General features: G+C 45.8%; 7 protein-coding genes and 1 long non-coding RNA gene across 29 annotated transcripts in view; 3 read left to right on the top strand and 5 right to left on the bottom strand.

Moving 5' to 3' along the window:
• Nucleotides 1-4,294: 4,294 nt before the first annotated feature.
• avpr2b.1 (arginine vasopressin receptor 2b, tandem duplicate, 1) lies at nt 4,295-6,613 on the bottom strand. Of its 2 annotated transcripts, XM_029826244.1 has the most exons (3): nt 5,650-6,613; nt 5,232-5,436; nt 4,295-4,827 (listed from the first exon to the last, which is right to left on the bottom strand). In XM_029826244.1, exons 1-3 carry the CDS (start codon nt 6,506-6,508, stop codon nt 4,740-4,742), a joined length of 1,152 nt encoding a protein of 383 aa, XP_029682104.1. In that variant the 5' UTR covers nt 6,509-6,613; the 3' UTR covers nt 4,295-4,739. The 2 variants fall into 2 exon arrangements, with proteins under 2 accessions (XP_029682104.1, XP_011612706.2); XM_011614404.2 differs by having other exon boundaries at nt 4,295-5,436.
• A 111-nt stretch (nt 6,614-6,724) lies between these two features.
• On the bottom strand, nt 6,725-10,927 carry trnt1 (tRNA nucleotidyl transferase, CCA-adding, 1). Of its 3 annotated transcripts, none has more exons than XM_011614398.2 (8): nt 10,886-10,927; nt 10,498-10,627; nt 10,068-10,261; nt 9,079-9,217; nt 8,852-8,978; nt 8,428-8,621; nt 7,821-8,074; nt 6,725-7,346 (listed from the first exon to the last, which is right to left on the bottom strand). In XM_011614398.2, the coding sequence occupies exons 2-8, from the start codon at nt 10,625-10,627 to the stop codon at nt 7,101-7,103; spliced, it is 1,284 nt and encodes a 427-aa protein (XP_011612700.2). In that variant the 5' UTR covers nt 10,886-10,927; the 3' UTR covers nt 6,725-7,100. The 3 variants fall into 3 exon arrangements, with proteins under 3 accessions (XP_011612700.2, XP_011612699.2, XP_011612697.2); XM_011614397.2 differs by lacking the exon at nt 10,886-10,927 and adding an exon at nt 10,729-10,879; XM_011614395.2 differs by lacking the exon at nt 10,886-10,927 and having other exon boundaries at nt 10,498-10,879.
• Nucleotides 10,928-10,974: 47 nt separating this feature from the next.
• On the top strand, nt 10,975-12,830 carry arl6ip5a (ADP-ribosylation factor-like 6 interacting protein 5a). Its single transcript, XM_003973752.3, has 3 exons — nt 10,975-11,250; nt 12,198-12,415; nt 12,653-12,830. The coding sequence occupies exons 1-3, from the start codon at nt 11,072-11,074 to the stop codon at nt 12,826-12,828; spliced, it is 573 nt and encodes a 190-aa protein (XP_003973801.1). The 5' UTR covers nt 10,975-11,071; the 3' UTR covers nt 12,829-12,830.
• A 2,360-nt stretch (nt 12,831-15,190) lies between these two features.
• On the bottom strand, nt 15,191-41,683 carry frmd4ba (FERM domain containing 4Ba). 4 transcript variants are annotated; one of them, XM_029826243.1, is made up of 24 exons: nt 41,460-41,683; nt 31,484-31,549; nt 31,291-31,385; nt 31,050-31,142; nt 30,786-30,870; nt 30,060-30,116; nt 29,909-29,931; nt 26,726-26,809; nt 25,976-26,041; nt 25,693-25,750; nt 25,126-25,212; nt 21,856-21,932; nt 21,310-21,448; nt 20,404-20,545; nt 20,182-20,315; nt 19,985-20,101; nt 19,606-19,834; nt 19,452-19,508; nt 19,227-19,356; nt 18,609-18,773; nt 17,759-18,510; nt 17,539-17,674; nt 16,946-17,104; nt 15,191-16,221 (listed from the first exon to the last, which is right to left on the bottom strand). In XM_029826243.1, coding segments are annotated over exons 2-24 (2,952 nt in total). In that variant the 5' UTR covers nt 41,460-41,683; the 3' UTR covers nt 15,191-16,220. The 4 variants fall into 4 exon arrangements, with proteins under 4 accessions (XP_029682103.1, XP_029682099.1, XP_029682101.1 ...); XM_029826239.1 differs by lacking the exon at nt 41,460-41,683 and adding an exon at nt 33,368-33,564; XM_029826241.1 differs by lacking the exon at nt 41,460-41,683 and adding an exon at nt 33,368-33,564 and having other exon boundaries at nt 19,227-19,353.
• A 3,545-nt stretch (nt 41,684-45,228) lies between these two features.
• mitfa (melanocyte inducing transcription factor a) lies at nt 45,229-59,313 on the top strand. Of its 2 annotated transcripts, XM_029827394.1 has the most exons (11): nt 45,229-45,681; nt 46,444-46,592; nt 47,140-47,377; nt 56,067-56,279; nt 56,353-56,448; nt 56,524-56,632; nt 56,891-56,974; nt 57,282-57,338; nt 57,454-57,529; nt 57,736-57,883; nt 58,036-59,313. In XM_029827394.1, the coding sequence occupies exons 2-11, from the start codon at nt 46,549-46,551 to the stop codon at nt 58,429-58,431; spliced, it is 1,461 nt and encodes a 486-aa protein (XP_029683254.1). In that variant the 5' UTR covers nt 45,229-45,681; nt 46,444-46,548; the 3' UTR covers nt 58,432-59,313. The 2 variants fall into 2 exon arrangements, with proteins under 2 accessions (XP_029683254.1, XP_003973803.2); XM_003973754.2 differs by lacking the exons at nt 45,229-45,681; nt 46,444-46,592; nt 47,140-47,377 and adding an exon at nt 54,964-55,453.
• A 13,493-nt stretch (nt 59,314-72,806) lies between these two features.
• On the bottom strand, nt 72,807-77,125 carry mdfic2 (MyoD family inhibitor domain containing 2). 4 transcript variants are annotated; one of them, XM_029827520.1, is made up of 5 exons: nt 76,910-77,125; nt 76,396-76,445; nt 76,109-76,283; nt 74,726-74,917; nt 72,807-74,178 (listed from the first exon to the last, which is right to left on the bottom strand). In XM_029827520.1, exons 3-5 carry the CDS (start codon nt 76,215-76,217, stop codon nt 73,922-73,924), a joined length of 558 nt encoding a protein of 185 aa, XP_029683380.1. In that variant the 5' UTR covers nt 76,218-76,283; nt 76,396-76,445; nt 76,910-77,125; the 3' UTR covers nt 72,807-73,921. The 4 variants fall into 4 exon arrangements, 3 of the variants coding, with proteins under 3 accessions (XP_029683380.1, XP_029683381.1, XP_029683382.1); XM_029827521.1 differs by lacking the exon at nt 76,396-76,445 and having other exon boundaries at nt 76,109-76,342; XM_029827522.1 differs by lacking the exons at nt 76,109-76,283; nt 76,396-76,445 and adding an exon at nt 75,939-76,072 and having other exon boundaries at nt 72,808-74,178.
• Nucleotides 77,126-109,594: 32,469 nt separating this feature from the next.
• LOC115246952 (uncharacterized) lies at nt 109,595-111,003 on the top strand. Its single transcript, XR_003886065.1, has 3 exons — nt 109,595-109,820; nt 110,705-110,821; nt 110,908-111,003. It is a non-coding gene; the product is annotated as an uncharacterized lncRNA (long non-coding RNA).
• Nucleotides 111,004-113,640: 2,637 nt separating this feature from the next.
• foxp1b (forkhead box P1b) overlaps nt 113,641-121,896 on the bottom strand; it is a 119,012-nt gene continuing 110,756 nt past the window's right edge. For 9 of the 12 annotated variants that reach the window (XM_029826996.1, XM_029827001.1, XM_029827005.1 and 6 more), the window contains 7 exons: nt 120,509-120,713; nt 120,300-120,376; nt 119,653-119,754; nt 118,971-119,092; nt 118,098-118,167; nt 117,772-117,938; nt 115,158-115,302 (listed from right to left, as the gene is read on the bottom strand). In XM_029826996.1, coding sequence (XP_029682856.1) covers nt 115,158-115,302; nt 117,772-117,938; nt 118,098-118,167; nt 118,971-119,092; nt 119,653-119,754; nt 120,300-120,376; nt 120,509-120,713 — 888 coding nt within the window. Of the gene's footprint in view, nt 115,303-117,771; nt 117,939-118,097; nt 118,168-118,970; nt 119,093-119,652; nt 119,755-120,299; nt 120,377-120,508; nt 120,714-121,896 lie in introns of all 12 variants that reach the window. The other 3 variants (XM_029826998.1, XM_029827006.1, XR_003886064.1) reach the window with 3 other exon arrangements.

Below are 121,896 nucleotides of genomic sequence, written 5' to 3'. Positions count from 1 at the left end.
ACAGATGAATTTGCACCATTAGTGTGGGTCTGTGGTGGAGACGAGAGCTGTGGAATTAAACTCCAGGTATCCAAAATGATGCTAGTAGGTCGAAAAATCTTATAACTATGTGATGAGCAATATTTTCAGTTCAAGTAAGTTGATGAGGAACATCAATGACCAGGTTTTGGTTGTGTTTTTCATCATCATCCGGCTTTAAACCCATGTTCAGAACAACTTTTTGCAGCTGCACTGAATGTTTTATGGCCTGGTGTCAGAGGGGAGGAGTACGTGCAGCTTTTTCAAAGGTATGTTCCACGGCTCCTGAAAGGAATCGAGTCTTTGCATCAGTGTTTTGAGCGCTATACAGTCCAACATTCCACATTAGACGCACACTTTCCTCTTCAGTAACATCCCCTTCTTCTTTAAATGATGCTGTTGCTACAGGCAACTGGTGGCATTTCATGTTAGAACCTACAGATTATTGTCCAGGGGGTACTATATTTCGCCTATGATCAATAATAATGTCAGGCTTTTGGGATTATTGTCCACTCGAGATGCCTGGACACATGGTTTCCTGCTCTGAGCTGGTATCTGTCAATCAAATGTGTTTGGAGCCATATGGAAGTCTTTTTGACTAGAGTGAAGCACTGTTCACAAGGGAATCGGCAGCATTTAGTAGCCATGCCAACCAAAGATAACCTCTTATACGCCATCAAAGGGAATGGCCACAGAAAGACGGATTCTCCAGGAGAAACAATCCTGTTCAATGCCACGTAGTTTCCCTCTGCAATCAAATTCTCTGGTCTTGCATGTGGATAATAGAGCGGTTTAAAACGCCACATACGTGGAAAACAAACAAATCCAACAGTGAAAATGACTCCTGCAGCAGTCCACTCACGCAATCCACGTGTGAGGTGCAGCGCACGGATCCGGATACCTGATGGTACTAATCAACCTGAGCTCATCAAAGCCCAGGTGCTCATTTACATTCAGCAGATTTTTCCCTTTAAACTCACACAACCTTTGGTCGGAGCTTCTACCGTATTGTACGATTTAAATTCTGGTCAGGGTGATGGTTTTCTGAAGTCTCGACACGTTTGAAGTGTTGCCGGTTTGACTGTTGTTACCTTTGAGTGGTGCTTTTGCACATGAATCCATAACGAGGGTAGAATCTCCCCAGCTTAGTTATAGTTTGATATAAGCTGCCAATACAACACTAAAACCTACAACCTTTACTTCTCCCTGATTACACTTTGATTTAATATGATCACACCAGACTTGGAGAAGCAAAATTTGAGAATGTCTGGATATCCTCTGCAGCATCATTGAGAGGCTTCACCTCGACTGTGAGGCCGTTTGACTCGGCACGTCGTGTCGCCCGACCATGTGTCAAAAACGTAGCGCGGGATAAACGGCTCGATGCCCGTGACCTCCTGCAGGGCTGCTGAACACAGCTACTGCTGGCTCTGTGTCACACCGAATCTCTTCTGAATCAAACAGCATTTTCTGACCAATTACAATTCCAGAGTCGAGCTGGCTTCCACGCAGGGCTGACATTAATGGCCGCTGAGGGACGAGAGTCCAGCTTCTAATTCTTTTCCCTTGACAGATCAAGTCCTCCCCGACGTGCTAAACATGGAACTCTGCCTTTTCGACTCATTTTGCCACCTGTAACTGCTTCCATAAAGAGCTCAAATTAACATCAGCTTGTCTGAACCAATGCTGCAGTTTTTCAGATCAATGCAGAGCAACCGGCACTCGCCCACTTCTGTGTTGAGCTTAATCTCTGCAGCAAATCAGCTCCATCTGAGTGTGTGTCTCGACTTCCCAGCCGCTGTTATCGGTTATAATCAATCAGAAGTGCTTCTGGGTTTGTGTCGGAGGTAAGTCTCATGGTTATTTCATGGCAGCGACTGTGAAATCAGCCAGCTTTTATTTCCAACCCTGGCACGTAAATCAGAGGTAGGCTCAGATTTTTCACCTTGGAGACGGATGCCACCAAACACTGACGTGCATCCATGCTCTAAACACACAGAATAAAAAGAATTTGACTGAAGGGAAAAACAACCTGAGGATATAGACTCCGGGGGGTCGTCCGTGATCACTGCGAGCGACTCGGATGCTGCTGCAGACTCATCCGACTCTGAAGGCTTTTCACACCTTTCTAGTTCAAACCCGTAATAACATTCTAAGTAAAGTGCAGGCGTTTTTAAATCAAACCGCGTTCTCACATAGGTGGCGGCTGAAGACCAGCTAAGTGCTTTGCTTCCTTTGCAACTGCCTCCTTATGCAACACGTGCTCTCTTACGCCTGATTAATCTGATTGAATTATGGGCTGTTGATTGCCTCCGCCATAACACACATTCAGAGAGCAACACAATTTTCCTGAACCTTATCTCAATTTAGAAAGTTTCCACAAGGACTCGCCATTTCATTCATCCACTCAGCGTATAGACTATGTGATTCAGTGTTTATTGGTAGCATCAGCGGCACAGTTGGTCGTCTGTTAATCAATACCAAATGTCTTTCAGCGTGCAGTTCACGTACACACGCACGTGCTCGGCGTTGTCCGTACATAACATGCTGATTGGTGTGTAATTGCTAAAGAATGCCTGATGAACATTGTGTTAGGTCAGAATATGTTCTGGACAAGCAGTGGTTATACTGAATTGGATAATTTTTGTTTCAATCTGGCTTTTTGTTCAATATTTTAGCATCAATACAAGCAACAGGAAAGCAATTTCATGTTCTAGGCATTGATTTTTAAAATTAGGTGAGTTTTATCACATTTTTGTTTGTTTTTCCTCAGTTGGGAGTTTGATGAGCCAGGATCAGCGTCGGATGGCGTAAATCAATTGCCTGGAAACCCTCACGCAGCAGCACCAACTTGAAGCCGTGATTGTCGTTTTATCCAGAATCAGGAGAGGAGAGGAGAGGAGAGGAGAGGAGAGGAGAGGAGAGGAGAGGAGAGGAGAGGAGAGGAGAGGAGAGGAGAGGAGAGGAGAGGAGGAGAGGAGAGGAGAGGAGAGGAGAGGAGAGGAGAGGAGAGGAGAGGAGAGGAGAGGAGAGGAGAGGAGAGGAGAGGAGAGGAGAGGAGAGGAGAGGAGAGGAGAGGAGAGGAGAGGAGAGGAGAGGAGAGGAGAGGAGAGGAGAGGAGAGGAGAGGAGAGGAGCCGAGCCGAGCCGAGCCGAGCCGAGCCGAGCCGAGCCGAGCCGAGCCGAGCCGAGCCGAGCCGAGCCGAGCCGAGCCGAGCCGAGCCGAGCCGAGCCGAGCCGAGCCGAGCCGAGCCGAGTCCTGCTTAAGGTTTCTCCCTGTTAAAGGGGAGTTTTTCCTACTGATTATTGATTATTCTAAAGGTAAGCCTATGTCATCTCCAGGTATAGTGAATGTAGGTATGTAGGAAATTTATTTTTTCACTTGTACCAACGAATGGATGGAAGTCAAGTTGTGGGAAACTTCATTGTCAGAGGATAAAATGTTTCTGCAGGTTGTCGTCAGATGAGGGAATAAACGTGTTTGGGGTTTTTTGTGGGGTGGAGATCAGCATGCTGTTATTATGGTTTGGTTTGTTCCCTGAAAATCAGTCAGGAAAGAAGGAAACCAAATGGCTGAAGTTGATCATAATCATAAATGCCACATCGGCTCGACACGGTTCCTCTCGTCACCAAATCGACCACCGTAGTTATTTCGTGTGTAGTTTTTCTGCCCCCCCTCCGCATTCATCTACAGGTATCGCCGCCTTCAGAGCTGCATGCTGACCTACTGACCTCCGACCCCGCTGACCCACTCAACTCGACTCTACCGGCAGCTTATTTTAATTAATATAATGTATTTCTGTATGTTCTATCTATTCTCTCCTCTACCTGTCCTCCCCCTCACCTCTCTCTACCCAGCCCCCCCTCTCCTCCCCCCCCCCATCAGCAGGAGGGTCCCCCTACATGAGCCTGGTCCTGCTCAAGGTTTCTTCCTGTTAAAGGGGAGTTTTTCCTGCCACTGTTGCTTGTTGGGGGTCAGGCCCTGGGATTCTGGAAAGCGCCTAGAAACAATTTTGATTGTAACAGATGCTATAGAAATAAAAATCGATTGATTGATTGAGGTTTGTGGTTATTATAAAAAGAAAGTATAAAAAGTGGAAATTTTTCCTCTCAACATGCCAATAGGAGAACTTCCGGCCATCACTTTCAGTCGACTGTGTTTCACCATTGGTAAAAGTAAAATTAGGTTGTTTTTTGGGTTTTTTTTGAGTTGTGGTGACAAAAAAAACCTGATATTTGAAGTGAAATGAAAGCTTCTCTTTAGAGAGGCAGGAAAGGTCAGAGCTGTTTATTTGGCAGTTCCTCAAAGATCTTTAAGGCTTTAAGAGGAGTAAACATGGTGTAACATTTAACAAAGAACATCTTTCTCCAAATATGAAGACGTTTATTTTATTTTCCACAGAAAACTTTACAGAAAACTGACCATATTCATTTATTTGACATACATGTGGTTATTTACATCACAAACAGAATCATCTCAATGGACAAACACATTTGAGCTACATATTCACACATTTCCCGCCCCAAAAAACAGAATAAATATAAATTATAAGGAGAAAACATTCATGTTTCTTTTATTAAATCCCACTAAATTTTAAATGAATTAAATTTATTGGTGCTTTTTTTTTAACAGAACATATGGATGATACATACATAGAGATATTAACGCCACCTTAAGACATTTGAGACTTTATGAATGAGGATTAAATCAATCAAACCCTGTTAGAGGATCATGATCAATATGTATCTTCTCCAGAACGAGATGGAATGAACCCAGTGATCCACAAGGCTCCTCGAGGTAAATGCTTTCCTGTTTTTACAGGAATTTATGCACACACACACACACACACACACACCCCAGAAGTGATGCCTTTGGCTAAATGCTAATGTCCCAGCACAACCACAATGACCAAATATTTATAGACTGGCGCCATCACAAGCAGAGACAGAGGAACAGGTGTATTATTTATTACTTCTCACACATCTGCACTGCCAACACCTCTGAGGTTGACAGATGTTGTGACTACACTATGTTTACTCACTGATATTTACATTTTTTAAGCAGCGCTAAACTCAAAGCATCGCTGAGGATGAAGGGAACGCCATAAGTTTTGCAGGGTTCACTCTGAATTATCACCCGAAAATTGGAATCACGTGCAAGATTTGAGTCAATTCTGCTTTCCAACCCTCCTCTGCAGGTGAAGTCGTTCTCACCTGCAGTCTGACAGGCTCTTTAGACTGATGTACATGGAGCTGACCATGGTGGCCTCCTCCTGGATGGATTCGTTCAGATCGGGCTGAGCTTCACACATCAGGCTCAGCAGCCCGTTGGGCAGCTTCCCGTTGAACAGCAGGTAGATGCAGGGGTTTGCGCAACTGTTCAGACTCGCCAGCAGCATCAAGATGGTGAAGGTAGCAGCTGGAAATGATGGAAGCAGAAATAGAATTGGAGTTTACAGACTCATATGTCGTGTTTACTGTACGGAGGCAAAACTGCAAATAACGCCAGAACCAATTATTTAAGTTTATTTTCGAATATTTTGAATGTACAAATGAACTCCGAGCTGAAGCGCGTTATTGAACATTTTCATTTAAGTGGGGAAAACAGAACACGCCAACATATTGGTCTTACTGTGAGTGGGCGCCTCGTCGTCCCAGACGGACCAGAGCTGCACGGTGAAGAACGGCGCCCAGCAGATGACGTAAGCCACCACAATGACCACGGTCATTTTTAAAGTCTTCACCCTGGCTTTGGACACTCCAGCCACGTTACTCGCCCTGGAGGAAGGCGGCCTGCTGACCACCTCTCCATTGTGGTGCGTCTTCATGTGGAAGTTGAGGTTCACGGTGCGGCAGATGCGCACTTGGCACACGGTCACCGTGAGAATTGGCAGGACGAAAATCACCAGAGTCGTCCAGGTCACGTAGGTCCTCAGTCCCCACGGCTTGATGAACTGCGCCCAGCAGTCGTACACCCCTGGGGCCACCTCAACTCTAGAGAAGATGAAGATCTGCGGGAGGCTGCCGACGAGAGAGACGCACCACGCCGCGCACACCGGACCGTTGCAGCGCGCGCGGCGCTTCTGAAAAGTCACCATCGGTTTGCAGATGGCTTGATATCGGTCAATCGTCATCGCCACGATCATATAAGTGGATGCAAACATCCCGACCACCTGCAGGTACTTCACCAGGCGACACAACACATCCGGTCCGACGAATCGGTCGGTGACGTCCCACATGAGCTGCGGGCAAACTTGGAAGAAGGTGACGACAAGATCGGCCACGCAGAGGTGGAAAACGAAGACGCGCATCCTGGAGAGCTGCTTCCGGCGCTTCCACAGCACCAAGAGGACACCGAGGTTCAGGATCCCTGCGGTGATGAAGATGATGGAGAGGAGGGCTATCTCCACCTGAGCCAGACGCTCGTCCCGCGGTTGGTCTCCATAAAGAGCGTCCTCCCCGGAGCCGTTACTGCTGTTTAAACAGGCCATTTTGTCAATCAAGTACACTAGGATGGATTCCTGAAGGACTGCAGGGGGTTACTCCTACTGACAACATCAGGGTAAAAAAAACCCCCACAGAGTAATTCCAGGAGGGTCCACATGCAGTGAGCAACAAGTGTGCACAACCAGCAGAGAGGGGTTTTATACCCAGAGAAGGAGGAGCAACCTGCACACCAGCGCAACACATTCTCAGACACAAGGATGTGAAGGGGGGAAAAATTAGGTTTTTACTCTGCAGCATAAATTCAGAACTCCTTTTTACAAGATATTTTCTTCACAGAACAAAATTGGGAGAACCTTTGAAAAGAAAAGTCACCCCCCCCCGCATCAAATAAATGAAAATATGCTTTTCATGGGTACTCAATTGACATGCACGCCGTTCTTTTGTGCATCCAGCAATCCCCATCGAGTCCTGCTGAGACACTTTAATCACTGAATTCGTCAGACACAGCCCTCAGTAATTACACCTAATGAAAGCAGTCAAAGTGCTGGAGAAACAGGCTCTTATGCGGCTGCCCACGCGCCCGCATCAGTTCAACGCTGAGCAACACCTGCGGGGTCAGCGCCCACTTGTTGCCTTTCAACTCTTCACATAAGAGAGGAGTTCATCTTTGTCCATCCGGTATCGGCTTTTCTTCCAGACCTCGCGGAGCTGCTGCAGGGTGGAGCCGATCTCCTTCCCTGACGTGATGCCCATTCTCCTCAGATCGTGGCCGTTGACGGGAAAGCGAGGGATGGACCACCTGCTGAGCTCCGCCAGCAGCTTCTGCTCACCCTGGTACTTCAGTAGCTCACACACTCTATTCTGGTTATCCAGCTCCCGGCTCTGAAAAGTGTTTATGGTGTCTGGATTAAAATCTAAAAACAGGAAGTTTCAACTTTTATATCACACACACACACACACACACACTCTGATATTAAACACTCTGCTGATCTGCTTTGTACTCAGAAAACATGTTAGTAAAAACCTTTTATTATAATTGTGAATAAACGGTCCAGTTATGGAGGTACATGTTAACACCTGTTACTTAAAAGCTATGAAGCTTTCAGTTACATCTTAGATGAGCTAAGAAAAAAAAAGGTCTGGTCTATATTTGTACCAAATATAAAAAAACTGCTCTTAATTTAGTCTGCAGCTAAGAATTTGGACTTTTGTTGCCTAAGAAATTGTGTTTTTAGGCCTGGTTTTAAATAAATACTTTGCTTTATAAAGATATGGTATAAATGTATAAATGAAATGGATCAGATGATTTAGGAGACTTCAATTAGAGACTGGAGAAACAAGCAGTTTTTCACTTACGTCAATAATAAAATCTTTGAAGGGCTTCAGGCTGTCGAGCTCATCTGGGTTTTTCTGAAGCTCCCGTCTGTACCTGACCAGGAACAGCGCCAGGTTCTTCTCCTCTCTGGACACCTTTAGCCGGAGATCCATCTTCTCCACCTCCTCTGGACTATGGAGCAGAGACGCCAGGATGGTCATGGGTTTGGGAGCGTGCTCGTTGGCGTTTCTCCACACTCGCTTCATCTCTTCAATGTCGCCATCTTGAGGTAAACCTGCGCAACAGCAGCAGAGAAGAGTTTCATGGCAGCTCCAGAGACCCAAAGAAATCCTGTGGAACATAATGAAACAGCAGTGAATCTGTCTCATCTCTGAGGTCAAATATATCTTTTTATGTTTCACAACAGGCCCATTACTAAATATTGATACTACTGAAGTCAAATTTTCGTAAACATGACATCAAATCGTGCTCCATTAAATAAACACTTCAACGTCAAATTGTGCATTTGCCTTTCTCCCCTCAAATGGTGACCAGGATTTATCCAAATGTTTATTTTTGATTAAGTCAAATTTTACCTTATTCATTTTTAGTGCGCTTGTTTTGACCCTGACCTGGCCTCCTACTTACCCATGTACTGAGCCAGCTCCAGACTATACATCAGCTCCAGCAGGTGAGCGGCGTGATTACCGACCACCATCTTCTTTAATTCCACCCAAATTCGTTCTCCTGATATAGATGCCAGCCCACAGCCATTTTCTCTAATGGCCTTCAGTGTCTCGGGTTCATGGTCACCAGGATCCAGAGCCACGCGGCCGTAGAACCTGCAAGAAAAGGCAATGAAACGCTAAATCCAATAAACCAGAGGTGACCCATCGTCAAAGTATTCACAGCTGACAATATAATAAATATAATAAGACTGCAGAATTGCTCACACTCTTTTACCCATCAGGCCACTAAAACATTTTGTGGACTACTCTTTAAAAAAATAATTTTTTTTGAATAAACAGTGGCTTTAAGGTGTTAATAGTTTTTGTGATAATTATGAACTCACCTGAAATAACGCAGAATACGGAGGTAGTCTTCTTGGATCCTTTCTACAGCACTTCCAACAAACCGAACTTTACGCTTCTGCAGGTCTTCATACCCTTGGAAGTAGTCGTATAATGTGCCGTCCAGTGCTGAAATGATTGATTTCATCAATTTAGAGCAACAACCCCCCCCAAGCACATCAGAGCTGATAAGATAGCTCATTGAGTGGGAGATCAATAGAAAAAATACCTAAAAACATGGAATTGATGGTGAGGTCTCTGCGTTCAGCATCTTTCTGCCAGTCAGTGGTGAATTCTACCTCTGCATGCCGACCGTCTGTCTGGACATCTACTCGCAAAGTGGTCACCTCAAAGTTCTCATCGTGGAGCTGTGAAAGAAAGAAGAAAATAGGCAGATAATAAAAATCTGCAAAGTTAATGAATTTTAAGACGGTAAATAAACCTTTGTGGTAGACTGATGACTGAAATCCTCCAGTTACACTAAATTATACTATTAATAACTATTCTCATCGAAGAAAGACTGGTTTTATTGACAAATGAGGAAAAACTGCTATACAGTGATCCCTCGCTATATCGCGTTTCATCTTTCACGGCTTCGCTGCTTCACGGATTTTTTTTGCGAGTCGTTCATTGCAGTTCTCAAATATAATCGAAGGTGGCATATCCGTTTATAAAAATCTTCTTGCTCAGAAAAAGAAAGAGCGCCAACAACTACCCATAACAATGTTCTTCTCTCGGAGAAAGACTCCTGCGCCTTCAGTAGAAACAGACGCTCCAGCGGAGCGGAGTCAGGACGAAGAGGCACAGCTGGGACTGGGAAATACGCCAGTGACAATGTTTCCAACCTTGTATTACTATATTAAAATTATTGTTTTAAACAAATTTTGGGCTTTAAAACAGGTTTTGATTTTTGGTTTCATTCTATAGTTCAGTATTGCATTGTAAAATAATAATAATTTTAAAAAAAGCTGACTACTTCACGGATTTCACTTTTCGCGTGTTATTTTTGGAACGCAACTCCCGCGATAAACGAGGGATCACTGTATTCCACAATTCTCCATTATAAACTAATTTTACATTAGCTAGTGTGACTATAAATTATAGATTAAACTACTGTGCCATTTGGGTATTATTCTAAGGAATGAAAAGATAGAAAAATAAACAATGTCAAGGAAAATCTAGAGAAACTTAAATAGATTCACTTAAATAGCCTCTTACTCTTGCTGTAATTGTCCCATGTTTCTCTCCTTTGTTATTGATCATCCTGATCCCGGCGCTTTGGAACATGCGTTTCATCTCCTCTGGGGTGGCCGTGGTGGCAAAGTCCACATCCTCAGGTCTCTTCCCAGACAGCAGGTCACGGACAGCACCTCCAGCTATCCTCAGCTCATGCTGGTGCTTCCCAAACAACTCTGGAAGATACAAGTGCAGGAATCAAGCTATAAATTATGATCTGCAGGAAGAACCAACGTCACCAGAACAATCCAACCTTCTTATTGTGAAACCACAAACTCACACTTCACTAAGAAACACCTGAGTATAGATTGTTCAAAATCTACTTGAGCTGGTGTGGTATTTATCCTTCAAGCAAGGTCAACCTTGCCCGACACAACACAAGCACAACAGGCGTATCAAAGCTGCGAGTCACCTGCTAATCCATTCAGCCCATCGGTGAACAGCGACTGGAACTCACTGGTCTTCAACTGCATTGTAAAGAGTCTTCTCCAACAAAAACCTGATCGCGCAGTCACATGTGAACGCAACAACTTGCTCCACATCTGTAAAAACAACAAAAACCCACTCTTTGTTGTTTGTCTCTCACGAAGCTAACACGCTTGTGAAACCACGCCTGCGACCTTTCATCGCTGTTTCAACATACCAGCGTTAAAGCAACGTTAACGCGTCATGGCCAACAACACTAACGCATCACTAACAACTGGCGGGAGTCTTAAAGAGACGACTTTTCTGAAATTTCAACTCATTCGCTGTTTTTAACACGCAAACGTGCCGCAGTGAGGATGAACATGAAGACATACGTGAAGTCTTCCGGTCACGTGAGGATGCTAGCCAATAGTGTGCTCTGTCGTGAAGTTTCGTACGAGGGGCGTGGTTATAGCTTCTCGCGAGACCCGGAAGCTGTGGAGCTCCTGTCCCAGAGACGGTCGGAATTTTTAAAGCGGCTTTTCTGCACCGTTTACTGTCAAATTAATCACCCGAAGCAAATGGCCAAAGTGGAGCTGACGCCACTCAGAGCCTGGGACGACTTCTTCCCGGGCTGGGAAAGATTTGCTAAGCCAGATACAAAAGATGTGGCGAAATGGAACAACCGAATTGTCAACAACCTGCTTTATTATCAGACTAATTATTTGGTTTCTGCTGTCGCTATTTTCCTAGTTGTCGGGTAAGTTAAACTGGATTTTCACATCAACAGAGCAGCATTAATGCGCACTTAGTATTTCACTTTTCAAGTCCGTCTAACTTATTGTGAAGATACAGTATAGACGCGTGTTTGACTCAGGATACTGACACGAGATGTCTACAGTTTAAAAACATTTAAAGAGTTTTTTGCACCACTAGTGACAGACTGCTAGTTTTCCATACATGGTAGAATCACTCAGGATTAGTCTCAGGCCCTGGCTGTCCTGTCGGAAATATCCTGGCTTTAGCTGACACTTTGTTCCATCTAAAGCCCATCTTACTAAAAATAGTGATGCCCTGTCATGATCTGAGCTGTATGATGACATATTGTTGTCATGGTCACTAAGGCCTTTGACCTGCCTGCCAAGTCAGCTGTTGCACTACAGGTTGCCTAACTGTGAGGGGGGAATCACGCTTTAGCCCTAATTAGGTGATTAATCAGGGATCTACACAGACATCTTAATCAGGGATCGCATCATTTATGGATCTGACAGAACCACAGTTTGACCCGACAGGTCAGGTGAGGTCAGACTTGTTAACATCGTTTTCCTGATAAGTTTTTTCTTTGTGCACAGGTCTGACAAATAAAGTGCCTGATGCTATTATCCCCCATTTATACTATTATTGGGGATTTCTCAGGGTATTCTGTGAAATAAAGTAATAATACATAAAGAAAAAACATCCCTTTGTGACTCTGTTAAAGACAGGCATTGGAAAATGGATGGACAGATATAAAGTACTTGTTTTAACTTTGACTCCTTTTATTGATTTCTTTAATTCCTTCAATTTGGGAGTGTTTTGAGTCTACATGAATCTCTATTTGTTTTTGTAGTAACCCAAGGTGGCCACTGGGCCGCGCCAGTTGACCAGTCTCAGTGTGCGTGTGCGCGCGTGTGTGCCAGATCTGACAGCCGTGTCGCTGCCCTGCAGGTTCCTGAACCCCCTGGGGATGTTTACAGCCATGGCTGTGGTGTCGGCCATCTTCCTGGGCTCAGTGTGGGCCGGAGAGAACCGGGCCGTGATCAACAACTTTAAGAGGCACAACCCCACAGCCTTTGTGTTCCTCATCATGGTGGCCAGTTACATCTTGATCTCTCTGCTGGGGAGCGTCATGGTTTTTATGTCTGCAATCACCTTCCCCCTCGCTTGTAAGTTCAAAAGGTTCAATGCTGCAGAATAGAAAAAGAAAAGAATTTGGGTGAAGGAAATAAGCTCCGCTAAATGAATCAGCGACTTATGCTTTTTTAAATTGTGTATTCGTTGCAGCACTTGAGGTTTTTAGAAATCAAACACATATCGTCACGCCCATATTTCAAAGTTTTGGGCTGAAGAATGTGACATGTTGGCTTGAGGTTTGAAACGTTGCTTTGACGCCTGTTTTCCAGGCATATTTGCACACGCATCGTTTCGCCTGCGCAACATGAAGAATAAACTGGAGAACAAGATTGAAGGAGCGGGACTGAAGAGGTCACCCATGGGCATCCTCCTGGAGGCCTTGGGACAACACGAGGAGGGCTTTCAGAAGATCCAGAGCTTTCTGGAGGGAAAACTGAAGGAATGATCGGACCTGGAAAAAAGCGAATCTTTGTCTGGAATCTGGAATTTCTTCTTGGATGTATCAGGATTTTTTGAATCTTTTAGCTTTAAACTCTGAACTTTGACCCTGTTTGGCTGTGTGTTCCTGCGCAGGAAAAGCTTCTAATCCAAAGGGCTTCAGGTTTACCTCAGGGTATCTGTCACTCCACCCAGAACTTGTCGGGGCACTTTTCTTTCACAGTGACGGTGAATGTTAGCACTCTGCTATGCAGTCGGTCCATGTTCCTGCACACATGGGAGTCTTTCCTTGACTTAAAATCTGCCTTCAATCAGCCTCTGCAATGGCTCTGAAGGCAATGAAAGGCAAAGGTTGCTCGCCATAAAGGTCTCCCGAGCTGTTGTCCAGGAGGGGTTGTTACACGTTTTTATTTTATCTCACCTCATCATGCCAATAAATAGAGCCATACAAAAGAAAAAGTCTGGCTTCGTCTCAAGTCTTGAAGTAAATGCGACTCCAAAGTCTGACGTGAGTCATTGTGTCAATATTTAAAATGAGGCTTCAAAGCGGCGAAGCCTTCACCCAGGCTATCAGGGTTCCTGCTCGTGACAGTGGCCCCTGGGTGACGGATTGGCTGATCAATGAGCTGCTGCTAAAGAGCTGCGCTGGAGTCAGCTGCCTTCTACTTAGTCAGCAATTTCTGTCTGTCTGGGTTGTACTTTAATAGACTTCATTAAGACCTTTTTGGGAAGAGACCCTTTTTGTTTTGTTGATTGAAGGTGTATAAAGATTAGTAGAAACATGACAGATAGGTATGAACAAGTATGGTGATCTAAAAGTAGCTTTTCCTCTAAAATCCATACCATAACAATGGAAGAAGAGCTCTCTAGTCCAGTGTTTCAACAAGTCTCCTGTTTAACTCGCACTTTCCTCACAATAGTGCAGAGCTGATTTATGCTTCATCTCCATCCTTACTGTGAATCCTGGAGCGGCAAACACAAGCAGGGACAGTAATAAAGATGATTTAAGTTGCGTCTCCCTGAGCAGAACAGGACACAGCACGTGCATGCTGCTGCACACAGCAGATACATATTTCTGTCATCGGTGCAAATGCGATCCAGGAAGTGCTGCAGCAAATAAATCATCCTTTATTTGGGAGCGAATGAACTGTTTTTGACTATGGTTCTGGCACATCCTGAAAGTTTCCATCAGTGATGCTTCTCCATGTATCACTTCTGCCTGTGCTGCCTTTGATTTCTTACTTTACGTTGGTTTGTTGGGAACATTCAGATAGCCTTTTAAGGCTATGCTAATGAGCTAGCTTCATAATTCAGAGCCAGATGCAAATGATTCAGCTGCTCAGTCCTCATGTTGACAGTTGCAAACCTTTGTGGACTTAAAAATATGTCTCTTTTCTTACGTGGAATATTCCTAAAGTTACGTTTGGCTTTGAAGAATCGTGTTCTTGAGTTCCGGCTTCCAGTGTGGAGGACATTAGTTGCCTATTTACACATCCAGCAGACGCAGAGCAAACAGCCGAGCTGACTAGATTTTCTTCTTGCTGGTTTTAGAGTTGAAGCTGCAGAAACCGAAGCTAATGTGTGGACTCAAGTGTTTTCAATCCCGTGTTCATTTAAAAATGCAGATTTGTGAAACCTGAACCTCGGAGGAATGTAAAAAAAAACTACTCTCTGCATGCAGTTCTGAACGTGTCTGTTGAGGATAAAGCGTACAGGAGCCCATTGTTTAGGCAGCCAAGTGTCAACTGGAACAGCTTCGCCTGATGTCTGTCTGCAGCTGGTATTAAACAGCAAACGCAGAGGCCGAGGGAGACAGCTGGACTGGATACGAACCCCCCCCCCCCCCTGTGGCTCGTAAAGCTGAGGAGGTAGAAGTGTCGGACGCCTCCTTTGAGCTTGAGCCAGAAGCACAACACCGGGGTTAACCGCGAATTCAGTCCTCTTAAAGACGTAAGCAGCCACAGGGAGAACGTGAAGAGGCAGAAAACACCCAGGAAGGGAAAGAGGTGAAAGGTTGTGGCGACACCTATGGGGGGGGGGGGGGCTGTGTCACAGTCCTGCGTTCCATAAATGGCTGTGGAGATGTTTACGTGCAAAAAACCACCAGCTTGTCTTTTACGTGCGGTAAAGAACAGGTTATAGCCCTTCCAGGGTGTGCCAAGGTTTAAAGACTGGTTAGGTCACTTTACAGCGTGAAGTCAGAACCAGCCAGACGGCAGAGCCGTGCAGGGGAAACAGATGTTTCACAGCTGTCTAAAAACAGCTCATTCATGCATTCTTAATGAGCGCACGTCGTACGGACACCAATCACTCAGTTTAGAACAAACTGAGAATTTAAAAACGATAAGGTTTGAAAAGCCTATTTCTCGTCATCTGATGTGATCTTTTTTTTTAAATTCAAATGAAACAATTTTACAACAACTAAGAACCAGCTTAACAAAAAATATTTACCATATATTACATGTTTTTCAAATACATAAAAAAAAATCCAGTAAAAAACGAAAGCAGTGTATTTACAAAACCGACCTTTACATACAGTCTGGGTCTCTCGGGAGAGGTCGGGAGCACCGGTCCATGATTTCCAGCATGGATGAAATAACCATGTTACTCCACTCAAATCACAAAACGGAACCTTTCATCTTAATGTAGGGACTGACTGGGCAGTCGGCAGTGATAGCAAGAGTTGGCGCCTCTCTTATTAACACTCAAAGTCTGTGTTGCTATGTGAAAAATATTGAATACAAAGCAAAAGACAAACAGGAAGCACTGGAGCAGCAACAGAAGAGGTCAAACTTGACCCAAACTAGCCAACAGTTGTCACAGTTGCCTCACTTTTAGTCCTTCATTCGTCCATTCCTTCATACTTCATGTGCTCACACGTCTGCGAGCTGGTGTGTGTTCACTGTGGATCGGTGTGTTATTAGAGATGGCCCAGTTTTATTGTGACTACCTTTGAGGAGCCGTTCTCTGAACACAGAGGTTTAGTCCACCTTCCCTTTTTCTACACGAAACAGTCCACAGCAGGTCCAGGTAGTTCCAGTGCACAAGTGCCATCACCAAAAACAGCAATCCACACATGCAGATGCTCCCGGGGGAGCCTGGTTAGAGTTACGGTCCGTTTGGCAAAGGCATTTAAGATAGGGAAAAAAGGTGAGCCTCTTTTACACGCTCAGCCATGGTAGTTAGATTCCTTCATTCTTTGGATCCCTTTGTACACACAACAGGTTAAGTGCATTTAAGGCACAATGACAGCTGGTCAAGGTGTAAAACAAGAGGAAACATCTAGACAATTGTTCCTGGTTTTGAGTTTTCGTGCCAGTAAATTTGGTCTTGAGGGTCTGGGTTACTGCCGAGTTGGTGGTTCGAGACTGGGTCCATCTGGCTGACATCTACGTAGGATCTGTAAGAAAGACAAAAGAACAGGACGCGTCAGAGGGGTGGCGGCCTAAACGCAGCCTCGGGGTACACAGAGGGGAAGGAAGATAACAGCTACGTGTGGACACCTCGAACTTCAACTGCCATAACATCTCAGGACAAAGCCAGGCTCAAACATTCCCACTCAGCATAAGAGCAGACGCCCGCTGACATTATGCACACGTAGCCTTCAAATCCAACAATAGTCAGGCGTCACATTTGCCTCCTCTGGCACTCAAGCACTGTCCCCCTGAAGTCAAGCGGTGATCAACAGGTTAGAATTTGGAGAGTTTTTGTGAACGATTGGATGAAAATAACCAATCGCCATCGTCGTGATGGCAGATTTTACATTCCTGGCTGGTAGGGGCTTAACTTCACCTGATCGGTGGAATAGGCCTCAATTAGGGCCCTTCTGGGGCAAAGGTCAAGGGTGAATGGTTGCACATGGACAGGAGGCCAAGAGGAAGGCAAATTTTAAAAAATAAAAGCAGTGAATGCACACTGCCGAGATATGTGACCACAAGAATGCGATATGCCAGCCAGAAGTCAAAGCTGGGCAAGCGTGTTTTTGAAGCCATGCAGTTACCTGATCGTACAGGACACGGACGGATCAGCCAAACATTTCAAAAATGCCACTTCATCATATCAGCGAGGATAATACGGAGGCAAGGTGCAAGCATACACACAGGCTCTGGCACTGGTTTACTTACTAGGTGCTACCTTTCAAAAAGGACACTCTACTGAAACTGTGCCCTCTGGAGGAGCCTGGCTGGGAAGGGCTCAAGGTCACCTGTCTGACCCCGCAACCAGGAGAGGAGGAGGAGGAGTGAAAGGAGGAGGAAGGCAAGCAGGAGGTGGAATAGCAACAACTAGAAGGGAACAACACACAGAGCCCTTTGCCATCAGGACAATGCCAGGAGCCCTTGGAAAGCTGGGAGATGCCAAATCAATAAGGAAGGAGGGCTGATTGGACAGTTAAGGGCAAACTTAACCTCTGAGGGAGACCTGACGACTGGCTACAGGTATCCTCTAATCCTATTCCTCAAAGAGGCTTTCAAGCAGAACATGAATAGTGTGTTTCAATTTCAAAACAATGAACAAGTTATTATAAATATTCCCCCTCACCACGCCAGCCCACACCTACTCTTTTCGTTTAAGAAGTTAATGATGAAAATTGCAGCTTATTTTGTTTGTATCCATTCATTTATTCCAGCTAATTAAACACTAGCACTTAGCTCTGGGGATAAGCAGGATCAGGAAGTGGCTTAGTGGATAAGACGATGGTGTTTTTTTTCCCTCTCACCTGCTGTGGGTGGAGTGGCTGTATGAGGCTTTACTGTAGGAGTAGGACTGCGGTGCGTGCGGGGGCACGTCATACTCCAACATACCACCACCACCATTCACGTGACTCCAAGAACCGGTGGAAGGTGCTAACGACACTGGAGAAGAGATAAATACAATGGTAAACAAGCGATCCATCTACGCGTGAAAACAAACATTATCACAAGATTCCAGTGACTAACCTGAAGAGTAGGAGGTGTTCCTGCTGTAGCCGTGCATGGTCTGGTAGCCCAGGCACTGCTGGGGACCTCTGTCGTAGTACTCATAGTTGTAAGCTGCCTGTTTGTGCGCGGTGTTCCGCTGGTACCAGCCTCTTAAATGTTCGGCCACCGCGGCCTTCTGAATGTTCTTGCTGACCTGCTCGTTGCTGCGGGGAACCGGGCGGTTCCTGGGTGGTCTCAACGTGGCGTAGAGGTTGTGCGTCATGCTGTCCATTTCATCGTTGCCATAGTGAGTGTGCATGTCACGGTGGCGATACGCTGCTGGGGGTGGGTTGTAGGAGGCGTTGACGTTGTAGTGTCCCTCCATCTCGTTCTCATACATGTAAAGTCCATTTGAGTAAGGGTCTGGTTCTGCGTAGCCCGGATAGCCGGTGACATAGTAGGCAGTTGTGGCTGGATGTCCCCGAGGCTGGTAGGCATAGCAGCGGGCGTCTGCCTGGGCCAGGTTGGGCATGCTGCCTGTGTTGGCGTACATGTTTTTCCTGTGGCGGCCACGGGCCCTGCGTCGGTGGGTGTGGTTCCCCGGAGCGCTGTACTCAACGCTGGACTGACTCGTGTAGGAAGAGCCATCATCGAGAACCTCGGTACTGTTGCTGCGCTGGGCTGGGGTGAACACCAAGGTCGGCACGCGAGCTTCTGCTTCGGTCGCCACCTGGGACTGAGACTCCAGGCTGCCGCTGCGCTGGCGGAAATGTTGCGGTGCATCCTCACACCTGGAGTTGAGACGCAGTTGGGTTGGAATTTGATTTCACAATCACGCCCACAAACATCTGGAGATGCTGATGGAGCAGACCGCTTTGATGGGTCTTACCTCAGGTGGGTGCTGCTGAAGGCACTGCGGGTGAGGAGAGGGGTGGGAGGCATGCTGCGGGCATCACGTGGCTGTCTGGAAGCCAGTTTTAAGGGGCTGTCGTGACTCGCTAAGGCATCATGGTGACCGTAGTAGACTGGATCCTGGACTTTGCCATAATTCAATCTAATACATTGACATGAAATCGGATTTTAATTCACATGCCATTTAACGGCTCTATTCTTGCTCTTTATATGGGAACAAGTGAATACTCATGCTTCTTTCGTACCACAGCGAGTAGTAGAAGTTCAAAGACGACTTAAATCTTTGAAACTGAGGGCAATTTATAACCTGTCTTTTATAGCCTGAGCCAAATTTCCATTTTCTATTTACCCTTTCCTCCTGTCAAGCAGGACTTATTGTCTGCTCCGTCACAGGCAGCAACATGTTCTTTTCCATCTATATTTAAAGTTTGTGTGTTGGGCTGATAAGAGAATATTGTTGGAGAGGCAGGAGAAGAGGGCTGGCAGGAATGCAGCTCTGGATAAAGTCTACAGGTCTATACTAGTTCCACGCTTCAAGTGCCGACACAAACAACCATCACACCGATATTAAGATTTTAATATAATAACAGTTTACCTGCTGTCTCCGTGCTGATCGTTGGACGTTCTTTCTTTGTTGTAGTGGATATCCAGAGTGTCTGCGTGGTGCGGTCTGGGGGAATACTGAACTGATCTGGACCGCTGCCTCTGGGAGAAAACCTCATCTTCTGGGAGATTAAAAACATCGCTTGATTAAAATCCTCCAAACGCATGAAACAAGCGAAGGAGCCGAGCAACAATAAGAGCAGTGTTGAGCACTTACCATCATCCAGGGTGAGACTGTCAGACAGAGAGCTGAGGTCTGAAGGATTGACATCATCTGATAATGGAATAGACACATATTTAAATAAAGCCTGTTTTTAGGAGGGTCACACATCCACCAACTGTTAAAGCCTTTGAGTTTTCACTTCCTCTACCTGCTATTATAAGTGAAGCCCTCTGGGTGGGCTTCTTTCCCTTCTTTATCCGGTAGGCATTGATCTCCTTCTCGATCTCTTCCAGCTTCCTCATCGCATCCAGAAAGTTGTTTTTCCTTTTTTTCTTCACCGTCTTGGCGAGATCGCCTTCGCTGGACAGTTTAAGGGCTGCCTCCACTATTTTCTGCTGCAAGGCAAATCTGCTCTCCAGATTCCTCAGATATGGGTCCTACGCGTAGACACGTAGCACATATAAACAATGGTTAGAAAATGCTGCCAGATCTTCTCAAACAGTGAAAAAAGCAAATGTGAGGCTGGAAAAACAACTGAGAACTAAATTCCATAATGGATACAAGTATATCTTAACAGCTGTAACAACCTCATCATAGGGGAAAAGGTCATCCAGCTTGAAGGCCGTCCCAACACGGCGGCGCACATGTGGAGCCTTCTCTCCTGCAGCAAGTGGATACTCTTTCGGCAATTGTCCGGTGAGTTCCTGCAAATAAAAACAACTACGAGTTAGCTAACTGAGCGGCTAATATCGCTGACAAACAGCGGAATGACTGCAAAACTCACAGCCTCTCTCAAACAGATCTTCTTCAGTTCTTCAAGCTTCTTTGCCAGTTTTTCTTGAAGGTCTTTTTCCTTTTTTTTCAATTCGGCCACCTTCTCTTTCTTCTGGTCCTCGCTAACTTCAGAGTCAGCAGAACCTGGAATAACAATTTCAATATAGCAACAAATCATTCACAACCTGACGTGAAACAGACGCCACTGAGGGCTGAGTAACCCTCTGCTTACCAGCTGAGATAAGACTCCCGTTGCTGGCCATGATAAGATGGTTTTTGCTTTCACTACCAGATAATTTGGTGATCTGTGGGTGGCAGATTTCTGTGAGGTCCATGGCGATGTCGCCTGTACTCCTTGCTGTCGTCATCTTTGACTGCAGGTGGAGAAAAATGAAGATTAGAAGAGAGAAACGGGGACGGGAAATAGCTGTGGCTCCATCTGCATGATGAGCTCTCTCATCAATCAGCAAGGCCTATTCTCGGAGGAACACTGACATCACATCTGCCTTCGAGGAAGACGGCGGCTGAATAATCTCATCCAACCACGGACATTCATTAGCTCGAAGGGTGAATCACACACCGCTGATAAAATCCAACAGAAATATTAGACCTTGCTTATCCCTCATTAACACACGCACATAGATGCACATGACAGTGTGTGAATAGCAGTGGAGACTGTGGCTGCAGAAATATAATATAATATAATAATAAATTCTCAGTGGCATAGAAACAGATGAACATGTGACACTACAGTTTACTTTAAGCCGTATGTGAGAAAAAGGAACAGCGATAGATGCTGTCTGACAGTGTGGGGAGCTTGTGGGTCTTTCATACTTTAGTTTTTGCACCTCAGAATTTGCTGATTTGATGTCTGAAGATGTGGGTTTCCTGTTTTAGTGCTAGTGGCTGGTTTTTACATTAATAATGGCATTTTCTCCATAACTGGCCATAACCAGCTCATCTGTTAACTGGTCAAATACTTTTTTAACCCCTGGAAATTGCAGTCATCTACATCCAACATCTATAACTCTTAAGAGTAATATTTTTTGCCAAAACCCCTTAAATCATTACTGACACTTAAGTCACACACTTGAAATAAAAAACAATGTGAACAAGTGAGGAGATGCGAGATGCTCACTTTGCTTTGCTTCATGTCCAGGTAGAACTGGTGCTGACTGATGGCCATCACCCAGATGGTTTTAATCAGAGTGTGGCTGGCATACCAGGTATAAATAACCAGACTGGTCTGCCCAAAAGTCCGCTTGGTGACTGTTTTCCTGTAGGGGGTAATAAAAAACACTCAGCTCTCCTCCAACCCTATTCACACAATGTTTACTTGAAGCAAATGTGCTAAATTTCATAACATCTTTTCTTTTGTTAATTGATATGTTGTGAACAGATGAGCAACACATCTCTAACATATGTGGCCAGGAAGCGCCTCACTAAAGCCTGTGAGCAGCAGCTCTTTTAACAGCCACAGAATAACAAGCTGGCTCTGAACAGCAGGAAAACAATTGTTTTCACACAGAGGTTACAGCTACCATGGTGCCATAAATGGGCCATTGGCTGCAGATGCCCTTCACTGTGCAAGGTGCCAGATAAGAACTACTGGGAACACTTTAAAAACAGAGAAAGGAGCTATTAGGATCAGTTAAGATAGATGAAGGTGTTTCCCTTCTCTGACCTGTGTGGGTCGTTCACTTCTACAGAAAATTTCTTCTCGCGGAAATATAAATTCTCCAACTGCTTCCACTGAAACAACTGGAAATGGAGAGAGCAAACATTACACATTACTAAACACACAAAACAATGTAGGATGTACAGCTATAGTTGTGCTATGAAAAACGCAACCATTAGCACTGGTATCTTCAGAAGATTCTATTTATTTGGGTTTTCTAGCATGACTAGAGAGAAGCTACCAAAGTGACCTGAGACCCCAACCAGTTGGATGCATGTTTTTCCTGACAGAAGCAATCATAAAGCTTTGGAACGTGCACAGGGAGGAACTGTGCCAGACAGCAGGACAGCTTCTCCTTACATGCTGCTGCCCTGCGTCAGAACAGCTGCTCCACTGATACTGGACTCTCTCAACAGATCTCCTGTCACCTGCTCTTCACGGCACTCACTTCAGGAAAGAGAAAACCACGCTGCACAACACTAAGGGAAATGTTCAGAACTGTCTGAAGACGGCAACCAATATTAATCCAAACTGCAAATCAATAAAATGAACAACGTTGGCAGACCGGAAAAACAACAAAACTAAAATTTTCTGAAGTAGGGCAGCTCCGACTCTCCGAATGTGACAGAATACAGTCTAGACGACAGGAATCAGGTGTCACCCCACCTTGTGAGTACTTAGAGGACCATTAGGACTAATTCAAACACTAAAACCCCTCTGACAGCATTAAAAGGCCTCAGAACAGGCCGTGTATAGACATAACAAACAGACTCACCTTAAAGTGTTTTCTATCTCTTATCAGAACTTTGTTGAGTTCTCCTGCTGTTGTATCGAAGCCTTTGACTCTGAGTGTCCCTCAGCGCTACAGCTTCCTCGAACGATACCCTTTTCTGTCTGAAGTGCACTACTAGGTGTTGCAAGAGTTTCATCTGAACTGGCCACGCCCTTTTAACCACCCCTCCTGTGACATCACAGTTACCTCCCAAAGCCTCCAAGATGCTCGCTCCCACAACTAACTTCCTTTTGAGTCAGACCTGACGAGCAGGTTGCACACAAGTCTGTGTGGCGTAAGGATGTTCCGGTTAAAAGAGCCGTCCTGGGAAACTCACTGCTTTTATATCTGTATACAGCGCATGGAGGGCAAATCTGCACTCACCTCCTCACACACCCCAGGAAAACATGCCAGGAATCCATTAGGTTAATCATTTGAAGAGAATCTTTAGCTCTGGCAGAGAATGCTGCCAGACCAACGTGCTATACTTTATAAATACCTGTCAAGTAATATGACACCTCACAGCATCAGGTAACATCCAGCAGAGTGTCTGATTCCTGGTCAGTTATTGGGAGCATGATTACACTTGTCCTAACCATGGTCAGCCAGTCTGTGAGGTTCATGATAACAGCGAGACTTATTTCATTATGGAAGGAGCAACAAGTCATTTAACACCCCCCTGTCACATCATTGGGCACCATTTACAACTGATCAGCATAGATAACAAAGGCTGAGGCAAACTTTCACTGAGGTGATGCTCCCGCGACAAAAACTCCAAAAGAAAGAGGATTTTCTGTGAGTGCTGGTGAAGCCACTACTGAAACTGTGACAAATCTTGTTCAGAATTATTGCAACTAATGGACCAACAAGTCAAGCAAGATGGCTACATATTTCTACAAAATGTCCTTATTTTTAAACTATACCATTCAAACATGCACGTGCCACAGGCCAAACCCACAATCTCCAGATTCCTCAGACTTGTATGTGGATGAATATGAGTCAAGAGCCCTGACTCATATCACAGCTCTACAGAAAAAGATATGCCCAACCCTCCTCATAATGTTTCACATACCAGCTCTGGTTGGCCGGCAACAAGAAACCTCCCATCGACATGTGCGATTTAAAAAACAAGGAGCGCTTTCACAATTTGAATTTTAATGGGGGAACCTTAACAAAAAGGACGGGAAAGAAGATTTCTTCTGTCTCTGCCACAGGTTACTGTTACTCCAAGACAAACACTGTCAGTGGAGATAAACTCGGGACTTATTTTGGTTCAGCTGGTTCATCATATACATGAACCTACAAGAGCGAGTGTCCAATTGCTTGCTTGGAAAACACAAGCCACACGTGCAGATATTTCACCAGAGGAGCTTCTCCCAGGAACCACTCTTAATTAATTAAGTCAACTCCAGTCCTAGGGTTCAAAGGTGTCGGGGAATGCAACCAATGGACAACATGAGCCTTGGTTTTGGTTAGAAAACTTTGGTCATTATGGAAGTTCTGTCATTAAATCTCTTCCTTTTACATTGATAATTGTTCCTTTGTTTGAACAACTGTCTCCCTTTTCAGTGCAGACGCAGATTATCATAATTAATGCGCCTTGCTGATGGGGGCTGAACAAAGTGCTAAAGGGAAGAGCTGGGCTGAATCCACTGGTGTGAGCTAAGGCAGGAAACCCGGTCAATATTCAGCCAATATAGTGTTTTCCCTGCTCGGACCTTTACCTTCACGTCAGTAACAGCAGCTTTTTTCTAAACCTGAAACACTTGAGCTGCAGTGTCAGGATCATTTTTATAGTGTAAAAGGAAAGAGAGGGAGTTTAACACCCCTCCATCTCCCTCTCCACCCCAACATTTGTCTCCTTTCCCAAATCCAGAGTGCTGTCTGCAGAGCCGTGCACCTTAACCGATACCCCGTTAATGAATCAGTGTACCAGCACGCCCTTCTCCGTCAACACATTCTTGTTTTAAAACGACACTTGTTAGAATGAAGAAATCAAAAGAAGTTAGAAACAATATTAACTGCTTCTAAATAAGGGTTAGTCCCAAGCACAAATGACAGACTTGCACAGCATTCCTACACAAATTTCCAATATTTTCAGAGTTTAGGTGTTTTGCCAATTAAAGCTAGGGAACCTCGGTTCACAACTTTGTCCCGTTCTGAATACTGTACAGTGTTTGTCCGTGCACACAAACCTTGACTCCAGAGTCCACACAGTACAGTTTTCCCCAGTTTGTCTTTGTGTTTGGCATGGGAACCAGGGTTTTGATTACAACTTGACACTGAGGTTTGATCATTAACCAGTTCACGAGACAGCAATGAAAGCCGTGTTTCAGTAAAAGGAGTTTTTTAGTAGCGTAGTAGTACACATTTCCTCAAGAACGGAAACCTCTCACACATTTCTCATTTAATCATTAAATGTCACTACATATGAAAACCAAAACAGATAATATATCATGCATCAAAAGGATTATACACAAGATAAAAAACACATTTAAACTCACCTTTCTTGGCTTTAGTTTGTCCTGCAAGTCATACTGGCCAATGCCTTTGTAGCTGACCCCCAGCCACCACGGTATTTCTTGCTTATCCTGCATGAAAGCACACACACAAGCACACACCCACAACACAGAACCACTCATTAGAGGCTTTAATGGCAGGAGGTCAAAAAAAGAAAGCAATTACCCCATTAGACTCATTAAGATGTCTGCAAGACTGACTGAGACCCTGTTTGATCTTCACAGTCACCTTAAATTAACAATATTTGGCAGGAAAAGTTTGTGGATTCAATTAAAACTAGAAAACAGGGGGGCTGTTTAAAAGCTGTTAAAGTGACTGTAAGTCACATTGTTCTGATCTTCACTTATAAGAAATAGCGAGACAGTTTCTGTTCTCCATGCAGCCAGACTACAGTCCTGTTTGTTCTGATAATAAAAGACATGTGCTGCATAGTTTAAAAAGTGCAAATTCAGAGATTTAGGCAAGATGCAATAAAACAACATTATTAGACATGGGAGGGATGAAGACAGCATGTTGACAGCAGCTGCTTTAATGGTTAAGCTTCCTGTTACCTTCACTGGATAATAATGGACTCCATATGTGGGCAGGGACTCCACCAAGGTGAGATACCTTAAAAGAAAGAAGAAGAGGTTAACAGAAATGAATCGACATCAGCCAGAGTTGTGCGATTTAAAACGCTCTTACACACGTTAACTCAATGAAAGCCAATAAGAGTGAAGACTATAAGGGTCTATAAGGGTCTATAAGGGTCAGGGCTAATTACTGTAACATGCAACCACCAGCAAAGGCACTAGTGCACGAGGAATACACACAAATGCATGCATTTTTACTCACTGCACAATAGCTTCTCCTCTGGTCAGCCCCTTCAGTTTCCTGTAATGCTCAATTACCTTATCCTCACTGCAAACACAAATGGTAGATAACAGATTAAATGAATAATCCCTGAAGAGTAACCCACTCAGACCATTATTTGGGGATAAACATTCTGCCTTTCCAAGCAGAAAATACAGTTTGGCCTGCTGGTTTCATCCATGGTGACCAGTCTGATGCTTCTCATAATTCCTCACTGTAATCATTCATTATTTATAGCAGGGAAACTGTCGTAGTGTGGTGTAACAGAGAGAAAATGACAGGGAGAGATATGTACATTTGCTCTACTAAAATATATCATTTCATTCTGATGACCGGGCAGCCAGATGAAGCAGCTGGAGCCTAAGAGCAGAAACAGCTGACACAGTGATGCTTTAGACAGTGACGAGCACGTCCATGTGCTTTCCTAGCTAACAGGCAAACATAATCACCACAAATCAAGCCGTAATTTCTCAACCAATTAGTGAAAAATGGAAAAAAACTAAACAAAAACAGACTGGTCAGCAGTCCTTTTCCTACCTTGAATTGCTTTCTTGGATAAATGAATATTTTGGATAATCAGCTGTTACTGCCAAGGGTGATTTCACAGATGAATCACTTGAGGTTAATGTGGAGGCAAAGGCTGGAGCTCAGAAAGCTGGGATCCCCTCACACTGACCCTGAACCTCGGAACTTTTAACGGTTTACTACCAGAACCTGCAGCACATAACTTACCAATAATTGAGAGATGGGTGCTCCCTCAGTACTCTGGTGGGCAGAACAGGGAGCAGCTTCAGATCAGACCTGGCGTTCTCATTACTGAAAGGAAAGATTTGGACATTAAAAACCGGGACAACTGTTTGTTTTAGAGAAACTGGTGCTTCACAGGGCAACAGAGCGGTTTGATTACCCCTCATTCACTGAAACACTTAGTCAATATTTGAGAGGGACTAACTGAGAGGTTCAGACTATTCTGTAGAGTGGAATAAATAAATAGACGTCTAAAAAAAATCCCAAAATGTGTGAAGGCCTTTTGTTAAGTGCTTTGAACGTGTGGTTTCAGTTCCATCTCAAGGCAGAAGAGCAATAACTCACCAGGAAACCTTTAGAAGAGATGCAGTGTCAGGGTAGTATGTCATCTTTCCTGCCTATAAAGAGTAATTCTGCGTGCCAAGGCTCAACTTTAAAGTTTTTCCAGACTTAATTCATAGAAGCACACGCCCTGGCCTGTAACACACTGTCCAAACATCCCAAAATATAGAAAAGCAAACGTGTAGCCCGCTGACAAGAGAAAGAAAAACAATGTGGCGGTGTTATCTGTACAAACACACTGTGGTATTTTGGTGCCGTCAAGGTCCGTGATAGTGAACCGTGAGTCATGTCACCGTCGTGCGTCTACAGCCTCTGCTGGACAGAACAGGCTCAGGCCTAACAGACCATCCGACAGAGACCCAAACAAAAGCCATTCACAAGCACTTGGCAGCTTCTCGCGGTGATGAAAAGTGCTGTACGAGCCTCTGTGCTGTCTGAGAGCAGTGGGTGACCTCTGAGACAGAATCCCAACTGTGTAGGTCAAAACATGCTTACAGTACGTATCACCATCTGTAACAACAACAGCGCTGGGCTGTTTTACCTCCGCTGGCTTTAATGAACACGAATCTATAAATAATAATGAAATTAACCACAGCTGACACAGCAGGACAGACGGATAATGATCCAGTAATTTGAAGCTGCTTTTGAACTCAAACAGCAAGAGTGAGCCTCTACAGGAACACTCCAACCACTTTTCCCTGCAGCTCTCAGGTCGACTGGTTTTTGCTGCCATGGCACTTCACCTTGTGCTCGATGGCATATATTTTATAGGAACCCAGGCATGGCATTTTGGAGTGATCTACTGTGCAGCCGTTCTGCTTCGTCAGCAATCTGGAATCCATTACTGTCTTGGGTTATCTCACCACAATTTACAGCACGGGGGCAATTCTTCCAGTCGTAACAGCCCAGCCCAGCCCAGCCGACCCAGTGTGGGAGGGATAATATCCGTGTGTCAGCTATTCCACAGGACTGACACATTGGGGAGGGAGCTCAATGAAAGAGCCTGTTGCTGGGAATGAACCACTAACTACAGGCTACACCTGCAAAAACCTGAGGGCTGAAAGCTTCAGGGTGTACAACCAGGTAAATGTATTGTTCATGACCTGATGTGGGCGAGCAGCACACAAAGCAGGAGGTTTGTTCACACGAGCACACATTTTTGAGGCTTCTGGAAGCCAACTTGTCTACAGTTGGACAGTGGGTCCGGCTCATCCTTCTTAAGGGAGTGGGCTGCAGGAGGCGGAGGTCTGCCTAACTCCTCCACAGCTAATCTCACTAGTCCAGGACCCTTAAGTGATACGATGAAGAGGAGACCCATTGGTATTACAGCTTATGAAAGGATTTGCCAGGCCTGTTTTTTCAAAGAAATTAAGATAAAGCTGAGCAGACGGGAATGACAAATGCTGCTACGGAACAACCGCAGACACCCCCACGGGAGCATACTGCCCAGGTGTGGAGTGTTTTACAGTTTCCTACATGCCTCACTAAAGCCGCAAAGAAGAAAACAGTTTATAAGTATAGGATACACCCAAAATAGAACAAGTAGTCCTTTTTGCAAATAAAATAATCTGATCCGTGCACACTCCCATCCTCACTGATTGTCCCAGATTTGCTGGCAGCTCTTGTTTTATTGTGCTTTCAGAGGCAGGACAGAATATAGCCCATCCCTACACCCACACCGGCTGAGTTCAGAGTGTTCTCCAGGGCAAAGGACTTTTAAATCAGAGATGCCGGCAGGAAACTACAGTTAAGCCGCAACCTGAACTTTCATCCCCCACAAATGAATAAATCAGTTTATGGGACATCTGATAAATGAGCATTCGGTGGAAGAGATAAAATGTCATTTTTTAAATGTAAAGTATTGTTTTCACTGTGGCTTAAGGCAGTCAAATCAACAGATTCCAAGTTGTTGCAAGACTAACCTTAGGTAGATGTTTCAGGCAAATCTGTTCATGAGTGTTTGCATAAAGTTGCAAAACACATGCAACTGTGCAAATTAATATACTGTATTTAAGGAATGTAAAACTCCTGGGAGTTAACTTTATCCAGGCAAAAAAGAGAGACAGTTACAGGACACGTTCTTCTGACCCTTTACTTTTTTGCAAGATAGCATTTCGACATGGCTCCTGTCATCATCCAGCACCTCCCACACACACACACGCGCGCGCAAACACACACAGGCAACTCCATACTGTGCACAAATCTTTGTCTTCACATAATGGACAGGGGGGCCTATAGAGGCAAAGCACTGGGACAGCACACAGGTCGAGCAGCTTCAGCCTGTTCAGTCACTCAGACGCACACGTTGATGAATACAGCCAAACCTTTCAGGTCTGCAGCTTTCAAAAATCAACATCCACAATCAGCAGGTCAGACAACACAACCCACCCCCAACATATATCAGTAAGCAAGTAATGTACATAAAATCCACATCTCTGCACACCCTGGGCTGTCAGAACAAGTGTCATTAACCAAAAGCTGCAGCAATCTTAGTGTTTTTTTTAATGAAACAACAAATTTTCGGAGGCTGTAATCTACATTTACAGCTGCCTGCTAAACAGTAAGAGGGTTCTGATTATTGACAGCAAGGAAATAGGAACTCCACTACAGGAACTAAATCACAGCAATTATTAACCAGGAGAGGATCAACAAAAACAACAACTTACTATACACGTCTTTATTTGTTAAATGAAACGTGACATGTAAAATCTAACTATGCTGACTTCGGGATCTGCATTTTGTGTATGCAATAAAAAACAAAAGAGCAAAACTTTGTGATACACGATCATCGAACAGTGGAAAAAATACGTATTTTTTTTTTCTTACCTGATATAATCTCCTTTGGACTCCTGGAAAATAAATAAACAAAGTGCAATCAGCAATAAGCTGCAGCATAATCACAAAGTTAATGTTTTGCGGACCTTCTCTTCATTAACATTTGCGCTGAGGATTCAAACCAGAGAGCACATTTTCTTACCTGCAATGCGAAGGCTGCTAACTTGAAAACATTCTCACTCTCCACTTCGATGGTCTCCTGATGTGAAGGACGAAAATGGGCGGTCAAATGAACATTTTTGAAAACAAACACACACAAAGCGGAGCTTGTCCGACACTTGACTTGAGAGAAAATCTTCCCGTCCCGTACCTCGGTCCCACCGTTACGGATTGAACCACTGTCTCATGTTTGAAAAAAGTAGCCATCAACTGGATGTAAGGCGGTATTATAGTTTTTATCATATGTATATCTATTATGTAACTAAGTTTAAGAGTTTACACAAACACTAAAGGGAAGAGAAGCCGCTTAATGGTGCTATCTGTGACTACTTCCCCTTGAATGAAATGGTACGTTCCAAAAGCAGGTTCAACAGTCTCCGTCTCCCATGGTGACCAGACTGCTCTCCCCCGCGAAAAGACTACGACGCTGGGTCACATGCTGCGTTCACGTGCACATAATGCGATTCTTTCAATTCGACTTCTCGGCTACCGTAGTATTTGTGACAGTAAACTATGTTTTGCATACAGTAAAAGTAATAATGCAAGCCTTTTATGATACTTAACTTCGTACCTTGATAATTCTTAAAAGTAAAATCACAAAACTGTGCCATAAATTATATTACAGGCCATAAAAACAGCAGCATAAAAGTTTAAAGACATAGAAGCCATGTCTTAAATAGATAGAACACATGAAAATAGTCAAACTTACTTTGTACACTAAAGATTTGGCATTCAGGAAGAACAGCTCCACTGTTGTGGTTTCTTTCAGAAACGTGAACTTGTCGATATAAAACCTGTACATAAATATATAGTTAACGTCACAGTATCGATAATTTAAACTGCATTCACACACTGCCACCTGCTGGTCTTGGTAAGTCATGGCACCCTTGAAGGTCCCAATACACCACGTTCTTGATATTTATTCATTTATTCATTTACTATACCGGCAGTATTTTTGTTCCTGAGACCTTACCTTACTAGGAAATTGAGCTCTAAAGGCCCAGAAGCCTTGGAGAAGTCATGATCGAGGACTTTACGATCCAACTGGAGCCAGTTATTTTGGCCACTGAACAAGAATAAATTATATGTTAAAATCAATTAAATTTTGTTGTCTTTCTTTGATCATTCAACTGCAAAGTTTAATTCATGAAAGCGTTAATACATAAATGCATACAACTACATCAATGACATGATTTTCTTAAAAAAATACTTACATGTCATCTGTGAAACACAGACCAAAGTATTCTTTCTCCTTCAGGATAAAATGAGAGGCCACCAAATCCAACAGATCACGTGACAACAGCTTTGGCTGGATAAAGAAATATTAAGTTACTTAAATTAAATCCTTTTTTTTTGGTTAAAGCCTATTTCAGGGAATAAGAAGCCAGCAAATATGCTACCCAGTACCTGAACCAGCAGCTCCAGCTTCCTGCCATCCAGGAGATTAACCTGGAACTGGCGGCCCTCGGTCATCTGCAGGAGGAAAGATAATATCATGAAACATGACAATTCCTGTAAGACAATGCTGCAGAACTCCTCCTCTGTGTGAACTGAAGGATGTGCTTCTGTGGATGTTGCCCGGGGGTACGGTGACTGCAGCTATTTGTCTTTGCTGAACACTGACTCATCTTGATGTCACGTTGGCTTTTGTGCAGAATGAATAGGAAAGAGGAGCCTTTCAGCCAGAACCCATGTGGGACCCACAGGTTATCGCATCAAAGTCATCAGGAGACCACCTTCCCCATTTGAAGGGGGGAAACCCAGAGGAAAGTGAATCACAAATAAGAGGAGACTGGTTCCACATGGGCTATTGTCTCTTCCTACATCCTTCTACAACAACTGCTTCCAAATATCTGCTGAAATCCTACATTTTCCCGTTACAGAGAAAGAAAACCAAAAGTCCCACTGTGATTATTAAAAACCCCGTTTTTACTGTTTAAAGGCTGAGACTGTGCTGCACTCAGAAGTGTTGGGTTCAGCTGCTCAGCAACCATGGCGCCCTCTTTTGGCAATGATGAATTAATTTGCGCAACATGTCTGGAATTTCTCCTTAGAGGAATTAACCTTTATATCATTTATAATTGGCGGTAACCTTTTATTGATAGCTTTAATGTTAACCAGAAAGTCGTATCTAATGTCAGCATTCACATGTTTGGATATTTTGGGCTGTCATTAGGGCAAACATTCTTTAATGATCAGAGTAAAAGCAAACAAATGATGGCTTATTAGCAAAATTAAAAGAGATCAACAAAGTAATTGAGAGTAATCGCTGTAATAACCCTTGCAGACATTGTTGTAGTTGTTTGGGACAAAACAGCAGCTCCAACAATGGCTCACTGTTGCAGGACAAAGGCAGCTAATCTTGGAGATCAGGAACAAAGGCTTTCATTTACAATATAAAAACACTGTAATTTTGGTTTTTGTCCTTGGAGAAAATGTTTCGGCTCAGCGTTCTCAAACTTCATGAAATCACACTTCAAGTTTGATATTTTAAACACCTTACATGGACACTCAGTACTGCATTAACAAAGTGCCGGAGGGAAGAGCTGGACTTCAATGCAAAGTCCAGATGATTCAAAAAGGAAGGTCACGACTGGGTCGGGGAGGTCATCCTCCAGGAGCCCTTTCATTATGGGTAAAGGCTGTGACGGTTGCTCTCTTCACATGACCCTCTGTCCCACTGACCTCCTGAAGCTGCTCCCACCCAGAAGCTCCGAGAGCACAACACCAGGAGGAAAAGACAGTTGTTGTGCAGCTGTTTCATAAGAGATGAAAGTTGCAGCTTCTTCTGCACAAATCAGGGATGAACAAGCTGGCAGCCACGAAAAGGTACAATCAGGCATACAAAGGGAAGGCAAGTGGGATCTTTTTATCTTAATTAGTTTTTCTAAACCGTAGGAACCTGGAGACATTCAAGCTGAAACAAATACCACACACTAGCATTCCCCCCCCCCACAGAATTCAGGTGTGACGCCGCAGCCAGACTGTGAGATCAAACAGTCGGTCGCGCTGCTTTGTAATGAGGGCCATATGTGCTGGCAGGGAGAGACCCTCATTAAAGAGAACCATCAGCTGACCTGTGTCTCCTCACACTCACACAGATAATCAATGTTCTATTTTCACTCTGGGGATTATCAGCTAATGAGTTGGATGTACAAATATAAAAGCAAAATCAAAGAAAGAACATGACAAAAACACCCAAACCTTCTGAACTAACCTGGAACCTCTGAATTTAAACTCGTTTTCTCACTGGGAGAATTCATGCTGACGCGGCTTAATAAGCGCTCGTACCTGGTAGCATTTTCCAATCCCAAACCACGCTTCCAAAAAGCGTCTGCATGGTGTCAGCCCACGATTGTACCACCTCCTGAAGGTCTGATGTGCCAGGGTCCAGACGAGCTGGCTGCCCGAAGCCACCACATCTTCCATTCCCCGTAAGAGGCGCACCGCCATGGCTAACTGCCTGCTCTGGCCGACAGACAGTTGCTTCTAATGGTGACACCACACGGTTTCAGAGGAGAAGACTTTGGATTTTTTTTTTTAGACAGCAACAAAGAGCATCTACACACCCACAGCACATACACACAAACACGCACACACACAGAGGACTGTGTGCCCCTAGCTGATGTAATGTTAGTGAGAGTCGGTGCGCTGGAGAGGCTGGAGCAAAGCCTGGACAGCATGTCTTAGGGTTGGTTCTGATCCAAATCACTGCCTCATGAGTTGAGAGGAGGGCAGGGCAGCACCATAAAGGCTCAGCTGCACAGGCTCCATCTCCACATACGGAAATAAACATATAAACATCATAAATGCAGACTAACCTGAACATTTCCGCAGTGACTCAGAGGAAAATAACAGAAAACATGTTTTTTTTTAAAAACAAACAAACTGTGATCTCCAAATTATGCTTCTTTCAACTTTTACGTTTCATTGTCTGAACGTGGGTGAGGGAATGGTCACTTTGTCTGGGATGTGGGAGCTATTTCCTGAGCAGACATCTCCACCCATTTCACTCTGCAAGAAATAATAGCTGGTGCGTCCTGGAAGATGTGACGGAGAGAAAAGCACCGGAGAAGAGAAAGAAGAGATGAGACGTCCTTTGCTGTGATGCACAACATCTGGAACATCACGCTGTCTGCTGTGTGACCCCCCGTTTCCAAGAATTTCCCTGTGCACAGCGACAGCGGTGTCATGTCCTCCAACAGGATGGTCAGAACCACCACATCCTGCATCAGTTACTACAGGCTGCAGCTTACAATGCTTAGACAGAAAAACCTCTGATACTCCCCTGAATATCGCCATTAAAAGAAAACATTTCAGTTTTTGGAGAAGTCACAACACAAAATCGCCTCCCAGGATCCGACAGGATATCAGACAGTGGCAGCATGTTGGCTAATAGTTCTCTTATTAAAGTAGCTCAGCTCAAAACACAAATCTGGGCTCACTTAAAAGTAATGAATAAGGAGTTTTCAGTCTCTCTACAGCTTTTAATGAATAATAAAAAAGAAATTAATTAAATTAGATGACTGTAAAAAAAACAAACCTATGTGCCGGAAGGACATGTCTGCATAAACATTTTTTTCCATGTTTGTTGTCTTTTCTTACGTAAGAATTGACACCAGCTTGGGTTTTCCCTTGAAATCCTTCATCTTAAGCCTGAGCAAATCTCTTCTGTTGTTGATTCTGATGTGTGCTACCGGGTGTTGGCATGCTGAAAAGGGAAAATTCTGTTTTTAGTAAAAAAGCCTGAAGCTAAACGGTTCATAATTCCCTCCACCCCGATTAAAGTGTCAGCTCCACCATTCAGATGTGGAGCTGTGACGATGATGAGGTAAAATTTCCATTTCTTTTACTTTCAACTAATGTCCTGCAATCTCATAATAAACACCGGGCCTCTTTCTTCTCAGTAAATCGGTTGGTTTTTCTGGTTTGTAGCCTCAGGTTTGGAGATGAAGTAATTTCAACACTGACTCAGCAAATGTGTGCAATAATCATAAAACAATATTATCGAAGTCCTGCCATGTAAACTGTTCCTTGAGTGCGAAAATGTAAGAGGATTATACTCTGGGGGTATAATCCAGTGCATGACCTGGAATGCTTTGTTACCAGAGGGCAGGATTCATTCATCATGGACTCATTGTGAAGCCACTAACAGCATAACCATGGTAAACATGGACAGATGTGCAGACAGGACACCCTGACGTGTGGAGGACACACGCTGCTGATTTCACACATGGCTGTAACAACAATGTGCTGTGATCCAGATGATGCTGACACCATCATCCATGATCAGCACGGTCACATGCTTCACTTGGAACCAACAATAATGAGTGACTTAACACAAGCCTCTAACATGTTGTATGGGCCATTCTGTCAAAAGTCATTAGTTTTGAGCAGGCGTGCATGCACACACATACACACGTGCACGCACGCACGCATGCACGCACACCAAATGGCTGCAGGCAGTGCATAATCCCAGGCAGTATAATGGGGTTTCAGGAGGGTGTAGCTGTAGGCAGGGTGTTTATATCCCAAAGAAAGGAAGAAATCAAAGCTCTGTGATGATAAAGCCTTCTGGTTTAACATCACTTTGGTGGCTTAATGGCCAAATATTTAAAATGAATCAACTTTAAACCTCGACTGAAAGCCAAATTAAAGGGAACTAACGTCTGCTGCCTGCTACAGACGTCAGCAACACCTCTCGCGGTGGCTGACCTTTGCGGTGCCACTCTGGTTTGACATCGTCCTCATCGTGCTGTGCGTTATTGCTCCCCCCCCCCCAGGCAGAGCGGAATCAATCCCTGACCCAGTCAGCAGGGTAACGTTCACGCTGCAATACTTGGATGGAACCAGCAGATGGCGAAACGGACTGCCTTCACCTCGGCAGACAAAAGCGGGGTCTTCTCTCTCTGAGGCTTTGGAAAATGTGTGGGGATCAAGCTGTCTGGAGCTCTTTCCTATTATCTCTGAGACAACCACACCCGTTTTGCCAGAAGAAAAATAAAAGTATAAACGCAGCATTTACTTGCGTCGCCTGAAATTAAAGTTGAAAAAGAACAAAGAGACACATGCTGGTGCAGTTCAGCTGCTTTTCCAGTCCCAGAAGTTTGTTATTAACTGGGTTAAATCTTTTGAGAATACAAGACAGGGCCATGACAGGGGTAACGGGGCTGCTGGCATCATGACAGTCCCCTTTCCCCAGGCTCACTTCAACACGGATGGCAATTATCTTCAGCAGTAAGTGGTAGATTAATTATCTAAAAGGGGAGAGACCCTTGACTGAACACACAGAGCCTGAGCAGGCAGACAGCTGTCACCCACACGGGCCTACAGCTGACAGACTGTGCCACATACTGAGACTACAGCTGACATGTTGAAGAGTAGACGATCTGTGCAGTGGTCTGACACACACACACACACACACACACACACACAGATCCAGTCATACATGAGCCTGGCTGCATCCCGATTGTCATGAAAATGTGGTGTTCAGCAGTTGGGAACAGCCGTCAGGAATCTTGATCATATTTCACCAGATTTAGTTCTTAAAACATGAAAGGAAGACGTGCTTGGCGGTGCACTGTGCACACTTTGCTTTTTAAAATGGAGTTTTATGCTGCAGGGCTTTGGTAAAATACCGCTTTTATACCTAAAATTAGCCCCAAAAGGGAGAAACGCGTTTAAAACGCATCCATGTAAATTCCAGCATTTCCAATCTGACGCCTTTGTCAGTAAATGAGAGACTGCTAATATTCATAATTACAGAAACCGTCGCTGCATCTGTTTAAGAAACCACAAGACACCTTAATTACATCCAATTAGCACCATGTGATATGACTGTATTTGGTAAATGAATGGAGGCATTGAAAAGCCTTTTCAGCATTTTGCCAGTTCAGTCAAGCCGAGCTTTGTGTGTTCAGGCAGGGGGGTAGAAAAAGAAAAGAAGGCAGAGACAGAGGAGAGGGCCGGGGGGAGCGCTGCATCAGGCAGATACCAACCACCTACTGACTGGGTGGCTGGGTCGGGGGATTTTGGCCCAGGTCCTCTTGCTGTATGGGCCAGAGCCCAGGGGTTCAGCTGAGGCCAGAGGCCGTGACAAATCATGTGCGTGCATAAGCCAGATGCTGTAAAGAGGAGAAGGTCATAAAGGTTGAAGCGTGTGGAGGGCAGAGACCTCAGTTACCCAGCAGCCATCATTTCTGCCCTGAGGGACTGCAGGTCCCCAGATTTACCCACATATTTGTTGGGAGCATAAAGGGCCTTTGTCGAGAGGCGCCGATATCATAAAGAAGAGATGGAAAGTGTGAATGGAGAAATCAGCAGGCATCTATATGAAACAAAGCTAATGCCAAAATATGACGATGAGGAGGGGAGAGGTCATGAGAGGGTGAGGGGGCTGTCAAGGGGTGGAGGGGTTTAATCGTTATAGGGGTTTAAAAATCAGAATTGACAATATCGGCTACAATAAAATACTTTGTAATTCCAGCTGTGGAAGTCTAAGGATGCTCAGTAACTGTCTGGTTTTTGCCACCTCCCTTATCCATCAACTTTAAGGCTCAAGTCAAGAAAAAAGGAGCAGTTGCCAGCAGAGTTAGAAAATACCATTTTATGTCAAAAATAATGCTCTAAAAAAAACAGACCTCTCAACAACATAACTTTGGGTTTGCTAAAATTTTCCGAGTCACTGAAACAGAATTGATTGCCTTTAATCAAATTATGCATAATCAGATCTTGGTTTTAGCTATAATACACGACCTGGTCTGTGCGTAAAACAACTGACACGTACTAAAAACCAGAAAACTACACTGAAGCCAGTCACAGATCAACTCTGACATGAGTTTGAGCAAAGAGCCTCAAAACAGGGCATCTGTTGTGAAAGCTGCTGCAGCTGAAGCGTCTAATTCATGAATTTACTGTTACTACAGCATGAAACAGCTGCTACACTGCAGATGGAAAAGGCCTCGCTCTGCCTTGCTATGCAAATAGAAGAGGAACAAGCGACCAGACGAGTTTCCCAATAACAAAAACAGTCGATGTTTTGGTCGTGGGCTGTGATGCTCCAGCTTTTCACAGCACGATCCCAAATACTGAACGTATAAAATATCCTTGTCCGTGCAGGCGAGCCTTAATGTGCCTCCAGAACATTGGAACGAGCTGCTGACACCTGTTACAATGGCAACAACGCCTCCGTATCACGTTTCATCACACAGTATCACCGAAACACTGTCCTGACCTGACCTGCAAGTATCTGACACACAGTCTTCTACAGTGCTGCTTGAGAAAAGGTGCAAAGATGCACATTAATAAACCTGCGATAGTCTAAAGGGCTGAGTGAGATGTTCCATTGGGGGGGGGCTTCTTTCTTTCTAACCCACGGTGGATGTGTGTGTGTGGGGGGGGGGGGGGGTCACTTTTCAGGCATTAATAAACAAAGCCCTGGTTCACATTACACCGTATCAATAATAGAGGCATCGCTTCAACGTTTGCTCCAGCATTTAAATCTACTGACAGCACAACTCCAAATTAACTCAGTGTGGTAGGAAGAAAAGGGCAAATCTGGAATCTAAACTCCACAGGAAATTACACTGAGGGCGCTTTGAGATTCATCTAGCCTGAATAACATATTCACAGAGGTCTCCAGGGTGCTTTCCTTATTCCTCCTATTCCCCCCTATGGCACTAAATGTGTGAAACACTCACATGGGGCTTTGAGCTCACACACACTATCGATTTCTGTGAATCTGAAGCTTTGGGGCATGCATCCTTGGTGTGTATGGTTGATTTTTCCAGGCTCGGCACCATGCACCTCCCTGTGAATGAGAGCATAATAATAGCTGCTCAGGTTCCATCCATCCACGCCTTTCCTTTTTTTTTTTGCCTTAAGCTTAAAGTCTAATTCTGGTCATTTCCTCTCAGGCTTTTAAACATCCCACAACACCCCCACCATTGTGCCTTTATGAGGAAAATAGGAAGAAATGCACAGAAGTGGATGGATGGTGCCCAAGCATCATTATTATAGAGAAAACATCCCCCAACTCTCCTCCTGCCTTTCCCCAAACCTTCTCCAGGCAAGATAACAGCAGCACAGAGAAGGAAAAGGTGCTTCCTTGCTCTTATTTTCATTTTCTCAGCCTCACAGCAATTACAGGAGGAGGAGGAGGAGGAAGGGGAGGAGAAAGAGGAGGAGGAGGAGGAGGAGGAGGATAAACAAAAGAGCGATATTTTGCACTGAGCACGTCCGTTGAGTTCAGGGTTTCCTCCCACTGATCCCACCTGGAGTCAGGTGCTGCGCTGCTGGGATCTGGTTCCAGATACTCAAACCACCATAAAAACACCCGCAGGCATGCACGTAGGCGTGCACGTATCTATCACCCCAGTGATCACTGCCGTAATGTACACATGTGTTGACAGTAAATTACATTGAATTCCAAAACTGTGAGTTAGAGCTGGTTGCACCTCTCATTGCCCCCTCCCCTTCCCCCCCGGGGGCTTTTCCAAGGGGTCAATAACCACCACTCATGAGTAGTTACCTATAAACCCATCCATGTGTCCGCTCTTTAAATAATTCATAAGCAGCTTTCAACATCGGAAACCGGGGAGTGTTTGTCCCTAAACAGATTGTGTTTTAATGTAATCTTTTTCATCTATATGATCTGGAAACCGGCCCCCCAGGGGGGTGAGGGGGGGTTAAGGGAGCGCTCAGGGCCAGACTTCAGGGCTCATTCTGCCTTTTTCCGCAGGGAAATAAAAAACGCAAGTTCCAAACATACAGTATTTTCAAACAAGGAACCTCAATCAAAGCTCGACAAGGTTTCATTTCTTAAAACCCACGGAACCGGGCGGTTCTGCTGGAGAGCCCCCGTAAATGTTGACAGGCGCGACCGTTTCTGTGTTCTGCACGAGGAGCAGACTGTTTTTCCAAGGACGTCCTGTCTGACGGGACGAAGCAAACACGGAAGGAGGAAACACGCTGAGATGGGCCAGAGCCAGCGAGGAAAAGATTCGGAGCGTTCAGCGTGTTTACAGACGTTAGGGTGGCACACAGATGGCCGTCACACCCCAAACACAACGCAAACGCCCCCCAGAATTGATTTCCTCCGCTAAGCCCCTAGATTACTGTTGCCCCACTAACACCACTTAGAAAACAGCCCCACTGCCCTGACATGAATCAATGATCAGCCTTAAGCCTGTTTACACACTCTGCAACGCCGATACACAACGTGCGTGTTGATGTGGTCGTTTCTGGCCGTCACAAACATGTAAGACCTCTGACACACACACACACACACACACACACACACACACACACACACACACACACACGGGCTGATTCTGACCAGTTGTAAGAACCAGCCAAGGTGGAACTTCTTTCCTACAATAAGTGCTGAAGTGTGAAAACTTGTAACATCACATGACTTTAACTAATGGCTGCCGATGTCGAAAGTGCTGAGGAAAGGTGGGAGCCCGACACCAGCCCTGGTCCCACTGATCGTGCGGGGCGCACGACGTGGTTGTGACCGGACACCGGTGCAGCGCCACAGAGCGGCGTCGGAATATTCTGTGGCAGTTAATAGCTTTATTGAATCGGAAGCGCTGACCTCGTTGAAAGCAGCTGAACGTCCCAGACTGTGCAGCCCACACAAAGCAGCGCTGCATCTGCACTTTGTGTGTCGGAGAGAGAAGCACGTGTTGCACATGGATGCAAAACCCTCCCCGGCCTTTGTTCTGCATCACTCCCACAGTTTATATTCCTGGGTTTCCTCAGGCCGGACCCGTTGTCTGCTAGAATCACACATTTTTGCATGTCTGTATGAAAACCTGTGTGGTGTGTGTGTGTGTGTGTGAGTGTATTTTCTTTTGAAAGCAACCCTCCATCACACCAGAAGCGTACAGGATGTCGTGTGCGGGGCTCCCCATTGTTTGTTTTGTGCAGGAAACAGGATGCTCAGACAGAGGAGAGCCCATCAGCTGGCGACGGGGCCCCAGCAGAAACTGGAGAGGTAACCTGGAGTCGTACGGAGGTGTGTGAGTCCTCGTTTCAGTGTCACCTCACGGACCTGCAGGTTCCCATCGGCGCGTGTGAACCGACCCAGTGACGACTGGCAAAACAAGCGCCCATGTTGACATGTCAACAACTGCCAGCTGACATTCAGTCAGCACAAATAACCTCTGCTCACCTGTGTCCATTCAAGTTTTAAGTTAATGGAGTCCATAAATGCAGCAGTTGGAACACCAGCAAAGTCTGCCCTCACAACCAGGATAACGATAATAATGATTGTTTAAAAAAAAAAAAAAAACAGAACAACAAAAACAACAAAGTAATAGCAACAACGGACATTTTAAACTGTTAGAAATTAAACGAACAGAACTGTTCCATTTCCCACCTTCTGTCTTTTGTTGTGCTCTGCCTCCACGTTTATTGTCTGCGTGCCGAGCCGCTCATCACCGGTCGCGGATTCACCCCCGTCCCTCAAAGGTGCCACATTCACACGCTGAAGATGAATAAAACCGCAATTCTGCAGATTTCATCGGAGCTCGGATTTCATTGTCCGGGACTGTGAAGCCGTGTCTCCCGCACTCCAGCCACAGTGGGTCCCATCTATTCACACTCCCCGCCTCTTCTGCCTCCCCGTTTGTAGGATGGGACAGACGCCCCCTCCTCCCCCCAATTAACTGGCCGGTGGTCAGTGGCGGAGCTCCCCCTGGTGGCCGTTGGTATTTTTCTCGCTGCACTTGAAAACTACTTTTTCCAAATTTTTCTTTCTCTCCTTTGGTGCAGGCACAACTTATAACAAGGTCACTTTTTAAAAAAAAAAATGTTGCTTAAGCTCCACAAATGCACATTTCAGTGCGTGTTTAGTGTACAGAAGTGTATTAAAAAATAAAACAAAAACCTTTCTTCCTCTTCCAACAGCGTTTATTTCCTCATTATTATTTTTACTACAATATTTGTCACAAATAGCAACGTTTCCTGACCTCTCTCAACGCGTGTGTTTGGGATTTCTTCGTGGGAGTTTTTGTTGCCCGGTTACATGTTGGAATAATTTTAGATTTTCCGACACAGAGTAGGTTTTTGGAGGAAGGAAAGGAGCGCCAAGCTGTTGTGGACTGATGGAAGGCTGAACAATGGAAAAGCACAGAAATCCACAGAAACCTCAGCAGTGAGGAAATGGAAATGGAAGGGGGAAGACAGTGCTGCTGCCCTGTCTCCCACCTGACTCACGCCTGTGACTGTGCCACAGAGCAGAACGCTCTCCTCGACCCCCACCCCCCCGTTCTAATTGCTTGGCTTTTTGCAGCCCCTGATTAGCCCCAGTGCCATGTGTGCACCAATTACCCGACTCCTCCCAACATGTGCAACAAAGCTCAGCTTGGCCTCCACTGAGATTTGCTCACTGGCTCGTCCTCTTCCGACAACACCTGACGAGCAGCACTCTCGTTTTCATGGAAACGGCAGCAGGTGAACAGTGAAAAACATCTGTCAAACTGAGGGATTGTTTAAAAAGACGAAGCATTTGTGAATTTAAACATTCCAGAGGATCATGTTCTGGAGAGGTGCACCCTCCCGAGAGCGGCCCCACACTGGTGCACTCCTCCTATTAAGAGTCTTCAGTTGACGTCTGCCCCCCCACCCCCACCCCCCCACTACCAGTCTTGACCTTGATAGACTCTTAATGTCATTTTGCCTTTGTTCTTTGACAGACATGAACTCTGGGCAACTTTCAGGCTTCCATTTGAAGCGAACATTATGCAGTCATGAATGGCTGCAGGGAAACAGACGGGCAGGGTGACAATAAGTGGCGTGGAGTGAGCGGCGTGCACCCCCCACCACCCCCACCCCCCCATGTCGTCCATCTGACGTCTAAACAGGTCAGCTGTTGTGCTGTTGTCAGTGTGCCACCAGTCTTCACCATTCTTCAGAGTTTGAGTCTATCTATAGTGTTTTCCAGGTCATTGCATATGAATTAAACCTCTTCTTTATGTATTTCTCTCCTCCCCCATCTTGTCTCATATTATGGTAAAAATGAAGTGGAAGAAGAACTATGATCCCAACACAACCTCATCAATCTCACTGCTACAACAAGTACTGTAGTACTGTAGTAAAAGGCTATTTAATAAAACTTCACAATACAAACATATTTAATATGCTGATATTATTACATGCACCAATAAAACCGTTCATCTTTTCCTCACTGACCCATTCAGTCCTGGGTTATTTAAGTGTTATTTGGCTTCGCTGTCGTCAGGGCTGAGTGGGAGGTCACACACTAAAAAACTTCCAGCTTTTCAACATTCAATTAAACACTAAGCGTCACTTTTCTGGAAATCTTATGGATTTGCTCACAGTCACTTAAACGTAAATGCCAGCACTGTTTTGGTCTTGATTGTATTGATGATGACGCCAAAGGGAAAGCTTCACGCGTCACTGATAGGCGCCCCTGGCCTTCTTACACAACAGCTTGACTGGAAATACTGCTTCTTAGCTCACTTTTGTCTTTAGACTCACAACTTAATAGCACGGTTTATACTAAAATTTAGAATGTTTGTGCATTTATGTATAAAGTTATGATTCCTGAAGTTGGGTTACACGGACAAGTAACTGATTAATAATTTCATGGAGTAATTCCTGACTTTTCAAGCCCGGTCATGCGTGAAGATTGGTGTCCATTTTCTTTTGTCTTACATAGGCGATGCTACCCAAAGTTCAGAATCCTCAAACGGCTTTTGTGTACATATACTCTGCATGTAGTCTGTGAAAATTGTACACATATATGGAATTTCTGGGAAGTCAGCTCTTTAAAATGTATTACTTTCCAAACAGTAAGATATAAAACCCACATAATTAGTCCAAAAAACAACGACACTCTTAAAATCATGATTAAAATGAGAACGGAATCAGAATAATTTAATAAAAGAAAATAAATAAGATAGTTGTCGTATATTTGTCTTTGTCGCCCTCTAACGCGCGCTTGTGGAAGTGCACTCGCATTAAAACGTGACTGCTGTAGAAACTGTTTCGTGTTTCATCAGCATCATCTCTCAAATAAAACATTCATACGTGTTTCTGCAGCTATAAAGCCGTCACACTGCCTGCCTTTCTCTGGTCGCATTAAAAGCATATATAATTACAGGAAAAAATTCACGTTCGTTGTTGACACAAAGCGATGCTGGATTTCCCCTTTTCCTCCATAAAAGAGTGAATCTAAAGACGTATGTGACGTCCGACTTTCTCATTGACGTCAGGCACAAGTTATTATAATTGTAGCATGCAGCTTTCTTTTTTTTAAGATGAGAAAACAGCTGAAAACCAATAATATTTAGAAGAATAAAGGCTAATAACATGACTTCTGTGGATGCAGAGAGTAAATTGAAATAGAGGGAGTGACGGTGTTGAAGGAACACTTTTTTTAAACAATTAGTCCTACAGTATTTTACTCCCCTGCAACTTTAAGCCTTTGCTTAATGTTATTTTAGCATTACAAAGTGCTGGCATTTGTAGTCTCATTAAATAAAATAAATCTATAAAAAAAAATCAGCAAAAACATTTCTACTAAATTAAGATTACTAAAAATATTTTCATCATCAGTCAGTAACTCAGAACGATAAGTACCATGTGTCCCTAATCAGGGTTTTAAAATCGAATTCTACCATATTAAAACCATAAAAAAGTCTGTTTCTCAATACTGAATAAGACGAAAATGTCAAACTGCTTTTTCTCTTTTTTTACTTGAATGGTTAAATAGCTCTATAATTAGTTCCCACGTGATGCGATTGTCACACATTCAGTGGTGTTTGTGGAGGCGTCAGGCACGCTGGAGGAGGGGAGGAAAGTGGCAGAGCTGCTCTGAAGTGGCCCCCAGTGAGGAGACAGCAGCCGCCCAGTAAGGCCCAGTTACACCAACAACAAACAGGCTGAAAATATAGCGACACTCAGACGTCCCGCTCTAGCAACTGGAGGAAGGTGATGAAACACAGCCAGTTTTAGAACTGGCCACAGCATGGAAACCACTGAATCACCACCAGTACTTCCTTTTTTCACTGGTCACTGAGGCTGGACGGCACAAAAGCCAACCTGATTATTTTGCTTTCGTATTATTCGAACGTGGGTCGTTTGTGTGTTCACGCAGCGGCCGAAATAGCCGTAAAGTGTTTGGCCCTGACGCGTGTTGGTGACCTCTGACTCCGTCCTGGAGCAACATCAGCTGTGTAAGCGACCACATGACAGCCGAACAGCGGGACAAACAAAAAAAAGTTACAAGGAGCGTTTAGATGGTTCCATGGCTTCATAGGAAGAGAATTAAGCTCATTAATCCTCTCTTACCTAAAGGATTATACAACCCACCCCCTCTTCGTCCCGCAAATTGATATCGTGCTACATAACGGCATCAGTTGCAAAACAACGGAACAAGCGATTTTCCTTCCCTAAAAGATTACGTCCAGCCAACCACTGCCAACGCCGCATCCCGGAGACACCACGGCTCATAAGTGAGACACGATTGAGTCACAACAGGAAGCAAAGCCGGGCGCTTTAAAAGTACCCAGTTCTCCAAACAGCAGCAGTAAGTGGGGGCTTTTGATTTACAGGCTTAACGTGAAAATAAAGAGGTAAGAAAACGCCTCGATGCTGTCAAAATGTCTTTGTTGTTGCTTTGTTTGAGCTGGAAGGTCTGAAGATGCTCCCTGGGTTCTCAGGCCATGTAAACGTACCCTGAGCCTGCGTGCCGATTTGTAACGTAGCCTGGTATTAACACCGAGCAACACATGCTGCTGTGTGTCAGACACACACATGCATGCAAATCACTTTCCGTGGTCGCAGCTACAGACCGACTATGGAGGATTGGATTTGTGTGGTGTTTAGAAATACCACAAGCCCCTTACGTGGAAAAAATCAGCATTTCCCTTCAAACAAAGATGACATTTTACGCAACGCGTTTGGGCTTTGATGACAAATCTTACAAATATGGGTTCGGATTTATTTGCATTTTGGACCGGGAGGCATTTAGGTCATTAAATCTGGTTCTGAGGTTGTGGAGACTTGTGCCTGTTAATGACGATCGATTAAGATGTCTATGATTATATATGATTATATGATTATGAGATATGTGATTCAAGGTGCAATTCTCAGGAAAAAAACCATTGTGTGTGTGTGTGTGTGTGTGTGTGCTTTCCTTTTATGACTGTTGCATCAGTGAAACGTGCGTTTCAGCCACACTCACCTCCACATCTGGATATCACAGGAAGCTCTAAAGGCTTCTGTCTCAGATCACTTCGATCAGCCACTTCCCCCTCTGGGATCCCGTGGGATCTCTCCCAGCTCTGTATTTTGGGTGAAACAGTTTTTCTTTCTCGCCTTTCGTGATGCTGCAGCAGTTGGCCGGCGTTGGCTCTGACGTGCGCGCCTAATTAGAGCGATTATGGCGCAGCCTGCTTGGATCTGAGGTGGTGCTATCAAAAGGATCCTTTTCCTGAAGAATGCTTCGTCCTGACAGCGTGCTCGCCGCCGCTGGGATGTTCAGGTATGTGAAAGGCTGCAGTGGACAGACAGGCACCGTTCTCATTCTGCGGACTCTCACATGAGCTGCGAGGTGATTGGTTCTCCCCCCAGGGATCGACCTCAAACTCACAACCTCTGAACTCAGAATAGATCCATTATTTAAAGTCTAGGGATAGAACCGAGTGAGCTAAATGATGCTCCTGTTTACCCCGGGACAGTTGGGAACAGTTTTGATCCACAAATGGGCTGATTTCAGAACCACTTTGTTGTCCATTAACCAACTTAGGAACCGTTTCCCCAAGAAAAAAGCTAAAATAACTGGTTGCTATTGGCTGGTGTCCAGCCCTTCTTTAACAACATGGATCTTAAGTCTCATTTAAAGAACAATGACCTATTCTTGGTAAAAGAATCTCTGGCTTCCCTCTCGCTCAGTCGTCATATTGTAATCCACCTCAACTCGCTGCTCACTCCCGGGGAAATGCTATTAACTCTTTTACCGACCAGCGTCTGATTCAGCCTGACCTGTTCAACTCTTCTCTCTTTACGTTTGGGTGGGTTCTGGCCCTCAGCGCTCCCCAAAGTCTGCCTGGCCTCTACGAGTTCACGCAGAGTTCCCGGCCCCTCCCGGCTCCGAGGTGGAAGGTTCGGCTCCGAGAGCAGCCGCCGCCGGTCCGTCACCGGGGTCGAGACAACAGGGAGGAACGTAAGAGGAGGAGCAGGGACCTTCTGCACGGCGCCACGTCCAGCGACCATGTCACACCCCATAAACAGCCGGCGGTGAGCCAACCTTCCATGGAGGTTGTCAAGGTCAGTCCATGAGCAGACACATCGGTACCGACACCTGTTCGCCATGTTCTGCCCGTCAGTTTGTGATGGACCTGAGGATTTCTCACGTTTGTGTGAGCTGCTGAGGAGGATTATCTCATGGCAGAATTCCTGCTTCCAGACAGTCGGCATTTAACATGTTTAATCCTATTTGCTCCAGCAGACTGACACATTTTCATTCAGACGATTGTTAGTGTGAACAAAGGACCCTCAAATGCAGCAATAACAAGGCGAGAAAGGTGTTTTTGGAATGAGGAAGCCACCGATGCATTAGAAGGATGATAAAAAACAGGAAGCAGCTCCTAACTTTGTCCTCCCATCGCTCTCTGCTCTGGTTTCTGTGGCTCTGGGCATCAATAAATCACACATTTCTCACATCAGTTATTACAGACATGCATGTGACACTGATAAATCCAATATGTTCTACAAGAGAGGTATGAAGGACATCGTCCAACCCGTTTACTTGCTGGAAGCAGTCTGAGCGCACGGGATACAGTAAGCTAATGATGTTCCAGCGCAGCGTTTCACGTCACCACAGAGGAGAAACGAGTTCCTGACAGTGAAACATGGCAGAGAGACTCACTCACATGGTCCTGCGTCTGTGTGCACGGCAGAAAAGTGATGTTGCTTTAGTGTCGTTTGGTGATGGAAGCTTTGTTTGGCATCTTTCGCTCTCTCTCTCTCCCCTCTCTTTGTCTATGTCTCTCTCCCCTCCCTCTCTCTGTCTATCTCTATGTCTCTCTCTCCCTCTCTGCTTCTCTCTCTCTGTCTATCTCTATGTCTCTCTCTCTGTCTTTCCTCTCTCGCTCTCTCTTTTATCGATGCAGAGAAACCTTTTATATAGAATATCTAAAGAAAATCTAAAGCTTTGTGCAGCATCTTCCATCCTTCCAGTCAGAGATAACCAACACAAGATCATGAAAGTAAAACTAAAGCTCAGCTAGAAGAAGAGAGCCTTAATTAGGGGATTATTAAACAAGAAACCCAATTATGACAAATGCAGTCTCAAGGCACTTAAGTGAGAATAGAGCATTAAGGGAAATGAGAGTAAATTCTTGGCAGAACCAAGCCAACGCATTGGATTCTGGGAATTCTTGAGGATGGAAACCCACATTTTTAAACGTAGAATTGAAATGCTGAACTGAATTATTCATGTTTTTAGTCTTAAAGTGCGAGTGTGCTTCCACCCGTTTCACAGATTAACCTTTGACAGATTCCTGTACATTCTCACAACAAAGATGCAATTTTGGGCTTCAGTGTCCTGCTCAAGGACACAGCGGCACGTCTGGGATGGAACCAGCGACCTCTCACCGCCCACATGTTTGTGAGGATGGAATTTATGTTTCCTAATAAAATCTCATGACTGAACACACTCGGGAAAATTAAAGGACCAACCACATAATGATCCCAATCATAATTAAATACCTACATGGTCACAGTGGTTTTTAAAAAGTAAATGAATTAACTAAGGATGATAAAATGGCCCCATTAAAGCAGCAATGATGGGATTTTATTACAAAATATACCTCAGCGACGATGGAGAGTTGCATGCGTGGACACATTTCTCATGGAGCGCACTCACAAAGGAGTGTTTGTACATCATGTGTACGGCTGTGAAATGGACTGTTTAGTGCTCTGTGTGTTTACGTAGAAGGCTAGTTAGTGTAAAAGGCTAGTTAGTGTAAAAGGTTAGTTAGTGTAAGAGGCTAGTTAGTGTAAAAGGCTAGTTAGGTCAGGTCCTCAACTGCACCTTTAATCTGAGGGCATCTCAACATGTTTATTAATAGTATTGGTAGTGAGTTACTGCCTACAGGTTTGCTTTTGCACGCACACACACACACACACACACACACACACACACACACACACACACACACACACACACACACACACACACACACACACACACACACACACACACACAGAGCCCTCTTTTGTTGTTTTTCCTAGAATGTGAGATGATTTGTCACTCATTTAAAATTTTTGGTGACACGCACACACACACACACAAACATGTACACAGTACAAAAACATGCCTTTATGTGTGTGTGTGTGTGTGTGTGTGTGTGTGTGTGTGGTCTTAGTATTTTGTGTATTTGGAGTTTGTTGTCACTCTTCCTTCAGCCTCGTCATCAGGAACGTTAACAATGAAACATGAACAGAATATCGTCGGGCTGTAATGTTGCTGAACGTTTGATGGGACATGTTTAAATATTCAGACAACACTCTGCTCCATCATCAAATGCAACCTATTAAATGCTTGTACTCCTTTAGAAGTGATTCAGGAAGCTGCTGCTATTTAAGCCTAATTGCACCATGAATGAGTGAAATTCCTAAATGTTTGTAAAGGTGTCATTTTACATCATTTTAGGTGTTGTGAGGAGCCCCAGTAGCTTATGATGCTGATGTGTTTCAGGTGAGGTTAGAGGAGATCCTCCAGGCCAGTGAAGGACAGCAAGTGGTGGGAGTATTAATGAATAAAACGGAGGATTTAGACCTGTTTACATCATGTTTACATCATATTTACATCATATTGAAATCATATTTACATCTGAGGCTTGGTGAGTTTGTGACCTACAGGCTTGGTGATGTTGTAAAGGCTTCAACTAAAGTAGTGCAGGAAGACGTTCTAACATTAGCAGATTTCAATCTGCCTGTTTGCTGTAACAATCAAAGCTAACATCATGAAAGTTCCCCATTCATTAAAGGGCTCAACAGGAACGGGCCTTTCAGTGTCACATTACACACACTATTCACAAGAACAATGCTGAGATCATTGAAATTACAGGGATCTTTTGCTGTTAATAATAACTAATTGCCAAAATGGGTGAGGCAGAGACGATGGTGGAACAACAGGAGGAATTTAAAGACTTAAAATTGGATTTTTGACAACACGTGAGACAAGCAGCGATAATAAGATAAATTTTGACTTGAACTAATCCATGAGTTCCGGCGTTGCCTCCAGGAAGTAGATTTTGCTTCCCCAGCTGAGCCGTCGTGCAGCAGATAGCGGCTACAATACAGCAGAGGGTTTTTATGATGGGGGAGTCTGAGACAAAGAGTCGCTTCTCTTCAGTTTACCCTGTGGCTGCAGGGTTACATTAGCAAGAATGCGACATCCTCTCCTAACAATGCTACACATTGTTCTGTCAGTGAATTAAAGAACATGCACTTGCGTGTTTGGGGACGTAACAGAGAGAAGTCGAGAGAGTTTTTATGCGTATGAATCACAACTCGTTACAATGTTTAATCTATTCCATTAAACAGTCACAATCAAGACGGTCTTCAAGACTTTTTCATGCCCCTGAAGCAGCAAAGGCAACAAAAAAAATCTTTTAACTGGGAGAAACCTTCAGCAGGACCAGGCTTATTATTAAATAAGAAGTAATGAAAGGAACACAAATATACACCATTAATACAAATATCTACACTGACGCATGTTAGACGTGAAGTATTCACTATTAGTATTCACTTGAACAAACTTTTCCTGGAAACTGAAAAACAAAAACAGAGTACTGGACATGCTGCTGAGTGTAACAATCAATTCTCTCAGAGGAGTTTGAAACCTCACATAAAAGAGCACAAAGATGCAGCATTATTCAGCTCAATGTGCCTGGAGTTTGAGGAAAAGGTCACGGTAAACTGAAAAAGTCTGCACAGATTTGGAATAGATGATATTTAAAAGTCACGACTCTTCTTAGGCCTGTCTTTTGTTTAAGAGTCAGATCACATGCCTCTCAATGCCACACACATGCGCGCGCGCACACACACACACACAAACACACACACACACAAATAAAGTCTTGCCAGATTTTAGCTCAAGTCCAAATGCCAAATACAGCTGTTCCATAGACTTTGCCATAGACCTGGTCTTGTCCTGGAGCATTCCTGTGCAGCCTGGGCCTTGGTTCCTCTGGGCCTTGGTTCCTCTGGACCTTGGTTCCTCTGGGTCTTGGTTCCTCTGGACCTTGGTTCCTCTGGACCTTGGTTCCTCTGGACTTTGGTTCCTCTGGGTCTTGGTTCCTCTGGACCTTGGTTCCTCTGGGCCTTGGTTCCTCTGGGCCTCGGTTCCTCTGGGCCTTGGTTCCTCTGGGCCTTGGTTCCTCTGGACCTTGGTTCCTCTGGGCTTCGGTTCCTCTGGACCTTGGTTCCTCTGGGCTTCGGTTCCTCTGGGCTTCGGTTCCTCTGGACCTTGGTTCCTCTGGGCCTTGGTTCCTCTGGGCCTTGGCTCTTCTGGCTGATGGTGGCCATGTTGTGTCTTTGTTGTCTCTTGTCTTTGTTGTGGGAATAGAAAGTTGGATACAGATGCTATCCAGATGTTGTGGGCAGCACATGTGTAGCCTTGAGTTGCTTCTTCAAGCTCACGGTGGTTTGGTAAAACTAAATCTCTTTCCTGTAGTGTTTCTAAATCATTAAACGTTCATTTGTTGCTCCCGTTTTGCTTTTCTTGCGCTGAAGCCCATCGAGTGGGCCAACATAGGCTGGGACAGCGTCTAATTCTGTGCATTTCCTTTGTTTAAATGAATGCACGTGTTCCAAATTAAAAAAAAATTGGCATCACTTTGACGGCTGAAGTCTGGAGCTGCTGAACGATGAGTGTTTTCTGAGCATTTGTCTCACATCTAAGAGCTGTAACTCAAGATAAGAATCCTTTTGTTAGGAAAATAGTTGGCCTTGTTTTGATGGCCCCCATTCCACAACAGACAGCTCACATTAAAATCTTGAATGGAATATTCTTCAAGTCAAATAGTTAAAAAAAAGCGTTGGAAAAACACTAAACACTGGGTGGGATATTCTGGCACTGTGCTGGTTGAATCCTATTTTAAGGACAAGGACTCTTTTGTTTTACTCACTGAGTGCACAGTTGTGGCATTTTAGTCAGAGAAAATCAAACATTTTCTTTTTTTTTTGTTCGCAATTAAAAAAAATAAATTCAAAAACATTCAGAATGATGCCAGTGGCATTTGTCATTGAAATAGTGCCGTTTTTATTATGCCTATTCTGGTGTAGGATTTAATGGGATGTGGTCACCATTGCTGATCTCTATCGTACTTTCATCTTCCCTGTCACCATTGTTGACCACATCCTATTAAATCTAGATTTTTTTTGGTACAATTCTTCTTCTTTTTCATGGAAATCTGCTTGAAGTCTCCCCGGATGTGTTTCGGTTCCTGTTGTGCGCCTGTCGCTCAGAAACACCCGATGAGATGAGATATTGGATTTTCTGTTCCGTTAGTAGCACAAATACTGCACAGACAAACATTTGCGTTGCCCGTGTTGAGCGTCGGGACTCTGCAGTGGCCCACGTGCATCGACTGGTTCAGTCAGAAGCCTGGTGGGGCTCTGTAAGATTTATTAGCTGGCAACAGAGCGACTGCCCACACCGTCACATTTGAAGAATCATCGTTCAGTTCTCGGTGGATCCGTCCCCTCAAACTCCGTCACACTGAATGTTAAAGCTTGCTCTTTTAACAATCGAGCCCTCAAGCGCCAGTGGTTGTCAAGGATCCGAGAAACCAAACTGTTGCCGGATGTGAATGGCTGTGTTTTTAGTCAGGGGTCAAAGAGTGACGGTTTTCTCTGGAAATCGCAGCGTCCTCGGGGCACGAGTCTCAAACGCCGAGCCATGTGCTGCCCTTCAGAAGGTAATAATCCTCTGTCTCGTGCTGCTTAAATAAAGTCAGAGTCTGTCTGAGCAGATAAATGAAATGCATCCCTTGTTAATGGCTGATTCTCAACCCAAAGGTTTGGCTGGAAAGAAAAAGGCCACACAGCAGAGGGCAAACAAAGAAACACTCCACTCTGAGCATAAAGCCCGCTCTGTTTAGTTGGTGAAGGCTACGGGTAACCAGAGGACACTTCCTCCATGTTTGTGTTCACCTCTTGAGCCCTTCATACATTTCTAATAGTTTAGACCAAAGCCTGATGCGGTGCCCTCCTGCAGCAGTACATGAGGTGCAGCTGATGCCTATCTGAATTAACAAGCTGCACGACTGTAGTGGTTCAATACACGTGAGGAGGTGGATAATACGTGCACTGTTTCACTGGTGGCTGTTTTCACAAGCGAAACCTTTTTCTTCTTGTGTAATTAAAGGACTCATTGCACATCATCCCGAGCACAGAGACGACGCGCTCGACCGTATGTGACAGAGCAAAGTGGAAAGAATTCAGCGTGGCATCGATTTTAAGTGCATTATTCACACTTTTTAAAGTAGCAAGTGTTGGCTGTGGGGGAGTAAATAATTAACCGAGATGAACGTACAGTTACGTACAGATCAAGATACAGTTGTAGGTGGAGAGACTCTGAATGTGTCTGTCTGGAGTTGACCTTAAAATTAAACAGTGAAAATTAAAGACTCAGTGAGCCATTAAAGCAGAATTCAGTTTTTCCCCCCCAGTTTCTCCTCTCAGTGTTTTATTAACTCATGGCCTTTGCTGTGAGTGTGTAGGTGTACGAGCGCTGTACCCCCCCGGATCAGTGGTTAGGAATCTAAGACCATAAATGATGGAAACTCCATCACACACAGGATGAATTGGTCAGCTGCAGAGCTGAGAGGACCTACGGTAGAACCAATGAGGGTCGGTGTCGCTTCTGGGGGATCTGAACACGAAGCCTGAGACGCCTGCAGGAAAGACCAGCGTTCCAAAGCAAAGGGGCCGGAAGCGTCTGATCACACAGGACAGACAGTATGTGAGCTTATTCAGCAGCAGCAACACACAGAAAGACCCCCACCTATCCAAAAACGGGCATTTGTAGAAGTGGAGCTGGAGAACATGGTCTGCTGTCTCCCTTTTCTCTCCGTTTAAAAAAACCATCTGGTCAAAGTTTGTAAAACTTAAAAATGTTAAAAGAAGAAATCAAACTGAATTTTCCTGCCCCATAAAGGCCATTTTTCAAGCGTCGGCTGTTTGGAAACTAGTTACTTCATGTTTCAAGACCTTAAGAGGATTAAGCAGTTTTTGGTCACTGATTAGCGCCACTTCGGTGCAGCTGGTTCCCATAGCAACGCTGCCAGAGAAACAGTGTTTGCATGAGGCCAAAACCTGTTTGTAAGTAGACGGCAGAGCAACAGAAGCACCGTGTCAGGAGGAAGTGGGAACTTTACGTGCACGTTGTGATGCTGAGACCTGCTGGAAGCCGTAAATCTCAAATCAGGCCGAGCATTGATTTAGTGAAGACTGAGATTGTACAGTAAAGAAGCAAATACAAATTTTCTCTGTAATATGTAATATGAAGAATTTTCTGTAACGCGCACGCCACCACCAGCACTTCCTGTCTGACGCCGCTCAACTGCTCCACTCACATTTTTGCTGGCGTCACACTCGGCTCACAGTGACGCAGCACATTAGACCGCTTTCCGGGGCGCCTGCTCCTTTTTCGGTGGCTAAAATAAAGCGATGACTTAACCAGAGCTGCGTTGGATGGTTAACATCGCTCAAGCAGCTGCCAAAACGACGGCGTCCCCTTTGTGACCCTGCAAACGGCGGCGTCGGAGCCGATTGAAGAGGTTGATTCGACTTCTCAGTTCCCATTAAAAAAGAGAGAAAGAACTGTAAAGAGCTGAAAATGGACAATATGTTTGGATTTCATATGGCTGGCTCGTCCTGAAACAGGGTGTCAATTGTCTTATTGAAGCTCAGAACAAATAATGTTTTATGCAAGATGAGCAGAACTAAATGCTAGATGGCCTAAAGCGAGCTTAGCTCTGCAGACTACTGTCCACACAGTAGAAAGACTTCTTTGTGATCTGGAGGTGGTGACGTCAAATGGTCTCTATAAAGACATAAATACATAGTTAAAGTGGAACAACACAGCAATAGGTGGATGTTCTTAGTGTCCTCCTCCACGTTCTTAGTGTCCTCCTCCAGTTCTTAACTTGCATAACTAATGAGCTTCAAGCTGTGGATAAATTAAGCAGGACCGGCGAGTGCACATACTAGCTCACCGCCTGTCCTTTAGGATAACACGATCAAGGGATTATAACAATATCAAGCTTATTTTTGATCGCTGACGCCTTAAATAACATGTTGGAGATGCTTGAATACAGCCACTATCAGGTGAGAGGGTCTTTCTTTATTGACTTTTGTTGCGTTCTATAAACTAAACTGAGGTTTGGGGACGGAGCTAACTTATTTAATATTCGAGGGTTGATGGTTGATTCTGAGCACACATGGTCCAAAAATGAACTTTTCTCCTGGCATCTGGAAAACAATATCCTCAATCAGGGGAAACCTAACGCGCACATCTGTCCAACAGTGATCTAAAAGGAAAGACTTCTTTTACTGCTGCAGGTTCTCTTATCAACAGAGGTTTGATGTTTCCAGTAGTTGCCTCAGAATTAGACAATAACTGAAGGGACTCATTAATACAGAAGCGTTCATCATGGATCCTTCTCCAATAATGGGTTGAACTAGTTCTTGATTTCATGTCCTCTCGTTTTTTCTCGTCCCTTTTCACAGAAGGATGAAGGTTATTTAGTGATTTGTGGACATTAAGCTTCAACATTTGCTGAATCGGCTGAATGAAGGCTGGTTTAACCAGGTTTAAAACCTTTAGGACTATAAATAGGACCATTATTGCCCCACTATCTGGGGAAACGTGCCTAAATCCAGATCCTCTAGATGTTTCCAGATGCAGCAGTGATGTAATGCTGAAGTTCTGCTCCTGTAGGTGCAGCCTCACCTGGAAACTCCATCCAAGTACCACATCCAGCAGGCTCAAAGGCAGCACGTCCGGCAGTACTTGTCCACCAGCCTGGGCGGTAAAACTGTGAGCCAATGCCCCAGCCAGCCCCCTGAGCACGGCATGCCCCCCGGGCCCGGCAGCAGCGCCCCCAGCAGTCCCAAAGCTCTGCTCACCCTCAACTCCAACTGTGAGAAAGAGGTCAGTGCTTGTGTGATTGTGAAGTCGAGGTTCCAGGAGGAACAAAGCTCACCTGCAGCTTTGATCTCTGCAGATGGATGACGTGATTGATGACATCATCGGCTTGGAGTCGAGCTACAGCGAGGACGTTCTGGGGCTCATGGACCCGGGGCTCCAGATGAACAACACGGTAAATGCCTCACCTGTGCTCCTCAGTCTGCACCGTAGGTCCTTGTGTTGACTGGGATGTTTAAACACTCCGTAGCTCCCTGTGTCCGGTAACCTTCTCGATATGTACGGACACCAAGGATTTCCGCTGCCTGGCCTCGGCATCAGCAGCTCCTGCCCCCCCAACATCAAGAGGGAGTACACAGGTGAGCCCTGAACGTCACCTCACCCTCAAGGCTGCATCCTTCTCCTGAATGTTGACTTACTGGGTTCTTACTAGTTTGGTGGTGCTGGGGTTGATTCATTCGTTGAGGATTTTACAGTCGTTTGTCGCGCCTCAGTTCACCTTTTTAACTGCTCAAACCGCCCCCCCCCCTGACGTTTTCCACTGCACTGTTGTGGTCGAGAGTATTGCTATTGTGTGCTCTTTGGAGATTCACAAATTGAACTGATAATTACTCCAGCTCCTGACATGAAGCAAGTGCTGGACAAGCCTGGACCCTGTGGCCAGTATGAAAACTATCAAAGGCCAGAAGGCTTTCCAGTAGGTAAGCAAAGCGAAACCGAGTCAAATGATGTCAAACATGATGTTTTCAAGCTGTTTTCACCCACCGTTTTCAGCCTGATGCAGTTTGTGTTTGTCTAGATGGCACACAATGTAAAAGTAAAGCCACCAAGGGGCTAAATGACATGATTGGAACTTTATAGTCGACTCACAGAGTGAATCACTGCTTTTGTGGCCGGCTGCGATTATTTAGGCTGATTTTCAAAACCTGTGTTTAACATCAGGTATGTTCTCACGACGCAGTAATTAACCACTACAATTCATGACATTTATGTTGCTCTCGTCCCCAGAGGCTGAGGTGCGCGCTCTGGCTAAAGAGCGCCAGAAGAAAGACAACCACAACTTAAGTGAGTGCTAATAGTTGGAGATATCAACACGCCATCCATCTACTCGAACGGTCTCTGTGTGTGAAGAACCATCTGCAACGGGGCTTTTCTGCTCTAACTCCTGCCGCTCTTTCAGTTGAACGCAGACGGAGATTCAACATCAACGATCGCATCAAGGAGCTGGGGACCCTCATCCCCAAATCCAACGACCCGTGAGTCGAGGGTTTTTTCCAGTCCTGGTCTGTGGTTGAATGCTGTACATTTCCCTCTCTGCCTATTCATCAATCTCTTGACGTGGCCTTATGGCAATTATGCTTCAAGGCCTTTAAAGACCATAAAGAATCCTTTGCTCTCGCAGTCAGCTGGTCAGAGGGTCAGCTGACTCTGACTGTGGACCGTTGTCTTCTGCCTACCTCAGAGACATGCGCTGGAATAAGGGGACCATTCTGAAGGCCTCGGTGGACTACATCCGAATGCTGCAGCGGGAGCAGCAGAGAGTCAAGGAGCTGGAGTGCAGGCAGAGGAAGCTGGAGCACGCTAACCGCCATTTGCTGCTCCGTATCCAGGTCAGTGGGCTGATTCCTGGCCGTGATGTCATTAATGCTGCTCCTTGAGGACCTTCACACAGAACGCAGAGGCAGCATGAGGTCCTGATGAGGGGCCCATCACTGTTTACACGTATTATATGCTGATATATGTTGTTCTTCCACTCCTGAAGGAGCTGGAGATCCAGGCCCGTGCTCATGGCCTTTCCGTGGCATCCATGTCTGTCTGCACATCCGACCTGATGGCACGAGCCATCAAGCAGGAGTCCGTGCTCGGCGACTGCCCGTCCGATCTCTACCAGCACAACTCCACGCCGGACATGTCTCCTCCCACGACCCTGGACCTCAACAACGGCACCATCACCTTTGACCGGATTCACTCGGACTCTGGGGATCACGGTGCGTTCGAGAACTCCAGGAACTGTAAGCTAAAGGAACTGGTGAGGGACAGCAGCCTGTCGCCGCTCTCCCCGAGTGACCCTTTGCTGTCGGCCATGTCTCCGGACGGCTCCGTGAGCAACCATCACTCTTCCTGCTCCAGCCTGGAGGAAAATGAGCAAGGCTGTTAGCGTCGTCCTCCAACCTGAGACTCACGCGAGCCGCCACCAACAAACACTCCCGCCACAGTTTCTACCGTCAGACCACCGCGAGGCTCCAGCAGCCCGCCGCTGCTGCCTCCGTGACATCATAATATTCCAGATTATCCGTCCTCCTCCTGCTTTAATTGATGTCTGTGGACCGTCAAATTAAGCTGGATGGAATTAACATTTTCTGTAGAGTCTCATCAGGGTTTTTTTTTGTTTTGGTCACGTTGTCACCGAATCGTTTCCCACTGTCCAAACCTTGATGTGATGTGAATATGAAAGAACTGTATCAGTTAGTTGACAGTTGCTACAACCTGTGAGAACTGCTGAGGTGGCACTTTTTATTTGGGTTTTTAAGATTTTTTTTTTGTATGGACGACTGAGCTGTACTTTATGAGCTGCATATTTCAGAGTGAAATAATTATTGAGTCAAGAGAAAAGTGAAACGCATCACTGTACTGTACATACGAGTTAAAAATAATCTATTTAATACAGAGTGTTGAACTGACGGCTGCCAGCCAGTCTTATCCTGATGGCCACTTATATGAAAAAACCGGAAAACAACATTGATCATTTTTCTTAAAGCCAAGTTGGTTCAGGATCAGGATAAATATTTAGAGACAATCAAATACATCTATAAAATATTTATGTGAAAATTTGAATCAAATATCAGCTTAGCTTTTATTTAAGTAGGATCGATTCTAAGATCTTTTTAATTAGATGAGATCAAATTAATCAATAAAAATAGAGTAAAATGAAGGTTTCTGTGATTTCTGCCCCGTGGTCAGCTGTATTATGTTAAAGATGAAAACCAGAGGTTTCATCGTCTGACGCTGGAAAAGATTAAATATTTTTGATTAATCAAAACACTGAATGTGTCTCACTGAATTCAGACATATAAATGATGAGCAGTGGACTCTGAAAAACAAGAAATTAGCATGATGAGGAAAAATAATTCATGTTTTCCTCCCCTCTGAAAGGTTTCCAGGGCAGCTTCTATGATATTTGTGTTGTTTCTGTTTGATGAAATTAACATTGAATCATTTTAGGATGAAGGAAAACCAAACAAAAGGTTCGATACGATGCCAGAAACTGACTTATTTCAACATCTTAAGTCAGCATCTTTCATTCTTAAACACAACAATCAGATATTGTTCCTATTTAAATTAAATTTATTTAAAAAAAGGTTTACTTTAAATAAGAAGATCCAACAAACCAACAGTGAAAATGCTTCTTAGTCTCTTTGACTACAGCCTCCACATCCATTCCCTCATATACACATTAAGTTTAGTGAATTAATCCCAAGTAAGGCCAAAATAACATTAAGTGTTAAATGTGCTTCCAGTGAACAACGACAACTGTTCGAATCTGAATAAGCAGGTTTGGGCTCAGTCAGTCATCCCATGGCAGGGCAACTTGCATAAAACAAACTTTAAAGTTTATGACAGCATTTCACTGATGCTAGCTAGCTGGCTAGCAGGACAAATAAACAAACTTGAAAAACAAAAACCAATAAGACGGCGTCTCAGCTCCCGCATCACCAACAACTTACCTTGGTCCTTGGCCCGTTCATCACTGTTCTTTCTCTTCCGTTTCCAGCAGCGCTGGGATAACTTCTTTATGGAGTTTGTTTTGTTTGATCCTCTTGCTAACGGTTGGTAATAATGCCTCAAAACACCAGCCACAGCTTATTATTAAAGTTTCTTTTATTTATAAGTAACTTTCATTTTTAAGCATATAAGGGCTGAAATGAACACATGAGATAACTACAGATAAAAACGGACATTTAAATTCTCCTCCGAAGAGGCTGAATATGCGGCTTTGGGGCCCCCTGATGGCCTGGGGGCCCCCAGGGATTCACCTACCGCACGAACCGGATCTGCCTTCAATCGTGAGTTTTCACTTTTTGACCAGCAGAGGGCAGCATCCTAAAGCACAAGATCCACAAGAGTCCCGTCACGCGGTGCAAGAGGGTCTGTGTGTGTGTGTGTGTGTGTGTGTGTGTGTGTGTGTGTGTGTGTGTGTGTGTGTGTGTGTGTGTGTGTGTGTGTGTGAGAGAGAGAGAGAATATCTGTCTACTCTTCTGCATTGTGAAAGATTTTTTTAACGTTACTTTTCATGCAAAGGATCAACAATGAACAATTTAGGTTCATACTAAATGATATATACTATATTAAAAAGTAATAATGAGAAGAACAACAGTATTAATGTGCCTCGTTGAGGACAAACATCGTGTTGTGTCTCCATGTGCACCGTAACAGGCGTTTCATGTTTCTCCCCTGAATCCTCGCCTGAGGCAGCAGCTGCAGCGATGTTGGAGCATGAACGCCCAGATTATCAACCCCGCTTCCCTGGCCAGGCTACCCCCCCCCCCCCCCCCCCCTTCCCCGCCGCGGGGGTCTTCAGCAGGAGGAGCCGGTGGCTCCTGTGGGGGGGCTGCTGTGCACAGCCCGGCCTGGGCCCCCACCTGTTACAGTGCAGCGACGACTGCACAGCTGCAGTATGAGAGGACACGACATCCATCCATCCATCCATACATCCACCCACCTTTACTCACTCACTCACTCACTCCTTCCTTCCTTCCTTCCTTCCTTCCTTCCTTCCTTCCTTCCTTCCTTCCTTCCTTCCTTCCTTCCTTCCTTCCTTCCTTCCTTCCTTCCTTCCTTCCTTCCTTCCATCCATCCTCCCTCCCTTCCATCCACCCTCCCTCCCTCCCTCCCTTCCTTCCTTCCATCCACCCTTCCATCCATCCATCCATCCATCCATCCAGCCATCCATCCATCATCCATCCACCCTTCCTCCCTTCCATCCACCCTTCCTCCCTTCCATCCACCCTTCCTCCCTTTCATCCACCCTTCCTCCCTCCCTTCCTCCCTCCCTCCCTTCCTTCCATCCACCCTTCCTCCCTTCCATCCACCCTTCCTCCCTCCCTACCTCCCTTCCTTCCTTACTTCCTTCCATCCACCCTTCCTCCCTCCCTTCCTCCCTTCCATCCACCCTCCCTCCCTCCCTCCCTTCCTTCCTTACTTCCTTCCATCCACCCTTCCTCCCTTCCATCCACCCTCCCTCCCTACCTCCCTTCCTTCCTTCCTTCCTTCCTTCCTTCCTTCCTTCCTTCCTTCCTTCCTTCCTTCCTTCCTTCCTTCCTTCCTTCCTTCCTTCCATCCACCCTTCCTCCCTTCCATCCACCCTTCCTCCCTTCCATCCACCCTCCCTCCCTCCCTCCCTCCCTCCCTTCCCTTCCTTCCTTCCTTCCTTCCTTCCTTCCTTCCTTCCTTCCTTCCTTCCTTCCTTCCTTCCTTCCATCCACCCTTCCTCCCTTCCATCCACCCTTCCTCCCTCCCTCCCTCCCTTCCATCCACCCTTCCTCCCTCCCTCCCTTCCATCCACCCTTCCTCCCTCCCTCCCTTCCATCCACCCTTCCTCCCTTCCTCCCTTCCTTCCATCCATCCTTGGGGAGCAGAGCAGCTGAGCCAGACCGTTTGAGCTTTTTCCATCTAAACCACTCCTGAGCTCCACGGTTAAACATGACCAGTCAGTTAGATAACTAGATAACTAGATAACTAGATAACTAGATAACTAGATAAACACCCACCCACAACCGTACGAACCGTCAGGATCTGACAATAACTAACGAACTCTCCACCTGGGTGGGGAAGCAACTTCAACGACCTCCAGCACACTGAGGACAGCACGGCCGACAGGTTCCTCCAGAGGAGCCGCGAGGCTGCGGCAGCACGCCACAGCGCCAGCGGACCGCTGTGCCATATGGGCCGGGGTCCAGGCTGCAGGGGCAATCTATAAAAGTGGAGCGTGCTGGTAAATAGCAGCCAGCATAAAGAACATGATCAATTACAGGCATTAAGCGCAGTCCTTCAGGAGGGTTCTTTATTGGTTTGGACATCTGTTATGATATTGTCATGATGTGTAATCAGGGGGGACCTGTGCTGGCCAAGCGGAAGCCCGGGCAGCCGCCGTAAATGCCCAATTAAAATGCACAATGACAGCTTTTTATCCATCTGCTGAGGAGAATGTGCGTGCACGTACTCCACACAGCCACGCCGGCACAAAGGCACAGGTGATGGTCAGCGGCTCCCAGCCCCCCAGGATGGTTCCGCTCAGCTTTGGCTGCGTGCTGACCTTAGCGGGGGATTTCTGTCTCTGACTGATACCTGCAGGCCTCAGATGTGTAATCACGTACGTTACATCCTGGGGAAAAGAGAGCATCATTTGAACTCTGAAGAATTACAAATGTAAAGGCGGCTCTGATAAAGAGCACGTTTTCATCCACTTGAAATGGGCAACAGGCGGCAGGGTGAATGATAAAAGGGGCTTTGGAGGATGCTCTCCTTTTACCTCCCTTCCCTTCTCGGGGGATTACGGCTCTTTCAGATGGCAAAACATCAATGCAGGTTTTATTTAAAGGATGAAGGCATTTTCTGAATGGTATTTTGGGGCCGTATCATCAGGTCTTGAGTGAGGATTAGTGCTGTTAGGCATTTTGAGCTGTGTTTCCTGTCCTGATAAGTCGGATTTCACCTTCAATCTGCATGTAAGCCCTGGGCTCTGCTCCTCCTCGCCTGCTCCTCTGAGGTCCTAGCCTACCTTATCCAGCCCAGCCCAACCTTCCCCTCCACATTCTCAATCCCACTCAATCACTCTGCTGACGCTACAGCGGCAAACATCCTTCACACTTCCCAACTCCCCAACTTTGTTGCGCACGTTCCTCCTTTGCACCGCGACGGCGGCGTCGGAAGGAAGCTGCAGCCGTCTCTCCTCAGGACCAGCCTGTGTCTCTCTGCAGCTGGCCTGTATTCATCATCCCGGCCTCACACTGAAGCCATTTGGCAGTCGTGTGGCCAGGTGCTGAGGTTAACTACTAAAGTTGTGTGTAACTTGGAGGCTTCCTTGTGATGATTAATCAGCCCAGAGAAAACGAGCCCCTGTCCTCACGTCCCACGCAGCGTGCAGCATCTGTGATGGTCAAGGCAAACAAATGGCTTCCTGCCTGTGTTGCGGAGGACGGTGTACAACTGGACATTATCAGGCAATTAATTTTGCACGGCTTTATCCACATGGTCTCCAGCAGCTAAGAGGGTTTTTTGTTGTATCCACGAGGAACCTCCGGAGCTGCAATATAGAATATTCTAGTTTGGTGAATAATTATCTGGTGCAAACCTAATAACTCTGTAAGAGCCCTCCATTACTACTAAAATGCTTTATTTGGCCCTCCTGTGTAGTTTCCCAGCAACATGTTTCCTCAGGAGCAGTCAGAGTGAACAGCTCACCTAGGGTTCTGTCTGTTCTGGACCACCACGAGGGGCCGAGCTGCAGGGAACACAAAGAGATTAGCGTGTTTGCTTTCATAAGACGAGGCCCGGCCGAGAATTATGCACTAATTTCAGTCCTTTAACAATGCATCACCGGTTAATTAGATGACGTCTTGAGGGAGGAATCGACCAAACACTTGTTCTAATTGTTCTATTCAATTAGGAAATCAAATGTGGGAGCTCACACCAACAATGCTGGTGCAACAATAGCAGCTTGCTTGCATCTGTTTGTCTGTGAAGCTGAGAGCACGGGGTAGAAAAGAGGAGAGCACAGGATGGTGTGTGTGTGTGTGTGTGTGTGTAGTGAAGCATCCCTCAGTCTCAGCCATCCCTGTGCAAAACCATCCGGTGGCACTGAGCAAACCAGGCCCAATCACAGCCCCAGAACAAAGCCTCACACACCCGCCTCGTTCGCCTTTATTTATCAGCAGCTTGTTTGCTAATTTTAATTTGCAACGAAGGCAATTCTGTCTCCCCGCGCTAACTGGGTATCTCAATGGGCTGCTGATTTCTTTGAAGTGACAGTCGGTAAATATGCATAAAAAAGGGACACAATTAGTGCTCACGAGGGTGACTGGAGCCTGATTCCATTGGCAACTTTAGCCAGCGTGGTGATAAGCTGCATTATCTAGAAAATTGGCTGAGGGAAAACAGCACCTCTGATTGCCAGGAAAGGTTCCAGATAACCGGGCAGCTGAAGAGAAATATAATTGAGGTGGAATATGTTAACCAAGGTGTCACATGCTCCTTGGAAGTGCTAATTTGTCCAATGTTGGAATTTCACATCAAGGCTCCGGGATTCAATCTGCAGGACGTCAGAAATCACGTCGCGTTGGGCTCAAGTAGTCGTGTTTAGAGTGTTTGTGGTCACACTTTCCTCTGACTGAGGTGAAGAACGCAGGACAGGTAAAACCAGCTGGACTCAGCCAGCCAGTAGACACCACCAGAGCCTTTCCTCTCCGCTAATTAGCTTGATTTTTGTCACCAAAGCAGTGACACTGTCAGTCCCAGCAACTTTGGTGTGATTTTCACCCTCCCCTCTCTTCACTGTCTCCCTTTTGAGTGGTTTCGTTGATGCCCCACCCCCCCACTGGCAGAGTCTGAGGCTGTCAGATACCCCCACTGACAGACTGGCTCAAGTGACAGACCTGCGAGCTGCACTGGTCTGCTTGGCATCTGACGTCTCTGACTACATGACAGGGCATAACTTAGTCATAGATGGTGGGCAAAGTCTGCAGCAGAGGGGGAAGATGAAGAGATGAGAGGGGCTTTTTCTCCCACCTCCTTCTCCAGGGATTAGTCTCAGGAACAGGAGCCACCCGCATTATCTCCTTCTGACACATTCATACCTGTAGGTTTAAACCTTTTGCGCCATTAGCACCTTATTGATGCTGCAGTTTCCTGATCACACGATGGGAATCTGCTTAAACAGAGAGAATCCGTGCAGGAAAAAAAAGAAGCTCTGCGGTTTTAAAATGTTTTCTTAACATCAACACAGGAAATGCAGAGAGCACTGCTGGAACAATCCCGCACATGATTTTACAGATGTTTTTCGATGCTGCTGGAAATAATAACTGCCAGTGGGAGGCTGCTCTGCTTAGTATTGTAGAACTTGAAGCATGATTAAAAGCAGCCCACACTAGAAAACACAAAATTACCGTTTGTCAGATGGGGAAACAAAAAACCCTCCTGCAGTTGCAGTTTTTCCTGCAGAATATCAAATTAAGACTCAAACCCTGTTGTCAGCGTCTGCAGAGAGGCTGGCCGAGGGATGACCATCGTCACTCGCTCTGCTCCAAGACTCTTGTGTGGCACACACAGGATTAGAGCATCCCAGCTCGCCTCTCTCCAGCTCTTTCTTGCTAAGTGGCACTTGTGAGTGTCAACTTAATTGCTCCATTAACTGTTTGTGTGCTGAAAAACAATACTTAACGGGGAGGTCAGAGGAGGACGTGACCCCAGCTGCTGCAATTATTTGGAAAGTAGCAGCCAATTAGCGCTCTTTGCAATGTGACTCTGTTGTTGTATGTATGTGAGCAACTTCAACTTCTCACTTTTAGTGACCAGTCTCTGATTTACATAATTGAGGGATTGGTCATTAATGGGAATGGCGCTTTAGAGGATCCCATTAAGATATGGAGTGAGATCTGATCATCTCGTCTGCTCTGCCCTATTTATCTCCAGCTGCATTGGCACATGAGGAATTATTGGGATTCTTATCCTCAGATTTTATAGCGAAATGTGGAAGTTTGTTTTAAAAGAATATGTTAAAAATGTGTGTGCTGGTTTTGCGGAACAAAAGGAAAATATTCCATTGTTGTTCACTTCCCAGTCTGGCCACTGAGGGGCAGTATAAACACAGGCAGAGACACAAAGTTACAGCAAAAAAGGTTATCACATTATTTGCTGTTATCTAAAATAATAACAGTGAACTCCCATACGCATGTGATAAAATATAAAAGCAGCTCTCTTATTTTAATACGTAGCTCAAACAGCTCAGCATGAAGAAAATTCAGACAAGTATTGCGTAATGCATGCGGCATCATGATGGACAGCTACGTTTTAAATGCATTGACTACAATTATAATTTTTTTTTTTTAGCTTTCCGAGAAAAGATAGTCCAAGTCCAGAGACAACGAAGAGCAAATATGAATTTGCAACTGAGCTGATAAGGCGCTGGGTCCATTCGTGTCTACAGTGCGTCTTCCCCAGAGACGAATTGGTTTCCAGTTTACTTTGTTCTTCAGCCGAGCGGAATGACGGAGAAGGTGGACGCGTGTTGGACGTTTCCTGCGGAAAGCCAGGTTGAGTCATTGACTGCAATTTGAGGCCAACAGCTCCAGCCCTCGTGTTCACCAACGGTATCTAAACTGTTGTTGTGTTGTCATGTTTGGATCTACTCAAACTCTGTCAAAGGCCTCTTGAAAAGGTCTTGTTGTCTTTTACAATTGCAGTCAGAGGAGTCACATCTATCATTTGAGCAGCTTCCCCCAGCCTGCTTCATGAGGTGTAAGTGATCTTGAATCCATTATTTATAACATCCACCATTACGGTGCAGAGTGGGACTCTGCTGCATGCAGCGCTGTTGTGCTAAACAGTTCTCCGGCAGAGAAATGCACTCGTGCCCCGGCGCTGAAAATCCGCTCTGATTAATGCTTCACGCTGTCACAGCACGCAAGCGTTTACGGGGGGAGACCCGAGTTGATGCCGAGCAACACGGTGAGGCAACGCGTGGGGCTGAAGAGGCTGTGTCCTGGTGACAAGAGGGCCCGAGGGTTTATAGAGGAGATATTAACATCTGACCATATCAATACACTTTTATTGATGGATTATAGTGTCCGGTTAGCTACGGCCACTCAGCGAGGCGTTTGAGGGTGAAATGCTAGCTCTTGTAAATGAAGTGGAGAAAGTCAGATGCTATTATCAGAGGCGGGATTGTCCACCAAGAAAATGTCAACGTTTATCTCGCGAGAGCCGCGGCACGACGTCCAAATTTGCTGACCAAAAAAAGATTTAATTAGAGTCGTTTAATAACTGAGATTGCAGCAAAAAAACGGAGAATCTTTGGGTTCCTTTTTTCACTTTTACAGAAATAAAGAAGGGATTTGCAAAGCGCTGAAGCATCTAAAGAGATAATCATTTACTGCATCTTCCTCTATGAAGCCGTCAGTGTGTGTTAATATCAGCTGAGCCGGCCTCACGCTCATGACAGGACCAGCAGGAGAAGACGGCTGTGGCCAATTTGGGGCCTTTTTTCCAGCACTATAACAAGTCTTTAGTTTAAGAATCCAGTTGACAGATCCTAAAAAGATGAGGTCCCCACACAAACATCAGAAGCAGCGTCCGTGAGACCCGCCCAGATATGCAGGAGCATGAGACACCCTGAAGGATGCTCCTCTGTCTCCCACATCCTCCAGGACAGGCAGATCTTTGGAGGCCACACAGACCTTCATAGGCTCCTTCTGGCCTGCCTGTTCCTCAGACCTGAATCTGCTCCAGCACCTCTGGAACATCGTGCATGATCATTATTATGTTCTTTAGGATTTCTGGTTTTAAAATACCATTTTTTGTTAACCCCAAATGAAAGCACTGTATTTATCATGAACAGATTAGCCCCGTGGCCCCTGAAGCGGCGAATCGATTATATTGCTTTCCGTGGATATTCCATGATGCATCTTGTAAAACAATTCAACTGTCGGCATCCTTCATCCACATCATATCAGATTTTTATTCCGCATTAATACCCAAGCAGGGAAACATTGCACTCAGAGTTCTCTAATTACAATGCAGCTAATGTGTTATTTCCTCCCCATGTGGGATTACTTTCATCCATCCCATTAAGATGCACATTTTGTTTGGATACTCAAATTACAAACTCCATATTAAATCCGACTGCGCAAAAGGCATTGATCATAGCCCCCGATAGCTGCACTCCAACTTTGATTTAATTTGCGCTTCCATTAATATCTATGAGACGTCCGATTGTCGTCTTGGGCATATTGATGGTATTGTGAGCCTTGCCTTCATATAATGTTCCCCAGCGGCAAAGAGGAAATGTTACAGAGAATTAGGCCGAGAAGCAGGCTCAGTGGAACTGGCACTGCAGTCAGAAATTCATTACCCTAATAAATAGATGGGGGAAAGTCAGATTCTTTAGGAAAATATCTCTCACTTTATCACCACAAAACTGCTGAAAAGACGCCGCTTTGGCCCGAGCGTGACTGAAAGATCTCGTTATTCCCAGTGCACCCACAGGCTCTTCTGGTGTCCCCGCGAAGTCTCGAAAATCAGCCCGAGTTTTTGGTAAAAAAAAGCAGTTTGTCCCTCACGAGTCCCGAAGAGAAAGCAGTTAAGTTTGTGTTTGAGCGTTCAGACTAAAAGGAAAACACAAACCCAGGTAATTCTCTGTGATCTGGATGGTGTCACGCCGATTTCTCCTGTTGATTAATGAAGTGCCAAGTGGGTATATGTACTGTTGCCTCCCTTTGTTAAAGCCCTGACACCCGGTTCTCTGTGGGGAAAACACTTCTGGAGTCTGGAGACATGAGTTATGCTGTAATTAATGCAATCATGAAGATGAAAATAGCTGTTGTTGCGACTCGCAGGACAATGAGGAGCCGGTAAGCTGGAGAAGAGGAAGATTTATCGTTGCGCAATCGCGGTTGGAGGCCGGCGAGCCCGTTTCTCCACCTTCTAAACGCAGCATCTGCTGAAACAAACGCGCTTTCGGGTCAGACGTCGTTTTCAGTGGGTGTTTTTTGTTTTCAGAAGGGGGTGGTGGGGTTGGTGTGTGTGTGTGTGTGTGTGTGTGTGTGGGGGGGGGGGGGTGCCCTTCTAATACGACGCTGCCCGAGTGATTCATGTGCAGGTCATTAAAAAACTCGTCTTTTGAAAGCGTCGGGCTGCTCAGGTGGCAAAGCATTCGCAGCAGAGACGTGTCGTAAATACAGCACGCTGCATTTCAAATGCCATAAATAGGGGACACCTAAAGACCTTGCATGATTGCAGACGCCTAATCATTTAATTTATGCCCGTCTAAAGGAGATCTCATTAACATTCGAGTAGCACTCATCTGTCTAGCAGGATCATTCCAACGGCTGCATCCCTCTCAGATGGATGGCATCTGTTTGGGCACCTCAGCCTGGTCGCACCTTCTCCCATTCCCCTCCAATGTCATGAGAGACACCGCGTGCAACTCTCAGAGTTTGTGATTTGTGATCCGGTGATTTTTGTTGCTCTTAGACACAAAGTTAAAGTCATAATCTGGAGGTGACGGCGGTGGGGCTGGTGCTGGAGCGGCCGTTTCCTGAGCGACATCCTCACCAAACCTTTGGCTGAAGACGAGCGACGCCGTTGGTGCGTGCACAGCAAACGCGTGCATGGACCAAATTCTATAACGGTGGTGGGTTGTTGGCAGACAGCTGCTTTGTTCTCTGGTCAAATTTGGCTTTTTTCACTTCGAACCACAAACGTTGCTCTCAGACAGGCCGACACCGGATCCGACAGTTCGCGTTTTCGTCGAGGTAATAAAATTTCCTTCATAAGCCAAACTCTCAAAAAAAAAGGAAGTCACAATTTAACACGTTAACACACCCTTTCATTCCAGATTTGCAGTTTCTGACCTTATATTGTGGTGTTGGAAGTGTTTTAATGTTTGAGCAAGACTCGATGATGCTAAATGTATCTGTGTAAACCCCGAGGTGACACTTGATCACCATTATTTGATGCTTACAGCACATTACGGAGCTCATTCCTCCCCAAACAAACATAAAGATACAAAGACAAACAGGAGAAGCCGAGCTGTGGCTCATCCTCGTGTCAGTCCTACGTGCACGAGTCTCTTCTTTTTAGTGTTTGATGTGTCGTCACTGGCAGTTTGGGAGGAATTTGGGACGTGATTCCACTTCAGGTTCATTCTGTGTGGAGTTTGCATCTTCCTTCATGTCTGGGTGGATTTTTCTGGCAATTCACAATCAACTCTGTGTGTGTGTGTGTGTGTGTGTGTGTGTGTGTGTGTGTGTGTGTGTGTGTGTGTGTGTGTGTGTGTGTGTGTGCGTGTGTGTGTGTGTGTCTTAGCTCACGTTTGAGGACCTAATAAGTAATACACAATGCAAAAAGTGACAAAAAAATGTTAAAAGGCAGAGGGATATGAGGAATTGGCATTTTAATTACATTAGATGCACATTTAAAAAAAACAAAGCACAGACGGGTGACCGAGGCATTCTTTTCTCTACATATTTAGCACCCAGCAGCATTTTGATGTCTCTAACAAGAACACAATAAATTGTTCCTCATTATTCAGTAATTAACTCCGATACACCGGGTCCTCATCCCTCTGTGCCGTGCTCTAAATCACCTTCTCCTCCCCTCTCTTACTCCAGCTACACAGCTCTTTAATTTCCTCAGTGCTGTGGGGGGTGGAGGCAGGAGGATAGAACGGGGGCACCCACAGCTTGATGCACTCCATCATCCCTTTGCCACCCTCTTGTCACCCCTTTTTGCATTATCCAAGTACACGATTCTACTCCTCATTTCGCCCCCACCCCCTTATCCATGCCAGCTCCTGGCCAGAATGTGTGTGCTGGTAGGGCTCCTGGATTAAGAAGATAAGTGCATGTGTGTGTGTGTGTGTGTAAAACTGCTCGTACTATCAAAGCATCCGTCCTCTCTTCGCCATTCTCTCCCTTCTCCGCTCTTAATTGTTAAAACAGGATTATTAATTGGAGGCTGAGTTGAATCACCTGTCATTTCAAGAGGGAATCATCTGCTGATTGAAAGGTATCATAAAAACCTGCCCAGGGCCTGGTTCTTGCTGGGCCCGCTGGGAGTTCCCTTTGTGCCTTGAAAATGTCTGCCCATGGGCGCACAGCTCACTTACTTTGTGCTGCGGAGATTAAGGCGAGCAGACATGGGTGACACACATCCACACGCGTGGCCCAAATATAGATCCAAGAGAGTCAGTGGTGTCAGTTGCAATTCCAGGAGGATGTTGCAGGGAGCGTTCCTTTTCCACTGTACTATTAACGCCCCTGACCTAATTGGGGATGATGCTCACACAAACCACTTCTCTTCCTGGGAGTGAGGTCAGGTTCATTTGATGGGATAATTGTGGAATTGTCATCCAAATTAGGACGATAGACGGGATGAGAAAAAATAGGACATCTGACAAATTTCACGGCAGTTATTTCCAGTTATTTCATTATTGTCCTGCTGCTCTGATGGTCCAACCATGCACGTATGTGGTGCTGGCCAAGACACTGTGCTCAGACGGTGGGTGTAACTGCAGAAGGGGACTTATGAGATACCCATGCACCTTTAACAGAAATGATGTCACCAGAAATACGCCCCGGCATTCCTCACTTCGGGACGTTTGTCTGCAGAAACCAGCAGTGCCCTTCGAGGAGAATCACTGCTGAGGAGAATCACTGTGAAAACGTTGGCAGTATTAACAGAAAAGAACAGGATTAAATTATTCCGAAGGCGCATCCACATTGGAAGCTCCGGGATCCCATTTTTCCACACGGACTTAATTTTGAGGACCGCTACATTTGATGCTGACATGCCCGCTGTTTGAAATAAAACCCCTCTAAACACATGGCATTAATATTTAACGGCGTTGCTTCCTCAGGAGGCCACTCTGGGCTGCAGTGTGGTGTCAGGAGGGAGACGGTATTAGTGCTGTGTGCTCAGGAGGAAGAGCAGCTTCACACTAATGAAGCGATCAGGGCCTGAACTCTGAAGAAAGCTCATATCCGATTAGTGAGCAGAGACGCATGTAAACAGGGCCAAGCCGCGTGCGATTAGCTCGCTTCGCTAATGCGAGTCTTGTGTCACCAAACAATACGGGGGCAGTTTGCGGTAGTTTGAAGTGTTTTGATAGCAACAACACGTTTCCCGTTTAATCACTTGGGTCTTGTGGTTTCTTTCTGACCCTTTGCACAAGTGTTTTGAATTAGGCTGCAGACCAGAGGCGAGCATGCAGGATAATGGGTGAGCGCCGTCCTCTGTGCAGCCATTAAGGGGCATGCGTGTGTTGTGCGACAGTGAAAACCACCTGACCTTGTCCTCGGCCGAGATGGGACAGCATTTGAACCCGGGCCTGTAAAAGACATGCTGTTTGGATGTCATTAAAAGGCACTAAACCTGCGCAGCCCCCACGACTCCCAAAGCCGTCAGGTAATTTGAAAGAGCTCCAGCGATTTTAAGATGTGCAGATGTTTTTGTTTTAAAACTGGCATCTGTTTGTGCAGACACACTTTATGTTGGAAAACCCCACAAAGGACCTGCGGTGGGTTTTATGGAGCCAGAGCACTCAGCTTTGTAATTGTAGAGCAACCTAATGAGAAAATTGGTCACAAGCAGATTTGGCTGCAGATGTTACCTGCACGAGAAACATTGACATGAATTTATTCCTAAAAAAACATGCATTGTTGTCTGAGCTCATCTGATGTTTGCAGCTTTAATCACTGGCTATGGAATTTAGCATATAGAGATTTTATTTCATGATTCCTAAAGCAAAATATGCAATAAAACTCTTTGAGTTGGTTTGTAGATGGGAATTTTCCCATCATGCAACAGCAGCTCTCAAACCTCCACATCACTGCAGCGTCTAACTGCAGCTACAGCAGTTGTTGGTACTTCTGGGCTGTAATAATCTCTGTGTTTGTAGAGCGACACTAGCCCTTCGCTCTTTACATGTAATGGCAGAAAACAAATATTTGGTAACTGAGGCTGATCCTGTAACTCTGTGGTCCGTTCCTCTGCTCGCACGTTGACCCTTTGGGGAAATCACAAGGCTTGAGGACGGTGTTGTGTTGTGTACTGTTCCCACACTGGCGTAACGGCACCATTTCCCGTTATTTGACAAGGACATATTTCAGATTGAAGTGATCCAAAGAGCGATCTCCCACTTGAGAGAACTGTTTTGGAGGAGAGAAGCAGAGGAGAGCAACAAGGACAAGTGTCCTACAAATGCCAAACCCACCAGCTCCTGGGTGTCCAGTGGTACTTGAACTGAAATAGACGAGCTCAAAGGGGGACAAGGCTTCACATTCCTTTTTTTCCATACTTCAGAGACTGGAGTGCTTATTGGTGTGTCACTCTTTCCTCATGGAATATAGCAGGCTGTCAAGGCCAGCACGGTGTTTGTGATAACAAGGTTTTACTGGTGTACAGTTAATATTCTAAACACTGATGTTGGGCTGATGTAAAAATCCCATAGAAGGAGATGCAAAGCAGGTACTTGTTCTTTTTCTCCCCTAATGATGGAATTTAATCTCTGGAGAGCAGCAAAGATATTACATCTTCAAGTTATATTTATTCGATGACCACATTTTGCTAGACTACAATCCTGAAATAGCTCTTCTTGGTACAAGAATAAGAAACATCCTCAAGGTTGCCAGGCAGCAGGAGTGCGTGGATGTTTCGTTTGTGGCCGAGTTCTCGGGATTCAAGCGCAAACTCGTGCTGAGGGCAAGAAAATGGGAAAAGGTCTAACTTCTTGGCAGGTGCATTCAAAAGCTCAAAAACTCAAAAGTTGCGATTTCCTATTAAATTGATGTGCAGACTGATCATGTCTCTTTCATACAAGAGGCGGGAAAACGTCGCCGCATGCACAAACAGGGGACGGGATCTTTCCAAAGCTTCTAATGATAGCAGATTTCAGAAACCTCCATGGCCAACTCCAGACAGTTGCTCGCATCCTGACAGGAGCTGAACAGACCACAGTCCAGGTCTATGCAGGCGTCTTCATCGCTGCCCCGAGTCGCCTCTGCCACAGCGTCCACGTGTCTGTAGCTGGGGCAGCAGTTGTGGGTGGACGTCTCGCAGGAAGCAGGGAGGAGCCGAATCAGGTCGTAAAAGTGGCAGAAGAGGCAGCTCAGGACCATTTCAGCACAGTCAACTGTGGGAGAAACAGGACATTCAGGTCTTTGAGACGGGACTGATGAGCACCGGCCATGTGTGGAGGTTTAATTGTTTATACTGCTGCCTATTGGAGTCACCACCAACAGTGGCGTAAATGGGGAAACTGGGATTCCATAAACTGGCATTAGTCACCTGAGGCTCAGGTGATGACAGTGGTGGAGGCTTGATGGGTACGCAGGTGAATCACTCATATTTTGTTCATGAAACCATTGAAATTACATATATTTCAAATTGCATCTTTAAATTAATTAGCGTTGCTTAATTACCCATTTATATACAGTCATGGGGGTTAATGATGTCTGCTGCAGTTGCTACGGTCTTCTGGGGGGGGCATCATTTGCATTAGTCTCCATTTTTTCCACTTACTCCGTAATTCATATTTCCATAATTGATCACTTGAACTGCGTCCTAATTTCACGTGTAGAAAAAAAAAGCAACGATTTAAAGTTACTTTTAATCAGATTTACTGAAGAATCGGTGTCGTTTCCTGCGTGAACGTGTTTCATCGGCCAGGTGTCACTCACCATCCTTGTTGGTCGGCCCGGAAGACAGAGAGTCCGTGGAGGACGAGCTCGCTCGGAACGTTTTCAGGGAGAACAGAGGGGAAGAAGAGCTTCCACAGGTGTTTGGCTGCTGAGCACCTCTGTCTCCAGCGGTCCCCGCACACCCATGTTCCGAGGGGCCTTCAGGGCCCCTGCCCTCACACTGCAACCGTTCTGGCTCAAAAAGAGGGCGTTCAACACGTTAGCAACAAAAGCAGCACCTTCCCTCTGTCAGCTGTTTGTTTTCCCAAAAATGTGAAACTGCATGAATGAAAAGTCCGACTCCTCATAAACGGGAAGATACGCCGGGAAAACGAGACAAACGATTTGGCGTGGAGGCTGCGGGACGCTCGGCGTCCAGGAGCAGACGGCTGTGTTGGTGTCTGATTTAAATAGATATTAATGAGTTGTTGCACTGACTGCACACTGTTTACTTTTTCATCACCTTTTCCAAATGAATTATTCAGATTTCCTTTCGCCGTTTTATTTATTTAATGTCTAATGATTAATTCACGCTCGGGAAACAATTTTTGAAAGCCGGATAAACTATCAGTTGTCTTCCCGACGCTGAAAAGCAAACGGACGCAGCTCCGCTCGCCATAATCCAACAGTGGTGAACTGTTGTCAGGCGGAACACGCTCAGGTGGGCCGGCCGGCGGGGTTCAGGGATTGGAGCCGAAGTGAAGAACCTGAGGGCGGCTAATTGATGCAGATCAGTTCAAAACAAACATCCCGGTTAGTGTCATCCGGGTGCATGTTTGGGAGGCAGCCGGTACCCTCCAGAGCTATCTGGGAGTAAAGCTGGTCGGTGCCCATGACCATTAGTTGATAGAGAAGTAAGGCCTGCAGGCATGCCATGCATTTTTCAGGTTTTGTTCCAGTGCTTCACCCAGACATATTCTCTCATTAGGCTGCACAGCTACTCACATCAGTAGGTCTGATGCAATTTAAAATTCATGTTTTAAATCAAATTCGCGGCACATCAAAACCCACGGAGGAGGAAAGCTGCAGATTTTTCAAGCTCAACCAAGAAACAATTGATGAGAAACACATGTGAGTGCTGCAGAAGTTGTCCAACTTTAAAAAAAATAAATAAAAAAAAGCCCAGTAGTGCAGTTACCAGGAAGGAATTGCAGAGATTTACAGGAAACAGTGACTCAGTGGTGACTTTCAGACCTGAGTCACATTAACTTACCTCCTCTCACCCGTGCTGAGCTCTCCTCAGCAGTGTTTACGCTCCCTTTGTCTCTCTCCTCCGCTCTCAGAGTCATTTCATCTGCCATCTGGTCCATTGCATCACAAATGAAAAATGCTCTCCGGGTGACAAACCTGTTTACATCAAACCAAAAAGATGTGTGTGTTCACCACAGAGGCCGGCTGGAGTCGGCGTCCGACGCTGGGGTTCTGCGGCGGGGCTCGGCTGGGAGCAGCCTCTCGCCCTGGCTGCTGTTTGTCTCGGCAAAGCTGAGAGCATCCAGGACGAATTATCCTTTACATTTCACAGAGTCCATTTGGCCGGCTGCCGGCTGCACTGAAGCCTCTCCAATGTTCCAATGACGCCGGCAAAAAAATAAAAAAAAAAACACCGAAGATCCGCTGCTATTAAAACATCAGCGGGACAAAGTCAGCAACATTTTATTAGTTGGACTTACTTTCCTTTATGAAGTGCTAATGAAGCCAGGAAAGTGCAGGGCATTACACACTAAAAGGAAAAATCACATTAACACTGCATCTACCTATATAAATGTATTATGAAGCAACGCAGACAAAAGGCATTATCATCCGCATTAATGCTGATTTTGCTGACTGCACGGGCTGCTGACGACATTCCCTCCTGCCACGTCTGACTGTGATGCCACTCAACACGTGCATGAAGTTTGTTTGTTGGGAGAGAAGCAGGCAGCTAAACAGCAGCGCTGAGCTGCGTTCTGATTCTGCCCAACACAGGCCGACCAATTTACTCTAATTAGGCTCAACGCTAGAGTTGCATTTTAATAGATGTCGTGCTGTGTTTGCATATGTTTAGAGAACAAGAGCTATGCTAATTGAAAAATTAAGATGTGAGTATTTGTCTGCTCAGCTCTCTGCAGCTCTCGCTGTAAATGTGCCTCCTGAAGAGGACGGCCAGAGGTGCTTTCCTCACCCTCCTCGCAGATCTGAACTCACCATGTTGCCCTCGTTGTTTCCCACACTGCAGATTGTGTCTAATTGCTGATCGTTGGCCAGGACCCGTCACAGATCTTAAAGCTTTTCCAACAGCAGCGACAGGCTGAGATCTCGTCCAGGGAAGATCGGCAGGATTCCCGCTCCTCCTGAGCAGGCAGGAGGCTAAAATATGGAAGAAACAAACAGCTGGACTCAACCTAAAGCCTCCAACAGCTGAGAAAGTTCTTTAACTCTGATGAAATCAGTGAGTTTTGATTGCGAAACCAGCTGATTCATCGGTAACAGTCGGACTCCTTCTGTCCGTTTCCTGTTATCTCATCAGGTATTTTAATCAACATATTTATTTGTTTTATTGGAGCGTCTGAGGTTGTTGAACATGCTGGGGCAGACACCCCCCCCCCCCTTTGCCCTTAATGAGTTCCACAGAGAATAAATGTCATCGTTAGCTCTGGTGATGAGAAAAGTCTCCCTCGTCACCTTGAGGCCAGCGAACACAAAGGAAAATGGCGTTTGATGTCGTATTCACTTTTTTCCCCATACATCGTTAAACCTCGTGGAGGTTTTTTTTTTTTTTAACAATCAAAAAGTCAGTTTGCTCATAGAGCTTCAAAACTTGTGCTTCTTTAATTTGGAATGATCATTTACGCTTTACAGTTGTTGATTTGGAGATTTCTTTTTTTGCTGTGTGTCAGTTGACGTCATCGTGTTGGTTCTGATTCGGTTGCTTAGATGAAAGATTCTTTGTTTCCTATAAATTCACTTTGAAGTAATACTAAAGCGGGAATGTAATTCAAAAACATCTCTTTCTGGTGGGCTGATAACTCACTGGAGGATTAGAATCTTTATTTTGGACCACAGAATTTACGGAGGAGCACTTTGTTCTGATCCATTTAAAGCTGCACCTTAATGCAGCGCTCACCTTATGTGCTCTGGGGAACGTTTCTGCTCCATCCATTAAGAACACAATAATTCATTTCCAAGATCATTCGGCCCTAATTGAACACGTCTGTTATATTAATTTTCCGACACCTTTAAGGACACCTGCTTACCTTTATGGCAGCCCAGCGAGGATGGGGGGGGGGGGGGGGGTCTCCTGCTGCTTTCACAAAAGGAAGAATCCACCGTTTCCAAATTAAAACGGCAGATAAATGACCTTACACAGCAAAGGAAACCAGAGAGGGACGGGGTGGGGTAAATTGGCGTCTATGACTTAAACCAACTGGGGATTCTCTCCACAGTGGAGGAAGTGAGTTTCCTGAGGCTACAGCCCCACCTGGGACCCCCACGTGATCCACAGGGTATTTCCAAAACGCCTTGAAGTTATTCAACCCACTAAAAGGCTAAATAGAATTTTTTTTCTATTAACATTTAGGGTGTATTGTTCTGATTTTATGCTTCTTTACTGGTTTGAGGCCATCGTTTTCATTTTACTTTGTCAATAGAGCTGAAGGGTCCATTCTTGGCTCCCTGTGTCTGTGTTATGCTTAAAAGGATCCATAAGCAGCATAAAAGCCTCTGTCTTATTTTACTCCATTCCATGAAAGGAATGTCTAGAATTTTAGAACTGATCCCCATTGCACTTTCAACACACGTGGAGAATAAATTCAATTATCTATGTGACGTGAACGATTGAACATTTACATTTGCAAAGGATAAATGTTGCAGAATGCCGCGGATACACGCGCTCACGCCCAGGGAGCGTAGAACACACAAACACTGTAGCGTGCAGATGAAAAAACGCTTGTTTCAGGAACAAACCGACTGCCGGCGTCAGTGGAGCGAAGAGCTGCTCCCGGCAGACGTGATGAGGAATAAGCATTATTACAGACCAATTTGCTCCTTCAGATAATCAATGCTGGCACAGACTTAAGTCCTGCTCCACGGGCTAAATGCCTGAATTGATCATTGACGCTTTCTCACCAATAAGCAGTTTAGAATGAGTGATCGGGTGGGGCTAAGAGCGGCCCGGGCGTCGGCTATTAGTGTAATGATGATATGACATCAGACGCTTTCTCTAAAGCATTGTCTTGTTGTTATTGGGCAAGACAGATTATGATTGGGTTTTAGTCAGTGCACATTATGGGATGCTCCTTAAGTAGCATTCATAAAGCAAAGCTCCGTGCTGTGTCACCGTGGTAATAAGGTTAGTGATTCATATATACTTTAGGAGTCAAGAGGAGCACTCTGTAGGACCTGTATTTTCCTGTATTTGTCCTTGCTGTTAAAGATCATGCGTCTTGTTCCTCTTTTGTTCCTCCGCACATCAGACCGAAGGCTGCGTCTGCTTGATATGCCAACTCTGTTTTCACACATTGCCACTTTATCTTTCTAATTACTGTCATTACCGCAGACTCAGATACATCTCATTACAAGGGTAATTGGGACAAACATGAAATGGCCCCCTCTCTTTAAAGTTGGATATCTTTCCAACGTTCAGAGCGGACAGCAGCTGCGTTAGGTGCACAACATCTGTTCCTATTTCAAGATAAAGCAGCTTTATTTGACATCGATAGCGCTCTGAATTTACGCTCCTTTTGATGGATTAAATGCAAAATTAAGACAAATTCAAAGGTGCTTTATCTTCAATGTCTGAATCCCACACCTGCATCACACACACACACACACACACACACACACACACACACACAGACGCACACGCACGCACTTTTACATCAAGTTGGCTCCAACTTTTGATATAATTCAATTTCACGCTGGTCCACATTTCTTCTGCAGCCACATGAAGTCTTCCCCATCTACAACTTAGTTCCTCTGCCAAATATTGACTTTGGGATCTGATTATTAAGCAATTTCCACAAAACTTCAAATTACTATCCGAACAATTATTTTAAAGACGTTACAAGACCCAGTAGACCCCCAAGGTCTTGAAACTGATTATGCAAAAAGATAATTGCTATGAAGATTTAAAAAGAATGAAATTGGTTTGACAAACCTATAAGTTGTGAAGTACAGTGTAAAAGAATACATTTGCTGACGAGGCCTGAGCAGCGGAGGCTTTTCCCGCGTGCTCAGGTGGGCGGGAGGTATCACTCTCTTTATTATCACAGCTAATGGCGTTCCAGATCTGTCCTCAATTATAGCGGATGAGATGAGCTATTAATTAATAATTCTTCTGATAGATAAATTGTGCCATGTTCAGCAGATGTGCACTTCTCAGAGATGAGAGGAGACGCAGATGGAGGCTATTGACCAACAGTGGCCTCATTCTGTGTCCGCCTTTATAGATGCCTGAGCTTCATCTGGGCTTGACACAATGTTATGTTCCTTGTCCCCCCCGTCCTCCTCAAACTGCCAGCCGACCGTCACCGGGCGTCCACGTCGTCCTGATTTACTGCGTGCGACGGCAATGTTGCGTAATTTGTGTTTTAAGAAAAGATATTAATCCGTCTTCACGTTGCAGAAAACGGTTATTCCCCCCCTCCCAGGTTAAATGTGCACTTCCTGAAAAATGACACATCCTCAAGGTACTTTTGAGCAAAGGCTGAGTTGTATAATTTTCCCATAAGCTGGGAGCCTTTAAGTGTAGAAAGGAGGAATTATATGGCTATGAATGGCTTCCTTAATAGTGATATCACTTCCTAGAACAAAAGAGGGAGGCTCCGCAATGGGCTGGCGAGTGTGGACGCTAGCTCGATTGGCCATTTCCCCGGCTTCCATTAAGGTCACGCTCCGCGCCACCGTGCCGGAGAGTGCATGAGTGACAACAGGGCCAAGACGAATGGAAGCACTCTCCCGCAAACCTCGTTAAGGCTGAAATCGCCGAAAAAATAATAGTTATTAAATTAATTGCAGTCATAATCTCGTAAAATATGTGTCAAAAAATTATATGCGGTTCGATTAACACATAACATGGGTGTCAAATCTGTAATAAAACCCTGATCAATAAAACAATAACCATGTTGTTAAAAGCAGTCATTGAAAGGTGCTGCTGGCAGTGAGCTCCAGGGGTGAGCAACCCTTTTAATATAAACGGATTTCATCTTTCCACTGTGTCACCTAAATCACCTCAATGTTTGTGTATACAATTAAAATAAGATAATAAATTGCAGCAATGGATGGATTAGGAAGGCTCCCTTCGACCCCATTCATCAGCCCTTGTCAGCGGCTCAGAAAATGCATGTCTAACAATCTGTTGATTACATTGTGGCGCGAAGAGGGGCCCCCGCCGGGGGAGGGCCGTGACTGCTGCAGGATACATTATTTTAACATATTGTTATGCCTAAATCGATAAGTTTTAAACGAGCGCTAACGACCGCTATTAATTAAACTTCCAGAATCTTTTTATTAGAAAAGTTACCACTTGTGTGCTCGGTTTAATGAATGGTTTATTATTTCATCCGGTTGGCCCTGACCATTATACTCAAATGACCGGTCTTTTATCTTGGAGAGAAATGAGGCAAAGCCTGGTTTATTTGCAGTGCACAGATGATGATAACGCGTCACTTGAAGGGCATATTTGTTTTAAAGCCTTGGAGGAGGAACTGCTCCCACAGTTCGCCTGCCTCGAAACCGCGCTGAAACAATTTCCCTCCTCGCTTTTTTCCTACAAGTTGGCCCTTGAGATATTATTATTATTATTATTCTTTTTATCCGCGTGTTTATATCAGATCTTTTTTTAGCGTGGATGTCGATTTGGGAATTAAATTGTCTTGGCGAGGGACTCGTTCAGATTGAAAATTAATGGTAGTGCAATTAAAACTTTGGAGCCACACTATTTGGTAACAATTATGATAATGACTCAAGCTGGAGGTGTGAATTTCACCAGTGAAGTGGTGTGTGTGTGTGTGTGTGTGTGTGTGTGTGTGGGCAGCGTTTAACACTATTTCCACCAGCATCTTCTGACAGCTGCTGTTGGGAAAATATGGTCTCCTCTGTAAAAGCAGCGCTATTTCCTGACTGAAGGAAGAGCCTGGCTGTTGTTGTCCTGCTGAACGTGTCCTACATGCACAGCTGTAATAGAGTTGTTTATCAGCTCGTGTTGGGAGTAGCTATAGGCTAAGTGTGGTTGAGAGTCACAATTACCGACAGACACAACACGCCGTTTGTCTGCTTATGATTAATGTGCTGGTTCAATGTGGGCCGCCGCAACGACGCAGCGTGATGAAGGATTCCTCTGAGACGCACACCCACGCACACACGCACGCACGCACGCACGCACACACACACACACACACACACACACACACACACTGCTATCAACCAAATTGGATGATCAGTGGGGGAATTTGGCCTCTCTCTGGGGTTTATTCTGCAGTTTGTAGATTTAGCCCTCAGGTTTGAAATTCAGTCAAACTGGGGAACCTTTACCCACTGGTAACTGGGTTTTATTCATTCCTCCAGTAAAATCTCAAAGCTTGTGTCTAGAAATGTTTGTATTTAGATGTTTATTGCATGTTTTCATATCAGAGGATAATTAATCGTCATTATCAGAGGGAAAAACACTTAGTTGTGAAACCTGTTGCTAACGCTAGCAGTGATTAAAACATGTACTGTCAGAGACCTGAGCAGAGTAAATGATGTAAATGAGAGCTGATATAACATCAGAGGAGGATGCCCAGAGCCGGGTTTTCTGTCCTACCAGGCAGAAAAAGCTTCCTCCAGAGAGGATCCCAGGTGATAGCTGGTCTATCTGGCAGGACGGAAAACCCGGCTGGATTATGGCCATCGGGGACTGGATCTGGGCACCCCCAGAATACTTGAAAAACACTTAAAAGATCAACAATTGTGCATTTATTACAAGAATAACTAGGGAAAAAAAGGAAGTGGTAACAGACCAGCCAAATATAAACTGAAATCATTTGAATCAGCCCCCCCTCCTACCACTGGAGAGCTGTAATATAACATATAACATATTTTTGAATGCTGAGCCCTGCAGCTACTGCTGAGAATTACACGTCAAGCCTTGAATCAATGGTCAATAATTGAATGGGTGAATCCCATTGTTCAATTATCTGCATTATCTGTGGAGAGTCCTCTCATTAAACAGGCCGCGGAGGAAGGAGAATAATTAAAAAGATTTGCAGCATGGGCATTTAATGATCACGCTGCTTTAGCCTGATATACTCTGGCAGAGCGGTGAGATCATGAGGGACTGGAGGTAGAGGAGCAGCACCCCCGCCTCCCCCCGCAGCACCAACCATCTCCCCTCTGAAAGGCCTTCAGCTCTGAAGTGACGAGACAGCTGAAACCACACCTCAAAGACGTAAACACACACAAGTGGCGAGAGCCTAAATACACAAGCACCACTTCCATCATGCAGCTCCGGTGGCAGAGATCATTTCACCGTCCTGCTTGGCTCGAGATGTTTCTACCTCTCTGTCTCCACAAGTGTGTCACATGGTCAAGTGTGCTCTTGCACGGTGCTTCTCCAGGATGTTGCTTTTACAGTAAACACGCTTGGAAATAAATGGTTCCCCGTGTCAGCAGAGGCTGTTGAGTCATCCTGACGATGCGGCTTTTTCCTAATAGCTCCGTATTTGAAACACTTTCATGGCTCCTTCAGTGGTGCTTCACTTGATGTTTATAGTATTTACAGGACTTGTATTTAGTATTTATAGGACTTGTTAACAGGAGAAAATATTCATTCAAAAGTATTCAGGCATCTGTTTATAGAGGAGGATCCTGTTCCAGTCCACTAACAGACACTATTATTGCAAATTATTGGGCTAAAACAGCGTATATTTCTTTATTTAAATCTGTTTTAATAGAAGACAAAGCTTTAATAAAAATGATGTGACATGTATATTGTGACCTATTAGAAAAGCTGGGTGCACTTTTCAAGTATATAAGAATAGCATTAAGAATACCACATACCACAGTTATGCATAATGTAAATACGCTGGCAGCTGTATGAACAGGTAGAGCTTAATGGGAAAGAATGCCTCCTGTGTGCTCTACAGCTCTCATTCTTCTACATGAACTAGAGCAAACCTGGGGTATCACCAGAAATAGCACTAAGGTTAATTGAGCAAATATCGCAGGCATCCAGCAGGCAGATTTTACTGTCATTAGAGCTACAGTCTATTTCTGCCACACAGCTCTTTTGGGCAGTCTCAAGATGAAAAGCTGCATAAAAAAGGTGCCGTCAGGGTGTCAGCAGAGATTAATCACACTTGTATCTCTGATCTGTGGTGGCATTTGTAACCGGGTCACCTGTAAAAGATGACTCCGCTGCTAAAACTGCTCAGCCCCCCCTGAAAGTGAGATCCAGCAGCGTAAAATGACTGGAAAGCAGGTGAGTAAAAGCAGCTCCTGAGACATTTCGACCTCCTCAGAATCTGCTAGTGGTTAACCTCACTCACTTGTGTTTATCCTTTTTCAAACGTAAGTGTTCACTTCTGGAACTTGACAGCAAATAAACACTTTTCAGGAGATGAAAATGGAGCCTTTTTTAAATGTTCGTGCTCATTTGCTTCTCTATGTTTCGTAAAATGGCTCCAGGATGACCACAAAATAGGTTCTTCCCTCGTTCTCATCGGAGTTCCTGTTTGTGATGGCATCAGAGCATATAATTCAGAGGTCAAACGCGGCGGCCTGTAGAGAGCCGCCTGTGCCAGCTGGAGTAGCTGTCTGACATTGTGGAGAAGCCGAGAGTCTCAGCGGTGATTTCGCCGCTCCGAGCCCAGACCTTGCAACTTTCCAGAGAACAGAGTTCTGTCTCAAAGTTGAGCGGCTCAGGCCAAGGATTTTCCTTAACCTCTTTTGAAAAACGGACCGCAGGGTGAATTCATAAAAGAGCAGTCTGTTGAACAATTTGTCTTTTGACAGGAAGGAACATTGGAAGCCACCAGAGGGTGGTCAGCGGTGAGTGGCACAGGCCTGCCTGGGGCGGTACCTGCAGGCCATTCCACCTCCTGATTTGTCCGAGACACGGAGGCGAGGGAGCTGCGGCGCGGGCCGCCATCTGGCCTCGGCCTGGGAATTAGGTGGCGAGGTGGGCGTTCTGTGTCAGTGTGGCTCCATCAGGGCCGGCTGAGAGCAGATGTTCTGTGGTGTGTTTGCTCCAGTACGACTCTAGAGGGAAGACGTGTCTATCAGTGGCTGCAGGCTTCCAGGAGAACAGCACATCCTGACCTTGAGGCTGCCGCACGTCAATCCCACAAGTCCGGTGAGACTAAGACGGTTCGTTATCAAACTAAAATAATTAAACAAGCACAAAGCACTTGGAATTTCTACTACAGGTTTATCAATATGAGATATAATAACGCGGATCAATTTCAAAGTGTTTTGATGAAAGAACTTTACCCACTCAAGGAAATGTTATCAATGATTTTACTTTGGTTTTAGGGTGTCCTAAAGTAAGAAAATAGCAGGGCAAAGAGTCCATAATCTGTCATTATATTTCAGCAGTCAATCAGTTTTAATCAGTCAATTATATGGGACTAATTTAACAGCCTGCAGGTTGAACTATCTCCTCATCAAAACACTGCGTATAGGAACTTTATCGAGTGGATGAAATGTAGAAGTGCGACACACTGTCCATGTTGGCTGATAAAGAGCAAAAGCAGACAAAGGATTAAAGAAGAGAATGAGAAGGAGGACAGACTGCTGCTGCTTGAAGTTACTGAAATCTTGCTGAGGATGTGCTAAGAAAAAGATGCCCTATGGTGGAACTGATGTGCAAATAACAGCTCGACAGAAAAGCTTTTTAATCACTTTGAGAGAAGAAGGAGAAGAAGAAGAAGAAAGCTAAGGTCTGATACTGGAGGAATTATTTAGATATTCTGACACTGCTGGAGAAAAGGGCCATATTACAGCAGCGAGAATGAATCACAAAGCAATACTTTGCTCACAAACACAAATAAGTCATTTTAATATTTGAAGACGTTTCGGTAAAATAGGAAACCTTAGTTTCCTAAATCTTGGCGTCACTATTTGACTGGATGAAAATGTTACAGGCTGGCATTTAGAGTTCAGTCCTCACTCACCTATATAAAAAAATAACATCTGTTGAAGAATATATTAAGCTTAAAAATAACTGTACAGAGATCACCGGGCAAAGTACAGTCAACCAGATGTCGCCTTTTAAAGTGGCCAGATGGAACAATGAAAGTGGGATTGGAAATTAGAAAGCGCTGTGAAAGGTCAGATCAATTAAGAGAGCTGTGTTGGCTGCCATGTGACAATTAAGGCAAGTTTAAAGTACTTGAGCTAACAGGGCAGCGTTGTGAGTGGCTGTCGCTGGGAGATACTTCTTGGCGGCGTGGAGACGAGCACATGCAGGATGGGGGAGCTTCGCCGACTGAAGTGCATTTACACCAGGGTCAAGGTTAATGACCCGTGCAGATAAACCTGAAAGAACGCCTCACAGCACTGCTCACGACCTTTGTCCATCAGTATTAAGGAGCCAATAAATTAGAGCCGTGACTTTAAATGACATTGAAATCAACACCGCTCTAATGAGAGAGAGAGAGAGAGAGAGCGAGAGAGAGAGAGAAAACGAGAGAGCGATGGATAGAAACGGGTCAGGAGTCCGAGGTTTGAATGTATCAAAATGTTTAATAACTTGGAATTACTGCCCATGTCAAAGTTTGGATATTAAGTGAACACGTACCACAAGGGGGCAATGTTTGCATTGTTTGTGTGCATCCTCCCCAGGCACACACACACACACACACACACACACACACACACACACACACACACACCCACACCCACCTACATTTGTGCCTTACACATTTGGATCAAGTACAGTTTAGCAGTTCATTTACATTCCTGTATGTTATCAGAAGGCGCGATAAGCTGCTTCCTGCTGCAACAACAGCTCAGCCTGCCTGACAAACAGGACCGCGAGCTCTTCACGTTGCTTTTTACAGGGCATAATAAGTGACAGACTCAAACAGACACTCCTCTGTTTTCTCCAGTCCTTATCGGTGCTGCCTTTGCACCAGAGTAACATCTGTTGTCTTCTGTGGCCCTTCCTCCGAGCGGATTAATGCACCTTTGTTCGGGGTGGTCAAGCATAGCGGTTGGGCCTGGCATGGAACACTGCAAGAAGAAAAGGAAGCAGATTATTTTTTCCACACTTAAACAAGACCATTTAGGAATCTCTCACACAATTTGTTCTGTTGATTCTTTCAAAGTTCTGCTGTAAGCACTTTTGCAGTGTGCAAACGGAATTATTCATCGCATTAATGATAACATAAATGCAGTGGCGACAGAATTTAATGCACCCACGGAGAGGAACCTTTATTTACTCACGCGAAAGAATACATTACAATACTTTTTTGCAAATCAGGATGTCTGTAAAATGATTCTTTTGAACCGTTTCCCCGCCACGCTGAGAAGGATATATGTTAGGTCTGCTAATATCTCCATTTGCATGTCGTTAAAATACAGTTTTAATTATAGATAAGGCTAACCTGCGATAGCGCCACCTCTAAAGCTCTGGCACACTCACGCTGTACTGTTCACACAGAATTTCTTTTGATTAATGCAATAGTGTTGTCGAGAAGATAAGATGGTGGAAAAGTAAAATGTGCACTGAGAACAGAACTAATGCGAACGCCTTCTCTCTCCTGTTTAGCTGAACGGCCTCGTTCACCACAGACAGAGAGGGTTAAACCTGGCAGCAGGTGCATCGCTGCTGCCTCCGCGCGTAGCTGTTGTCGGGCTGGACCGCTCACGCCGCTCTCCCCTCGCTGTGTGTTGTGCTGCTCCGCCGGAATGTGGGAATTAATTAGACAAATTGTATAATGGACTTTGGCACATAAAGATGTGGCGGCCTGGAAAGACTGGCAGCATCCTGCAGCTCCCATTGTCCTTGAGGAACTCGCATCCAGATGTTCAAAGGGATTGGAGGATGACCTCTCACCCGCTGCTAATTATCATCTGAATGACAACATGGCCCAGATCAATAGTTCCCAGTCACAGTTTGAAGATCACAGATAAGGAGCCACCTTGTTGTCAGAGTGAAAATGCTAATGTAATTAATGTTCAATAATCCTCTGGCATAAGATCTGTGAGTGGATATTAAAGCTGTAAATTTTCTCCAAACAAGCACGTGTGAGGGGAAACACTCGCACCTGCTGAACGAGAGCGCCCGTTTTAGCCAACGGACCGTTAGCGGCAGTGGACTGCAGAGTAAGTATCAAAGAGAGGAGACTTCCCGCTGAGAGTGAACCTCATGATGAGGTCAATGGACTGTTTAAAATGGTGTCAGACTACCTCAGTGCCCTCCCAGAGCTCTAGTTGTGGTCATCCATTGTAGCTGCTCACTGCAGGCGTCCCCGCTCTGACTCAGTACCTCGTGGTTGAATTGCTCTTTGTTATAGATGTATGTTATCTAAGGAGCAGTTATAAAACTTCCATACTCAGATATTCTTAATCCCCCCCGTCCACATTCTGCCATATCTAGACCAGATAAACTGCTGGAATTGTAATATTTGTTTGATATTTGTCTGGTCTTGTTCAGATCTTCTGGCCTATCCTGAGGCTCATTTGGTTCCTGCCGTCTGCTTCTGCTCTGTTCTGTCAGAGTAAATATGGGGAGATCCTGCTAAACAGCGGCAACATTTATCTGCCATCGTCCGTCCTAATGGTCGATGGATCAACTTGTTTTTATTCTGGAATGCCAAAATCCCATTACACGACATTCGACGTTATCAGATCATGCAGGCAAATGAAGCTAAATATGAACGTCACATGTAAATGTGTTTCTTTATGGGCTGGTCACACCAAATGCTCCACCCACAGCCAGTTTGCTGCGCTCTGATTGGCTAAATTTACAGCCAATCTGTTACTTGATTTGTCGAGTTGGCTGGAGGTCTGGCTGATGCGGATGATACGGTCACTTGATGAGCCTCTAAAATCATGTGTTTGAAGGTTGTACGTGCAAATGTCAATTAGAAAATGCTTTGGTTTAGTAAAACATCCGAAGTGGCCACTAGGCGTCACTAAACCAGCAACTAAACCAGGTAGCCTTTAGGCCAGCTTGATGCTAGGCCTCACGTATGCAAGACTGGCTGGTTTTTTAAAGTTTTGATGCTTTTCAATTGGTTAACTCACTGCTTGCTCACTTTTCTTAGATATAAAAGTTGCTTTCTCACTATTGCCTCGTCAAAGATTAATCGGAAGGGTATAGGTGATAAAATGTTGAAGCGGTGTAAATAAACTGTTTCTGAAGACGTGCTGGCGATGCACGTGGAGCTGAATGTGATCCTCCGCCCGGCCTCCGCCATCCTAAAGGCGGTAATTTCCATATTTACGTAAGCCGAGCCTCCAGCTGCCACAGCCAAAGTTTCTGATTATCTCAATGCCTATAGTTTTTTAATCTTGCCAAACTCTACTCACAACAATGTTCCCCACTGAGCCAATAGCAATTTCCCCGAGAAGCCCCCCTCCTCGTGATTCACAATGATAAACCCAGCGTGTGTCAACGACAATCCCGGCTCTGATTTTTGCAAAGACGAATAAAACGGGTTGTGGCGAAATAGGCAGAGACAGCCAATTAAAGAAAGTGTTATTGTAAAATAGCGCCGGATATCGTTGGGATTTTGCTTCAGTAACCATCCCATCCCGGTTTAAATGATCTATATGAGCAGTGAAGAGAGAAGGGGAAGCCTGTTTATATGTGTGTGGGAGCGGATGTTCACTACAAGATGGTGAGAGATGGAGCAATACAATTTATTCCTTAAGTGAGGTAAAGGCCATATTGCCTACCATTAACAGAGCAGAACGTCGGCACGGGCTGATAATTAAGTAATCCATGAGAGCATGAGCAATATAGGACAATCACTGACATCCTCTGCTCCTTTGCCACGTCGTCTTTTTTCTCCAACATCATTTTGGATTATGCTGGAAAACATTATTGCATTGTGATTTGGAAGCGCGGCTGTACAGGAAAATGTTCTGCTCACAGCTCCAAACTAATGATTCCAGCGAGATGAACTCATTTCAGAGACACGTGCCTCCTGTCACACTCCTCTGATTTGCTTTTCTTTGCAAACTTTTGTCTCCCGTTTGATGGAACCAGGGGAACGTGGGTGCTTCGCTGCTCCTTCAGGACATTTTGAGGAATCAGAAGAACTGACAACAACATCATATCATCACCCGATGAGATTTTCAGGGGAATTTTTGTCTTGATTCATTTTAATTTGAGCAGATATGCAACAATGTTTCCAGCCCGGTGAGAGGTGTGAATCCTCATCTGTCCTTCACCACCTGCTGTGCACCGTCACTGAGCCCAGAGATTAAAACCTACAGATCTGACCGGCTTCTTCATCACCAACATGTTGTTTGAATGCTCACAGGCCTCATGCGCTCTCACTGGGAACCTGCAGAATCCATCATCCCAGCGTAAAAATTAATGTTCAAATCTTGTAACAATAAGGCTTTTTTTCCCCCAATTAGTCATGGAGTTCCTGGAAAGAAAAACAAATCATAGCTGAAGTCAGTTTTCTTTTTAATCTTTTATTCCTACTAATGTGTTCCAGTAACATACTGGAATCACACCAGTAACAAACTGCTGGTCGTTCTGTCCTGGGGGAACCTGGTAGAACCTGGCCAGTCCTACATGAGCTCCATATTCATCGTTTAAAGATCTTTTTTTACGTGACAAATGTCATTGATTTTGCAGTGTCACTTGACAGACAGCAGAGAGTGCTTTAGCACCTCCCAATTACACCGAGCCACTCAGGAGCCTCATTAGCCTTAAAATGATTATCAACGTTACTACAGCATAGAAGAAAAGGTTTCACTCAAAGCAAGAAATAAAGAGTTTTTCTGACGGCTTCGCGGCGGCGTCACACTTAAATGCGTGGATGCATCCCCCTTGTACATTATTTATTTAAGCATGTTTCACATCATTGTCTCACTTGACTTGTTAGAACTGTTGGTTTCCGTCACACACAGAAAAATGGACAAAGTCTCTCCCTGTATTTCATCATGTCGGTACTGTAGCAACTGAAATATTTATTCCAATTGCAATTTACAGCAGGCCGCAGCAGCAGACCCCATCATTCGTCTCGCCGCGCGTCCACATCCATTCCCATTGTTTCTTAAGAGAAATTGAATCATGGGAGGTTTGGGACAAGACTCTTCAATTCCTTCCCTCACTTCCTAACCAAGGGTAACATTTTAATTCTTTCCTTCATCCCTCAAGACTGGAGGGGAAAAAAAACACAACAATTTCACGATCACCTCGCCGCTAGAGCCTTGTTTAATAATTCCCAATTATGCAGCCAGGCACCTCGTCCTCAGCGTGCGCCTCACCACGCTGCCTGCACACCACTGGCTCGCCGCTCTGTGTGTGTTCAGTCATCTCCGTATCATCCACGGGCACGTCCTCCCCCCATCTTAGCAGGTTCCAGCGCCGGGACCTGCTCTGTTTTTCTTTAATAATACAGCACGGCATCGTCCAAGAGGGAGTTTCCTCTGTATCTGGCCTCGGCCTTTTCTCTCTAATTTGTCACGCAGTTTACCCAAACATGCAGCAAACAGCATTTGCGGCCCTGCGTGTGGCTGATGCACTGGTGCACGGGGGACAACGTGCGCTCGCTCTGGAGGTGGTGGTGGGGAGCTCAGAGGGTTAAATGGAATCAACACACTTTAGATGATTCTTTTGCAAGCATTTTTGCTGTTAGTTATGAAAGAAAACACCTTGAAGGTACCACTTAGATGCAAATATTCCTCACTTTTGCAGTTAAGAGTCATCAAATATTTCCCTTTAGCTCGACAGCACGGCCGCATGAGGCTATGCAAATGAATTACTCTAAAGTCGGGTTAGGGAAAGGGTGAGGACAAAGTAGGAACGAGACGTTTCGGTTTGGAAAAATCCCACTGTTGACTTGCAAACTGGTTGCTTCACTCGTTTTTTTCTGGAGGAGGGGTGTTTTGCTGTGCTCTGTGTGTCTTCTCCATTTCCTTCCTGTTCTTTCTTCCGCCGGTAAACAAATTTCTAAATCACCCGGGGTGTCGCAACAGGACATACGCTCAGCTTGTAGCGATGCTTTATATCAGCGCCTCTTGTGTAACGTTGCATTACAACACCGACTCCTGGTTTTTGTTTAGTTCCACTGGGTTAAACTGAAAAAAACAAACCCTTGATTTTAACTCACCCTTGAGTTTTATCTCTCTTCCAGAGACACAACAGGACAAATACCTGAAAACACACCAGCCAGCTCCTGGCTACCTCAGCGTTTCTGAGACGAATCTTCGGCTTCTTGACTGGCAAAGTTCAGCACTGGAATTTTCCGAGTTTGGTTTCTTTTTTTGCATGTCACCTTTAATTTTGCACTCGCTTTCCATGTGGAAGCAAGCGCAAAATTAGTGAGTACATGTTGCACGGAGGTCACAGGCCTGATCAGAGCCATGTGTTCTGAACATTGCATGTACGTTTTTCCCGTCAGTCCTTGTGGAAATCATTCCCCGCAGTGACCCACCCACGGTCACGAGCTCGCTAGGACACGGAAACACGGAGGGCAACATTTAGTCACGTGTGACAAGTGCAGAAAACGGAGGTCACACGCTTGAGGGCAATCTAGTGTTTAATTTTGTTTCATTTTTGAGCCACTTTGAAGGAATTCGCCTCTTTTCCATCATCAGTTACCACGTCAGGGTTTCTCTTGAACGCTGTAATCACATTTTGCTCTTGAAAAACTTGATTTCTCTTCATAATAAGCAGGTTTCTGATGACATTTATGATGTAAAATACAATTTTATTCACACATCCTGAAAGAAGCTGAACCTGTTAAACCAGCACACTGAGACTTTCCGGCAAAGGTGCATGTGCATGTGTGTGGGGCCCCTCCAAAGCATCCCCTCTCCATATGGTGGTGTGTACTGTGCACAGGTCAACTTGGAGCTCGGCACTGGAGAGGGGGATTTGCTCCGCGTGCCCATTGTCTGTCCGCAGAGCCTGCAGAGAGAGCGTGCAGCGTTCAGAGCATCACTGCCAGCCTCTAATATGGCAAATGAATGCATGAGCGAATACAAGGATGAATAACTGAATGGATAAGCACAGACAATTTACATAATTGCATGTAGGGTGTGTATTTTTGACTGTTTTGATGAGCTATTTGCATATTCAGACTGTATAGAAATAATTCAGTCAATACTAGATCCATCATGTAAATGCAACATTAACTGAAAAAGAAGGAAGGAAAAAGAACTCAAACAATAATAATGATAATGATGTTTTCTGCCCTGGGGGGGAGATCTCCTCCCAGCCTCTGGGGCAGTTGCTGTCGAAATATGACGCGTGATAACAACAATTCAGTTATGATATGTTTGTTTAACAGGTAGAAATATCAGCCATTAACGGAAACAAAGAAGTCTTGTTTGCGAAATCCTTTTTCCTATGCCCGGGGCCCTGACTTTCACCAACGCGACTTCCATTTTCATAATTCACCAACTCCACGCTGAGTGTTGCGCTGTCATGTTGCATCATTCAAAGTGTTTGAAGTGTGCGTTGTCCTCAGAAACGTGCGTGCCGACATCTTTTGAACCACTAAAAGCGCCGCGGTGGCTCCTCGTTTCCTTTTGTTGTTGTTTTAGGCGGCACAAGGTGCCAGTTAACCTTCACCTGGTGAAAGAGAGGCTGGCTGGTCGGTGGTGGAGGCGAAGGAGGCAGGGGGCTGAAAGGAGAGAGTGGCAGATGAGCTCTGTGTGTGTGTAGGTGGGTGTGTTGGGGGGCTTGACCTGCTTACCCTTCACCTTTTGTCTCCCTGTGTGGTGCAGTTGTGCGGGCTGCAGAATGGCACCCCTGCCTGGGTTTTAACAGGCCCGTCTCCACCACCTTCTCCCTCCCTCCCTCCCTCCATCCATCTTCCAGGCCTGCAGCTCCAGCACATATTTTCCCTGGAGTGAATCAGAGGGGAGGCTACTTCTGACCTGGTCACTTCTCTTTCAAGCATCTCATTTTTGCAGAACGAGCCTTAATGGCTTATTTTGCTTGTTGTACTAATATTTCTCGCATTTGTCGGCCATAATTCAAAATTCCATGAATTAGTCATGAGAAGATCTATTTTTATTTAGAAGCTTTAACGTGAAAACCCCTCCGTGGCTGATTTAGCAGTAATGTGTGCTGCAGGCAGGACACTGGAAGCTTGGACGGGTGTGTTGGCTGCAGTCTGTCCAGAAAGAGGGGGTAAATGAGATGGCCTGCGGGCTGTGGGGGGGTGGACTGCTGCTGATCACTGTCCACCACATTAAGCACCACTCATTTCAACCCTGCTTACACACACAATCACCACATCATCGTATGCAAAAGAGAAGCGTTGCAGTGTGAAAAACAACAACAGCGCTGATGAAAGCCTCCTAATGTGCTACCAAGGAGCAGGTCATTTGTAGAAGATGGACTTCAATATTAGTTTCACTACACTTAGAAATGGCACAGTAATGTTAAGAATCAGGAAAAATTAGATTTTCTTGTATAATGTACACCGAATGTCAAAGTGAAATCCAGCTGTTGACACATCGGTCAGTTGTATTAATGCTGTAAATCATCAGCGGCCTGTAAAAACATGTTTAGTTAAAGTCTTGTTTAACACTGTCAGCACAAGGATGAGAACGAGAGGAACACACCCATGTCACCAGACCACTGCAGGACACACACCCTTCTCTGTCTCTGACACACACCTTATCATAACATAAACCTGACCCGTTCTAACATTAACATTTAAATCGAGTCTAAACCCTCGAAAAGCCCTTTGAAGGACCAGCCTCACTTTCCAAAATGCTCTAGCTTTAATGTTGCCACTGAAAATGCACATCACGGTCCTCACTATGTAGCATGTGCAGAAACACACTCACACTTCCAGCTTTGTGAGGACTTTTATGGACATAATACATTTTCCAGCACCTAACAATCACAACTAAACCTCTAACATCAACCTTTAAGCCTTCACTTCACCCTCCAACAGCCAGATGAGGACCAGCCGTAATGTCACAGACACACTCAATACGTGCTTCTGCCTGCCATTCAACCCAATGTGCACGTTTCTAACTGCAAGAGCCACCAGGGTAGAATCAGAAGATGCACATAGGAAGAGGTTAACCTCAGGAGAAGATGGTGGCCTGACGGAGACGGAGCTGCTGATGAGTAATGATAGCCAACCATCTTGCACAACCTGATGTTATCATCCCCTATTTGTCAGTAAATATAGTAAAAGCTGACATGCGTTGTGTACATTACAGGATTTTCCCTCCCGTCCACTCAGCAAACACGCTCTGCGGAGGTTATTTACTGCAGTCGCAGAGTTCTGCAACGCTTAACACATTTGTACTTCCTGAATGCTTCATTTAATAAACCGTGCTGGTGCAATTTGTTCACTTAGCCTCATGCCTAGCTATTTGTTCCTTTACATGACAGGGGAGCGCTTCCTGTCAGGAGTGTTTTTGTTTCCTCTTTGGATGCTGGAAGCAGTCAAATGTGCTGAACTCACAGAGCGCAGCCGGGCGGGAGAGGAAGGGGAGAGAGAAGCTAAGCAGACTGGAGTAAACAACGTTTTGGCTCCTTAAATAAAACATTTGTTTGTGATTGAGGCTTCGTGATGTGAACAGCGTGACCTGTTTTACTGGGAGTCTCCGAACAGCCAGCCCGTCACCCTCGCAGAAACAGATCCATCCCTTTACCCGCAGACTCGCGGCCTATTCATATTGCATGAGAACAAATTTTTCTGACAACTTGAGTGATAGATTTGTACAAGGCCCAAATGTTTTCTCCCTGTGCAGAGGCCTCGTCTGAGTGACATAAATTGCTATTAATAAAATTTTCAACAATACACGGCAAATGAGTTTCTGTTAACACGGTACGAGCCGGAGCAAATGGTGCCTGTTGGGGGGCTTCTGGGGAATAAGGCCCCCGTCTGAGTCAACATGTGAAGGAAGCGTGAGGCGTTTCATCTGAGGGGAAACACGAAGAGGCGGACGTTACCAGCTGAGACAGGCCAGTAAGCAGCTGCTGGTATCAACGCAGCAACGTAAACACGCGTTTGCTCGCCGTTTTACGTTTGGATGAGCGACAGAAACGAAAGAAAAAATGAATAAAAATCACTCAAACATCAAAATAATGTTTGCTAAATTTGCAGGTTTGGCAGCAAAATGTGGAATATTGAAAACCTTCCAAGCGCTGATGCTAATCTGGTTTAATCTGGTTGATTTTCATTGATCGCAGCGAAAAACCCGTCATTTTTATGTGATTTGCTAGAACGACAGCGACCGGTGGTTTGAATACTGGTGCCGAACCAACAGGTTTTATACAACGTCGCCTTCAGGCTGGCGATCAGTCGACCCAGTTACCTGAACGGGGGGCAGCTGTGTGGGGCATCTCACCTGCACATGATCCTGTAATCAACCCTCCACCTCTCTCTCCTCTTCACCACTGCTAATCAACCTTCCACCACTTATTTGAAATGGAACCATTGGGCCTGTGCCCCCCCCCCTTCAGCCTCCCGTCGTCTGAAAAACATTTTAGTTGTTGTAGAAATTTTCCACCTGATCTCACTAAAACACGGAAGGAACGCAGGGACAGTACACTTGTGCTTCTTTGGTTGATTTTCCTTCCTCATTTCTTATTATTTAGCTTCAGCTCAGGCTTCATTAACGACGCTCACATGCACACGCACGCATGCGCACCCAGAGCAGAATTCCCAGAATTCGCCTCTTTCACCCGCCTTCCATTTTCAGCTGAAATAATTAACTGTGCACATGTTTGAAGGCGGGATTACAGTTGTCTAATTGTAGTGAGCGTTGTCATGGAGACTATCTGGCCATCATTGAATAAACAGCCTTACTTGGTTGTGTTTGGCTAAAATGGGCCTTTGTGCAGATGTCTGACTCAGATTTATGATGGTGAAACAGATTATATTTGGCAGGAGAATCAATAGGCCGACCACTCTGGACCCACTGCTTATTTTGATAAACAGCTCCGGGTGGAACCGGCCCTCGAGCTCGGCCCTCATCTCTTCGCTCCAACGGTGTGAATTAACGTCAAATTTCCCTTCACAAGGAGAGCAAATGTTTCTTTCAAGTGTTCAGTATTGCATTTAATGTTGCATTTTCGACCCCTTTAGGAAACATTAAACACTCAGTCACAGTTGAGTCAGTCAGGAATTCATCCATCCGTTCATCCATCCCAGATGTTATGGAGTGAGATAAAAGATCACTATTTTTACTGTCAATAACTATGTACAAAACGTGTAGGGCCAAAGCCCGTACTGGGAGTGATGGGGTCTCAAATATCAAAGTATCAAATATTTAAATATATTTGTAAAATAAGACTCATCCCGTCTCACAGCAGTTGAGGTTTTTTAAGCTTCTAACCCGTCTAATCAATACTCAGGACAAGATCGACTGAATGTTTTCTGAATGTTATTAATCTTATTGTTATTGACACTGCTGTGTCACTATGTGAATAACCTGGAACAATCAGTGACTCCACACCCATTTAACATGATGGTTCGACCCATGGAACACCCTCATTAGCTTATCGTTTCCCAAATGTAGGATTTATTCCCTTCGATGGAACCCGCTCCAGAACCTCTTGGACAACAAGTTTTTAAAGGATTAAAAGAATTCTTATAACAATTCCATCCAGGGTTCTGATATCGACCTCTTTCCCCACTCAATATCAGCATATTCGACACACAGTTTGTGCATTCCTCTATACTTAATGTGGGTCGAGTTAACAGTCAAGATAAAAACAATATTCCAGGAACAGGAAGTCAATAATGCCGGTATCCCCCTCAGGGTGCACATTACCATTGTTGTGAGCAGGTTAATGCACTTCAAACAAGGTTTATTATACTGCAGTGCACAATGGTGAAGGGGGGGCGTGTGGTGGTCGTGTGCTGCCCAACAAGATGCTTCTGCGCACGTGCGTGTGTGTAATACACATATGAAGGTCAGGAGCTGGAAGGCCAAGGGTCAGATCGTCCTAGGAGTAGCGTCAGATGGGCTCCTGTGCCATCGGTGGAACTTTGGGCTTGTTTGTGTCTAAAGTGTTTCCACCCCAGAGAAGAGACAAACCTGCTCTACGACCCTTCACTCATCCGGATACACCTTCAGTCAGAGCGGGAAATGATCAGACTGGACTTCATTAATTACATCAAATGTGTCTCCTCCCTCCAGATATGACCGACAGGGTGATACGCAGCCACGTTCTTTCCTTGTATTTATTTTCAAACACGCGTCTGTCTTTAATCTCTTTTTGGGGCCAGCGGCATCCCGTAGGGTCCGCTAGAATAACACTCCCCACACAGCAGTCTGGGGTCCAGGAGGGGGCTTTTAGGCACCGCTGCAGCGCGGTCGGACCTGCAGCTCATCAATATTGCAGAGTACTAAAGTAGGCTGGTGGTGAAAGACAGGAGGGGTCAGTCCCATCCGAGCCTCCAGACCTCTCCAAACAGGAGCAATAACTGATCCCGTTTCAGAGCTACACTTTCTGTAGCTGCTGAATAAATAATAAGGAAACATATGGCTTATTGCACAGCCTACAGAAATTTACCAATTGGGCAGGGATGACCTTCGTATCCCACAATATGGCACGTCGCTCTTTAAACCTTGTTGGCTGTTTGAGCCCCCCCCCTTCACTGTCGTTGACCCCAGATTTACAAATGAGCTGCTGGTCACTGCACCTTTGATGTGGCTACGACAGCAAAAGAGTCTAACCTGCAGGCCAAAGAGATGGAGGGATTGTTTCCATCTATTTATTTCCATGCTAAGGTATAGTGAGCGTGATGACTTTGAAGACAGCGGGGGTCTGGAAGCCCTGCCTGGTTCTTCTTCATCATGCTGCGGTGCCTCAGCGGTGGCCCACAGCATTGCAATAAAAGAACAATGAATAGTGCACATCCTGTATTGATTTGTTTGCCCGAATTTCTGAGCGAATGTTCAGATGTATTTATAATGGTTTCATTAAAGCCCCCTTTGATCTAAAGAATGCAACAGATTCCTCTGTGTTGTCAGTGTGCTGAAAATGTCGATATTAGCTGGAATTATGTTTTTCTTTTAATCATCAAATAATCACTTTTATGGCGCCGAGTCGGGGATTCTTTTCCTGGAAAGATGCACGGCTGCCTGCGCAGCGTTGGGTCGGCACTCATGAGGGTTTTTTTGGGAAATGAAATATTCTATTTGAAACACAAACAGCTTTAATTATTGAAACTGACATTGCCCTTGACTTTGAAAGATACTTGGCTGTTGACATTGGATAAAAGAAGTGGGGGATCGGGAGGATTTCTGCGCTCGTCACTTAATGAAGACGTTATTTAGAGGTGACTCTGGGCCGTCTTAAGAGTCATTGGAGCGGGCAAACACAAAGACAAGTGATCTGATGAATGGCTCATTAATGCGGCTGCCTCTCAAATGAAAGTAAATGAAAAGCAGCCAAACTTTATATTTTAAAGAAGCAAAGTTCTCCCTTTAGAGATCAGCAGGCAGGAAGCTGTTTGTTGAAAGCACCAGAAGCAGAACCCAGTGCCCCCCCACCGCCCCAGACCAGTTATGTGACCAGGAGGCCCGCGAGTGGGGTCAGCAGCAGCTCTTTAAGCCTCAGTGATCAGCTGATGGAATCCAGGTTTGCCTGATTGCAGGATCGGACTCACCTGGGGGAGGGGATATGACATGAGACTCTTTGAATGATAAAAATCAAGCTTAACTTTAAACCAAGAGTGGAAATATTAGACTGTATTTTCTTCATTTGTCACCCAAACCAAGAGTCTAAAGAACAAGAGCATTAAAATGATGCAGCAAAAAAAGGTTAAAAACCCAAAACCCTTGTAGCGGACAGCATGGGCAGCATGGGATGAGATTAGGACCTTTATGGTGGCATCGGAACGTTAAAACACGTCATTACGCAGCAGTGACGTCATCTACACACTCCTCACTGTCAGATTCCAGCTGACAGGAAGTGAAATCAGCTGTGACACAACCAATTTTCTCTCCTCCCAGTTTGCCAGTGGAGAACTTCTTGGAACAACATACCAAAAGGATTCCTGCTCTGTGCGCTGAGCTACATTTGGACGGAGCCCAGACAGCCCAAAATAAATCCAAATAAAACTAACAGACAGGTCGAACTGGGTAATCATGCATTTATTTATGCACTGAAACTCAGAATTGATGCAAGTCCTTTGGTTGAAATGTTGTCTGTTAGACAGACTGACAATGCTAACTGCCAGCTGCTGAACATGATGGAGCAGAGCGGCGTCGAATATCACCCGAGGACATGATAGAGATCAAAACTGAAGCGCTGAAAGAGTGAAAATGGCTTTCAGGTGATTCATCTGTAGCCAGGAAACAAATGAATGCTAATGCTGCTCTCTCTCTAACTGCCTGGTCTGTAAACAGGCCCCGCTGACAGTTACCTTTGTTCTCCTTTGGAGAGCGTTTTGATCTATAATTAACACTATAAACTTGCAGATTAAAACCCATCTTCTTCTCTCCTAGTTAAAAGTGGAGCAGGAGAAACTTTTTTCTTTCCCCCTTTTCCTTAGTTAAACACAATTAGTTAAAAAAGCCCAATTAAGTTCTATTAAGGAATTAAAGTAAATTTCCAGAATCAGCCGAGGAAAGTTGAAAGAGGAACCCTTTGGAATTTGCATGATCGAGCTTGTTTGAGCGTGAAATTGCTAAATAAATAAATGCTAAGTTCAACATTTCTGACCTGAACTGAACTAAAAGATTATATTTCATAACGTGAACATGCAGTGTGAACGCAGGCACGTTCATCGCTATTAACTATAACCTCACTGTCATGCTCGTGTGAACATGACCGTGTTCTGTTGTAAACCGTCTTGTTGTCCGTGCGTATGAAATAAACAGCAGAGAGGTGAGAATTTCTCTGTCTTCCACAGGAAACGGCAGCTTCTGCTGCCTTCATGGCTGAAACAAACAGATCCGTCACTGAGAAGGGCTGCAGCCAATCAAAGAGCAAAGATCAAAGATCAAAGATCAGTCAGCCTTGTTTTTGCACGTGTTGTCGATCCTTTTCTTTAACACGAGTAGATCTCAGTCTTCGAATTATTATATGTTCTCCTGATAAACCCAGACCTGATGGAGGGACGACGCGAGCTGCCAACAAACACGAGCCACCGTTCACCACTGTCAGCCTCGGACGTGCGTCCTCGTGCACTCTGTTGGCCATATTTAGTTAGAACACGGTCCTCCAACAGACCTGTGAAACAGTTTAACCTGTGTAAATATCACACAGAAGATACGATCACATGACTGCAGTGCTCCGTTTGGAGGGAAACTGGAGGTTATTTCACCAAAAGGACTTTTTCTAGCAGGTTGTCAAAATCCTGCACCAGGCACATAAAGTTTAAACACCCGTAAAACATTTTATTCAAGAAAAGCTGCAGCAGCAGCAACCTGGCACAAAGAGAGGAAGCGTTTTCCTCTTCCTCTCCCTGGGGAGGACGGAGCTGCAGGTCTTCGGGGGCCACGATTCTCCTGCATGGAGGATACTGGTCAGTGAGCAGGAGACAGAGACGCTTCCACTGCTGCATTTTTAGTATTTCAGCATTTCATAAGTCATTACGAGGCGCCCTGGGTTTATTTATCCGCTGCCGCTCCCACCTGAGAGACAAAACAGGCCCCTTTATTTCCACAAAACAGCCTAAATCCATGAGAGACGGACACACAACAAGCACCGTCTCAGGGAGGACTTAATCTCTGGGAAAATTGCTGTTTGGAGAGAAAATTAAAACAACAATAAACAATTCAATCTCTCCAAAGATTTCATTCTTCCACATTTCAAATGCCACAGCACCTAATTATAGCCTTAAGTCAGGCGCTTTGATGTATTTTCCCTCAGCGGGGAAGCGTGGCTGGAAGTGCTTTTCTGCTGGTCCTGAGGTAAACTGCCTGATGGTGCACAGCAGGATGTGATCACAGTGAGCACACGGTGCGTTTATGTGCAGCTGCGGAAGAAGAAACACCAGCATGTTGTTGTGTAGCAGGATTAGATCTCATTCCCTGACACGCAGCAGCTGTATTGTTGACAGTGACTGGGGAGGGGGGCCAGACCGCTGGCCGTTGAGTTTTGATGCCGCCGGGACGGTGAAACTCTGATTTGACAGTGACGCAGCCACGAACTGAGCTTTCTCTGCACGCCAGTGAGGGAAAAAAAAGTAAAATAAAGCACAGAAAAATACTTTCCTGGTTGGCGTTTTGGACTTGAGTCGCGCGGCGCCCGGCGCCCGACACTGGGCCCAAGATCAACAGCGAAGACAGAGACGCCACCCTGCGTGTTGGCGGGACGCTGCTCCTGGGCCGTCACACGCAGGAGGGCTGCCGCTGTCACACCTCAGCGCACGAAACCATAAACGGGCCCGGGTGAGGGGGGGTTAGCGTTCATGGAGGGGTGGAAGTTGACCCTGGACTCTGCTGTTTTCTCTTGGCTCCTTCCCCGGCCTGACCGCCAGCACCCCCACCCCACCCCACCCTCACGCCTCCCCCACCCTCCGCGCTGCTGGTAAACTCACCTCAGGATGACATTTGACATCCAGACAGGGAAAAACAGTTTTCACTGATGCTTCCTGATGATGCCTCATTCATGTGTGAGTCTCCCTGTCTCGGCCGCCCGCCGCTCATGTGTTTCCCATCAGGAAGGTCTGTGGTTACCTTCCTGATTTTGCTGGACTGGAAAAACATAGCTAATATGGTGTGATCTGGAAAAAAGCTTTGATGCAGAGGCTTTACAAATAAACCCCCGAATGCCATATGGTTTGCATTCGACTCTTAATTTATTTCCTATAAATGTCTATTGAACGTCGTGCCGAGCCAACATGTGTGTAACCAGACTTGGAAAGCAGGAGGCCGGAGAGAGCAGTTTTGTGGCAGCGCGTGATTATTATGACTCGTCCGTTTTCTGTCCTCCTGCGTGATAGAGGAGAGGCGCCGCTCTTCCAAAACAAGCAAACAAGAAAACATGAAAACACGGCGCCGCAGAGCTCTGCGACCGTGGAAGGCCCACAAAGAAAATCCCCTGGAAGAGTAATTAAACAGCGATGATCACCATGACTCAACAACCGGCAGACTTTTCCCCATGAAGCTGGATATTGGGTTACCACCGACCGAAGGGAAGAGACGGCAGGCGTCCTGCGGTGGAAGACGTGGAAGTGAGCTTTTCCAAACACGGCAGACTTTCCTACAGCGGCTTCCAGCACAGTTTAGATACAGTACATACAATAAAACCGGCACCTCAGGGCCTCCATCTGCCCGCAGCTTCCTGTGTGGGTGTGTCAAAGCTGCTTTCGCCATTTTATCGCTTCAAGAACGACATCAAAGATCAGAACCTGACCATCGAAACCATCGAAACAAACAAACTAAGTTGTGAAACACTCGCCTCACACTGCTGGACGCGTCGGTGCCACACCAGGATGTCCCTGGAGCAGCGGGCTATTAAAGGATGCGCGCGCGTATCAGACGGAATATTAATGTATTTATGTCTGATAGCGGAGCTCCGTATTTACTTTCAGCCCGGTGAGAGGAGGAGAGGCTATAATCACTGATTGAAATGTAAATGTGAGGCGCTAACTGAAGTATTATGGCCAGCGAGCATGCAGAGTGGAGATATGAATTACAATCTGTCCCACAGCTTTTTCTCATCGGACATTATGTAAATGGAAGTATAAGTGACCGGCAGTATTTGAAACAAAAATGGATGCAGTAGGCGATAAGTGAGAGTGGTTGACAGTGGTTCTGGATCTCCACACATGTTTGAAATTCAGGGATGATAATTTGCTTGTGATAAGTATGTTCAGTACACCCGTGCATGCTAATGGAGCACGCTGGGGCCGGGACGTCTGCCGGCTGTTTGGAGCTGGACGGCAGCTGGAGATCTTTAAAGTTTTCACAGCTCGAGTGCGAAAAGGAAAAAATATTTCGAGGAATTCAGCAGCGCGTTTTCTAGCTCGGCGTGTCCAGATGTGGCCGAGGCAGAAGCACATCGGCGTCACTTTCTGACTGAAGCCGGGATGGAATCAGCCCTAACTGAGGCATTAGCCAAAGGTTTGGGCCGCACCCCCGCCTTGTTTCCACAAACATGTTCATAACTGGATCCACCGGGGGTGACGGAGAAACGGGCTCGCCGACCTGCAAAGTTTGATCTTTTCACATCTGTTTAGAAATGCATCAGCCTTGACAGGAGGGGGGCGAGGGTGGGCAGAGCGGGGCGGACCGGCCCAGTTCCCTGCACTGTAAACAATGGGGGTGTGGATTATTTTGGAAACAATGTGTTTATTTAAAAAGCCCACTTCCTGAAGTCTCCCATTAATTTTATTGGCAGCGGCTCCAGTTCTGAAAATCATTGTTTAGAGGTCGGAAAAGTACCAAACAGGCACGACGAGAAGGAATGCTTTGCATCAGCACTCGGTTCCTGTGTGATAGGACGGCAGAATTAATAGAATTGGTGCTAGCTATTTCTGCTTTTTAATCATCTGGGGAGATCTGAGTGTGGGTTGGGGGGGTTGGGGGGGGGGGGGAGGAAGCGTTTGGGTGTTTTTGTTGAGTCTGCTCTGGCGTGGCTTCCCCGTGCGTGCCCTACGTGAAGAGATGTAAAGAAAGTTTCAAAATAAAAGGAAAAGAATAAAGCTAAACACTGTTTTTCTGCTTAGTCTAAAGGGCCACGAGCGGTCTACGTGCGCTGCCTGCGGGGGCTGAGCTGTAGCTGCGAGCTGTGGAGCCCAGCAGCGACGCCCACCGTCCCCGACTGCCCAAAGCCACATCCTGTCCAAAAGGAAAAGCCTTGCACTTTCTCCTGGGGAGGAACGGAGGCATTCATGTGATCTCAGCTACTCACAAAGCTGCAGCGCGGCTCCGCTCACACCTCGGTCTCATCCTGCCGCGCACGTTCCAGCGACGACGCGGGTCCGAACCGCCGGCGCCCCGATTAATGAGCGAATAAAGAAACTACAGGAAGCGGAATCTGGTTTGGTGAAGTTGGCTGCAACCCCTCGCCAGTTTCTGCCTTCTGGTTTCTGATCTGGAAACTTCGCCAGCAGGGAACAAACAAGACCGCCGCGTCGTCACGCCAAACCAATTTCTCACTGTAGAGAAATCTTGGCAGAGTCTACCAGTTCATTTCTGAGAGTGACACATGTGGGGGGGGGGATGAGAAGGTATTAGGAATGAGCGGAGCAACCTTAGCACCAGACGCAGGCTGGAGGCCAGAGTGTAACAGGTAAACTCAGAGGAGGGTGGTTAAGCCCTAGTTAGGCATGTAAATCCCACCCTTTACAGCCGGAGCGCTCCAGTAGATCCCTGTCAATTTCCTGCAGCTGTGCTTGGGAGGATTTACATGAATACACTCCATCACCAACGTTTAGCCTTCTGTGTTCTACATTTACTCACTTTTTGGGTTGGTTCGGAAATTGGTCACACTTTTTTTTGTCTGGCGAATGGAAAGAATGGTTTTATTTACCAGCCAGCCGTCATGGCTTTTGTAAATTGACTCCTCCGTTTTGTGCACGAGCCAGGCAGGAGAAGGTTAGCTGCCTGCTCCCCGATAAGCTGGCAGAACCTATCAACCCCGGCCCGGAGATAGCGCTCTGTATTTCTGTCATGCTTTATCATCAGCTGGGGTGAAACTAAACCGGTGTTAAGCAAGAGTAGAGGGACCATTTCCCTGGATTACAGGCGTCAACTTTAATTTCAAAGACCAATGGTGTATCCAGGGAAGGTGCAGCTCCGCTTGCCACAGATTGGCAGCAGGCGCCTGATAAGCAGCCGCTCTACTTGTTCACATTCACAACAGGAGCCCATTGATCTCTGAGCCGCTGCTTTGCTGTGTAGAAAACAAGGCCGCCGCCATCGGAGCGCCGGCGGGCCGGCCGAGCGTCTGTCTGGGAACGGAGGCGACGGCTCGAGCTCTGGAGCCCGAAGAGAAGCCAGAAAGGCTCCTTTATGAGCAAAGTTTGCTGGAGTCTACCCGCTGCGGGGGGGGGGGGAAGGGGGGAAGGGGGTATCCTTAATCCTTCTGCCCAAACCAAATTTACCAGACGTCTAATGACTCCCCCCCCACCACCCTATTTTGTTAAGAGTAGGTGTTGGTATTAGAAAACCTTTCGAAATGATGTCTCACACGGGAAAAAACATCAATTTTGCCAAAGACCGCTCTCGCCTCCGGTGCAGAGCGGCGCCGCGCGGCTGTGCTGGCCTTTCTGTGGGGACGTGCACGTATCAAACGGCATAAAAAGCAGAACCTCTCTCATACCTGGGCAATAACACATTAATTCTTAAAAATCAGCCCATTTAAAGCTGTCATTACCACGGCGGGCTAATGGTTTTAAGGTGTGTGTTTGTTGCAAAAATTCAAATGAGATACTAAAATATGTACATATTCTGTGCAGAGGTGGATTAGGTTTGGGGTATTAATTATTAAGCAGGCATTATTATTATTACACTTTGCATCTTCTGGGTGGATCAAACTCACCTCACTGCAGGAGTGCTAATAATGAGACATCAATAAAACATCATCGTAATGTCAGGGAGACGCTTGTGTAGATGCAGCGTCTAATTTTACACAGGCCGACTTGGTCATTAGTTCACTTTGGCATGAATACTCGGCCATGCAAAACACGGGGGGGTTACAGAGGTGGCCTGATGTGGCCTGACAGTTGGTGCATCAAGCCGCTCCTTCATTAATGTTAATCACCCCACCAACCAAATCTCTGCACCTATATGCAAATATTTAAAGCATTTTACTTTTTAATGGAAAAGGTGTTTTTGTTCCATTTGCATAGTAATAGTGTCTATTGTGCTGCATCTCTGTCGCCGGCATCAGCTGCTCTTCATCGCAGATCCAGATGAGGAGGAAACAAAGGCGGAACATATTAAAACTCAGCGTAAAAAAGTTGCCCCCCCCCCCTTCAAACGTGGAATCGAGCGACACGTCGGACTTGAGGTGGTCCAAAATTTCACTCAGCTGTAATGAGAAACTAACAAAAGCGGCGAAAGGTGGTGGTGGTGGTGGTGGTGGGGGAGGGGGGGGGGGGGGACTTTATTGCCAAGCAGACATAATAACTTAATGCAAATTGTAACTAGTTAAGCACAGCAAAATGATATGATAGCGTTGTCTGCGGCAGATTGATATTATAATGTTAGCGTGAGCAAGTAATCACATTTGGTCCCTGATGCGATTACATTATTTGTTCTGCTTGTATCATACACCAATAAAAGCAAACATCATATTAGGATTCATGGCACTTTTCGCGTTGCATTATCAATATGTGGAAATAATTGTCTGCTGAGAGATTAAATTACATTATTGTGTATCTTTTTCATGCCTAATAAATAATGATGGATGGCTCTTATTTTCATCACCACCTGCAACCATTTTGTCTTCTTCCCCCTGCAAGTTAAAAATGAGAGAATAAATAAAGAAATAAAAAGGAACCCGGAGCCATCCACACCCGCAGGGTCTCGCTGCTGAAGTTTTGGTGTCTGATCGGAGACGTGAAAACTGCTAATATAAGCTAGACACCCTAAAAGTCAACACAAGACTGTTTATTCATTTATACATATCCTGTTGAGCAAAGACAATATGAATAACTGATTGACAGGGAAAAAGCCTCGCAGGTGCTTTTCTGTGTATCAGCGCTTGATCAAATGTTTTTTCTTCCCATCGGAGGACATTTCAGACCCTGAGAACAGCTAAAGTACACATTCACTGACTCAGCTAATAAACTCACAGGCTGCTTTTATGTCGGCTGCAGTCTTATTTAGAAGGGAGGTCACAAACATCTGCGCACAAACGGCACAAATAAGACAAAAAGGTGCAGCTTCATATTTAGATGCTAATTCACAACTGTGGTATTTTTGAGTTCCCCACTCAGCCACTAAAGTGCAACTGCTGGACCGGGTTAAAGCCGCTAACGTTGCTCTGCTCGATACAAACATGTACCTGTGTGTTTATGTAAAAGTTAATTGCAGCCTGGGGGAGGGGGGGTGACGTTGTGTTGTTCATGCTATTACACACCATAATGTCTGGAGTCCTCTTCTCAAATCCGCCCAAACACCAGGTGATCCGTACGGTTCAGGAATCCTTTGTAAAACATCCAAAACCATCAGAGGGGCTAAAATTTCCATTTGTTCCATTTGTTCTAGTTCTGAACGCCGTTTCATTCCTTCCTCGCTGGATTCTGACGCCCACAGAGACGGTTTGAACCCTTGAAATGCTTCCAAATCCAGAAATTCACAAAAATCAAAGGCTTAAATATATACATATTTATAGAAACACATATTGTTTTCAGATTTCCTGCACAAATGATTTAATTTTTATTTCCTTTTCTTGTGTGTGATCCAAGCGTGCACGTCACCCCCCCCCCCCCCCCCACCACCACCACCACCATCCCCCCAGGAGCAGCCCCAGCAAAGCCGTGCAGCCATTCGTGTGGCTGACTGACTTGACATTTCTCTCAAACTGTTTTGCATAGCCTTAATTTTAGCGACTTCATTTGCACTTTAGGAAGATAAGAGAATTGATCAGCCGCCGCTGCGCAGGAGGCTCAGCTCCGCCGCTGCCGCTCTGCTCCCCCCCCCCCAAAAAAAAAGAAAGAAAAGCCATCCACTAATCTCAGCTGTCAATACCTGAAACTCTTGTCACACGTGATGCATTTGTGCTGCGCTATTATGTGGCGATAAAACAAGGTGAGGACATTAGAAAGTCTCATCAGAGGGAGAAACGCTGTTATAACTTCATAACTTCTCAAGTCATGCCTCGTGCACAGCCAGGCGCACGGCCTTGCCAAAAATTTACATTTTAATGAAATATTTGAATAAGCACTTGAAATTCACTCTTGCAGGTCTCCTGGTTCTAAAACCAACATTACATGTTTGTGTTTTGACCGGCAGCATGGCAGGAATTAGCATGCCAGTCACACAGATTAGCAGGGCATCGGTGGAGGCAGAGGCCTCCCCAATCAGGGTTCACTGCAGGTAAACACGGCTGTGACACCTTGAAATGGGACTCTCTCCCTCTTTAAAGGAGGGGAATTAGCAGCACGGGAGCGCGACACAGAGTCTCTCAGCAGGAGGAAACGGGCAGCATCTCTGCTGCTTTTAAAGCTTCGTACAGCTGATTATAAATGTTAAATAATAAATAAAGGAATCACACTTTGGCCGCAGTTCGGTCCAACTGTGAAGGTTCTCATCTGGTTTTCAGGCGATGCCAATTGCTGATTTTAGTGCTCTGTTTTAGAGCGTGTTGATGCGTGTTGGTGCTAAACAAACGCTGCAGGGGACGTCACCCTCGACCTTTGACCCTTGTCACCTTCCGTCCGACCTCGGCTTCTTCAGTTGAGTCTAATTTTTACAGGTGATGGAAGAGATAAGAGGAGAAGAGGCTCCCAACTGCCGACAACGTTTGAGACTCGGTCTGGAGCCTCGTTGAGCAGCTCTTCATCAGCGTCGTTACACTCCTGCTTCAACCCGTCTGTTAAACAGCCCGTTTGGATGCAGCCGTCCGCTTTCTATCATTACATCAGCTCACACCAGGCCCGATAACTGGTCTGATAAGTTCTGTTATACTTTCATCCTCCTCTAGTTCCTCTTTTAATCACCCAGCCCCTCGGTGAAACTCAGCACTGGTTTGTAATAGAAGAAATTGGACCCAGCTGCAGCGAGCTGTTTTAACGGAGCTGCAGCCTGTAGCAAAACAGGCCTCGTTGTATTGTTCTGTTGTTGTGCCTACGTGTCTGTGTGTGAGTGTGTGTGTGTGTGTGTGTGTGCCGGAGCAGAGGGCAGCGAGGCATGCCTTCTGAACAGCAGGTGGTAATTGAAACAAAACAAGGGCTGATTAGGGAAGCGTCTGGCATCTCATGATCCAAACAGCGCGCCGCCGAGGAGCCCAAACACAAGAGCCCTGGAATAAAGTGGTCATCATCTAATTAACAGAACACATTTTAATTACAGAGTAAACCAAGCGGTGCCGTGTGTCAATTTAACTGATGTGGTAAGTGCCAGTTTACAATATCAGAAACAGACAAATAATTGGACTCTAATTACAAGCAGGCCTGCTGCACACCAGCGCCTGCAGCCCATCTTAATATGCTTTTTTCCTCCTTTCACACCAAACCGTGAATAACAAACACTGCAGGATTAATTGCATCGCTACAACGCTGCTCGTTTGCCAGCTTTAACTCTGTCACATGTGAATAGCAGAAGAAATAGATGTGCAACAGCAGCTAACGGAGCTCCAGTGATGTCTCCCATCAGGGCGGCAGACGTCACTCTGTCATGCTAACAAAGCTGAGCTAGCTGGTGCGTGGGGTTGTGATCTCACTGGTTAGTTCTGACTGACTGGTTTAGACACACACGTCAATTCACAACAACCGCACCGACAACCATCGACAAATAATTGTCAAATTTTGAAATAAACTGTTCTATACTGAGTAGAGGCGGCATCAATGGCACAAAAAGGGTTTTAAACGTACCTGGCGCTCCACAAGGCTCATCATTTGGACCACAGCTCTTCAGTTTTATAAAGACACGTTTACTATAGGTGGAGTTGTGCATTTCATATATAAGTCTTTTCTCGGAACCTTCTCGTTAACTGTAAAAGACGACAACATTTCGTGTTTGTGTGACTGTTTTTGTCCAACATTCGTTAAGATCTCGCTGCGTTCTGTGCGTGATTGTTGCTTAAATGTAGGAAATCAGCAACTTTATTGATACGATTGTAAGAAATTGTCCAAAAATCTCAATATAAAATGCAGATTTACATACGGGAGGGAAGTATAGGATGGTCCTGTCACTCTACGATATATCTGCTTTTATGGTCTGTAATCATATATGTTAATGCCTCTGCTCAGATTAATTGATGATTTTCTGTTGCAGATGACTTTCAGACGCAGACGTCTTCCATTACGCCGTCGTCCCTGCAGCTTTATGTTGATCAGCGTGAGCAACACGGACGCACACCGATCCCGGCAGTGAAATACTGCCTACAGAAAGGTTGCTTGGAATTTTATATGGTTTCTATTAAATCTTGTCTTTCAGACGCCTTAATTAATAATAGCGGTGACATTTATGTTTTCCAGCAATAAGCTAAGGAAGAAGCGATTTATGTCACCTAAAGCTTTTTAACAAATCAATGCAACTATTTGTAATTGCTTGTTTCACAAGATTAAAAGTGCTTAGACTTGATCTCTGTCTGCTGTTTAGTGGCCGGCGTGACCTTTGCCCCCGTCATAAAAAGCCCGTCCTGGTCGTCAGCATCCTGTTATTTCTGCACTTTTAATGCCGTTTACAATTTACAGCTCATCAAATGCAGTTACCTAAATTGCTGGTAGGAAAAGACAGTTTTAGGGTCTCTTTTTAATGACGATGTAATTTACACGGAGTCGGAACGACAGACGCAGCACAAAGACGGCCAGATTAGGAGGCCTCGCATCGAGACCAACGTTCCGACTGTTCCAGCAGGAAAAAAACGTCTCTGTTGCGCAACGGGAAAGAAAAAACTTGGGAGGAAGTCGTTAGAACAACCAGCATTTTATTGCATGTTTAGGACGCTCGCGCCAGTGGTTGCCACTGGCAACAGAGTGGTCTGCGTCAGGCAGACGAGGAATGACGAGATGGTTACAGACTGATGGAAGTGACGAGCAATTAGACTTCTCTTTCAAAAAGCAGGAGAAAGAAACTACAGAGTACATCTTCAAAGGAAAAAAAAAAGAAAGGAGCTGCCGCTGGATGAGAGCACCGCTGACAGCTCCGACCCCCCCCACCCCCCCCCTCCTGACATCCCAGTAACAGAGTGGTGTGAGACGGGGAGGGAGCGACAGCGGACTGGGTGACTGGTGATTGATGAAACGATCGGGTGCTGCCAGCCTGTGACGCGGGGCCGTCGGACGCCGCGCGGCCGCGGCCTCCAGCAGCGTCTGACCTCTGACCCGGCCGCTGTGCTTGCTTGGACTCATTTACAATGACCCTTGAGATAAAAATATAAATATATTTTTGACGCCAGACAACAACATGGATGCAAAGGACAGCGGTGAGGCCGAGTGACATGGGTTTTTTTTGTTTGTTTTTTTTCAAATAAAAAAGGAAAGACAGCATTTAACAATATTCTTTACATCTTGGCACTGCATTTTTTTTCTTTTTTCTCTTATTAATTTCATAAAAAATATCCTTAGATCGATACACCCTTATATTATTACTGACCATTTAATCCATAACCGCCCCCCCCCCCCCATCCCATGTCTGTGAGACCGGGATTAGTCATGCATGATACCCCCGTCTGGTGGAGGAAATACACCTGTGTGCCCTTCTGTCCGAGGGCTGGAACCAACAACCATGGAGGCAGCGGTCGGACCATCAAAAGGTATCAAAAACAGCCGAACACTAAGAGGGAAAAATCTGTACAAAATGTTGCGCTCAATGATAACAGAGAAAAGTCTGTTTTCTATATTACAGTTTAAAATCCAAAATTGGGGATAATCCCCCCCCCCAGCCTGCCCTCGCTCAGCTCAACCAGATGTCCGCACAGATGATTTTTTTTTTTAAAAAAAAGAAAGGATTACCGATTAAATCTGCAGAACAGTTCTGATACATACAGCAGTTCTTTTCAAAGCTAATTCAGTTAATACAAAGCAGTGGCAATTAAGCAAACATCATAACACAAATGCACTTTGTTATAAAAAAAAAAAAAAAAGAGGGCGGGGGGGGCGCTTTACTGACACTTATGTACAATAATATCTGTCGGAAAAAGACCAAACACAAATGGAGCCACACAGCTGTGTGAGATTTGGGAACAAATGGCCTGAGTTGTGGAAATGGATTCATTTGGTTGAAAAGGAACAAATGATTTTTCCCTCCTCTCGTGGAAGCGTTATTCTCTCCATCGCATCAGACTAAACACGCGGGACGGCGTCCAACCCGTCTTCTCCCTCTTCAACATTCCCTATCGGTCCCGGCTGAGGTACCGGCACCAGCACCGCGGTTCTCAGGCCGTTATCTTTAGTAACGTCGAGCTCCACGTGCTGAGAACGTTCTGATCTATCGGCGCTCTTCTTCCCCTGACTGGAGGTTGGGGGGGGTGGGGGGGGCTGTTCTCACGGTCCCGGCCTGCCTGTAACTGACCCGTCCCACAGCTGCCTGGACATGAAACCACAGACTGGCCCTTTTCTTTAATCAACCAGCAACCATAAAGTACCTTGTACCCAGCTTATTAGTTGACAGGAGTGTTTTTTAATATAAAAAGTAACATGATGACAGAAACTAAACACAATCATAAAGTCTTGCCGATCTTAACACAGACACTAAAACCCCTAAAAGTGGCATACAATCATTACAGAGGATACACATGAAGGATGAGTAAAAAGAAGAAACATTTCATCGTGTGGTCCAGTTGAAGAACAGAATCAGTTTGTCACATTGTTCCCTGCGAAGCTTCTTTTTTTTTTTTTTTTTTTTTAAATTCCCGTTATATTTCTCCTTTATCTACATGCCCTTAAATGTTACACACACATCTGCTCCCGTTTCCCTGGCAGAAAGGACAAGTTTCCCTAATTTGGTCACGGCGGCGGCGGCCCGACAGCACCTCCCAGTCACATTTGGTCACTGCAAACCCGTCCTGCTGGAGAACCCCCCCCCCCACCCCGAGAACCCCCCCCCCCCCCCCCCACCCCCCACTACCCCGAGACCCCCCCTTTGGTTTGGATAAAAATGAATGAAAGAAAAGAAGGAACTCGATTGGTTTCATGCTTGGGAGAGAATGGCTGAGAGATATTTGGCCTCATCTGCTATTGCATGAACACACAACAGTGACGTCATAGTTTATCTTTGGTAATCACAGAACGAGATATTAAAACACATCAACAACTCAAAAAAAAAGGCATGAAGATGAAACAAAAATGAAAACACTAATAATAAATTAACACAATCAAAAGTGGTTGATTGCAGTCGGAAATTCAGCCAACTGGACCCTCTTCCGCTGCCTCACGCGTCGACGCTGAAATATCCTCCTCCCCTAAACGCCCCGTTTGTTTCGGCTGTCGAACGCTGGAATGTGCGGCGTTTGTCTCCACGCTGGAACAAAACGAGCGTTTTTTTTCTGGCGCGCGACGGTGCTCGACCGTTCGACGTGCGAGTCAGAGCGGAAAACGCGCGAGCATCCTGGAAGCTGCGTTCAGGAATCCCGATCGGTTGGTTGGAATCATTAACTCTGCAGGTGAACGCCCGGCATTTTCATTTTTCCTTATTCTAAAACAAACAGACAGATTCGCAGGTGACGGGAGGTTCTGCTGCGGCTCGGCGCGCTCGGCGGTGTCGGGCCGTTTTAAAGTCTAATTCCATAAGGACAAGTCCCAACCTGCACGATTCCTCTGTCATTCATTCCCATCTTAAATTAAACTTCATTGATGCGTGGAGAGAGCCTTCATTATGAGTAGTGCATTGAACGGACTTCATGAGCTGGGGGGGGGCCGAGGGGGGGTGCCGGGGGATGGTGACTTTTGTGTAAGATGCTGGAATAAATGACAGAAAAATTCTCCATGGAATCGGAGCGAATCCTAAACATTCACCGTCGAGCGCCGACCACACGGAAGCTCCTCAGCGTGGACATGAGGTCTGATCCCTTTAAAGGAATAAAAACACACACACACACACACACTCGCGCGCACAACAGCACTGGATGAAAAGAGACATTAATTTGATATTGTAGAATGTTCTCACCCCTAAAAAAAAAAAAAAAAAAATTCCCAACGATACCGAATAAAAAGTGCCCCCCCACCGCTGATGGAATCAAAGCACTGAGACAAAGTGAAGGCAAAGACAAAGAACACAGGTCTGCGCCCCCTAAATGAAACGCCAGTCATTCTCCGTCTCTCTCTCGTGGTCTGAGAGAGGCAGGGGGGGTGGGGGGGGGGGCTGAGAGAGAGACCGAGACAGGCAGGGAGAGGGTGAGGGGGTGGGGGTGGGGGTGGGCGGGTGAGACACCATTCAGGAGTGCAAGTCCGTCCCAGCTGCACGGGGAGGGTCACACCCCCCCGTACCGAACAAGCCCAGTCCCACTCAGAAGTAGAAACTCTCTTTTATAAGCTTTACTTGAACCCAAAGTAAAAATTAATCAAAGCGGACCTGGGGGGGAGGGGGGGGGGGGGTCCTGTGCCCCCCGTGTCCTTGCTATGTTCTGTAATGGCACTAAGAAGTTCACTTGGAGACATTTGAGCGCTGTCTTCAGTGGCTGAGACTGCAGTTCAGTGTTTGTTATGTCTCGCAGACGATCCGGACCGTGTCTGCCTCCGGGGGCCGGGGGTGGGGGAGGGGAAGGGGGGGGGGGGCGGCACCGGCCTTACAGCATGTCGTCGTGGCCCTGGTCGTCGTCGTAATCTCTGTGGAGATCTAAATCTGGACTGTGATTGGCGGTTGTTACCAGGGAGAGGGGCCCGTCGTGGTCGTCGGGGTCCAGTGGTTCCTCCTTAACGCTGATGTGATGCCTGGAGGAAAGGAAAATAGGAATCTCTCACTTCTGCTGTCTCTGACCATTTTACATCCCCCCCCCCCCCCCCCTTTTATTAATAACCTTTCACACGTTCAGGAACAAAACGAAACAGGCCGAGCCGACTGTTTATAAAGAAGGAAACATGGGAACAAAAACACACGTCTGACATCAATGAGCGGGGGCCTCGCTGGTGCCGATGATAATTCCAGCTTTCTTTTGAGGGATTCCAATCCCGGGAAAAGCTGCGGGCTTTTTATTTTCGCCGCGAACTGACAACCGGGGTATTCACTTAGATTTGATAAATGAGGAAGATTAACAACGTGAGACAGAGAGGAGAGAATGGACTGTGTGGGGACGAGCGGGCCGCCGCTGTCAGCCTCCTGGTGGCGGAGGATCAGCGCCGCTCTGTGTGTTCCTCTTCCTGCTCGTTAACATGCGCAACCTGCGAGGCGGGTCTCCAGAGGACGACCCCTCGTCGGCTTCTATCATTAATCAACTTCAAGCAAACAGCAACCAGGCACTGCAGCGCGGGCTTTAAACTCCAGAATTAATGCACATTTTCAACCAAGTGTCAATAAAGGAAGAAAAGCGCTGGCAGGAGCGACGCGCGAGCAGCGCGGCGGCGGCGGCGGCGGCTCGCTCTGCTCAACGCTGTGATAAGAAACAGAACCCTTATGAGAATAATAACGCTGTCACTTGTAAACAAGGAAAAAACACAGGGCTGCCCCCCCCCCTTCCTCCCTGCAGCTCACAGCCTGGGCAAAAGAGCCACTAAAGAGATGAGATCTGCCAAATTTCTCATTAAAGGAGGAGAGCAAAGGGACGGCGAGGGAGGGGAGGAGGCTGGCGGTGGCAGAAACGAGCGCCGAAACCGTTTTGAGCGGCTGCGGGGGACTCGCCGCGGTAACGGGGGGTGTCAGGCTGCAGGTAGAGCCGTGTCACGATGAGGCACCGCGCTCATTTACTCCAACAAGGGACCGACGTCAAATTCTTCCAAAGCCCACGTTCTGATTTATTCACACCGGCGCCTCCTGCGAGATTCCCGACTATTGTGAGGAAGGCGCCCGTATGCTAATGAGCCCGCGCACTTTTTGGTGTGTAAATTATAAAAAGGGGAAAAAGTAAAGTCAGCTTTTCTATCATTTCAACATCAAAGTAACTCCACAAGTTGCCGTTGCCTCGGGTCTGACTCTGAGGCTGCAGGGCAGACATGAAATTGTTATTATTATGCTATTGAACTGCCTGCTGATTCTACACTTTGCTGATAATTAAGCGTCTCTGGATACCTGATTCTCTACTGGCTGCTCGCCGCTCTACATTCCTCCGTGTTAATGGCTGCATTCTCTCCTGCAGCGGCGGCGCTGGCGCATGTGGAAAACACATGTTGTTGCACACGGACTCCGAGTCAGATTTTCCCGCACGTGCACGACGGCTACTGTGCGCCGCGGCCCGTTCGCGGGCGCGAGGCATCGGGTGTGTTTAGTTAACAAGAGAAGAAAGTTCTTCAAAGACGAAAGAAAACAGACTGAACTGGTTTGGTGCTTGAATAAAGTACATATATAATTATAAAGAGCCGGAGAGCGCCATCAGCCCAAAGATAGAAGCAGAGGGGCTGATGGAGGAGCAGGCTGCCTTCAGGCCAGCACACCCATCCTGTCTCTGCCTTTCCTGTTCCGCAGCCACGCTCACAGCTATGTTCACAGTGATTAGAGATGGCACTTCCCTCCATTTGGCCAGAAGCTCATTACAGCACCTTTTTTTTTGGGTTGTTTTGAGCCAGAATCCCCCCGAGCTCAATCATTTTAGGCGGCCGTCCCCAAGTGTGAGCAGGCTGTGCCCTGGTGGGCCGCCTCCACATCTGGAAGCGATGCGGCGCGCGCTGTATTATTTTAGGCTTCAAACAAGCGAGGAGACACTCCTTTACAACAAGTGAGAGGGGAGCTGCGGTTTCCACTGCCACCACAACTTTCCTACACGAGAACCCTGGATGAAGTAATCCAGACTAATTTTGCTTTTGCGTAGTTGCGCCGCTTCTTACGCTCTCGCCGCTCGTGTTTCACGCCGTCGGAAGCCAACAGCTCTGTCGCTCCGGGTCCTGGCATTTCGGGAATATTGGAACAAACTGGCGTGCTGAAGGTGGCGGGATGCGGACGGACACGTGGGGGGAGGGGAGGGTGTTATTTATTGGGTGTTACGACAACAGGGCGCACTGGTCTTTTCTTCCCTTGAAAAAGGTGGAGTTTCCTTTCCTGCAGGGAGGCCGGCCACAGTTCTGGCCATGACCCCAAACATCACTCTAATATAACCCTCCTCTGCTTTATTTATTGTCCTCCTACTCGCATTGTTTCTCTTTCATCCCGTGCCATGAATTTAGGTAATTTCTGGAGAATTCCGTGTGGGCGGGGAAGCTTCTTTTTCAGTTTAAATTTAGAATGTTGCCGTTTAGAATGTACGTGCCACTCACATAGCTGACAGGGGAGAGCGTCCGGGGCTGCTGTCACTGCCGTTGCTGTTTCCATGGTCCATCGCTCCATTCATCTCCTCACGGATGGCGTTGGCCAGAGAGTTAAGGGTGGGACTTCCAATGGAAGCAGTAGTGTATAGAGGTATGTTGTTTTCTGCCATCGAAGCCTGAAAAGCAAAGTCCAAGGCATCAAATGTGAAGCGGAAGAGAGCTGCCAACAGGGTTTCAGTGGCCCGTCACTCTTCTCATGCAGGCTCATCCCCTCTCAAAGCTTTCTCCTCCAAAGTTCAGATTACTGCAGCTAAAGATGAAGTCACCATGTTTACCTGGAAGGCAGCAGAGAGGGTCGGACCATAGCCCAGGCTGGTCTGAATGTTCTTCACTAAGGCTGGACTGCTGCAAAGAGAAAAATTTAATTACAAACCGCAGACTCATGTCTCACCTCGCATGCATTCCTAAGCTGCAGTATCTTATTTCATAAAGAGAAATCAATGCACTTTGTATAAGAACTAAACAAATTTACGGGTGTAGTAATGTGGATATTAAGGCTAAAGTTCTGAGCCGTTCAATCACTTGACAATACCACACAGCTTTGCATTTAATGGGAAGAGAGAGGAGGCTGATGGAGCGTGATGGATGGTGAGCAGAACACAAAAGACATGATGCCAACTTTGCAAAGGGGCATGCAGGAGTGCAGGCTGGGCCTTGAGAGACCGCGGGGCAGGAGGAAGTGCTTACTGTACGAGCAGCTTGTCAAAGTTCTCGTCTGCGGCGTATTTCCGAGGGCGGCCTCGCTGTACGTGACGGCCGCGCTTAAACTCCTCATCATGAACGGTCCAAAAGGACCCAAACTCATCCTCTACTCTCACAAAGCACTTATGCAGCGAAAGGTTGGTGCGAATGGCACCCTGGGGAAGCAAAGCAGCAGGGGGCAGGGAGGGGGGGTGGGGGGGGCAGATGCAGCGATGGACAAGACAGACACACACACACACACACACACACACAGAGGGTGAGGACCAAAATGAAAACAAGCCATTGCAGGTTATGAAGCATCACCAAAAAGTTCCTGGAAGCATGAGGGGGAAGCAGGCCAAAGCAAGCGGGGACCCTGGACGTTATGGCACACAGACAATGAGATGGAGCAGCAAAAAGAGAAGCAGCTGCTTCCCATCAGACGTGACTCCGCAGGCCAAACCTACCCACTGATCTTTTGAGGCCGTCTCTTTTGGAACTCTATTTCGTCGACTGTCCACACAGCCCCTTTTACGTTTTCTACTCGCACAAAACACTTGTGAAGACTAAGATTATGCCGGACTGCATTCTGCAGTTGGTGCAAGAGAGAAAAAAAAAAAAACAGGTTGCTTATGAGTACAGTCAAAGAATCTGCATGTACAAGGAAAAAGAATAAAGTGTCACATGCTATGGCAGGAAAATACTGGCTAAAGAGTAGGAATGGCTCGTGCGCCTGAACTCTGTGGGAGTCTGGCTTCTAACACCGCTGAGCCCTAATGGTGGACAGGTCTAATCTCACATCTCGATCTTCTGTTGTTGTACAGATGTGTGTTTGTGTGTTTGTGGCCTGGAGGAACAGAGCGTTCCCGTGCTGCAGGCTCAGCCAGGAGTCACTGGCAGACCACTGCGATGTTAAACCAATGCCACCCACCATCAGAACATTTCGGCTTTCTTCGCTTTTCGTCTTTAAAATAATGTTTTCGCCTCTCCTTGCTTTTCTCAGCAGTTCACGTGTTTGTTTAGAGGGTGGTTCCCAACTCGTGTGCAGATAGAGGATCCTTCATTATGCCTGGCTATCATGGAATCATCCCTGGCATTATCTCAAAGCCCTTTTAGGTTTAAGAACGTCGACAGGAGCAGGAAAATTACCTTCCACGTTGCAGCATTGCGCCTAAAATATGCAAACATTCGCGTGAACCAGTTGTAGATTTCGTTTAGTGTTAGCTGCTTTTCCGGAGAGTCGAGAATCGCCTGGATGAGGAAGGATGACAGAAACATAGTTTTAGAGTTTCGCTCCAGTCAAAAAAGTTACGACAGATCACGAATGGTTTTTGCCAAAATCTGTCCTGTACAAGAAATAATATTAATAACAATAAAAATAAGAGTATTGGAGCCGAGCTTCGTCTGTCGGCGGCGCCTTTTATTCACAACAGCAGTTTTTCCTACTGTTGGGTGGGTGTGAATGAAGGGCAAGCGAAAACATTTCTCAGGCAGATTACAGGACAGCAATTACGGCTGACTGAGATTAATTCCTGAGATCCCAGATTACTGCAGCCCAGCAATAATTGAGTGGCCATTATGAAGCAGGTTCATCCCTACTGTTGTGTGAAATGAATTTGGTAATCACAGCCGCTGAAATGCTTCATCAAATGCAATTGTCATACGTGGCTTTTTATTTAAATCTCACACTCCCGTCTGCGTTCTTGCTTTGCTCTTTCCCAAACGCCTTTGATATTTAACAAGGCGAGAAGAGAGAAGCCAGCAGGCGCCAGCTTTTTTCCTGTAAAAGACCTTACCTGTCTTATTAATGAGGCGTACGTGAACGGCGGTCTGACGTCTGTGTTCATGTAGAACTCTTTGTTCTGACTGATGTCTGCAAACAAGGAACAAACGCAGTAAAGACATCAGCCGCCACAGCTGAACCGGAGGCCGACGATGCAAATGAGCAAGTGGGCCGAGGTGGGCGGAGTATTTATCTGCGGGTGTGGGCGTGCGTGTGGGGTACCTGGAGAAATGGGCATGTTGTATTTTTCTGAGTAGCGCCGTCGTATGTGACCCATGCTGTGGAGGCTGTTGGGCGTGATGACAGAGTGGGTCTGGGACAGGGGCGTGAGGGGGGCTGTGGGTGTGGTGGGGGTGTGGGGGAGGCTCAGAGGTGGAGAGGCTTCAGAGGCCGACTTGGACAGCGTGACGTTGGACACCAGGTTGAGCTGGAGGAAGCAAACAGAGAGGAAAACTGTAAACGACTTCTGTGTCACCTCATCGGTGATGAACATGGACGTCTGCTCTTTACAAAAACCTGTTCCTCCTCCTTGGCCCTTCACACCCTGCTCTCTTTAGCCACTGTGTCATTAGTGGAAACTGCTGAGGTCGGCGGGGGGGGGGGGGGGGCATGGCTCTAAAACCAGTGATTGGTTCTCACCTGCTGTTGAGCCCCGTCCCCCCCAAATAAAGCAGTCAGGAGAAAAAGCCAAAGTGGGTTAATTAGGAGCTGAAAACGTGTTGTGAAGACTTTAATTAGAAGCGTCCTATCAGTATGATCGGGAGATGAACTCATACATCCGTCTGACCTCCATCGTACGGGCCAGGGTGACCACGGTGAGGATGGCGGACGGCCGGACGGTGGACACCAGAGAACATCCGCTTCTACCATGAAGGCCCATTAAAGGAGTTTAGGTCCTAATGGCTACGATGTAAACTAATTACGGCTCTAAAGGTACAGCGCAGCTTCCAGCAGCCGCGGCGGCTCCGAGCCCAGCGCCAAACCTCCACGCTGGAGCGGCAGTCAAGTGGAAAACGTTGTTGCCTGGTCCCCCCCATCCAGATATTAATTGGCAGGAAAACTAATGACACAGATACATATTCCAACCAAATTGTTCTAATTGCTGATTAGCCGAAGGAGGCTTGTTTCCAAATTAAATATGAGCTCGGACTGTGAGAAAGGCCAAGGCAGCAGGGAAAAGGGTCAATATTGGTGTGCATCGTCACCGTGGCGGGTTGATTACGGCCGAGATGAGATGCCAGACAGATTAACATGAACACACACGTCCTTTCCAGCTACTAATTAATGTTGCTATTTTTTACTTTTCCTGTAATTCATTTGAATAATTCGTCATCCAGTTTGCGACTGCGGCAGAATTTAGAGCTGTGGGTCGTATCCAAGTCCCCCGAATGTCTATTTATGTTTTGGAGGATGAACTATGACTTTTTGGCCGAGTCTGTCTAAATAATTTGGATAAGTGCTGGGATGCACAAACAGCACGCTCTCACCAACGGTAGCGTCCTCGTGTTATCGTGAATGACAAGCAAAATAAATCCCACCGGGGTTCACGTGTTTCTGACGCAGAGCTCTCAATAGAGCGGAGCCGCGGCGTTGACTCCTCTTCCTGTGGA

This window comes from Takifugu rubripes, chromosome 19 (genome assembly GCF_901000725.2).
Source record: "Takifugu rubripes chromosome 19, fTakRub1.2, whole genome shotgun sequence".
Lineage (NCBI taxonomy): Eukaryota > Metazoa > Chordata > Actinopteri > Tetraodontiformes > Tetraodontidae > Takifugu > Takifugu rubripes.
This window is presented reverse-complemented; position numbering and strand designations above follow the sequence as displayed.

Coding starts and splice junctions, on each gene's coding strand:
- mdfic2 (XM_029827520.1), bottom strand. CDS start 76,217: ATGCTCTCAGCTTTGCCGAGACAAACAGCAGCCAGGGCGAGAGGCTGC. Junction 74,918..76,108: donor GACTCCAGCCGGCCTCTGTG/GTGAACACACAC, acceptor TTTTTGAGCCAG/AACGGTTGCAGTGTGAGGGC. Junction 74,179..74,725: donor CGGGCCGACCAACAAGGATG/GTGAGTGACACC, acceptor TTTCTCCCACAG/TTGACTGTGCTGAAATGGTC.
- trnt1 (XM_011614398.2), bottom strand. CDS start 10,627: ATGTGGAGCAAGTTGTTGCGTTCACATGTGACTGCGCGATCAGGTTTT. Junction 10,262..10,497: donor TGGGCTGAATGGATTAGCAG/GTGACTCGCAGC, acceptor TGTATCTTCCAG/AGTTGTTTGGGAAGCACCAG. Junction 9,218..10,067: donor ATGGGACAATTACAGCAAGA/GTAAGAGGCTAT, acceptor TTTCTTTCACAG/CTCCACGATGAGAACTTTGA.
- avpr2b.1 (XM_029826244.1), bottom strand. CDS start 6,508: ATGGCCTGTTTAAACAGCAGTAACGGCTCCGGGGAGGACGCTCTTTAT. Junction 5,437..5,649: donor CGACGAGGCGCCCACTCACA/GTAAGACCAATA, acceptor CATCATTTCCAG/CTGCTACCTTCACCATCTTG. Junction 4,828..5,231: donor AAGAGCCTGTCAGACTGCAG/GTGAGAACGACT, acceptor CTGTAAAAACAG/GAAAGCATTTACCTCGAGGA.
- mitfa (XM_029827394.1), top strand. CDS start 46,549: ATGCTTCGTCCTGACAGCGTGCTCGCCGCCGCTGGGATGTTCAG. Junction 56,280..56,352: donor ACTCCAACTGTGAGAAAGAG/GTCAGTGCTTGT, acceptor TGATCTCTGCAG/ATGGATGACGTGATTGATGA. Junction 56,975..57,281: donor GCCAGAAGGCTTTCCAGTAG/GTAAGCAAAGCG, acceptor TCTCGTCCCCAG/AGGCTGAGGTGCGCGCTCTG.
- frmd4ba (XM_029826239.1), bottom strand. CDS start 33,529: ATGGCGGTGCGCCTCTTACGGGGAATGGAAGATGTGGTGGCTTCGGGC. Junction 31,386..31,483: donor AGCTGGAGCTGCTGGTTCAG/GTACTGGGTAGC, acceptor TTCTTTATCCAG/CCAAAGCTGTTGTCACGTGA. Junction 18,774..19,226: donor GATCAGCACGGAGACAGCAG/GTAAACTGTTAT, acceptor TCAATGTATTAG/ATTGAATTATGGCAAAGTCC.
- arl6ip5a (XM_003973752.3), top strand. CDS start 11,072: ATGGCCAAAGTGGAGCTGACGCCACTCAGAGCCTGGGACGACTTCTTC. Junction 11,251..12,197: donor GCTATTTTCCTAGTTGTCGG/GTAAGTTAAACT, acceptor GCTGCCCTGCAG/GTTCCTGAACCCCCTGGGGA. Junction 12,416..12,652: donor AATCACCTTCCCCCTCGCTT/GTAAGTTCAAAA, acceptor CCTGTTTTCCAG/GCATATTTGCACACGCATCG.